Source organism: Phyllobates terribilis, unplaced genomic scaffold (assembly GCF_046119375.1).
Source record: "Phyllobates terribilis strain yellow unplaced genomic scaffold, ASM4611937v1 Scaffold_156__1_contigs__length_4398808, whole genome shotgun sequence".
Lineage (NCBI taxonomy): Eukaryota > Metazoa > Chordata > Amphibia > Anura > Dendrobatidae > Phyllobates > Phyllobates terribilis.
The window spans coordinates 105173-227068 of NW_027362916.1; the positions used below are offsets into that span (position 1 = coordinate 105173).

Sequence of the window (121896 nt, forward strand, 5' to 3'; positions counted from 1 at the left end):
TTATCAGCACGCACACCTGTGTACTGTGAATCAGCTACATACTTCTTGATTGCCAAGACACTTCATCCTGATCATCGCACAATGTTGATTGTAGTCATGCCTTGACCTAAACACTCCACAATTTGTTGCTTCTCAGCAGCCGACACATCCTTTTTCTTTCCCATTTTGGCAGAAAATGTAGGCTGCTTAATAATGTGAGACAGCCTTCTTAAGTAGTCTTGCCTTTCATTGGACACACCTGCCAAACTAATTAGCACAGGTGTCTGCAATTGCTTACAGTGATATAAAGAGCCCTGACACACATCACCATCAATGAGTTTAACTGACAAACAAACAAATTCTTCCCTTATCACTCCTAAACACTTTTTGCATAATAATTTGGAACACAGTGTAAATGTGCTTTTCCACAAAACACCAGTGGTTCACGTAGTGAATCTTACAGTTCTAACTTGCCAACCGTGGTCTGTATGGAGTTGTTCAATAAAGGGCCCAAAATTAAGATAACATAGATGGGAGAGGTCTCTATGAATAGGAATTCCTAAGTATTTGATACCCTGTGAGGGCCAGGCAAAGGGAAAGTTGGACTGGATGGAATCCTATATGGATTTGGGGAGGGAGACATCGAGGGCCTCAGACTTCGCTGCATTGATTTTAAAATTTGACCATGTAACAAAGTGATCTATTTCAGCCATAACAGCATGGATGGATATATGTGATTGAGTGATATATACTAGGACATCATCAGCAAATAGAGAGCACTTGTACTCGGTGCCTCCCACCTCAATCCACCTAATATTGGGGTTATGGCGAATTGATGAGAGCAGGTGCTCCGTCACTAGGATGTATAAGAGAGGGGACAGAGAACATCCCTGCCTTGTCCCATTGGTGATTGTGAAAGGTGATGAAAATGTTCTGACGCGCCCCCTGGGCCTTGGGACACCCGGAGCCGGACCCTTTTTGGTGGATGCTGGTGGTTGTAGTCTCCGTGGCAGCGACCCGGTTCCGTGGCTCAGGGCGGTCAAACCAGTGGCGGAACTATTTATGTGGTTTTGATGTTTAAATGTCCGACTACGCCACCCGTGGATTGCGGTCAGAGTGAACCGCCGCTCCAGGGCAGACCGCTGAGGCTGGTGTTGTGGGTGCAGCAGAGCGTAGCATAACTCCCCACGGGAGGAGTATAGCCTCAGGGCAGTGTATGCGGAGGATGGGGGTGATGGTGCAGGGCAGCAGCAGTAACGACACGGAGTCAGTGATGCAGTCCAGGGCCTTTACTCACAGTTCTTATTATCCAGACCACGTCTGCAGATAACGGCTGCCCACGTCGTGCTGTGCTCACCAGGTGAGGGGCTCAGACAACTCCCAGATAACTTTGGAGCGCTTCACAGGACCCCCTTTGTGTGTCCTTTGTCTGGCCTTTCTTACCAACCCTTCTGTCCGGCTGCCTCGGGCCTCCTCTTGGTAAACTTGGCGCCAGTTTCCCTGACCCTGTGTGGTGCCTTCCTAGCGGGTGTAGCGAGGGGCTGCGCCACATAAAATGTCACAGCCTCCGGTTTCTAGCTGAGGGTCGTTTCCTGCCTCCACTAGTTTCGGGGACCGGTCTCCCCCTTTGGCCTGACCCCTCCACGCAGGTGGATTCGGGCGTGTGGTGGCGACTCGCCCGTCCGCACCCCTGGGATCCCTTCATTCCTCGTTCCTGGAGCCTTCTCCGCTCCTCTTCCTTCCTTCTCCCTCTTCCAGGCCTGGGCCTCTGTTACTAGGCCCGCCTCCGGAGCAGAGCTCATGCAGAGCCCCTGCTCCCTGCCACTTCTGCTCAGACTTCTCTGCACTGAACTAAGATGGTGCCCACCTTTTATACTCCCTTCTCAATGCACCCAGGAACTGCTTCCTCCCTGCTCCTGCACTACAGGGTTCCCCTTCCTCAGTGTTCCCTCCCCCCACTCCAGCCAGGGACAGGGACTGTCGTGCCCATCTCAGGGGCATATTGGTCGCCCTGCCCCACGGCAATGTGGTGTAATGCATGCAGGTGTCGGGTCCTGATCCACACTCCATCCTTACCTGAGAGTGAGATATCACACCTCTGGGTGAGGTGCAATACCTCTGTAGCAACCGAGCCCTCAGGGTAATACAGTTCCATTTATCTTCAGCCTAGGTGACGTATTGCGATACAGGGCCGTGATTTTGGCTATAAAAGGGTCCCCTAGACCCCTACCCCAAGCTTTTTAAGAGAATCATATATGGCGTGCCAGGAGACTCTATGGAATGCTTTCTCAGCATCCAACGAGAGTATCTAATTACAAATTTTTAACTGCATCTAGCCCAGGAAATACTTTGTGCCTAGTAGCAGTGTCTGCTAGTCAGCGGATTATCCCGGCTGTTAAGCAAGCTACACCACCTGTAGTTTTGACACTTCATTTTTTCAAAGGAAATGCTTCGGGACCACGGGATACTCAGTGAAGAGCATCAGGAGGCACCCCAAGGCATAGGGGCTGGGACTGGCAGTAGGATGCCTTGCGGTGGACAGCCGAGCTCGATCCTTATAAAAGCTTTTTAACTGCAGCAGCTTTAGTGGACGCTACTGGAGCTGGAATTACGCGGCTGCTGGCATGAGACTTGCCCTCCAATAGATCCTTGTAAATGGATTTAAAGTGTATTCATTCAAATTAGAGAGACAATTTAAATTAAAAAGCTTAGAGCTGCCTCCACCACAGGGGGGCTTGCTCGACCCACCAGCGGACAGGCACCAGTATTGGGAGAGGGGGGCTGGCCGTCAGGGTTCACCGCGGCTCTGGCACAAACCCGGCGACACGGAGGTGGCACGGGCAGGAGCGGACTGAACGTGTCGACTTCTCACTTTTTGGATTTTAGAAGGGCATGACATGCCTATATCTGTGTCTCCCCCTCCTTTTACTCCTCCACCTCTTTTCTTTTCGCATGACTATATGTACTTGTCACTTTTCCATGTGTTAGTTATGTCTTCTGAGCAGTTTGTCAGCTTTTGGACACCTTTGAAGGTGTTTTCTATGTGTTTCTATGTGTTTTTGTTTGCCTGCCATTGGTTTTAACGGTGTTCGAAGGTGTTCGACGAACAGTTCGGCGAACACACGGGTGTTCGACGAACCGAACTCGAACACTACGGGGGTGGCTCAACACTAGTCTTTATTGGTATCATTTTCGGGCACGTGACATTTTTTGATCGCTTTCTATTCCGATTTTTTGGAGGCAGAATAAACAAAAGGTAACAATTCAGGAATTGTTTTTTTTTGTTTTTCTTTGCCTTTCTGCGTGTGGTAAAATTGATAAGGTAGCTTTATTCTTCCGGTCAGTACGTTTACAGCGGTACCACATTTATATATTTTTTTTAATGTTTTGGTGCTTTTACACAATAAAAACTATTTTATAAAAAAAATAATTTTTTTGCATCGCTTTATTCTGAGAGCTATAACTTTTTTATTTTTCAGCTGATGGAGCTGTTTGGTGGCTTGATTTTGGCGGGACAAAATGAAGTTTTCAGCGGTACCATTTTTATTTACATTTGTCTTTTTCTTTGCGTTTTATTTCACTTTTTGGTCGGCGGTATGATTATAAAGCATCGTTTTTTGCTTTGTTTTTTTATTTTTACCGTGTTTACTAATAGGATTAACTAGTGAGACAGTTTTATAGATCAGGTCATTCTGGACGTGGCGATACCAAATATGTGTACTTTTATTGTTTTATCTTTGTTTTTGTTTTTCAGAATAATATTTATTTACGGGTACAGTGTGTATGTATCACACATATACATGTATAAATATATTTTTTTTTAAATAATTTTTACAACTTTTTTTTTTTCTTTTTTTTTTTACCTTTTTTCACTTTTTTACTTAGTCCTACTATGGGACTTTCACTTTCCGCAGTCTGATCACAGCTATAATATATAGCAGTGTAGGATCACTGTTATATATTATAACCTGTCAGTGCTGCAGACACAAGTTACTTTGATCATGCACTGCGCATGATCAAACTAACTTGCTGGTGTCTGGTCATGACATGACATCGGGTCACCATGGCAACTATCGGGACCCTGCGCTGATGGTGCGAGATCTCCGATCCAAGAGCAGACGGGCACCGATCACAGCATTTAGGGGGTTAAAGTGCCGAGAGCAGTGCAGGCAGAATCAGCTAATAAACAGCCGAGACACATGCAGCTGCAGCGCCACTAGCAAAGATGCAGAGCACACCGCAAATACTCGGCAAGTACCCGAGCGTGCTCGCCAAAAGGGTTAACAATACATGTTTGATGAACACTACTGACCATGTCAGAAAGAGGTTAAAAGCCAAGTAGCGCTCCTTCCCATCCGATCCCTGCTGTGTGCTCAAACAGAAGTGTACAACCACATATGGGGTACTGCCACATTCGGGAGAAATTGTAGGGTCCAGTTTCCCCCATTACGCCTCATGTAAATTATCAATTTGGTGCTAAAACAGTATTTTAGTGGAAACATTTTTATTTTTTGTTCTCACATCTAAATGTTGTAAAGTTTCATAAATCACTTGCAGGTTAAAAATGGTCAGTACACCCCTAGATGAATTCATTGAGGGGTCTCTTGTGGGGGGGTTTCTGTTGTTTTCGCATGTCGGTGGCTCTACAAATGCAACATGGCATTCACAATTTATTCCAGACAAATAGTTTGCTTACCGGTTCTAGCCCTGCCATGTGCCCAAACAGACGTTTTTTACCCCATATAGGGTATCATCGTGTTCAGGAGAAATTGTGTTACAAATTATGGGGTCCATTTTCTCCTATTATCCATTGTGAAAATTACAAATTTGGGACTAAAATAACATTTTTGTGAAAAAAAAAGAAAATTTTCAATATGACGGCCTAATGTTATCAAATTCTGTGTAGTACCTGTGGGTTCAAAATTCTCACTATACTCCTGGATAAAATCCTTCAGCTGTGTAGTCTCCAAAATGGGGTAACTTGTGGGGGGGATTTTCTGCGCTTTGGGGGCCCTGCAAATGCGACACAGGGCCCACAAATTATTTCACCCAAATTTGTGTTCCAAAATTCAAATAGTGCTCCTTCCCTTCCGAACCTGGCCGTTTGTCCAAACAGAGGTTTCTGAGCACATGTGGGGTATCAATTCATTTAGAAGAAACTGGATAACAAATTTTGGAGTCCATTTTGTCATGCTATCTTTTGTAAAGTGAAAAATGTGGGGCTAAAGCAACATTTTAGAAGCAAGATTTAAATTTATATTTTTTAATTCCACTTTGCATTACTTCCTGTGTAGCACCTGAAGGGTTAAAAAATTTCCTGACCGCAATTTTGAAGCATTTGAGGGGTGCGGTTTTTAAAATGGTGGCACTTTTGGGGAGTTTCAGATAAATAAGCCCCTCAAAGCCCATTTATATCTAAATAGATCCTTAAAGAAACATGTTTTGGAAATTTCTTGAAAATATTAGAAATTGCTGCTAAACCTTTAACCCTTCTAATATCCCAACAAAATAAAATGACATTTGCAAAATGATTCAGATGTAAAGTAGACATATGGGAAATGTTATGTATTAATTATTTAGTACAGCAAGACTAACTGGTTTAAGGATATAAAAATTGAACGTTTGAACATTTTCAAAATTGTCGCCAAAATTCGGATATTTTCACAAATAAATGCAAAAAATATGGACTTAAATTTACCATTAACATAAAGTAAAATGTGTCACGAAAAACTCAGAATCACGGATAAGTTGAAGCGTTCCAGAGTTATTACCACTTAAAGTGACGCTGTTCACATTTAAAAAATTCTGCCTGGTCATTAAGGTGAAAATTGTCTCGGGCGCTAAGAGGATAAATGTTTTAGATTCATGGGCGTATTCACAAGCCATGCAGCGGTGCACTCCACATTTATAGAAGCCGGTCAGATCAAGCCATGATTGCTGAAAGAATTTATTGGGATTATCACTGGAAGAAAGACTTTGGGATAAAATACCACTTTGAAGATTTCATTAATAAAAGTAATGCTAAAATTAGCAAAGCAGAAGAGAAAATCATGGAAATTATACAACGAAAACTAGAACATGATTCCCATGATTACTCCACAGATCAAGTTTATGAGTGGGGAAGGTGGGACAAAACCAGCAAATCCCCTAGATCCATCCTCAGAAATCATAAATATAGTTCCAATATGCATCGTACATCTAACAAGGTCACCTTTAATTCCTCTGACCCAGATACCTCAGCTGGAGCAACAGAGGACTCCGACCTGGAGTCTATTCAGGAGCCAAAAAACTCCTATTACAAGAGAAACAAACAAGAAAAACAGCACACGAGAAAAGGAAACACCAACCGAAACAAAAAGGCACAGAAATACCATCTCAGGAACCTTCACTAGGACACTGTGATGTCATCAACCCCTTTATGACGTGGTCAGTAATAATACGTCCCTGTACCCTGATCCTTATGGACCAGGCACATACTATTATGTACAGGCGATTGCACCCGCACAGAGGCTGTGCGGACATCATTGCCGTCGGGTGTCAAGTGATTCTGACAGCTGACACCTGGTACTCATTGCCAAGAGCGGTCCCGCACTGTTCCCAGCACATTAAACCACGAAATGCTGTGATTGAAGTACATCGTAGCGCTTCGGGAGAAGGGAGAGGAAAAACAGCCCTTCTTACCATGGATTGGAGATGTCATCGCGGGATCTTGATCGTTGCCATGGTGACCCGATTTCGTCATGACAACATCCGGGTGATCAGATACTTGCAAGCTAGTTTGATCATGCGTAGTGCATGGTCAAACTAGCTTGTGTCTGCAGGGCTGACAGGTTACAAGGTATAACAGTGATCCTGCACTGCTATATCTTACTAGCTATTGAACCCATTCTACGCCTGGGTGGCAAGCATTTTTATTGGTATATGGTCTCCCATGCTGGTATGTGCTGCCCCCCTCCTGGTATTTGTGCTGCCCGCATCCTGTCCCCACCATCCTATCCTGGTATGCATGGCACCCCTCACCCCCAATCCTTGTATGCATGGCACCCCTCATCCCCATCCTGGGATGCATGGCACCCCTCACCCCCAATACTGGGATGCATGGCACCCCTCACCCCCAATCCTGGGATGCATGGCACCCCTCACCCCCAATCCTGGTATGTATGGCACCCCTCACCCCCAATCCTGGTATACATGGCACCTCTCACCCCCAATCCTGGTATGCGTGGCTCCCATCACCCCCAATCCTGGTATGCGTGGCACCGCTCATCCCCAATCCTGGTATGCATGGTATCCCTCATCCTGGTATGCATGGCACCCCTCACCCACATCCTGGTATGCATGGCACCCCTCACCCACATCCTGGTATGCATGGCACCCCTCATCCCCATCCTGGTATGCATGGCCCCTCATCCAAATCCTGGTATGCATGGCACTCCTCATCCCTATCCTGGTATGCATGGCCCCTCTCATCCCCAATCCCAGTATGCATGGCACCCCTCATCCCCAATCCCGGTATGCATGGCACCCCTCATCCCCAATCCCGGTATGCATGGCACCCCTCATCCCCAATCCCGGTATGCATGGCACCCCTCATCCCCAATCCTGGAATGCATGGAACCCCTCATCCCCAATCCTGGTATGCATGGAACCCCTCATCCCCAATCCTGGTATGCATGGAACCCCTAATCTCCTATCCTGGTATGCATGGAACCCCTCATCCCCAATCTTGGTATGCTTGGCACCCCTCATCCCCAATCCTGGTATGCATGGCACCCCTCATCCCCAATCCTGGTATGCGTGGCACCAGTCATCCCCAATCCTGGTATGCGTGGCAGCCCTCATCCCCAATCCTGGTATGTGTGGTACCCCTCACCCCCCAATCCTGGTATGCATGGTCCCCTCACCCCCCAATCTTGGTATGCATGGTCCCCTCACCCCCCAATCTTGGTATGCATGGTCCCCTCACCCCACCATCCTGGTATGTGTGGCCACCTCATCCCTTTCACACTGTACACACATACAAAAAAAATAAACACTTATACTCACCTTTCTTCTCTGTGCTCCAGCGCTGCTGCGTCCTGTTCTGCCGGAGGCCGGGGGAGGAGTGCGGCGCCGAAGCACCGCGCTGTTCAGCGTCATTTTTATGAAGACACACTGTAAACGTGTCTTCAATAAAATGCCGCCGGATAGCGCTATGCGCTTATCCGACACCTCACTCCTGCCCCGGTCTACGGTAAAGAGAGGCGCCGCGGCAACGCTCCTCCCAATCAGGTAAGTATGTAAGTGTAGCGTTGGAGATCGCGGTATGCGTTCAGTTTCTACGCATACCGTGCAATCTCCGGCGCCATACACTACTCTTACCTGTAACGGCTCCATGCATGCTTCTGTCTGGAGCCAGACTGCGCGTCACGCATGCGCAGTCTATCGAGGCTTCAGACAGAGATATACATCCCCGGTTATATTATAGATAACTGCGATCAGACTGTAGAAAGTGAAAGTCCTACAGTGAGACAAAGTAAAGAAGTTAAAAAAAAAGTTGAAAAAATATTTTTTTAAAAATATATATTGTACTTATAAATTAATATTATGAAAAAAAAATAAATAAACGACACATATTTGGTATCGCTCTGACTTCCTGGCACCTGCGCACAAGATTCTTCCAGTGCAATGAACATAGACAGCAGGAAGAAGTGCGCCTTGGGTAAAAGGAGAAGTGCGCAGGCGCGGGATTTGGCCGCTGCAACAGCACGTCACAGGGCACTGACATGCAGGGGAGGGGGGAAACATTGTAATTCACGCAGGAGGCGGGATTTCTTGCGGGCCCGGGGACAGGAACGCATCAAACTTGTAGGAATAAAAAAACATTTCATAGCAACTACACTGTGTTCCAAATTATTATGCAAATAATATTTTCTCAGATTTTCCCCAATTACCTATATGAATTGCCGTCATTGTAATTTTCCAGTCAAATAACTATTGGAGTACAATTGAAAGGTTTTTGTACAAACTGTCTATGATAGCAGTATATTTAAAAAAAAAATAAAAAACTCAAACTGCACTCAAAATGCATGTTCCAAATTATTATGCACAGCATAGCATTAGCAGGTTATTACAAACTGAAATCAAACAGTTTTCAACTCAAAACTTTATTCTAGGTGATATAACATATGCACATAGGACCCCTTGTTTGAAAGGAGCTTCTGAACTCTCTCGTCCATTGAATTTGTCAGGTTTTGGATGGTTTCTGCTTCAATTGTTTTGCATGAGGACAGAATACCCTCCCAGAGCTGTTGCTTAGATGTGAACTGCCTCCCGCCATCATAGACACTCCTTTTGATGATGCTCCAGAGGTTCTCAATGGGGTTGAGGTCAGGGGAGAATGGGTGCCACACCATAAGTTTGTCCCCTTTTATGCCCATAGCAGCCAGAGATGCAGATGTGTTATGTGCAGCATGAGACGGGGCATTATCATGCATGAAATGATCTCGATGGTCCAGATGGATGGAGTGGAGGATGGCTGGTTGATGGACACCCCATGCAAACATGGCTACGGCGCTAACAAGGAGGAGGTGGAGTAATGTTTTGGGCTGGAATCATGAGGAGAGAGATTGTCGGCCCTTTTAGGATCCCTGAAGGGGTAAAGATGAACTCCATAATGTATGTTGAGTTTCTCAAACAGCACTTCCTTCCATGGTTCAAGAAGAAGAACCGTGCATTCCGCAGCAAGATCATTTTCATGCATGATAATGCCCCGTCTCATGCTGCACATAACACATCTGTGTAATGCACACGCCCAGGCTGAGCGGCGTGTGCGTGTGATTCCACTGGACCGTGCTGGAGAGTGAATGCCTGGAGGGGCGTAACTAGGTATTCACCCGATCCGACCAGGGTCGCAAGACGGCATACGACGCCAGTGCACCAAGGAGGAACCGAGCAGAGGGACCAGGTGCTACTCCAGGACAGACCCCGGACACGGCTGTTGACCCACACAGGGGAATACAGGAACAGGCTGGTTATGCTGGCGCACAGACTGGTGGGTATAGGCAGGCACGACTGGTATGCAGGCAGGCGGGTATGCAGGCAGGGGGGTACAGGCAAGCACAGCTAGAGTGCAGACAGGGATGCACTAGCAGGTAGGAACACTGGCGGGATAGGACCCAGTACACACTGGGACTCAGGAACAATACAGGCAGAGGGGTACAGGCAAGCACAGCTAGAGTGCAGACAGGGAGGCACTAGCAGGTAGGGACACTGGCGGGATAGGACCCAGTACACACTGGGACTCAGGAACAGAACCACAGATGTGACGGACAAACACAGCAGAGTGAGGCCGCCCAGAGAGGTGAGCGAGAACAGGGCAGGACAAGACCGCCTGGAGCAGTGAGCAAGAGTAGAGCAGGACGAGGCCGCCAGGAGCGGTGAGCAAAGGGTCAGAGCTGAGCGAGACTGCCGTAGCAGCGAGCAAGAGTAAAGCAGGACGAGACCGCCTGGAGCGGTGAGCAAGAGTGGAGCAGGACGAGGCCGCCAGGAGCGGTGAGCAAAGGGTCAGAGCTGAGCGAGACTGCTGGAGCAGCGAGCAAGAGTAAAGCAGGACGAGACCGCCTGGAGCGGTGAGCAAGAGTGGAGCAAGACTGCCGGAGCAGTGAGCAAAAGGGTCAGAGCGGAGCAAGGCTGCCGGAGCAGCGAGCAAAGGAGTCAGAGCAGGCTAGAACCGCCGGAGCGGTAAGCAAAGGAGTCAGAGCGGGCTAGAACCGCCGGAGCGGTGAGCAAAGGAGTCAGAGCAGGCTAGAACCGCCGGAGCGGTGAGCAAAGGAGTCAGAGCAGGCTAGAACCGCCGGAGCGGTGAGCAAAGGAGTCAGAGCAGGCTAGAACCGCCGGAGCGGTGAGCAAAGGAGTCAGAGCAGGCAAGGCAGAGCAGGGGGGACAGGGCTCTGTTCACACGGAACAGACAGGAAGGGAAAGGCAGAGCCAGATACCCACAGGGTACTTGCAGTGAAGTAGCGAGTGGACCACAAACTCACAAACGGGAGTACAGAGACAACAAGCAGGAGTTAGGTACGAGTTCAGACTCTGCAGAAAAAGGAAGGGAACGGACATAGAGGCAAAACAGGTAAAGGATAGGAGAGAGTTCAGACTGGAACTGAGTGTACGGAGGAGACCGACACTGCAGCGGAATACAGGAGCGGGTCTGGGAATACGGCCCCCAGAGAGGCAGGACGAACAGGCAAAGAGCGAGTTCAGACAGGACAGACAAGATACAGGAGCGGGTCTAGGTAATCGGCCCCTAGAAGGCAGGAGGAACAGGCTAGGAGCGTGTTCAGACAGGCCTGGAAATACAGCCTCCAGGATAGGCAGACAAGAGAACACAGACAGGACTCAGTTCAGACACGGGAACTGATACCGCAAGGCAGGAGACATAGACAGGACTCAGTTCAGACACGGGAACTGATACCGCAAGGCAGGAGACAAAGACAGGACTCAGTTCAGACACGGGAACTGATACCGCAAGGCAGGAGACATAGACAGGACTCAGTTCAGACACGGGAACTGATACCGAAAGGCAGGAGACAAAGAACGGGACCTGGCACCTACAGAGTGCAAGCATACACTGAATGAAACACTATGCTCAGGCAGGGATTGATTGCAGCAGCTGGGTTATATACCAGGTGACAGACAGCAATAGGCTGAGGACGCACAAGGGGTGTGACCCACAGCAGGTACAAAAAGCAGGAAGTGATCGGGCGCCGCCCTTAAGCAGCAGAAACAGACACAAACAGACAGCATGGAGGGAAGCCAGAGAGACATTCTGGACTGGAGATCAAGTGCGCGCTCTTGCACAGTGGGAGATGGACCACCATGCAAGGACGCTGCCAGGTATGTTACAATCTGCATCTCTGGCTGATATGGGCATAAAAGGGGACAAACTTATGGTGTGACCCCCATGCTCCCCTGACCTCTACCCCATTCAGAACCTCTGGAGCATCATCAAAAGGAGTGTCTATGATGGCGGGAGGCAGTTCACATCTAAGCAACAGCTCTGGGAGGGTATTCTGTCCTCATGCAAAACAATTGAAGCAGAAACCATCCAAAACCAATGGACGAGAGAGTTCAGAAGCTCCTTTCGAACAAGGGGTCCTATGTGGAAATGTAACATCACCTAGAATAAAGTTTTGAGTTGAAAACTGTTTGATTTTAGTTTGTAATAACCTGCTAATGCTTATAATTTCAAAAATGACCATTTTTTTGTTCTTTATTAAAATGAAAAGGTTGAAAACTCTGCTGTGCATAATAATTTGGAACATGCATTTTGAGTGCAGTTTGAGTTTTTCATTTTTTTAAAAAATATACTGTTATCATAGGCAGTTTGTACAAAAACCTTTCAATTGTACTCTAATAGTTATTTGACTGGAAAATTACAATGACTGCAATTCATATAGGTAATTTGGGAAAATCTGAGAAAATATTATTTGCATAATAATTTGGAACACAGTGTATTTAAGGAGCCAGTTAAGCTATAGTGGTTAACGCCCCCGGGAAGAAATGTGGCGAAACGGCGGCGTCGGGGTGCAGCACCAGGATCACTGGGTCACTTTCTCTCTCCTCTGGCTGTAAGTAATTGACATTATGACAACTGGGGATATAGTGGTTGGGTCTCAGCACAATATTATTATCTGAATGTCCCTTTGATATAGCTATATTGAGGCAATAAGCCCATGCTGCTGCACTGACACTTTATAGGACATTTGCACTTTATACACTCTGGTCATCAGGTATCAAAAAACTGGATTGTTGATATCTGTATATCTATTAGGGTAACATGCCCATGCTGCTGGCACTGGCACTTTATAGGGCATTTGTACTTTATACTCTCTGGCCAGTAAGCATTAAAAGCTGGATTGCTGATATCTATATATTCATTGAGGGAATAAATATCTTAACCCTACCCTCGATCCTACAAGAGCCTTTGGAGTGAGTCCCATATACATAATCCTGGACAGCTGAAAATGTTCCTGCTTAACTTTTTAATCATTGCTTTGTTCTATGGAAAAAAACTTTTTTCATTAATATATGACTTAATAAAAACTGTAATTTTTTAAATTTCATTGTGTCTAGACTCCATTATACCCCCTAGTATTGCCTATAGTGGGTGACGTGTGTTTTATGTGGGAATTATTTATTATCTATTTTGTGTGACATATCTCTCTGATTTAAGGGCATGAAAATTCAAATTTCGCCAAATTTCTGATTTTTTCACAAAGTAACCCAAGTCACATCGAAGAAATTTTACCACTATCATGAAGTACAATATGTCACAAAAAATAATCTCAGAATCAGGGGGATCCGTTGAAGCGTTCCAGAGTAATTACCTCATAAAGTGACAGTGGCCAGAATTGTAAAAATTGGCCCGGTCATTAACGAGCAAACCACGTTCGGGGGTAAAGGGGTTAACACAACAAAACAAAAATTGAACGAAGCAAATAATATATATTAAACCAAAGGAAAGTATCTACGTATCAGACAATTGTCTAGTACCAATAAGATGGTGACATATCTATGCTAGGATATGAATGGCAGACCATTTGGGAATAATCAGAAACACCAAACATGAGTTTGGTCAAAAACCTTTATTTCACAAGCAATTGGTTACATGGTGGCACCTCAGAAGCGGGGGCCCACACTACATAAAATACAGTGATTGTATAATACACAAACAGTTATATATGTACAGTAGGTGATATCCAGAAGTCTATTGATCCTATTCTGAACATTATTGGAGAGTTTGGTGAATGGTCAGGCCTGTCCATTAATCGGGATAAGTCGGTTATTCTACCATTTGATGATATCCCTAATTCGAGCATATTAGAACATACACGAATACAAAGGGTTGAGAAATTCTAATACCTTGGTATAAATATAACAAAAAGATCTCAGGATTACATTGCACTGAATCTATATCTTCTTCTGGAAAAGTATAAAAAGAAAATCGATGCGTGGTGGAGATTATCATTATCAGCTGTAGGAAGAGGGAACTTATTAAAAATTATATTGATGCCCCAGCTCTTATACATTCTGCATAATGCCCCTATTTTGATCCATAATTCCCATTTTCAGAAAATTCATAGCAAGTTTCGTTCTCTTATATGGATAGGCTAGGATAAAATGTGAATAACTACAAAGTGACAAGGAATCTGGTGTTTTGGTGATTCCTAATGCACCAATATACAGTGGGGAAAAAAAGTATTTAGTCCGCCACCAATTGTGCAAGTTCTCCCACTTAAAAAGATGAGAGAGGCCTGTAATTGACATCATAGGTCGACCTCAACTATGAGAGACAAAATGAGAAAACAAATCCTGAAAATCACATTGTCTGATTTAGAAAGAAATTTTTTTCAAATTTTGGTGGAAGATAAGTATTTGGTCAATTACAAACAAACAAGATTTCTGGCTCTCACAGACCTGTAACTTCTTATGTAAGAGGCTCCTCTGTCCTCCACTTATTACCTGTAGTACTGGCACCTGTTTGAACTTGTTATCAGTATAAAAGACACCTGTCTGCAACCTCAAACAGCCACACTCCAAACTCCACTATGGTGAAGACCAAAGAGCTGTTGAAGGACACCAGAAACAAAAGTCTAGCCCTGCACCAGGCTGGGAAGACTGAATCTGCAATAGGCGAGCAGCTTGGTGTGAAGAAATCAACTGTGGGTGCGATAATTAGAAAATGGAAGACATACAAAACCACTGATAATCTCCCTTGATCTGGGGCTCAACACAAGATCTCACCCCGTGGGGTCAAAATGATCTCAAGAACGGTGAGCAAAAATCCCAGAACCACACGAGGGGACCTAGTGAATGACCTGCAGAGAGCGGGGACCAATGTTACACAGGTTACCATCAGTTACACAGGTTACCATCAGTAACACACTACACTGCCAGGGACTCAGATCCTGCAGTGCCAGACGTGTCCCCCTGCTTAAGCCATTACATGTCCGGGCCCCTGTGACGTTTGCTAGAGAGCATTTGGATTATTCAGAAGAGTATTGGGAGAATGTCATATGGTCAGATGAAACCAAAGTAGAACTGTTTGGTAGAAACAGAACTCGTCATATTTGGAGGAGAAAGAATGCTGAATTGCATCGAAAGAACACCATACCTACTGTGAAGCATGGGGGTGGCAACATCATGCTTTGGAGCTGTTTCTCTGCCAAGGGACAAGGACGACTAATCCGTGTACATGAAAGAATGAATGGGACCATGTATTGTCAGATATTGAGTGCAAACCTCCTTCCATCATGGGCGTGGAGAGGGGGTGAATATTCATGCCCTTTAATAGCGGGCACATGCGATCGCTCGGCAGCAGCAGCAGCCGCGCTGCTGATACACTGTGAATATAGAATCCGGCACTCATTCAGTAGTATGAAATATAATTTTTAATCAAATAATTAAAGTTCCTTTAGAGATTCATGAAAAATGCAATCCACAACATGTGACGTTTCGGTCGTTCAGCCACGACCTTCATGAGACTCTAATGCATAGAAAAAAAAAATATATAAGTACAGAAACATTATGTGGATAAAAAAATAAGGGAAAGGGTAGAATTCAAAAACATCATACAGGAAAGACGGACAAAAAATCATTTCATTAGAGCATGTGGAGGATAATCTCTACTATAATCACAATGTAATACAATATTCAATGATATAGTACAATGCAGCGTGATGATCAAGCCTCATCAAAAGCAAAGGTGTAAGTAAATATGGTGTACCCGGACATACTCCATAGGGAGCCGGAGAATCATTATATCAAAAGAGAAAAAAATGCAAAAAGGAAAAACAGGGGAAAAGTTTATAACCCATTCGTGGTGTCATATAATAAGATCTGGACCCTTAAAATATAAAAAAACTTTGGAAAGGGAGAAAAAAGGGGAATAGACACTGAGTTGTTGATACACTGTGTGCCGCTATTAAGGAGCATGAATATTCAGTGCTCCCCACGCCTATGGGTGTGGGGAGCAGTGAATTTTCATTTTCTTTAGCAGCGGGGACAGTGTAGGCTGCAGCAGGCGGCTGCTGCCTCCTGTGCCCCACTCCTCCGCCACGACTGCTCCCCCCAGCACAGAATTATATATATATATAATAGATACCGCTCCCCCCCAGCAACATTCGGACTATAAGACGCACCCCCCATTTTCCTCCAAACTTTTGGAGGAAAAAGGTGCGTCTTATAGTCCGAAAAATACGGTAAATACTGGAAAGGAGTTCTGTCTAATATAAAGAGGGTATATAAAATAGATATTCAACCAGACCCAAAAAATGCCTATTAGGTATATTAGAGGATGATATGGAATTTGACCCAATTTCAATAGGGATTTCACATATTTTATTTCAAGCTAGGAAACATATTGCATCCAAATGGATTAACCCCTCACCTCCAGAAATTAGTGAACTCAAAGATAGGATAAATAATATTATCAGATTAGAAAAAGGGGTATATAAAAAACAAAACTGAATAAAAAAATTTGAGAAAATATAGGGCTTATGGTTGGATACACCTGGAATGCCATCAAGGGGGTTATTGTAGGAGAGACAATGACTTATGAGAGAAGGGGGGTATTGGCGAGGTCTAATGTTTCATTGTAATGTGTATTGGAATTCCTTAACATGTGGTATGGATAATATAGCACACCTATATGTGTATAGGATTATAATGTTTATTACAATACTAGATGGTGGCCCGATTCTAACGCATTGGGTATTCTAGAATAGGTATGCGGCCGACCGGGCGCAATCAGCGGAGCAGTGTTTAAATTTTGCGCCAAAATCGCTGATTGGTCGAGGCCGGCAACCGTGACCAATCAGCAAAGCGGTGTTAAAATTTGGCGCCTAAATCGCTGCTTGGTCACGGCCGGCGGTCGCGACTAATCAGCAGAGCGGGGTTTAAATTTGGCGCCAATAATGCTGATTGGTCGCAGCCAGCGACCAATCAGCAGAGCGGTGTTTAAATTTGGCAATAATAATGCTGATTGGTCGCGGTTACCGGTCGCGAATAATCAGCAGAGCGGTGTTTAAATTTGGCGCCAATTTCTCTGCTTGGTCGCGGCCGGCCACTGCGACCAATCAGCGAAGCGGTGTTTAAATTTGGCACCAATATGGCTGATTGGTCACAGCCGGTGGTTGCGACTAATTAGCAGAGCGAGATTTAAATTTGGCTCCAATACTGCTGATTGGTCGCGGCCGGCGACCGCTACCAATCAGCAGAGCGGGGTTTAAATTTTGTGCCAATACTGCTGATTGGTCGTGGCCGGCGACCGCAACCAATCAGCAGAGCGGGGTTTACATTTGGCGCCAAAATTGCTGATTGGCGCGTCCGACGGGTGCAAACAATTAGCAGAGCGGGATTTAAATTTGGCCCCAATACTGCTGATTTGTCGCGGCCGGCGACCGCGACCAATCAGCAGAGCGTTGTTTAAATTTGACACAAAAAAATGCAGATTGGTCGCGGCTGGTGGTTGCGACCAATCAGCAGAGTGAGGTTTAAATTTGGCGCCAATACTGCTGATTGGTCACGGCCGACAACCGCGACCAATCAGCAGAGCGGTGTTGAAATTTTGCGCCAATACTGCTGATTGATCTCGGCCAGCGATCGCGACCAATCAGCAGAGCGTTGCTTAAATTTGGCGCCAATCTCGCTGATTGGTCGCGTCTGGAGTCCGCGACCAATCAGCAGAGCGTTGTTTAAATTTGGCGCCAATCTCACTGATTGGTCGCGACTGGCGACCGCGACCAATCAGCAGAGCGTTGCTTAAATTTGGCGCCAATCTCGCTGATTGGTCACGTCTGGAGTCCGCGACCAATCAGCAGAGCGTTGTTTAAGTTTGACGCCAATCTCGCTGATTGGTCGCGACTGGCGGCCTCGACCAATCAGCAGAGCGGTGTTTAAATTTGGCGCCAATCTCGCTGATTGTTCGCGGCTGGCGGCTGCGACCAATCAGCAGAGCGGGGTTTAAATTTGGCGCCAATAATGCTGATGGGTCGCGGCCGGGGACCACGACAAATCAGCAGAGCGGGGTTTAAATTTGGCACAAAAAACGCAGATTGGTCGCGGCCGGTGGTTGCGACCAATCAGCAGAGTGAGGTTTAAATTTGGCACCAATACTGCTGATTGGTCCCGGCCGACAACCGCGACCAATCAGCAGAGCGGTGTTTAAATTTTGCGCCAATACTGCTGATTGATCTCGGCCAGCGACCGCGATCAATCAGCAGAGCGTTGCTTAAATTTGGCGCCAATCTCGCTGATTGGACGCGGCTGGAGTCCGCAACCAATCAGCAGAGCGTTGTTTAAATTTGGCGCCAATCTCGCTGATTGGACGCGTCTGGCATCCGCAACCAATGAGCAGAGCGTTGGTTAAATTTGGCGCCAAGCTCGCTGATTAGTCGCGGCTGGCGTCCGCAACCAATTAGCACAGCAGTGTTTAAATGTGGCGGCAAGATTGGTGATTGGTCGCGGCCGCTATTTAAATGTGGCGCCAAAATCGGTGATTGGTCGCGTCCCGCAGATGAGCCGCTAACGGCCGCCATCTTTTTTCAGAAATCCCGCGGCGCTGATTGGCCGCTGCTGGACCAATGAGCGACGCGGGATTTCTTGGACAGACAGACAGACACACAGACAGACACACAGACAGATGGGATAAGACGCTTATATAGTAGATTATGGTTATATAAGAGATTTCAAGAATGTGGAATGTTAATGGTAAGATATAGTAACTGCAAGTTATCAGGCAGTAATGGGCAAGCTGAAAGGATATATAGGAGAGATGCATGTATGTCATCCCTATGGTATGTTATCTTATTATTGTATGTACTGGTTTCTTGTTTTGCAAAAAAAAAAAAAAAATAATGAAAAAAATCTCAATAAAAATTTATTGGATTAAAAAAAAATAGAATAGGAAACAGGCTTCTCCCCTGTGTGAGTTCTCTGGTGCTTAATCAAAGCTGCTTTTTGGTTAAAACATTTCCCACATTCTGAACATGAAAAAGGCTTCTCCCCTGTGTGGGTTCTCTGGTGCATAACCAAAGCTGATTTTTGGTTAAAACTTTTCCCACATTCTGAACAGGAAAAGGGCTTCTCCCCTGTGTGGGTTCTCTTGTGACTTTCAAGATTCATTTTACGATTAAAACATTTCCCACATTCTGAACAACAAAAAGGCTTCTCCCTTGTGTGAGTTCTCTTGTGACTATCAAGAATCATTTTACGATTAAAACATTTCCCACATTCTGAACAGGAAAAGGGCTTCTCCCCTGTGTGGGTTCTCTGGTGGCTATCAAGATGTGCTTTCCGGTTAAAACATTTCCCACATTCTGAACAAGAAAAAGGCTTCTCCCCTATGTGGGTTCTGTGGTGGCTATTTAGATATGCTTTCTGGTTAAAACATTTCCCACATTGTGAACATGAAAAAGGCTTCTTCCCTGTGTGGGTTCTGTGGTGCTTAACCAAAGTTGATTTCTGGTTAAAACATTTCCCACATTCTGAACAGGAAAAGGGCTTCTCCCCTGTGCGGGTTCTCTGGTGGTTATTTAGATGTGCTTTCCGGTTGAAACATTTCCCACATTCTGAACATGAAAAAGGCTTCTCCCCTGTGTGAGTTCTCTGGTGAATAACAAAAACTGATTTCTGGATAAAACATTTTCCACATTTGGAACAAAAAAATCTATTGTCCGCTGTGTGTATTTTTTGATGTTTTAGAATAGACTTTTCGAGGGTAAAACTATTTCCATTTTCTGAACGTGAAAATGATTTCTTTCCTTTAGGAGCAGTTCGTTTTTTAATGCTTATTTTATTTTGATTTTCCTTAGTAGTCGGTAATGAATCAGAAGACAGGACCTGTTTCATAGGATCAGATGATAGATCTTTGCTGTGAAGGGATGATGGTATATCTGGAGTAATGGCATTCACTTCAATTGTAACTTGTGGGATCTCAAGATCATCTGATTTAAAAATCTCCTGTCCATCTGATCTTCTGGTACAGTCGTCTGCCAAGAAAAAAAACAATTATTAATTTTGAATAAAATATCCTTGAAATTTATATTTTTGAACATTTCTACTTAAAATGTCTAAACAAACACATCCCTGGGCTACATGCTAATCCAGGAAAATGAAGAGATATATGCTCAAGTTTAAATATTCCTCTATTTTTTAGATTTGTGTCTAATAAAATAGATTTTTAAACTTGAGCATATATTTCTTCATTTTCCTGGATTAGCATGTAGCCCAGGGATGTGTTTGTTTAGATTGATTTAGAAGTGGTATGCAATCTTTATTTATTTTTCTATGGGATTCTTGTGTTAATTGTATTTAAAATGTCTGTAGAAATGGCAAGTTATTGACCGAATGACATTTCACAGTCTAATAGAAAACCTCATAGGATGAACCAGTAGAGCGTGGTGTCCAACTGTTCATTCTGCCTCCAAAATATGGAATAAGAAGCCAAACAATGTTATGTAGCGTAGGGTTCGGTACTCACTTAGCCACGTTAGAGGTAGGCACGGGACACTGTCTCTTTAAAAATGTCCAAGGCAGGTTTATTATGCTGCATAAACCGCACTTCCAGAAGTAAACAAAAGAAAACCTTGTCCGGCACAGTGTAACAAAACAGAAAGGAAACAGTCCATCCAACATGGCGGGTTCACCCGCTCACAGTCAGTGTCTTTTTACCCTCAAACACTCTGGAGGTCTCCACACCTCCAGCCACAGACACTGAATGAGACACTTGGTCTCCATTTTATACACACGCCCTGGGGCGGGGATATGTGAGCAGCCAATCCCCCCATCTCTTATGACTGCTCGAGAAAAACGGCCCTGATATGCCCTATTAAAACTATCAGCACTATGTGTGCTGGAGCATGCTTTCCCGGTTTCACATCACTGAAGCTGCCAACTTCAGCGACACATATCTTCCCTCAAGGACATGTGAGGCGGCCCTCTTACAGTAGGCAAAAATGATACCAATAAAAATTCCACATTATTAGATTCTCAAAGGGTCTTGAGAATCAACATGGTTTCTGTGGCGCCCCTGCGGGTTCAGTTGCCACAGAGGTACTGCATCTCACCCAGAGGTGTGGTACCCCACTCTCAGGTAAGGTGGGAGTACTACCCGGGACCCACACACACGCATCCAATACACTCCACTTCAGTAGGGAAGGGCGAGATTGCTCCTAAGGGAGATCACAGTCCCTGGTCCCTAGCTGGAGGGTGGAACCATGTAGTGGGTATGGGAAGAGGAAGTAGATCAAGGGAGCACCGACAGAAGGAGTATAAGAAGTAGGGGAACCATCTAGGAGTTCAGTCAGTCCAGTTCAGAGGAGAGAGAGTTGGGAGCAGGAGCTCAGGTCAGAGGAGTGGAGAAAGGAGCAGGGCCCAGTCTGAGAGGCCCATGAGGAGAGACTGAAGAGAAGAGAGGAGCGGTGAGGAGGGCTCCAAGAGGAAGTGAGGGGATCCCAGGTGCACGGCGAGTGCGGATGCCACCTGTGCACCCGAATCTACACGGGCGTGGAGGGATCAGGCCGCAGAGAGGGGACCGGCCCCTAAACTAGTAGAGAACAACCAGGCTCAGCTAGATAACCGGAGGCTGCTGCATTTTCAAGGTGCTGCAGCCAACAACCACAATTACATCGCCGAAAAGGTGGCCACATAGGGTCCAGGGGATTGCACGTCGCCCGACAAGACCCGAGGCTACTGGCTTGGGACACTGATTGTGAGGCGCAGGGCGGGAGGGTGAGAGCCAGCGCAGTGAGACAACCGGGAAAGATACATAGAACGGGGCCCCGTGCAAGTTATCCTGAAATACCTGAGAGTTTGCTGGATCACTTCCCCGGAGGACACAGGACGGTATGGGCGGTTATAATCCGGAAAGTGCAACCTGAGGAACTTAACAACTGTGAGTAAAATCTGAAGACTGCACCCCACTGTGTCCTTGAATAATTGCTGCGCCATCACCAGCCCTGCACTACACTGCACCAACAAACATCTACCTCATAAAATCCCCATCTACTGCCCTGGAGCTAAGCTCTGCCTGTGGAGAGCTGAACCAACTCTTCTGCTGCGTCACCATCAGCTCCAGAGAATCTGCACCGCAGCGGCGGCTCTATATAGCCGCAAACCACAGGTGGCGTCACGAACATTATCTCTAAAAACTTTATTCCCCTTTTACTTTTCCCCTTTAATTGACCACCCTGGGTCACGGACCGGGTCACAGCCACCGTGACCTCTCCCAGCATCGACCAGGACGGCTACCTAGTACCCCACGGCCCAGGGGGCGCGTCACTTCCATAAACCAATCCAGCAATATCCGCTCTCCCAAAGTCAGATCTCCCCCTCACTTCTGAGCCTTGCAGTGTGCCCAAACCACATTTATCATCCATGTATTTGGCATTACTATAGTGAGAAGAACCCACTTAATTGATGGTGTGTGTCTCCTGGAGCACAATCTGGGCACTATGTGTTGGGTAATGAAATGGCAAATGTGCAATTTTCACTCTCTAACATCCACTGCGTGCTAATTTCTGGAAAGTGCCTGTGGAATCAAAATAATCGCTATGTCTATAGATTATAATTTCCAAAATGGAGTCACTTTATGAGGATTTCTACTGCTCTGGTTTTCTACCATTTTGTTATATTAGGGCTTCCGCAAATGGTGTGACCCATCTCCTCTGGGATCTGCTAATGCGACGTCTGCTTCTGTCACCAGGAAGCGTCTTATTCATTCTGCAGGTGGCGCTGGTGATGGAGGAGCTGTCAGAACCAGAAGCTCTGGGCGGCGCAGGTTCTGTCCAGCCACTAAGATTAGGGCCAGTAGTACGATCAGTAGTACGATCCAGTCTGGCAGTATGGGTGTGTGTGCTGTCCAGCTGGAGTAATCTGCTCCCTGCTTCAGCCATTTGGAGAGCACCACACCCTACTAAAGCAGGAAGCATATTGCCGGGGGCTGCCAGATACAGCGTTGTTCTCCTCTGGTTCAGTCCTCTGTGCTCAGCCCCCGGCTTGTGTATTTGACGCACCCCCTGGGCCTGTGCTGGTGCAGGGGATACCCGGAGCCGGATCGCTGGGGGTTGTAGTCTCAGTGTGGCGGTGACCCGGTCCGTGCCCAGGGCGGTCAAACCAGTGGCAGTCTGAGTGTGATGACAAATGTCCGACTATGCCACCCGTGGATTGCGGTCAGTGGGGACCGCCGCTGCGCTGCAGACCGCTGAGGCTGATGATGTATGCGCAGCCAAGCATGGGATAACTCCCCACGGGAGAAGTATTGCCTCAGGGCAGCTAGAGTGGATGATGGGAGTGATGGTGTGAGCGTCCCAGTACTGATGGTGCTGGTGCGGTGATGAAACACAGAGACGTGTGGTGCAGTTCAGGGTCTTTACTGATGGTATAACGCAGACCCTCCCGGGAGTACTGGTTAGCAGTAGGGGCCTGGTCAGTCTGTAAGCAAGTAGGATCTCCCCTGGCCAGGTGGAGTTGTAGGCCTCCCCGACTATCTGCACTCTTTCCTGGCTACCTTGCTCTATGTGGGTAGAAGTAGCCCACGTCCCTGAGTATACCGTGTGGTGCTCACCCGTATGGCCGGTGACTTGGGGCCTTCCGTTAGCCTCTGCTTCACGATGGCGGTGCTGGTCCCTTGCTTGTGACCGTGCCTCCGGGCTTCTAAGGCCAGAGGACATGGAATCCCCTGCCGGTTGGATTCTGCTGCTGGACCTGGATGTCCCCACAGCCTCGGACTCCGTGTCCGGGTTTAGTGTCTTCAGCCAAGACGAGCTTTCTAGCTTCCAGCCTCTGGCACTCGCTCCTGCTCCTATAGAGCTCCTGTTGTCACTTTCCCTGTGTCTGCTGTCCTCCAGACCTGACTGCGTCTCTGTCTGGGACTTCACTCACTAATCCCGCCCCAGACCCAGTTTATAAGGGCAGATTCCTCCCCTCCCAGGTCTGGGTGGGCCATGTTGCATGCTTAGGGCTCCTGACCAGAGAAACCTCCCACTTGCTCTCAGACATAATATTTCTATTACTGTGGCAACCAGACCCCTGGGGTGCCACATTCCCCCCTAGGAAATTTTAGTACTCCGGGACTAAACACATTTTTAAAGAAACATAAATGCAGGGTATAACAATAACACAATAACATATTTACAAGTAGCTTTAGTTCTTTAAAGGTCACGGCGTGTCCGCAACCGGGTGTCCATATCACCCAAGGTGAAGTTTTAAGCGAAGTAGGGCACCTGTCCAAAGCAAACCCCTTGCGTTGGCCCTGGGCGTGGCTGCAAGGCTGAAGCTAGCTACTTTGGACCGCAAGGAGGCCACGCCAGACAGGTTTTCTCTTCTGCGGCCGTCTTCGCAAGAGGCACAATGTGCAACTATCTACAAGATTGTTCCGGTTATCCAGTGTCCATAACCTGTTAGTCCATAGAAATCTGCAGGGTAACTGAGAAACATAATTAATAACAGGCAACAAACAAACCATAAACATTTTCAAGAAACAGGTAAATTTACAGTGCATTACTTTATATTTTCCAGCGAGCGGGCATCTGACCTCTAGTGACTCTAGTGGACCTACGGAGCTCACTAACTGGTTCTGCACTACAGGGTGTAGGAGGTGTTATGGGCAAGCTGGGCAGCTGTCTGCGCACTCTTTGGCTCACTAGGGGCACGGCAGGCACACTACTAGCAGAGGGTTGATTCTCCTGGGCTGCTGGTGTGGACTCTTCTGCCTCCTGGGCCGGCTGCTCTTCCAGCTCTACCTGGTCTTCTGTAGGCACTTGAGGGGCTGGCTGGAGAAAGGTGAGGACGGGCACCACGATAGCGTTGTTTACTTGTGTCCAGGACCGGGGAAAGTCTCCGAGTACGGTGCTGATCATTTCCTCCTTTTCCTCTACGGGTTGAGGGTCTTCCTGATCTTCATCCGTGCTTTGCAACTTCTCGGGGCACTTTTTCAGGTGGTCTCTGGAGACAGTGGCTGTGGTCTCTCCTCCATCCTTGCTGATGACGTACACCTTTGGATTATTGTGGCTTGAGGGCAGTACGGTGTACGGGTCCTTTTTCCACTGGTCGTCCAACTTATGGAGCCGCCTTTTTCTTTTCAAGACCGGCTCTCCAGGTACCAGGGGAACAGCGGGAGCATGTTGGTTATAAGTCCTCTCCTGCCTTTCTCTTGATTGACAGAGACTTCGCTCGACGCTCTCCTGTACTTTCCGGTACTGCTGCTGCCGTTCTGTATCCCAGTCTGCCTCTGGTGAGGTGTCCTCGGGTGTCAGGACTCCCATATCCAGGTCAACAGGCAGCTTACCAGGTCTTGCTCGCATTAGGTAAGCCGGGGTACAGTTGGTGGAACCTACCGGGATGTGGTTATACAGGTCCACCAGATCGAGCAGTTTCTCAGGCTACAGACTGCGTTCTTCCAGGGGCAATGTTTTTAGCAGATCTATCAACACCTGGTTCATCTTCTCGCAGAGTCCATTGGTTTGGGGGTGATAGGGCGTTGTTCTTATCTTCTTGCAGCCATACAGGTTTCAGAACTCCTGGAAGACCTCCGCTTCGAAGTCTGGTCCTTGGTCCGTCAGCACTTGGTCCGGGTACCCGTGTGGGCGGCAGAAGTGCAGGTGGAAGGCTCTAGCTGCTGTTTGTGCTGTTAAGTCTTTGACGGGGACCACCACTAGGAATCGGGAGTAGTGATCCACGATGGTTAGGGCGTAGACATACCCGCTTCTGCTTGGAGCCAGTTTAACATGGTCCAGAGCTACCAGTTCCAGCGGCTGCCTGGTGATAATGGGCTGCAGGGGAGTCCTCTGGCTGGCACGGTCCCTTCTTCTTAGATTGCACGGGCTACAGTCTCTACACCACCTCTCAATGGCTCCTCTCATGCCTATCCAGTAGAACCGCTCACGCAGCAGGAACTCCAGCTTCTTCCATCCGAAGTGCCCTGCCCCATTGTGGTAGGCCTCCAGCACCATAGCTGCATCCCGTCTCGGTACCACAACCTGCCAGATCAGCTCATGTGTCCGGGAATTGACCATTCTGCGGCACAACTTCTCCTTGTAGAGAAACAGTCTGCTCTTCTCCGTCCACAGTTGCTTGGTCTCTTCCGGAGCGTCTGGGTCCAGGCGGGCGTCAGCCTGGGTCAGCATCTCCTTCACCAGATGGACTGCGGGGTCACCGTCTTGCGTCTCCGCCCAGTTGTAGTGGGGTAAGGGGTTGAACGTAGCGGATCGCTGGCCCCTCACACGGTGGGAATACTGGGTAATCCCATGACGGTGAAACGCAGGGAGTTTGATCTCTTCCAATTCTTCTGGATCCTCCCCTTCATCCGGTAGGTTTGGCATCCTGGACAGGGCGTCCGTGTTGGTATTGGAACGTCCTGCCCGGTATTTGATCGTGAACTCATAATTGGACAGGCGGGCCATCCATCTCTGCTCCAGGGCACCCAGTCTTGCAGTGTCCAGGTGTGTCAACTGGTTGTTGTCCGTGTACACTGTGAACCTGGAAGAGGCAAGGTAATGCTTGAAACGTTCGGTTACTGCCTACACCACTGCCAGGAACTCTAGCTTGAAAGAGCTGTAATTCTCAGGGTTTCTTTCCGTGGGTCGCAGTTTTCGGCTGGCGTAAGCAATTACCCGTTCTCTCCCCTGCTGGATCTGGGACAGTACGGCTCCTAGCCTGATGTTGCTTGCGTCCGTGTGGAGGATAAAGGGCTGGCTGTAATCAGGGTACGCCAGGATTTCATCCCCCGTGAGGGCCATCTTCAGCTGGCGGAAGGACTCCTCTTCCAGCTTTTCCCATTTGAAGGGTGGCTTCTGGTTTTTGGCCTTCCTGGACTGGCCTATCAGGAGGTCCTGCATAGGAGCTGCCTTCTTGGTAAAACCGGGAATGAATCTTCGGTAGTAGCCTACCAACCCGAGGAACTGCCGCACTTCCTTTATGCTGGATGGTCTTGGCCAGTCCTTAATCACGGTGATCTTGTCAGGGTCGGGAGCCACTCCGTCAGCACTCACCACGTGTCCCAGGTACTGTACCTTTGGCTTCAGTAGATGACACTTCGAGGGTTTTACCTTTAGGCCATAGTTCGCCAGGGCTTCAAACACTTCTGCCAGGTGTTCCAGATGGTCCTCATAGGTCTTGGAACAGACGATGACATCGTCCAGGTATAATAGGACCGTTTCGAAGTTCCGGTGTCCCAGACAGCATTCCATCAACCGTTGGAAGGTTCCTGGTGCGTTGCAGAGCCCGAATGGCAAACAGTTAAATTCGCTGAGGCCCATCGGGGTGGTGAATGCGGTCTTCTCCCGGTCCTCCTCTGCTACAGGAACCTGCCAGTACCCGCTAGTGAGATCCAAAGTAGAGAAGAAGTTAGCAGATTTTAATGCAGCTAAGGACTCTTCTATCTTTGGTAACGGGTACGCATCTTTGTGTGTGATACGGTTGACCTTCCTGTAGTCTACATACATTCTCATGGTGTGATCTTTCTTTTTCAATTAGATTAGTGGAGCTGCCCAGGGGCTACAGCTGTCCCTAATTACCCCAGCCTCCTTCATGTCTTTTAGCATCCCCTTGGCATGTTGATAGTGTGCAGGGGGTACGGGTCGGTATCCCTCCTTTATGGGAGGATGGTCTCCCGTGGGGATGTGATGTTCTACCCCCTTTACTCGCCCGAAGTCTAGCGGGTGTTTACTAAACACTCTCTCGTACTCTTGAACCACCCGATAGACTCCCTGTTTTTGGTGTGAGGGAGTGGAGTCAGTACCCAAATGCAGTTGCTGACACCAGTCCTCCAGTGGTTTCTTAGAGCCGTTACCTTCCTCTGGTTGAGATGGAGGCAAGGGTTCCACAGCCTGTACAGAGTTCTGGTTGATGGTGAACAATTTGGCTAGCGTGGCATACCGGGGCAGGTATACTTCTCTCTCCCCGATATTTATGATGCGGACGGGCACCCTCCCATGGTGTACATCGACCACCCCCCGTGCTGTCAAAATGGTGGGCCTACTGTCTGAGTAGACGGGTTCTACCATTGCTTGGTAGTCTCTACCTCTTAGACCAATAGCTGCCCGGCACCAAATCATCATCTCACTTTTTGGGGGCATGGCAATAGGGAACGGGTCACACATTCTCATGCTACCTATCTCACCACCAGATAGTTTCACCTGTTGCCGTTTCATCAGTGCCCGGATCTCTTTTTGGAGGACACGCTGCTGGCTGGAACTGGCGTTCTTGGCAACCTGTTGCAAAATAAGAATCACCTCTGCAAGACAGTTTTCGATTACATTAGTACCTAGGGTTATTTTTGGGTGACTCTCGCGACGGTCAATGTCCACAATGATCAGTCCTTGTGCCGGCAGTTCAACTTTACCGACCTTGATGGTCACCTCCTTAAATCCTATCTGTGGCACGGGCTGACCATTGCTGGCGATAATGCTCAGGTCGTCATCTGGGTAGCGGGTTAGGTCCGAGTCATTCCAGTACCGCTTGAAGAGCACGTACGGGATGGTGGTGACCTGTGACCCGGTGTCTAGTAGGGCACTCATAGGAATGCCATCCAGTACCACAGGCAAGACCGGACGTCCCCCTACATATTTGTCACACCAGTTCGATAGGCCTGATGATCTTATGCCTGGGGGTTGGCCCTCTACCCCAGGTTGTGCCCGTTTAAATGACAGTACCTTGCCATATGTCCGAGTTGATTGCAGCGGCGGCAGATGGGTCGTCTGTCCTCGTTGTATCGGTCGCTGGGTCTTCCTCTGGCCGGTGGGGTCCTCCTCAGTCGGCGCCACGGGACGTCCTCCGGTCCGGATGCCAGCTGGATCTTTCCTGGAGAAGAGACCTGTAAAGACTGCACAGTTCTGGTTAGCGCGGCAACACTCATAGTCAGCTCTTGGACCTGATGGTGCAGGTCTGTAGCCGGGTTATTGTTCAAAGCCTGCGCATCAGCTGCCACAGGCCCTGCAGACAAGGGCGCCGCGTCCTGGTGATAAGTGATAGCAGGGCGCCTGTGGGTCACAGTGCCACCTGGTGCCGGTTCTCGGAGCACCCGGATGGCTCTGTCCTTGAACTGTGCAAAGTCCAGGTCAGGGTCCTGTAAGGCCATTGCTTGCAACTGGGTTCGGTGGGCATTGCACAGTAGACCCTCAATAAATTGTTCGGTCAACAGCTTGTCTTAATTTCCCACGCTGTCAGGGTCTGCCTGCTTAATGGCTCTCAGGGCCTCTTGTAGGTTTAGAGCATAGTCTCTTATACTTTCATATGCCCGCTGTTTGCACCCGTAAAATCTGAGTTTTATCTCGGCTGAGGTGCGGGTGTCAAATGTGTCTTTCAGCCGGGCTAGTATCTCTCTGACAGTCTTCTTCTTCCCAGGTGACCAGGACTTTACCTCCCTTTGGGCTGCCTCGATTAACTGGGCAACCAGGATGCTCACTTTTTCCTCTTCTGTGAGGGGGTATACCTGGAAGAGGCTATCCAGTTTTTCCCTAAAGTCACTTAGAGTATGTGACTCCCCTGAGTACTGGGGTAGCCAGGTTGCCCCCGGGATATAGGGCATGGTGAATGGCATGACCGCTGCAGCGGTTGCGCTGGCAGCCGGTGTGGCGGTGGAGCTCCCCTCGGTGTCCGACATCCTTCTACCCCCCTAGAGGACCGTGGCCTACCTTGCGATGCTCTTCTTCCGTAGGCCGCGGATCCGCAGTCAATCGTCGGGGTAGAGGACCTGGCGTCGCGCTCCAATGACGTCAGCGTCGCTCTTCTTCCCTTCCAGGACCTTGCGCAGCGTCAGTGTGTGGAGCGGAGCTTCGGATCTCGCGCGCTTTCGGCGTCCACGCCCCTCTTCTTCCTGTGCGGCGTCCCGAAGATGGCGTCCGAAGGCGAGAAGCAGCTGCGGATGGCGGGAAGATGGCAGAAGACTGCGGGAAACGACCCAAGATGGCGTCCGATGACGGGAAACGGCTCTGGACGGCGGGAAACTTCGCCACAGGTAAGTACAAAAGTCTTTTTCAGGCACGCAGTACCCGGTGGTTGCGGGCACGAAATCCTGCCGACTAAGCCAAAGTTGACGCACCCCCTGGGCCTGTGCTGGTGCAGGGGATAACCGGAGCTGGATCGCTGGGGGTTGTAGTCTCAGTGTGGTGGTGACCCGGTCCATGCCCTGGGCGGTCAAACCAGTGGCAGTCTGAGTGTGATGACAAATGTCCGACTACGCCACCCGTGGATTGCGGTCAGTGGGGACCGCCGCTGCGCTGCAGACCGCTGAGGCTGATGTTGTATGCGCAGCCAAGCATGGGATAACTCCCCACGGGAGAAGTATTGCCTCAGGGCAGCTAGAGTGGATGATGGGAGTGATGGTGTGAGCGTCCCAATACTGATGGTGCTGGTGCAGCGATGAAACACAGAGAAGTGTGGTGCAGTTCAGGGTCTTTACTGATGGTATAACGCAGACCCTCCCGGGAGTACTGGTTAGCAGTAGGGGCCTGGTCAGTCTGTAAGCAAGTAGGATCTCCCCTGGCCAGGTGGAGTTGTAGGCCTCCCCGACTATCTGCACTTTTTCCTGGCTACCTTGCTCTATGCGGGTAGAAGTAGCCCACGTCCCTGAGTATACCGTGTGGTGCTCACCCGTATGGCCGGTGACTTGGGGCCTTCCGTTAGTCTCCGCTTCACGATGGCGGTGCTGGTCCCTTGCTTATGACCGTGCCTCCGGGCTTCTAAGGCCAGAGGACATGGAATCCCCTGCCGGTTGGATTCTGCTGCTGGACCTGGATGTCCCCACAGCCTCGGACTCCGTGTCCGGGTTTAGTGTCTTCAGCCAAGGCGAGCTTTCTAGCTTCCAGCCTCTGGCACTCGCTCCTGCTCCTACAGAGCTCCTGTTGTCACTTTCCCTGTGTCTGCTGTCCTCCAGACCTGACTGCGTCTCTGTCTGGGACTTCACTCACTAATCCCGCCCCAGACCCAGTTTATAAGGGCAGATTCCTCCCCTCCCAGGTCTGGGTGGGCCGTGTTGCATGCTTAGGGCTCCTGACCAGAGAAACCTCCCACTTGCTCTCAGACATAATATTTCTATTACTGTGGCAACCAGACCCCTGGGGTGCCACATATTTGTTTCCAGTTGTGACCTCGGCCCGTTTACTGACTACTGGTGTCTTCTGATTTTGTATTTTCTCTGCCCTCCTGGTTCTGACCCGGCTATCTGACTATTCTTCTTGACGTTAAAGGGTGATGAGTAAGGCAATCCCTGGGATCTGGAGTAGATAGCGCCAAGCCTGTTCGTGGTGGCCATCTTTTGCGCTGCCAGGTGACCATGAACAGTGCCCCCAATACTTTGTGTCCGCAAACTATTCCAGCAAGATCTACATTCAAATAGCCAAATGTCGCTCCTTCCCTTCTTAACCTGCCTTGTGCACAGATAGTAGTGTACAACCGTATACAGGGTATTGTCGGATTCAAGAGAAGTTGGAAAATAATCTGTAAGGTCCATTTGTTTCCTATTATCCTTTGTGAAGAATTCCAAAGTTATCACGACATAAAGTGACACGTCAGATTTCAAAAATGGGGCCTGATTAGGAACACAAAACTGGCTGCAGGAAGAGGTTAAATCAGAGTATTTTGGGCACTAACTACTGTAGTCAAAAACTGTGACTATAGACAATAAAACATCTACTGAAATGATCAAACCTAACAGTCTCCATCAGTAAAAAATGAGTAACTAGTGGTGAAACCTCTCTGGGGTAATTGGAGTATGGGGCTCGGTGGCTCTTGGCAATCTAAACTATCATAAGGGACAATATTTTCTATCAGATGAGTTTCAAGAAGAAATATTAGACATTGAAGGAGAACTTTTTATAATAGTGCAGAGCCGAGGTGTCTTAAATTTAGATCTCAGGTATTGGGAAGACGTAATGGAGACCTTCTTTTAAAGACTACCAGGGAGTTACAGAGGCCAATCCCACCACATTAAAGCTATCATACAAAATGAACCTGGAAAAAAATACAGAATAAAAGATATCTTACATCCCTAACAACAACGTATTTATCAGGGGAGAGAACTTCAGATCTAAACCGGAATTGCACTCATTTATGGTGGACCATTGGAGCTACTATGAGTCCTGAGCAGAGGAGTAGAGAAAGTATTAGTGCCCCCATTTCAGGAGAGATTGTGCAGTAATCTGAATTCTTTAGGATTGAAAACATAATGGAATTTATGGCGTGAAGTGAATCCATGAAACCAGGGCTCGAGCCATGCCAACACATCTCCTGCAGGCGTGAATAAACGTATATTACAGCCGTCAGCCACGCACAGCTTTGAGATATATCATGGCACGGGTGTAATGTTTTTTATGTAGTTTATCGCAATACTATTTGAAGTTAGTTGGTTTGATAAGAAACTGAAAAGTCAGGATAAAGGGAAGGTCTGTTGTTATTGTACAGAAATTCACACTTGGCCTCACTGCACATTTAATGTTGTCGATAATAAAAGTGAAGTTTGGCCAGAAAGACTGGACCTGGTCTTGTAGGGACCATATGAGCACATTCAGCAGCACAGAAGGGAGAGAAGGTAGATTCATCCAATAATATATCAGGGATCTAGGAAGCCAACAGCATCATTACTCTCCGCTTTCTCTTACAGGTCCATTATAATTTTTCTTCAAGTGATTTTCTAACTTGTCAGCACATTCTACGTACGCTGTCATTTGGCTTTGTAGTTTACAGATCTGGGCAGGCAACGGTCAGCATCATCTAATACCAGGGGGCAGGTGGATCCTCCAGGTTGTAAGTTCAACAGAAAAGGCTTTTACAATTACACAAAGTAATATGAACATTTTTGGATGGACTAAAATGTTGTGATCTAGAGGTAAAATGGTGATCACACGATTGTGATACGGCCGGACTACACCACCGATAAAACAGCCACAGACGGGGACTGAGAAGAATCTGTGACTTCTCTGCATTTAGTGGTCACTACTCACCTGGGTAGTCATATGTAGGAATCTCCTCTTTACACCGCTCATCACCCCTCACATATGTCTCTGTAGTATTAATATGGGTCAGATCTTCACCCTGAAACAAATATTGTAAAAGTCACAGACAGATGGAGAAGTCACATCTATGACTAGCACTAATCCTGCCATCTCCACCATTCTCATTACACAAGTATAAAACATATAATACTGGTGGATAAAACAAGACTGAGCACAAGACCTTCACAGCCGTCTACACATCATAGGGGAGATCTCATGACACCTTCTCTCCATCTACCTGATGATCCTGAGGAACATTGGGGTCTTCTTGTTTACAGTCCTGTGGAAGAAGAGGATGGGGACATCTCTCTGGTGTTGTCCTCTTACTGGATATATCTGGAGGAAACATACAGGAACTGAATTAATTTTTTACACATAATTAGATAAGATAATTATAGGCTGTGTGTATTTAGTCCTGTCTATTACCTGGTGATGTGAGGGGCTGGGGAACCTCCATCATGACGTCCTTGTACAGATCTTTGTGTCCTTCTAAATACTCCCACTCCTCCATGGAGAAATAGACAGCGACATCCTGACACCTTATAGGAACCTGACACATACAATGATATCGTCATCCCCCCGATCCCTTCATAGCGTTACTGTATAATGTCCCAGCATTCCCAGCAGTGTCACCTCTCCAGTCAGCAGCTCAATCATCTTGTAGGCGAGTTCTAGGATCTTCTGGTCATTGATGTCCTCATGTATCAGGGGGTGAGGTGGGGGCCCTGTGATTGAGCTCAGGGGTCTTCCCCATCCCTCAGACACAGGGTCCTGACATCGCTCACTAGAGGTCGTCTTCACTACTGTGTAATCCTGATTATGGAGAGACACATTCATAAATCTCACTCCAGACATTTCCAGAGTCCTCACCTCTCCAGTTCTGTCCATCTGTTATTCCCATACATAAGAATGATGTAATGTGACGTCATCAGAATCTCTCACCTCTCCAGTAAGCCGGATCTCTAGGGTGAGGTGTAATATCCTCTCCGCCATCTTGTCTCTGTCCATATCCATCCTTGATAGGTTATTCAGAAAAATTCTCTTAATATAGAAGATCTTCACTGAGAGGATCCGATATTGTAGAGACCTGAATGAGAAGAAGATGAGCCGATGGAACATCGTAAAGAATTCTGTGTATTAATACAATTACTGGAGACAATAAGGGAAATATATCAGGAGATAGAATGTGTAGATGTTGTATTCTCTAGTCTTTTATGGACTGGAACATAAGTTGATTGGCTGACTTAGACATCTCCTCCATACTTCCAATCACTGGCTAAGTTGGCCACTGCTTCAGTAAGAATCACCCAGAAACCCAATCAGCAATGGTATTTTTATTATTTTACAACATTCTGCTTTTGTCCCTGACATACTAATAAAACCTATATATTTTAGGCCACAGACAACAAGCAGTTTGTTCCTCGGAGTCTGCAGCTGAATACGTTTCTTATAGACTCATCTTCCAGAACGCTAATTCTCGTCATATACATTACACGTGACATGAGAAATAACAACTTCATGATGAGGATGAGATCTTCATCTTCTAATACGGCTCTAGAAACAAATTTGGCCAGAGTCCGTCACTAACTACATCATCACCGACTGTCTGGATGAATGTTTCCCGTCTTTCCCAGGTTGTAATCTTTTATCACGTTACATCTCATTTATAAGAGCTTGTTTGTAAGAACACCAAGACAGGAGTTATTTGATGCTAATGTCTCCTTGTACAGTGTTTTTCTTTTCTGGATATTATGTTTCTTTTAGCATTTTCCTGTAGGCTTCCATATATTACATGAAAAACACTAAAAAAAAGAAAACCAAGTGTAAAAACATAAAATAAAATTAAGGGATGGCGGCACTGTGGGATCATTATATTGTATGTGGGGGGATGGTGGTACTGTGGGATCATTATATTGTATGTGGGGGGGATGGTGGTATTATGGGAATATTATTATTGTATATGGGGGGTTGGCGGGACTGTGACAACATTATGCTGTATGTGGGAAGATTGCGGAACTGTGAGAACATTATACTGTATGTGGGAAGATGGCGGTACTGTGAGAACATTATACGGTGTGGGGAAATAGAGGTACTACGAGAACAGGGGTGGATTAAGAGTAGCAAGGGCCCCGGGCAGTTTAGAAGGTGCGGGCCCCCCCCTCCCACACACACACCTGATGTATCACGTGACATGTCACATGATCCCCTGTGATAGATCATGTGATAGTTCACGTGAAATTAATTTGGCACAATATTAATTATAATAATTTTTTTAGGCTGTGTGCCCACTACGCGCTTTTTAAGCATTTCCGCAGCGGCAATTCCGCTGCAGAAATGCTTAAAAAATGCTTGGTAGAAGGCCTGCCATGTTCCCCAATGATAATCCGCATGTGCTGTGCACATGCTGCAGAAATTTCCGCTGCGGATTATCATTGTGGAAAAATCCGCAGCACTACCAATTATTTTGCGGAAGCGCGGCAATTTCACCGCCATTGACGTGCACTGGAACACATGGAATCCGCATCACTGCATCTGTACATGCAGAATCCATGCGTTTCAATGTGCGGATGGTACCCAGGTTTGGAGAAGAGGAGACTCTCCTCCGGACCCGGGTACCATGGAACCTGTAAAAAAAGAATAAAATAAAAAATAAATGTCATACTTACCTTCTGATGGCCCCCGGTGTCTTTATCCGATGCGTCCTGGCTTGCCGGCAGCTCACGATGGTCTGAAAAGGACCCGCCGTGACGTCATTTAGTCATGTGATGGGTCACGCGACCGCTGACGCCAGCAGGCTATCAGAAGGTAATTATATATTTATGTTTTACCATTCTTTTACGGTCACACTATATGTGAACAACGCTTCACATCCGCATGTCCCTGGCAGGAAAAACGCATGTACAATCCGCATGTACAATCCGCATGCGTTTTTTCTGCCAGGGAGATGCAGAAACGCTCAAAAAAAATCCGGAGCATTTCTGCATCGTGGGCACATAGCCTTACATTAATTGTATGTCTCAATATTGAGCACACGTAGCCATCTATACACAGCAGGAGGCCGCACATAGCCATCTATACACGGCGGGAGGTCGCACGTACCCATCTATACACGGCGGGAGGCCACAAAAAGCCATCTATACACGGCGGGAGGCCACACGTAGCCATCTATACACGGCAGGAGGCCGCACGTAGCCATCTATACATGGCGGGAGGCCGCACGGCGCCCCCCCAGAGACAGCAGGAGGCTGCACGGTGCCATCTATACTCAGCAGGAGGCCGCACGCAGTCACGCACACACACACACAAACATATACATACACGCATAAACACATTTGAAACACAAAAATACATATAAACAGACATCACACAATGATATCTGCCTGCACACACACATACACACACACACATACACACACACACAGAGACAGAGACACACACACACACAGACACACACACAGACACACACACATACAGACACACACACAGACACACACACACAGACACACACACACTAACCATCCCCCGGCTCGGCTCCAGCCCTCCTGGCTCCTGCTCCTCTCCGGTGGTAAGTAGCAGTGCAGGCCGGGCGCGCACTGCGTGACGTCACAGCTAGGAAACACGGCCGCGCACAGGGCTGTGTCTCCTAGCTGTGACATGGCCGGGCCAGCACAGGGAAGTAAACTGCTGCAGTGCTGGCCCGGCCGAAGAGCCCGGATTGCCCTCATTATAATCCGCCTATGTGTGAGAGCATTATATTGAGAGGCTTAATGACCGCAGTCGCTCCTGTGACCGGGCCCAGCCAACACCAACCCCTGCTGCAGCTGGATGTGTGTTCTCGGACTGATATTCCGCTCAAGAGCCACAATACACGCTGCTGACCTATCAGAGGCCAGCAGCTGACATCGGCATGTACGTCATTAGGGGCTGAAGTCAGCTGGCAGCTCCAGAAAAAAGACACCGTGAGGCGAGGGAGCGGAGAGAAGCTGAGTATAATGGTTTTTTTTTTAAATCAGCGAGTACACGATGCCCTTGGCCACACTACTACATGTAAGAGTATGGGCTGTGCATTATACTACATGGATGACTGTGGGCTGTGCATTATACTACATGTATGACTATGGGCTGTGCATTATACTACATGGATGACTATGGGCTGTGCATTATACTAGATGTGTGGACTATGGGCTGTGCATTATACTACATGTACGGACCAGGGGCTGTGCATTATACTACATGTACGGACCAGGGGCTGTGCATTATACTACATGTACGGACTATGGGCTGTGCATTATACTACATGTATGGACTATGGGCTGTGCATTATACTACATGTACGGACTATGGGCTGCGCATTATACTACATGTACAGACTATGGGCTGTGCATTATACTACATGTATGGGCTGTGCATTATGCTACATGTATGGGTTGTGCATTATACTACATGTATGGACTATAGGCTGTGCATTATACTACATGTACGGACTATGGGCTGTGCATTATACTACATGTGCGGACTATAGGCTGTGCATTACACTACATGTATGGACTATGGGCTGTGCATTACACTACATGTATGGACCATGGGCTGTGCATTACACTACATGTACGGACTATGGGCTGTGCATTATACTACATGGATGACTATAGGCTGTGCATTATACTGTATGGAGGATTATGGGGAGTGCATTATACTTCTGTTATGGGGCCCCATCACTTCTATGTTTGCCCCTGGTGAGTGTAATAGTTTATTTTTTTCTGTACACTAAAGAACAGAGGCAGAATGGAGGACATATACCAGGTTGGGGTCAAGGATAAGGGACATACATATACAGTGGGTACGGAAAGTATTCAGACCCCTTTAAATTTTTCACTCTTTGGTTCATTGCAGCCATTTGGTAAATTAAAAAAAGTTCTTTTTTTTCTCATTAACCCCTTTACAACCCAAAGTGGTTTGCACGTTAATGACCAGGCCAATTTTTACAATTCTGACCACTGTCACTTTATGATGTAATAACTCTGGAATGCTTCAACGGATCCCCCTGATTCTTAGATTGTTTTTTCGTGACATATTGTAATTCATGATTGTGGTAAAATTTCTTCGATATCACTTGCGATTATTTGTGAAACAAACAGAAATTTGGCAAAAATTTAGAAAATTTTTAAATTTTCAAAATTTAAATTTTTATGCCCTTAAATAAGAGAGATATGTCACACAAAATAGTTAATAAATAACATTTCCCACATGTCTACTTTACATCAGCACAATTTTGGAACCAAAATTTTTTTTTAATTAGGGAGTTATAAGGGTTAAAAGTTGACCAGCGATTTCTCATTTTTCCAACAAAATTTACAAAACCATTTTTTTAGGGACCACAACACATTTGAAGTCACTTTAAGGGGTCTTTATTAGAGTTGAGCCACCCCTGTAGTGTTCGGGTTCGGTTCGTCGAACACCGGTATGGTCGCCGAACTGTTCGTCGAACACCATTAAAACCAATGGCAGGCAAACAAAAAGACATAGAAACACATAGAAAACACCTTCAAAGGTGTCCAAAAGCTGACAAACTGCTCAGAAGACACAACTAACACATGAAAAAGTGACAAGTACATATAGTCATGCGAAAAGAAAAGAGGTGGAGGAGTAAAAGGAGGAGGAGACACAGATATAGGCATGTCATGCCTTTCTAAAATCAAGAAGGGCTGGAGTGAAAATCTAAAATCAGCCTACCAACTCCCAAACGTCGTGACAAGAAAATTAAAAAAATAAATATCTTTAGGTAGAATGGCGGCTCCATTCAGAACACTTTCCTTACAAGATGTAGTGGTATCCCCGTTGAGAGTCGTGCCAAAAACGGAACCCAATACATTCGGACTAATCCACCATTTGTCATATCCAAGGGGCAGGTCAGTAAACGACAACATCGACGCAGAACCAAGTACAGTTGTATATACCGTACATCCTTTGACAAGGCAATCAGGTGGGTCAAGAAGTTGGGAAGGGGCACCCTAATGGCCAAAACAGACATTGAGGGGGCGTTCTGGTTACTTACTACCTGTGCCTATGAATAGTGTCCGCCTATTGGGCTGCTTCTGGGAAGGAGCATACTATATAGATTGCTGTTTGCCCATGGGGTGCTCCAGATCCTGCTCGCTATTTGAGGCGCTTAGTTGCTTCCTCGAATGGGTCGTCATGGACGTTTCTAAGGGGGCATATATTATCCGTTAGCTCGACGACTTCTTGTGCCTGGGCCCAAAAGATTTGCCACAGTGTAAATACACGTGGTAGTCCACCTGTGAGAAGGAGAGAGCTGGAGGGAGAGAAGACACCACAGAGCCGAGAGGTTAGATGGAGAGCGGAAGAAGGAAAGAGGGCAAAGGAGGTAAGGGAGTACGGTGGAAGGCCGACCTGAGCTCCCCCACGTTCCTCTTGCTGTGCGAGGAACAGCCCTGGGAAGAAAAGCAGCTTGCGCATCCCTTTGAGGTTACGGGCACGAGCGGGCAGAGGGACTACGCTGGAGTGCGAAGCCGACACGCCTGCCCGTGCGACCTCCGTGTCGCTGGGTTTGTGCCAGAGCCGCGGTGGACCCTGACGGCCAGTCCCACTCTCCTAATACTGGTGCCTGTCCACTGGTGGGTCGAGACCCCCTGCGGTGGAGGCAGGTCTAAGCTCTGTAATATGAATGAGTACACTTTAAATCCTTTTACAAGGATCTATTGGCGGGCAAGTCTGGTGCCAGCAGCCGCGGTAATTCCAGCTCCAGTAGCGTCCACTAAAGCTCCTGCAGTTAAAAAGCTTTTATAAGGATCGAGCTTGGCGGTCCGCCGCAAGGCGTGCTACCACCAGTCCCAGCCCCTTTTCCTTGGGGAGCCTCCCCGTTGCTCTTCACTGAGTGTCCCGGGGCCCGAAGCGTCTCCTTTGAGAAAATTAAGTGTCCAAACCACAGGTGGTGTAGCTTGCTTAACAGCTGGGCTACTCCGCTGACTAGCAGACACTGCTACTAGGCCCAAAGTATTGCCTGGGCTAGATGCAGTTAAAAATTGTTATTAGATACAAAGGTGGTGTAGCTTGCTTCAGATGGGCTACTCCGCTGACTACGAGACACTGCTACTATCCCAAAATGATTGGCTGGGTTAGATGCAGTAAAAAATTGTTATTAGATACACAGGCGGTGTAGCTTGCTTCACAGCTAGGCTACTACGCTGACTAGCAGACACTGAAGCTTTGGAGCAGACCTCTGATTCCCAGGCTATAGTATGAGTAAACTGCTCTTCAGACTCAACCATCTGTGTTACCCCAAGCCATAGTGTATGTAGTTTCTTACGGTTAAAAGGTGGGGGGGAGCGACCCGACCCACCTGGAATTGACGATGCCAACGTCATGTAAAACACAGCAAGGGGACTCCAAAAAGAGTCTCCATTTTTTCCAAAAATTGTGGCACAGACACCACTTAAGTGGCATCAATTGCCCCAGAGTTGCTTAAAATGGTTGGTGAGGTGATTTTCCCAAATCCTCAAGCTTTTAGTCTCCACAGGATGACACAGGGGTAGAAAAGTCCTTGTGGATCCATGATTTGTTCATCTTTATGAACGTGAGTCTGTCTACATTGTCAGTGGACAGCCGCGTGCGCTTATCTGTCAGCACACCACCAGCAGCGCTGAACACACGTTCAGAGAGAATGCTGGCTGCGGGGCATGACAAGATCTCCAAGGCGTGAGTGGCGAGTTCAGGCCATTTTTCCAGATTGGAAGCCCAAAATGAGCAAGGGTCCAGTGACACAGTCATGGCTTCGATGTTCACTTGGAGATACTCCTATACCATCCTCTCTAGGCGTTGACTATGTGTCAGACTTCTTGTCTCCTGTGGCCTTGCAAAGGATGGTCTAAAAAAATTGGTGAAACAATTCCACAAAATTGCTGTTACCAGCAGATACGGTGTTACTGTTACGGTTTGAGTGATGAAGACTCGACAGTCCCACGGTTGGCAAGTTAGAACTGTGAGATTCACTATGTGCACCACTGGTGTTTTGTGGAAAAGGGCATGTAAGATTTTGTAACAGCCTCCGCTGATACTCTTGCATGCGTGAATCCCTCTCTATGGCAGGAATTATTTAGGCAAATTTACTTTTGTACCGTGGATCTAAGAGTGTGGCAACCCAGTAGTCGGGATTACTTCGAATTCTGACAATTCGAGGGTCATGTTGCAGGTACTGCAGCAAGAAAGCACTCATGTGTCTTGCGCATCCAGGAGGACCAAGTCCTTGTGGTGTTGGTGGCGAGGTAAGAATCATTCTTCCTTCCTCTTCCCTCTCCCCCCAACCTCACACAACAGAAATGTGATCCAGGTCTCCCTCATCTGATGAGTCTTCCATGCCCATCGCCAGTTCGTCCTCCACTTCTTCCTCAGCTCCTGCACCTTCCTCAACAGTTTGGCTGCTACCATGCGCCCTCGTTAATCCCTCTCCCCCACCCTCCCATGCCTGCTGCCTTGGTGCTGCCGACCGTCTGGACCTTGGAGATGTTATCCCTTCCGCATACGACTCCTCCTCTACTTCCTCCCCCTCCTCTTATCCCACCACCTGACTCCGAATTCTGTTTAACGTGTGCTCCAGCATGTATATGACCAGAATAGTCAAGTTGATAATGGCATCCTCAGCACTAAACATCTTCATCGCCGGTGCTGCCACAATCGCTGCAACATGTGCAGAGTTGAATTCCACCGTGTCGGCACGTTGCATTTCAGTAGGTGAACTGGCAGGCCCAAAGACTTCTGTAGAGATGTAAGTTGAGCTGCGAGATGCGAACGGCGGAAGTGAGCACACAGAGACCGTGCCCTCTGCAGAAGGCCATCTAGTCCGGGATAGTGGGCTAAAAATTGCTGGACAACCAGGTTCAACACATGAGCCATACAAGGCACGTGTGTGGCATTGCCCCGGCGAAGGGCCGCACGCAGGTTTGCAGCATTGTCGCACATGGCCTTCCCTGGCTGCAGGTCCAGTGGAGCCAACCATTCATAAAACTGGGTCTCCAGAGCTGACCACAACTCCTCAGCTGTGTGACTCACACTTCCCAGACATTTCAAAGTAAACACCGCCTGATGCCGTTGAGCCCTGCTGCCAGCATAGTAAGGAGGTGTTCAGGATTCCTTCTGCGCAGTTAGAACATGGGCAGCATTACCAGACAGGCTTTGGGTGGAGGTGGAGGACCGAGAGGAGGCTGAGGAGGCAGAAGCAGTGGAGGAACTTCTAGATAAAAAGGATTGACGCACAACTCGTGGGGATGGCAAGACTTGGACAGCAGCCCCTTGTCCTGCTGTCACCATAGTTACCCAGTGCCCAGTCAGCGACATGTAACGCCTCTGTCCATGCCTACTCGTCCATGTGTGTGGTGAAATGCACCCTGTCACACACAGAGTTTCTCAAAGAAGCCGTGATGTTGTGTGCGACATGCTGGTGTAGCGCAGGCACACCTTTCTTTGAGAAGTAGTGCCGACTGGGCATCTGGTACTGGGGCACTGCGACGGACATAAGGTCTCGAAAATCCTCTGTGTCCACCAGGCAGAAAGGCAGTATTTCTGTAGCCAACAGCTTGCAGATGGTGAAATTCAACCTCTTAGCTTTGCCATGGCTAGGAGGAAATGGTCTTTTACTTGTCCACATCTGAGGGACCGAGGGCTGGCTGTTGTGATTAGACGGGGTTGAGTAGGGTGTCCCCGGCAAACTGCCGGTCTGTGAGGAAGATGCAGGCGGACATGTTAGGTTGCCTTGATCCAAAGGTGGTGCTCTTGATGTCGGAGAGGGCTCAACACCAGCTGGTGTTTCCACTTCCAAATGAACTGATGACCTGCCAATCACACTGGCTGCTGCGGGTAAAGAGGTGGCAGGTCTGCGTCCAAACACATGTGTGACTGTTGTCCCCCCAGTCACAGAGGATGAAGAGGCCGCGGATGCACCAGATGGGGCAGACGGTGGTTGGCCCGGCCCGCTAGGCCGCATTGTAGCACAGTGAGCTTCCCACTGCAACTTATGCTTCATATCCATGTGACGGTTCATGCATGAAGTACTCAAACTATGGATTTTTTGGCCTCTACTTAGCTTTTGGTGACAACTGTTACAGATAACATGAGTTGGGTCATCCTTATCGATCTGAAAAAATGCCCAGGCTATGCAAGGCTTAGAGCCCATGCGACCTGAAGAGCCACCACGACTTTAGGTCAGAGGCAGAGTTGTGGTTGAGGATGCAGTTGTTGACGTGCTTCCAGTACTCCGTCTCTGTCCAGGAAGGCGCAACCTAACCTCGTCGTCAATAGCATCCTCCTCCACCTCCTCTGCTGACCTCATCGACTGGCTGACTGTGGGTTGACAGTAAGTGGGATCTCCAACCTCGTCATCATCACCCTGTGTGTTCTCACACCCGTCGTCCTCAGAGTCAACCTCTTCCTGCCCTGACCGAAAAGTCAAGTTGTCGCTCCAATCAGGTATCTGAGTCTCATCATCGTTTTCCTCATTGTCTCCACCAATAGGAGTTACAGTTTGGGAACGAGGGTCTACATTATGCTCAGAACCTTCCTAATCTGGGCCTGGATCCGACTCATAAACATTCTGGGCATCAGTGCAGATCATTTCCTCGTCTGGATTCACAGAAGCTCTGGAGCAGACCTCTGATTCCCAGGCTATAGTATGAGTAAACAGCTCTGCAGACTCAACCATCTGTGTTACCCCATACTCAGACGGGCAGCTGTAGACTTGGGAGCTGTGAGGAAGCAAGTTCGATTGGGGTGACACCTCTGAGGACTGGAGTATTTGTGATGTTGAAGTTGAGGTGGAGGAGAGCCCACTTGAAGGAGCACTTGATATCCGTTGAAGCACCTGCTGTTTTTGTGCCTCATCTGGAATTTGTAGCGATGGGCGTGTTCGTAAGAAAGGGATCGTATCACATTGTCCACGAAAAGAAGTAGACATCTTAGTTTGGCTGGAAGATGGTCTTTCTTCTGCAGATGTTACTGTTGCTTTAACACCTACCCCACGGACACAAGTTTTTTTTCACTTTCCAACACGCCTATTCCCCTTTCCACCAGCAGCAGGCCTTTTGCCACTCATTTTGGTGGTTAACTAATTGGCAACTCTGTAGTTGTTTGCACAAAAAACGATGGATGGAAACCGAGCAGAGCTGAGTGGCCAAACTGTGGCACTAGCCCAAAAGGATTGGCTGGGTTAGATGCAGTAAAACAATTTCATTAGATACACAGGAGGTGTAGCTTGCTTCACAGGTGGGCTACTCCGCTGACTACGAGACACTGCTACTATGTCCAAAAGGATTTACTGGGCTAGATGCAGTAAAAAATTGTTATTAGATACACAGGTGGTGCAGCTTGGTTCAGATGGGCTACTCCAATGACAAACAGACACTGCTACAGGCCCCAAAGGATTTACTTGGCTAGATGCAGTAATTGTTATTTGATACACAGGTGGTGTAGCTTGGTTCAGATGGGCTACTCCAATGACTAACAGACACTGCTACAGGCCCAAAAGGATTTACTTGGCAAGATGCAGTAAAAAATAGTTATTAGATACACAGGTGGTGTAGCTTGGTTCAGATGGGCTACTCCAATGACTAACAGACACTGCTACAGGCCCAAAAAGATTTACTGGGCTAGATGCAGTAAAAAATTGTTATTAGATACACAGGTGGTATAGCTTGGTTCAGATGGGCTACTCCAATGACTAAGACACTGCTACAGGCCCAAAAGGATTGGCTTAGCTACATTTAGCCAAATGCTGTGAAAAACACTGGCACAGCACTGGCACAGACCTGCCTGGCAAAAAGTGCTAGGAACTGCTGTAACCAATCCCTCAAAAGGGCTGCAATTACAACTAGTCCCTACTCCCTAAACCTCTCTCTCTATTTAACAGCAAATTCGCTCCCAATTCACAGTTATACTGTATAGCTCCCACAGCAGCAGTGGTGCCGTCTAACACTCAGCTGCAGCAGTGAGAAAATGGCTGGGTCTTACAGGGCAAGGACATGTGACGTACACAGCCAATGCCCTTGCTTGTGTGAAAAAAAAGCACTTCGCTGCGTGTGTGCACTGCTGATAGGCTGACAGACTGCACCGCGCCACTGTAAATGTGGAAAAGAAAAAAAAATGGAGATCGGCTTTATTTCTGCAGAGATCCATCCCCTGCCCCTCCCCCCGCCCACTCTACACTGAAACTGTCTATTAACATTGATTAACAGTATTACTATGAAAAAATCCAGTTACGCTTTTGGTGCACGAACAGTTATCAAACATAACCTCGAACAGCCAAATTTTTTGCAAATCGTTCGGATTCGTCGAACGGCTCGAAGACTGCCCAAAACAGCTCGAATTTGAGATTGGCAAACAGTTCGAGTCGAACACTGCTCATCTCTAGTCTTTATGACAAAAAATACCCAAAAGTGACACCATTCTAAAAACTGCACCCCTCAAGGTGCTCAAAACCACATTCAAGAAGTTTATTAACCCTTCAGGTGCTTCACAGGAATTTTTGGAATGTGGAAAAAAAAAATTAACATTTAACTTTTTTCACAAAAATGTTACTTTAGACCCAATTTTTTTTTTTTTTCGCAGTGATAACAGGAAAAAGTGGACCCCAAAATTTGTTGTGCAATTTCCCCTGAGCATCGGGTCGTCATAGCAACATCCTGGAAGCCGCGGCAGACAACGTTGGACGCCGGCAGGAGAGGTGAGTATCGGCGATCACCTGCACTTGCCCCCACAATGCTGCGATCGACTTTGATCGCCGCATTGCGGGGGTTAATGTGCCGGGAGCTCCCAGCACATAGCATCGGGTGTCAGCTGTGACAATCAGCTGACACCCGGCGGCGATCGCGCCTGCACAGCCTGTGTGCGGGCGAAATCCACAGGACGTACTAATACATACCTGGCTCTTAAAGCCCAGGGTGCAGGTACGTATTAGTACGCCCTGGGCTTTTAAAGGGTTAAAGTACACTCTGCACCCCACTTGACTGAAAAAAAACAGAAATGTAGAAATTTTTGCAAATTTATTAAAAAAGAAAAACTGAAATATCACATGATCATAAGTATTCAGACCCTTTGCTCAGTATTGAGTAGAAGCCCCCTTTTGAGCTAGTACAGCCATGAGTCTTCTTGGGAATGATGCAACAAGTTTTTCACACCTGGACTTGGGGATCCTCTGCCATTCTTCCTTGCAGAACCTTTCCAGGTTGGATGGTGAACGTTGGTGGACAGACATTTTCAGGTATCTCCAGACATGCTCTATTAGGTTTAGGTCAGGGCTGTGGCTGGGCCAGTCAAGAATGGTCACAGAGTTGTTCTAAAGCCACTCCTTTTTTATTTTAGCTGTGTGCTTAGGGTCATTGTCTTGTTGGAAGGTGAAGCTTTTGCCAAGTCTGAGGTCCAGAGCACTCTGGAAGAGGTTTTCATCCAGGATATCTCTGTACTTGACTGCATTCATGTTTCTTTCAATTGCAACCAGTCGTCCTGTCCCTGCAGTTGATAAACACCCCCATAGCATGATGCTGCCACCACCATGTTTCACTGTTCGGATTGTATTGGGCAGGTGATGAGCAGTGCCTGGTTTTCTGCACACATACCGCTTAGAATTATCACCAAAAAGTTCTATCTTCATCTCATCAGACCAGAGTATCTTATTTCTCATAGTCTGGGAGAACTTCATGTGTTTTGAGCAAACTCTATGCGGGCTTTCATATGTCTTGCACTGAGGAGAGGCTTCCGTTGGGCCACTCTGCCATAAAGGCCCGACTGGTGGAGGGCTGCAGTGATAGTTGACTTTGTGGAACTTTCTCCCATCTCCCTACTGCATCTCTGGAGCTCAGCCACAGTGATCTTGGGGTTCTTCTTTACCTCTCTCACCAAGGCTCTTCTCCCACGATTGCTCAGTTTGGCAGGACGGCCAGGTCTAGGAAGACTTCTGGTGGTCCCAAACTTCTTCCATTTAAGGATTATGGAGGCCACTGTGCTCTTAAGAACCTTGAGTAATGCAAAAATTCTTGTGTAACTTTGGCCAGATCTGTGCCTTGCCACAATTCTGTCTCTGGGCTCCTTGGGCAGTTCCTTTGAGCTCATGATTCTCATTTGGTCTGACATGCACTGTGAGCTGTGAGGTCTTATATAGACAGGTGTGTGCCTGTCCAAATCAAGTCCTATCAGTTTAATTAAACACAGTTGGACCCAATGAAGTAGTAGAACCATCTCAAGGAGGATCACAAGGAAATGGACAGCATGTGACTTAAATATGAGAGTCTGAGCAAAGGGTCTGAATACTTATGACCATGTGATATTTCAGTTTTTCTTTTTTAATAAATTTGCAAAAATTTCTACATTTTTTTCAGTCAAGATGGGGTGCAGAGTGTACATTAATGAGAAAAAAATGAATGTTATAGAATTTATCAAATGGCTGCAATGAAACAAAGAGTGAAAAATGTAAAGGGGTCTGAATACTTTCCGTACCCACTGTATATATCAGGATTGGGGGTGGTCAAAATCTCACAACGTGTCCCATCAGACCTTAGCTGTACCTCTGATTATACTGTGTGGGGGGTGGCGGTACTATGGGAACATTACACTACCTGGGGCAAGAAAGAGGCCCTGTACTATGAGAACAATACGTTTCCTCCCTTCGTGTCTCCATAGTTGGGTCGTATGTATCTATTACAGGAAACAGAACAAAAACCTTATGATTCTTATAAAGGGGCAACACAAGACCCCAAAAGAGTCTCCGTGCTGAAGGGGTTAATGCCCCCTGCGCCCAGTAATGGGGTCTCCACATACTTCCACCTGCAGAGCCGTCACCACATATATGGCTGCTCTGTGCGCACAGGAGCTGTGATGAGGTCACAGGAGGGGAGGAGTCAGGGGTCACATGATCAGGGGCCTCAGTGGATGCAGGACTCTGCTGTGCTGGTTGTCATGGTGCTGGATGAGCTGAAGTTTATGTGTGGGGTCAGGAGGGGTTTACAGTGTGGATGTAGCAGAGCCGTGTGTACGAGGTGTACGGAGCGGAGCCGCGTGTACGAGGTGTACTGAGCAGAGCCGCGTGTGTACGAGGTGTACGGAGCAGAGCCGCGTGTGTACGAGGTGTACGGAGCGGAGCCGCGTGTGTACAAGGTGTACGGAGTGGAGCCGCGTGTGTACGAGGTGTACGGAGCGGAGTCGCGTGTGTACGTGGTGTACGGAGCAGAGCTGCGTGTGTACGAGGTGTACAGAGCGGTGCCGCGTGTGTACGAGGTGTACGGAGCGAAGCCGCGCGTGTACGAGGCGTGCGGAGCGGAGCCGCGCGTGTGCGAGGCGTGCGGAGCCGCACGTGTACGAGGTGTACGGAGCGGAGCCATGTGTGTACGAGGTGTACGGAGCGGAGCCGTGTGTGTACGAGGTGTACGGAGCAGAGCCGCGTGTGTACGAGGTGTTCGGAGCGGAGCTGCGGGTGTACGAGGCGTACGGAGCGGAGCCGCGTGTGTACGAGGTGTACGGAGCGGAGCCGCGCGTGTACAAGGCGTGCGGAGCCGCGCATGTACGAGGCGTGCGGAGCGGAGCCGCGCGTGTACAAGGCGTACGGAGCGGAGCCGCGCGTGTACGAGGCGTACGGAGCAGAGCCGCGCGTGTACGAGGCGTGCGGAGCGGAGCTGCGCGTGTACGAGGCGGAGCCACGCGTGTACGAGGCGTACGGAGCGGAGCCGCGCATGTACGAGGCGTACTGAGTGGAGCCGCGTGTGTACGAGGTGTACGGAGCGGAGCCGCGCGTGTACGAGGCGTACGGAGAGGAGCTGCGCGTGTACGGAGCGGAGGTTTTATTCGATAATCTCGTCCTCCCATTTGGATTCTCCAATGCACCAACAGGATTTCACAACTCTCTGAATGATATTTCTCTGATTACTTTGGGAGATTTCTTGTGATTTATCTTGATGATATAGAATCTTCTCTCCTGATTTGGATTCTCACCAGGAACATGTCCGTGTTGTATTAGAAAGGTTGAGGGAGAATTCTTTGTTTGTTACAATTGAGAAATGTTTTGTTTTCTGTTCAGGAAGTTTCATTCCCGGGTCATTTTATCGGCTGATGGGTTTATGATGGATCCTGGGAAGGAGAAAGCCATAATAGATTGGGTCCAACCTAGGGACCTGAAAGCGTTGCAACATTTTGTAGGATTCGCCAACTATTATAGGAAATTCTTTAGGTTTCTTTTCTCAGATTACTGACCTCACACGTAAGGGGGCAGATCTCAAGGTTTGGCCACTGGATGCTTTGAGGGCTTTTGAGAAATTGAAGGAGTGTTTGTCTGCTCCTGTTCTAATCCAACCCCATCTCCAAGAACCATTCATTGTGGAGGTGGATGTTTCGGAGGTCCGGGTATGGGCCGTTTTATGTCAGTGTTCCAAGACCCTGACCAATTTGCGGCCATGTGGTTTTTTATCAAGAAAAGTTTCATCTGCTGAAATAAATTCTGCTGTTGGGAATTGTGAGTTACTCACTGTTAAATTAGCCTTTAAGGTTTGAAGACATTTTCTGGAGGGAGAAGTTCATGAAATCACTGTGGTCACTGACCAGAAGAATTTAGCGTATACTGAATCAGCTAAATGGCTAACTCCTAGACAGGCCAGAGGGTGCTTTTTTTCTCTAGATTCAATTTCTCTATCACTTTCCAAGCAGTTTTAGTTCTGTTTCTCCTCCAAAACCTCCATTCTCCCTGAGGGCATTGTGGTTTCTGTGATATCCTTGGAGGTTGAAGCTGAGATCCGTAAAGTCCAATCGTTTGCTCCTTTCGCCACGCCTAGGCCCGAATTAAGATTGTGTCTATTGCTGGAGTTTCATGATTTAATCATGAGTGGTCATCCGCGGTTCACAGCTATGCAGAAAGCTATTACTAGGCTTTTTTGGTGGCCATCTATGAATAATTATATTAAAGATTTTGTATCTGCTTGTGTAGTTTACGCACACGCTAAAGTCTGTCATAACAGTCCGGTTGGACTATTGGCTCCATTGCAATTCCAGAAAGACAGTGAACTCATCTGTCCATGGATTTCATCACGGATTTGCCTCTGTCTGGTGGGAAGACTGTCTTTGGGTGGTCGTTGACTGATTCAGTAAACGGGCTCATTTTCTTCCTTTGTCAGAGATATTCTCCAGGTTTTTTATTTCTCATAAAATAAGGCTACATGGGATCCCTCTTAACATTGTGTTTGATAGGGGAGTGCAATTTGTCTCCAAATTCTGCAGAGCTTTTTGTAATAAACTGGGAATTCATTTATTTTCCTGTGCCTGCCACCCTGAAAACAATGGTCAGACAGAAAGGACTAATCAATCTCAAATTTTAAGGTGTTTTGTTGCAGCTCAGTGTTTTGTTGCGACTTCATTCTTACTTCTTACTGAGTTTGTCTTTAAGGCCACCGCCCCACTATTAGTATTTGGGCAGTATTTTTTCTCAGGAGTGGGAGCCAAAACCAGGAGTGGGTGATAAATGTAAAATTGGTGACTTGTTTCTATTATACCTTTTCTCTGATTGTTCCTCACCTGGTTTTGGCTCCCACTCCCGAGGAAAAATACTGACCAAATACTGACAGTGAAGCCATGGCCTAACAGTCGGATCAGTCAGTCTGCTGGAACCTTGCCATTTTATTGTAATTATGGTGATCATCCCAATTATTTTGAATTTTCCTTTATTTTTCCTGTTTGCCCGAATGGCCATTTCTCCACCCGTAATAAGTGCTCCCTAGTCCTTAGTATGGTCTTTGGAAGGAATAAGTCAGCTAGAGATAGTCGCCATCATGCTCTCCAGAGACCCCCGAGCATCCCCAAGGAATAATCGTAAATCATCGGCAAACAATGCCACCTTCTCTTCCTTGGTCCCATATTTAAATCCATTTATCTCAGACATTTTACTAATTACTGCCACAAGAGGTTCAGTTGCTATTGAAAACAATAAGAGAGACAGGGGGCACCCTTGTCTTGTACCTCTGTGCAACAAAAATCGATTAGCCATAGAGCCATTCGCTCTTATTTTGGCCTTTGAGTCCGAATAAAGCAATTGCACCCATTATATAAATTTGTCACCAAAGCCAATCTGCCGCAATGTAGCTCACAAATATGGCCATTCTACACTGTCAAAGGCCTTAGCTGCATCCAAAGACAGGATCCCCCTATGACCAATATTATCATCCCTTGATTGTATATTAATATAAAGCCTTCTGAGATCGCTGTGGACTTATTTGACATAAACCCAGACTGATCGGGGTGTATTATTGAAATTACTTTTGAAAGTCTGTTAGCAAGAAGTTTGATGTCTACTGTTAAAAGAGAGATGAGTCTATAGGATGCCAGCAAGCTGAGGGTCTTGCCTTGTTTAGGTAACACTTTAATTATGGCTTTGTGCATGGGCGTGGCAATGATCCCCCTTCGAATTGCATACCTCCAATAATATTGGTAGTAATACTTCCTTATATCTCTTATCTACTTCCACTGGAAGACCGTCCATTCCCGATGCTTTATCGTTGGCCATTGAGCTCAGTGCAGATTCTAGCTCTTCTACATCAAAGCGATTCATCTAATAAATTGCGAGAGTCTTAAAGAAAGGACGGGGAGCTGAGCCTTTATCTAGGAAGGTCCTGGGTCTGTTCTTCTGAGGGTTGAAACTGAGAAGTATACAGCTTTGCATAGTATTCCTCCAACACTTTCAGTATGTCCACTGTGGACTGTACCACATTACCCTCCCTAGTCTGCAGACTGGATATAAAGGCGGAGTCCCTCTGGGCCGCAGCTATCACAGATATAAGTGACCTGCTTTATCTCCCTCTTCACAATATTGCATCTTGTGAAACCGCTTCTTCCTTCCTGCAGCTGCAATGTTCCCTGATTCCTCATGTCCTGAGCTGCTTTCAGCCTGTTTTGCGCAGCCGGCGTTGGATCTGTAATCATCGCACTCTCTGCATCTCCCAATTCCTGAAACACCAATTGATCCTGCTGCTTAGTCCGAGATTCAGCTGCTGAGATTTCTGTTATAAATATACCTCTAAGATCGGCCTTCATGGCTTCCCATACATATAAAATAGAAGTTGTATTTTTAATAACACAAGATACTCCTTTAGTTCCCCTTCAATTTTCCCCTCAAGATCCATAACTTGCAACTAAAAGGGGTTAATTTCCCTTTGGGTCTGTACTGCATTGGGGGATTAAGCTTAGGGACACACAGAGGAGAATGATGGGATAGCGCTCTGGGCAGGAGCTGATGTCAGATATAAGACCCTGCATCCGTTCATTTCCAAGAGACAAATCCATTCTCCACAAAGAGGAGAATGTGGACGAGAAGCAGGAGTATTGGTATACATTAGGATGACGGGATCTCCAAAGAGCAATTACGGATGTCTCCGTAAAAGGGTGATGCCACCATAGAACATATAGGTAATCCTGTGGACATCATGTAAAGAAATGCTTTTGTAAATTAAACCTATTATAAATGATGCCACATTCAAAATATATGTCCCTCTGATGGTCAGTATGGCGCCCCCTAGTGATAGCATTACTGGTATCTATATCCGTCCTTATAGCCCTCTCTAGAGGCCGAGCATGCATGGTGCCCTCTCCCATGCAGGTTGGATCCCTCCACCCGTCAGCCTGCCAGATCTCATCCAGCTGACTAACAGCCGCTGCGAAGTGTGAAGTCCCTGCGCTGCTGGAAGTCCCTGCGCTGCTGGAAGTCCCTGCGCTGCTGGAAGTCCCTGCGCTGCTGGAAGTCCCTGCGCTGCTGGAAGTCCCTGCGCTGCTGATAGTCCCTGCGCTGCTGGAAGTCCCTGCGCTGCTGGAAGTCCCTGCGCCTCTGCTGTCCTCACTCAGGTGTTTTCTATCGATGGCGGCAGCTGGAAAACAGCTGAGTGTTGGCGCTGATCCTGATAATACATAGAGGAACGCACAGACCTAGGACATTACAAGTTAGGCTATGAGTTGAACTAGATGGACTTAAGTCTTCCTTCAACCTTAAAAACCATGTTACTATTGTCCTCCCACAGACATAAAGGACAGGTCACCAGCAATTCTGGCTCCAGCACAGGGATGTCTAAGACCTTCCCTGCAGTCAATGAGTGAGGTGAATATTGATAAGCCACATGTAAAGCCAGGGCCGGGCAAAGTGCAGAATGTGAACACAGGCAGAGGACAGCACCTCTCTCAGGGACACAGATAACAATAGGAAACAACTTTACATCTACGTCCCCTAAACTGTCTCATTCAGTAATAGTGACCGCAGACACAGGATTACAATATCTGTGAGTGCAATACAGAGAACCAGTATACAAGGAGTCCTATACGCCATTTATAAAGACGGAATCCATATCACCTAATTAATCATATAGTGAGTTTCATTCAAATAGCGTTTACTGTAATTTGCCTGTGGATGAAGAAAGCGATAATTCTGAAGACACTTCCTCAGATCCTGATAAGAAAATAAAGGGCGAAATCCTTAAATTTGTATCAAAAAGTCCCAGTGAATACACCGATGTCTCATCTTATGCAAAACACGTACTAGATAACCAGACCGCACGTGTACTTATGTATATTTTATTCTTTAGGATTCTTTATTCTCCCTCCCCCCCTTTCCCCTATTTTCTTTAGGCTTTTAGTATGGTATATACAGGTGCATCTCACTAAATTGAAATAACATCAAAAAGTTTATTTATTTCAGTTCTTCAATACAAAAAGTGGAACTCATATTATATAGTCATTACAGAGTGATCTATTTCAAGCGTTTATTTCTGTTAATGTTGATTATGGCTTACAGCCAATGAAAACACAAACGTCATTATCTCAGTAAATTAGAATATTTTATAACAACAGCTTGAAAAATGTTTTTAATATCCGAAATGTTGGCCTACTGAAATGTATGCTCAGTAAATGCACTCAATACTTGGTCGGGACTCCTTTTGCATCAATTACTGCATCAATGCGGCAATGTGGCATGGAGGCAATCAGCCTGTGGCACTGCTAAGGTGTTATGGAAGCCCAGGTGGCTCTGATAGCAGCCTTCAGCTCGTCTGCATTGTTGGGTCTGGTGTCTCTCATCTTCCTCTTGACAATACCCCATAGATTCTCTATAGGGTTAAGGTCAGGTGAGTTTGCTGGCCAATCAAGCACAGTGATACTGTTGTGTGTAAACCAGGTATTGGTACTTTTGGCAGTGTGGACAGGTGCCAAGTCTTGCTGGAGAATGAAATTTCCATCTCCAAAAAGCTTGTCGGAAGTGTAAATTAGGAGCTTTTCTATATAGTATATAAACACCACCATAGGTCACAGGCACCTATATAAACATTGCCATAGGTAACAGGCACCTACACATGTTGTCAAAATTGTTGGTACCCCTCGTTTAATGAAAGAAAAACCCACAATGGTCACAGAAATAACTTGAATCTGACAAAAGTAATAATACATTAAAATCTTTGAAAATGAACAAATGAAAGTCAGACATTGCTTTTCTGCTTCCACAGAATTAAAAAAAAAATTAAACTCATGAAATAGGCCTGGACAAAAATGATGGTACCCCTGAAAATAATGTGATAAAAGGGACATGTTAAATCAAGTTGTGTCCACTAATTAGCATCACAGGTGTCTACAATCTTGTAATCAGTCAGTGGGCCTGTATATAGGGCTACAGATACTCACTGTGCTGTTTGGTGACATGGTGTGTAACACACTCAACATGGACCAGAGGAAGCAAAGGAAAGAGTTGTCTCAGGAGATTAGAAAGAAAATTATAGACAAGCATGTTAAAGTTAAAGGTAAAGGTTATCAGACCATCTCCAAGCAGCTTGATGTTTCTGTGACTACAGTTGCACATATTATTCAGAAATTTAAGATCCATGGGACTGTAGCCAACCTCCCTGGATGTGGCCGCAGGAGGAAAATTGATGACAAATCAAAGAGACGGATAATAGGAATGGTAAAAAAAAGCCCAGGATAACTTCTAAAGAGATTAAAGGTGAACTTCAAGCTCAAGGAACATCAGTGTCAGATCGCCCATCCGTCATTGTTTTATCCAAAGTGGACTTCATGGGAGACGACCAAGGAGAACACCATTGTTGGAAAAAAATCATAAAAAAGCCAGACTGGAATTTGCCAAACTACATGTAGACAAGTCACAAAGCTTTTGGGAGAATGTCCTATGGATAGATGAGACAAAAATGGAAGTTTTTGGCAAGGCATATCAGCTCTATGTTCACAGACCGAAAGATTAGGCATATCAAGAAAAGAACACTCCCTACTGTGAAACATAGTTGAGGCTCGATTATGTTCTGGGGCTGCTTTGCTGCATCTGGCACAGGGTGTCTTGAATCTGTGCAGGGTACAATGAAATCTCAAGACTATCAAGGGATTCTATAAAAAATGTGCCGCCCAGTGTCAGAAAGCTTGGTCTCAGTCGCAGGTCATCAGTCTTGCAACAGGATAATGACCAAAAACACACAGCTAAAAACACCCAAGAATGGCTAAGAGGAAAACATTGGACTATTCTGAAGTGGCCTTCTATGAGCCCTGACCTAAATCCTATTTAGCATCTTTGGAAAGAGCCTAAACATGCCGTCTGGAAAAGGCAACCTTCAAACACGAGACAACTGGAGAGGTTTGCTCATGAGGAGTGGGCCAAAATACCTGTCGAGAGGTGCAGAAGTCTCCTTGACAGCTACAGGAATCATTTGATTGCAGTGATTGCCTCAAAAGGTTGTTCAACAAAATATTAAGTTAAGAGTACCATCATTTCTGTCCAGGCCTATTTCATAAGTTAAATTTTTTTTAAAATTGTGTGGAAGCAGGGTTGATAAGCAATGTCTGACTTTCATTTGTTCATTTTCATAGATTTTTAATTTATTACTACTTTTGTCAGATTCAAGTTATTTCTGTGACAATTGTGGGATTTTCTTTCATTAAACAAGGGGTACCAACAATTTTGACCACATGTGTATATAAACACCGCCATAGGTAACAGGCACCTATATAAACACTGCCATAGGTAACAGGCACTGTCAGGGATCACCCACAGGGACGACAACGGGGAGATCACGCAATATCACACCGTGCCATCACGCTATCAGTGTTTCGTCCGGAATCGTGAGCACACGATCCAAACTACTCACTCCTTGGGCATCGGCGAGCACACAGAAAGCGTATGGCGTCACACCTCCGAATTCCAGCTCCAGGATTATGGGTGTACGCCCCGCACGGTTGCTGCTGGCTGCATGATAGACTGATTATTAACATCAAAATCACACAAAAATCATCAATGGAAATCAAATTTATTAATCAATGGAGGCCTGGATTTGGAGTCACCCCCAAAATTAAAGTGGAAAAACACACTACAGGCTGATCCAACTTTGATGTTATGTCCTTAAAACAAGTCAAAATGAGGCTCAGTATTGTGTGTGGCCTCCATGTGCCTGTATGACCTCCCTACAACACCTGGGCATGCTCCTGATGAAGTTGCGGATGATCTCCGGTGGGATCACCTCCCAGACCTGGACTAAAGCATCCGCTAACTCCTGGACAGTCTGTAGTGCAACGTGACGTTGGTGGATGGAGCGAGACATGATGTCCCAGATGTGCTCAATCGGATTCAGGTCTGGGGAACTGGCGGGCCAGTCTATAGCTTCAATGCCTTCATCTTGCAGGAACTGGTGACACACTCCAGCCACATGAGGTCTGGTATTGTCCGGCATTAGGAGGAACCCAGGGCCAAGCTCACCAGCATATGGTCTCACAAGGGGTCTGAGGATCTCATCTCGGTACCAAATGGCAGTCAGGCTACCTCTGGCGAGCACATGGAGGGCTGTGTGGCCCTCCAAAGAAATGCCACCTCACACCATTACTGACCCACTGCCAAACCGGTCATGCTGAAGGATGTTGCAAGCAGCAGATCGCTCTCCACGGCGTCTCCAGACTCTGTCACGTCTGTCACATGTGCTCAGTGTGAACCTGCTTTCATCTGTGAAGAGCACAGGGCACCAGTGGCGACTTTGCCAATCCTGGTGTTCTGTGGCAAATGCCAAGCGTCCTGCACGATGTTGGGCTGTGAGCACAACCCCCATCTGTGGACGTCAGGCCCTCATACCACCTTCATGGAGTCGGTTTCTAACCATTTGTGCAGACACATGCACATTTGTGGCCTGCTGGAGGTCATTTTGCAGGGCTCTGGCAGTGCTCCTTCTGTTCCTCCTTGCACAAAGGCGGAGGTAGCGGTCCTGCTGCTGGGCTGTTGCCCTCCTTGGGCCCCCTCCACGTCTCCTGGTCTACTGGCCTGTCTCCTGGTAGCACCTCCAGCCTCTGGACACAGCCAACCTTCTTGCCACAGCTCGCATTGATGTGCCATCCTGGATGAGCTGCACTATCTGAGCAACTTCTGTGGGTTGTAGAGTCCATCTCATGCTACCACGAGTGTGAAAGCACAACCAACATTCAAAAGAAATCAAAACATCAGCCAGAAAGCATCGGTACTGAGATGTGGTCTGTGTTCCCCACCTGCAGTACCACTCCTTTATTGAGGATGTCTTGATAATTGCCAATAATTTCCATCTATTGTCTATTCCATTTGCACAGCAGCATGTGAAATTGATTGTCAATCAGTGTTGCTTCCTAAGTGGACAGTTTGATTTCACAGAAGTTTGATTTATTTGGAGTTATATTCTGTTGTTTAAGTGTTCCCTTTATTTTTTTGAGCAGTGTATAATGCAGGCCTGGGCGGACGCCTGCGTTTTGGTAGCGTATGTGGCTTTGGGGGAGGGAACGATTACAGGACAAAAGAAACAGAACACTGCGAAGATTCAATATAGGTGGAGAAGGGGCTCCTCAGCTTGATTTGAGCATTATCGAACACGACCAGGTGTTTATAATCCTTATACCACCCTGGCGATGAGTGCTCTTGTATTGTCCATGTGTTCTCTTATACCTAAGGGGAGATATGTCCACACGCCCCCTTTGGTGACATCATGTGGGCCGGTCTCCAGCCTGTACATTTTTATTAAAAACGCTAACTTCTGCAATAACTCATCGCTCGTTGATCCCAGAAGCCCAAAAGTGATATCATATTTTCTATTATGATTTTACATTCATTTAGAGACTACACATCGCATAGCTGCAGTCTGCTATTCTGGTGTTTTTGGCTATTCTGGTGTTTTTGCGCTACATCTCCCTGATTTTGCTTACAGCCATGAAAAACTATGGATACATTCCTGGGCTGTTGCTATCACTAAAAATATGGGTCCCGCTAGAATTATGGAACATACAATATTTCATATCGGAGACAAAGTGGCTGGAGGTTTCTTTTTTAAGTTCGGGGAAAGCAAACCTTCCCCATCACACACAAATACTGTGATCTTGACACTAATTGCATCCTAAGTAGCTTGGTGGCACCTCTTGGCTGCCAGTTGTTTGTGTAAGCTATTTTGACTGTGGGTGATAATTTGCAGGAATACATTGTAGATTGTCATCTCTGGACTGTGTTAATTGGGGCTTTTGTGCTGAGAAAAAGGGGAATAAGGGAGGGGGGTGAACATCTATGTCAGGCAAATATGGAAGAACATTTTCCTGACAATATTTCCCTGATAGGCACCTATATAAACACCGCCATAGGTAACAGGCACCATCTCAGATGAAGGCGGTCGTAACCGCTGAAACGCGTAAGAACTGTACTCACTCTGGAATTCATTGCCTGAGTGATGTCACTTACCTGCAAAGGCGGCAGCGCGATATACGGTGGCCAGACGGCACCGCATTCATATCGCTCAGCTCCTTCTCCACCACGTGGATTGTAGATACATACACCACACGAGTGCACCTAAGATTGGGACACACAATCCAGTACCCGGCATAACGGGATGTACTTTTTCTGGCATTTTGCCAGGATCTTGATTAAGCATAGTGCAACACTCTGCAGAATATTTGCCAGGATCTCTATTGAGCAGAATGTAACGCTCTGCAGGGCAGTTAATTTAGGAGAGAACAAAAGGATCATCATTCGGATATATCCATAATTTTCATATGGCACAGATCATTAGTGCCAGAAGATAACAGAAGGTAGGAAACACTGTTTTTGGAACCTTTACCTATATATTATATTGGTTTATATTCATATGAAATACTGCAATTATTTCTATATTTTTCAGTTTTGCATTTACTTCTTACCGCATCTCTAACTTTTTACATTGAAATCAGATATATTCCTTTAATAATTTTTATTCCCACTTATCAGTTTTTAATTAATCCTTGGATCAACCCCTCCCCCCTTTTTTATTTATTCCTTTTTTATCTAGATTTATGAACTAATTAATTGAGATTTTAACATGATTAATAATATTCCAGGATCAACAAATGACAGATGATCTCTTTTAATCAATTTTAATCAATTATCTATTTATTTTAAAATAGTTTTTGCAATGAGCAGTTATTCATTTATTTTTGAGATATTCAGCGCGTTTTTCACAATTCATATATACAAAAAGCTCATATTCGATTGGCTGCATATACAACACATTTTTTTGGTATCATTGGATATATTTTAAGTATAGATTAAAGCTTGGCACTTAGCCCTTCACTTAGTATAGTTTATCACAAAGATGTGACAATAATCTATTTATTCCTAACAGCTCAGTACACATGAAATGCTTTCCAATACACATTGTAAGCGTTTGATCCACTCTCCTTCGTTTAATACATCTTATTATATGATGCCGCTCACCCATTTTCCCTTCATCTCTTCTTGTTTTCTCACATCCACCATCCTGTTTTACCCGACAGCCTTCTTTGTATTGCTGCTTGCCTCTGACTCGGAACGCTTGTCGACCGCAATCCTCTGGTGCGGCTTGGAAGATCAGCCGACGTTCCTGTGTGTTATACTATTCATCTTATTTAAACTGAAGTGTGTATCGACTTACTTTACAGTCCACCTCACTCATCTAATCATCAGGCGTATCTGACGTTTCCTTTTGTCGGATATGCCATTCAGCTCCCACACTAGAAGCTCTCCTTTGGTAATGATCACAAGCTCTATTTGGAGCACCAGAAAAGCCGCGCTCTAAAACCACTAAGCACACACTCATTATTTCTCCCCACCTACTGGTTAACATTATATTCTCTTTTTTAATAATTATTTTTCTAATGTCATATAGAATAATTGTGCCAAATATTGTTAGAGACTAAGTATAAACCATTGGGATATCATTCCCCCTTTCATAATGAACCAATTTTGCAGCTCTATTCTGATCATTGAAACTCTTGGGTGGCCTTCAGCACTGTTAAACCACATTCATACTCCAATAAATCAATCGAGCACCAGTTCTCATCTCATTTAGGAATACACACATATAACAAATTATTTTTTTTACTCAAATGGTATGAACATTTCTTTTTCAGTTGTTTTTATTAATATACTATATTATGTTTTAATGCAATAAATATATGCAATATTTTTCTGTCTTTAACACTTCAACCGACCTCTTTTTAATGTATTTACATATGAAATTGACACATCATGTGTCCCCCGTTTGGTGTTTTTTTTCAAAAAGCATATAAAACTCAAGTTACACATGGTACCTATTAGGTTATGTCCTGAGGTTGTGTATGACTTCGAAACGCGTTAACTTTTAACCTGTACATATACAGTACAGCCCAAAAGTTTGGACACACCTCATTTAAAGAAGACTACCGCTTGAAGCTCATCATAGTTTGTAAAGCCGAATAAAGACTTGCGTCCATCAAGTTCGACCTGTTAGTTCTGTAATTGCTAAAGTTGATCCAGAGGAGGGCAAAAACCCCAAATGATTTAGCCAATCTTCACCTGAGGAAAAATTCCCTCCCGACTCTGAAACCAGCAGTCAGAATAAATCCCTGTATCAACCTACTATTTTATTCTATTTTTAAGTATATGCAGAAATCTGCCTGGTATCTAGAAATGCATCCAGTCCCCGCTTGAACTGGTTTAGTGAATCCGACATTACCGTCTCCTCACTCAGTGAATTCCATATTCTCACTGCTCTTACCATAAAGAACCCCTTCCTATGCTGGTGCTGAAACCTTTTCTCTTCCAGTCTTAGTGAGTGCCCTCTTGTTACCGTAATATCCCTCCTTTTGAACAAATCTCGGGCAAGGTCTCTATACTGTCCCCTAACATATTTGTACACATTTATTATGTCCCCCCTCAACCTTCTCTTTTCCAGGCTGAATAGTCCTAGTTTTGCCAACCTCTCTGGGTATTGCAGTCCCTCCATTCCCCTTATTAATTTTGTTGCCCTCCTTTGTACCTTTTCAAGCTCATTTATATCCTTTCTATATATTGGGGCCCATAACTGAGCACAGTATTCCAAGTGTGGTCTGACCAGTGCTTTGTACAGTGGAAGAACAATGTTCTCATCCTTTGCAGCTATATCTCTTCTGATACATCCCATTACCCTGTTTGCCCTTACAGCAGCCGCCTGACTTTGGGCACTCCAATTTAGTTTGCTATCAATCAAGATGCCCAAGTCCTTCTCCATCTCTGAATTCCCCAATGATTTCCCATTCAGTGAGTACTGGTGACTTCCATTTTTCCTTCCCATATGTATGACCTTACATTTCTCCTCGTTAAACCTCATTTGCCATTTAATGCTCCACCTACCCAGCTTATCCAAATCCCTCTGTAGGTCTTCACTATCCTCTTTTGTATTAATTGTTTTACATAACTTTGTGTCATCTGCAAATATTGATATTTTACTATTTATCCCGTTGACTATGTCGTTAATAAAGATATTAAATAACATTGGGCCTAGTACAGACCCCTGTGGTACCCCACTAGTGACGCTTACCCAATCTGAGTATATTCCATTTATAACCACCCTCTGCCTTCTATCCTTTAGCCAGTTAGCTACCCACTTGCAGACATTTTCCCCCAGCCCCATCATTCTCATTTTGTATACCAACCTATTATGTGGCACGCTATCGAATGCTTTTGAGAAGTCGAGATACACGACATCCACTGGTTCCCCCTGATCTACTCGAGAGCTAACCTCCTCGTAGAAGTCAATCAGGTTTGTTTGGCAGGAGCGATTCCTCATGAATCCATGTTGGTTCGGGGTTAATAGATTATTAGCATCAAGATGCTCCATGATTGCCTCATTAATAAAGCCTTCAAAAATTTTGCCCACAACGGACGTCAGACTCACCGGCCGATAGTTTCCGGCGTCACTTTTCGCTCCCTTTTTGAATATTGGCACTACATTCGCCTGTCGCCAATCAAGTGGTACAGACCCAGTCTCAACAGAGTCCTTAAATATAAGATATAACGGTCTGTCTATCACATTACTTAGTTCCCTTAGTACCCGTGGGTGTATGCCATCAGGTCCTGGTGATTTGTTTATTTTAATCTTACTGAGGCGTTTCTGTACCCCAGCTTGGGTTAGATTTGTCATACTTAGTGGAGGATTAAGTTTGTCACTTCTCATTTCGCCTGTTAGTTCTTTTTCCTTTGTGAAAGTTGACGAAAAAAATTTATTTAATAGATTAGCTTTATCCTCATTTTTCTCTATGATTTTGCCTTTATCACTTTTTATCGGTCCAATATTATTCGATTTAATCCTTTTACTATTTATATACGTAAAGAACAGTTTGGGATTTGATCTACTTTCCCTAGCAATACGTTTCTCTGTTTCCTCCTTCGCTATTTTTATTTATTTTTTGCAGGTTCTCGTTTTTTCCTTGTAACACATTAGTGCCTCCTTGCTGTTTTCCTGTTTTAATCTCTTGAATGCCTCTTTTTTGCTATTTAACGCCCCTTTTACGCTCTTATTCAACCATATTGGTTTCCTCTTATTTCTGGCCCTTTTATTCCCATACGGTATATACCTCTCGCACTGAGTATTCAGAATTCTTTTGAAGGTTTCCCATTTACTATTCGTATTTCCTTGATTAAGAACTTTGTCCCAGTCTATAAGTTGAAGGTTTTCTTTCAGCTGATCAAACTTCGCCCTCCTAAAGTTTAATGTTTTAGTTGTTCCCTTATTGATAACCCTACTGAAGGGCATTTTGAAATTGATAATATTATGATCGCTATTACCTAGGTGCCCCCCTATCTGTACCTCAGTTATTCTATCAGGCCTATTAGTCAATATTAAGTCCAACACTGCCTTCCCTCTCGTTGGTTCCTGCACTAGTTGGGAGAGATAATTATCCTTGATATTTGTCAAGAACCTTTTTCCTTTCTGCGATCTACAGGTTTCTGTTTCCCAGTCAATATCCGGGTAGTTGAAGTCCCCCATTACAATCACCTCATTATGTTTTGCTACTTTGTCTATTTGTCCTAATAGCAGTTTCTCATTCTCCTCTGTTATATTAGGTGGCTTATAGGAGACCCCCAGTAATATTTTATTATTATTTTTTGCCCCCTCTATCTCTACCCACATGGACTCGACCCCCTCTTCTCCCTCTCCTATATCTTCCCTTAGTCTGGGCTTTAGACGTGACCTTACATATAAGCAGACTCCTCCGCCCTTCCCGTTTCTGGTCCCTTCTAAATAAACTATAATCTGTTAAATTTACCGCCCAGTCGTAGCTATCGTCTAGCCAAGTCTCTGTTATACCTACGATGTCATACCTCTCCTCCGATATCAAGAAAATGCCAAGAGTGTGCAAAGCAGTCATCAAAGCAAAAGGTGGCTACTTTGAAGAACCTAGAATATAAGACATATTTTCAGTTGTTTCACACTTTTTTGTTAAGTATATCATTCCACATGTGTTAATTCATAGTTTTGATGCCTTCAGTGTGAATGTACAATTTTCATAGTCATGAAAATACAGAAAAATCTTTAAATATGAAGTTGTGTCCAAACTTTTGGTCTGTACTGTACAACTGTTTGCAGTTTGTCAATAACATATATAGTTTCTCTCCCCATCGGAGTTGTTTTTGATGGTCAACAAAATACAATTTTCCAGAAAATCACTTTTCACACTCTAGGTATGATAAGGACTAGTCTCTATGTGGGATTTTTGATGTTTAAAGGGGTTGTCCACTACTTTCACAATCCCTTTTCATTCTTAATGTTTGATCCTGTTAAAATAAAAACATTTACACAAACTTCCCAATCCAGCGCTGTCAGCATTCTCATTTCCGAGGCTCAAGTGAGGTTGTTGAGAGTCTTGCGCCCAATAAGTGCTGGCGTAACTGTCCCCACCTTCGAACAAATTGAACATTAAGAGGAAGTCGGAGAGCAGCTGCAGCCCTGGCTTTCTGTTGGTGTTCAACACATCCGAAAGCGGCGACAGTGAAGCCGATTGAATGCAGGGCTTGTGTGATGTAATGACCTCACATGAGCCCCGGGAATGCGAATCTCATCTCAACACTACTAGAACGGTGCTGACACGGAAAGTTATTATGAGTGTTTTTATTTTAACAAGGTCAAACATGAGGAATGACAAGAGACTGTCCTAGTAGTGGACAACTCCTTTAAGAAGGTACAATTTTCAGTTAAAACAATTCCAACATTTTGAACATGAAAGGGGCTTCTGACCTGTGTGACTTCTCTGACGTTTATTAAGAGTTTATTTCTGTGTAAAACATTTCACACATTAAGAACATGAAAAAGGCTTCTCCCCTGTGTGAATTCTTTGGTGACTAAAAAGAGATGATTTCTTCACAAAACATTTTCCACATTCTGAACAGGAAAAAGGCTTCTCCCCTGTGTGGGTTCTCTTGTGAATTACAAAATTTGATTTGTGGCTAAAACATTTCCCACATTCTGAACAGGAAAAAGGCTTCTGCCCTGTGTGAGTTCGCTGGTGCCTAATAAAACATGAATTATCGTTAAAACGTTTCCCACATTCTGAACAGGAAAAAGGCTTCTCCCCTGTGTGAGTTCTCTGGTGCTTAACCAAATCTGATTTACGGCTAAAACATTTTCCACATTCTGAACAGGAAAAAGGCTTCTCCTCTGTGTGAATTCTCTGGTGCTTAACCAAATCTGATTTCTGGTTAAAACATTTTCCACATTCTGAACAGGAAAAAGGCTTCTCTGTGTGAATTCTCTGGTGCTTAACCAAATTTGACTTCTGGCTAAAACATTTTCCACATTCTGAACAGGAAAAAGGCTTCTCCCCTGTGTGAGTTCTTTGGTGCTTAACCAAATCTGTTTTCTGGTTAAAACATTTTCCACATTCTGAACACAAAAAAGGTTTCTCCCCTGTGTGAGTTCTCTGGTGCTTAACAAGATCTGATTTATCTTTAAAACATTTCCCACATTCTGAACATGAAAAAGGCTTCTGCCCTGTGTGAGTTCGCTGGTGCTTAACAAAATATGAATTATCGTTAAAACGTTTCCCACATTCTGAACAGAAAAAAGGCTTCTCTCCTGTGTGGGTTCTCTGGTGAGTTACAAAACTTGATTTCTGGCTAAAACATTTCCCACATTCTGAACATGAATAAGGCTTTTCCCCTGTGTGAGTTAGCTTGTGCTTAACAAAATCTGATTTCTGGCTAAAACATTTTCCACATTCTGAACATAAAAAAGGCTTCTCCCTTGTGTGAATTCTCTCATGTCTAACAAGATTTGATTTCTGGCTAAAACATTTCCCACATTCTGAACAGGAAAAAGGCCGCTGCCCTGTGTGAGTTCTCTGGTGCTTAACAAAATTTGATTTGTGGCTGAAACACTTCGAACATTCTGAACATGAATAAGTAGTCTCACCTGTGTGAATTCTCTCATGCCTAACAAGATCTGATATCTGGTTAAAATATTTCCCACATTTGCAGCAAGAAAATCCCTTTTTTGCTTTATGAATTTTTTGAAGTTTAAGAAAACACTTTTCCAGGGGAAAATTATTCCCGTGTTCTGAATGTGAAAATGGCGTCTTTGCTTTAGGAGCAATTAGTTTTTTAATGCTTTTTTTGTGACTTTGATTTTCCTTAGTAGTTGGTAATGAATCAGAAGACAGGACCCGTTTCAAAGGATCAGATGACAGATCTTTGCTGTGAAGGATTGATGGTATATCTGGAGTAATGCCATTCACTTCAATTGTATCCTGTGGGATCTCAAAAACATCTGATTGAAAAATTGAAGATACCAGCTGTCGCTCTGATCTCCTGGTACAGTCATCTGCCAAGAAGAAAACTAATTATTTTTGAACAAAATATATCCTTGAATTTTAGATTTTTTTGAACATTTCTACTTAAACTCTCCGTAAAAATAGTAAGTTATGTAAAAATATGGAATGATTCACCAAGACAATGACAGTTCATAGTCTAATAAGAAACTGTGAAGATACTACTCAGTCTGGCAGTCAAAAACTGTGACTATAGACAAAAACACATTTACTGAAATGATCAAACTCAACAGTCTTCATTAGTGATGGGTGAGCACTAAAATGCTCGGGTGCACGATGCTCGGGTCGAGCACTTTGGAATACTCGGGTGCTCGACCCGAGCGACGAGCCCAATGTAAGTCTATGGGAAACTCGAGTATTTTACCGGCAGCATCCCCAGCGGTGAGCAGAGGGCCTAAAAATTGCCCAAATCGATGGGAACAGTGCTCAAATGACATGGGAACAGCATGCGGAAGACCCCTGGAAGCATTTCTGATTTCCAGGCCACTTCTGTCAACAACGTTGTCAGAAATATTACGCCACTTTTACGAACTCGCAATAAAACATACAAAAACGAAACCAAAATGGATTTTTCTGAGAAATATGTTAAGGAACATCCTTTCCAGGGTAATGACTTGCATATAAAGCAAAATAAATAACCAAAAACAAAAATACTCCTCCACACCTTGGGCTATGTTCACACTTAGCGTTTTTAATGCGTTTTTGCACTTTTGCATTGCTTTCAACCGTGACAAATGTATTCACCAGGAAATGTAATTTTAACATTTTACAACCTTATCTGGCCATGTGGTGTGTGAGATATCATCAGACACATAGTGTTTCATTTATGAAGGAGGGACTCTGAAAGTCACAAAGCCTATTTTTATAGGGCCATCAGGCGGTCTTTACTATTCTTAAAGGGCAGCAGTCGGCCCTCACTATTCTTAGAGAGCCATCAGCAGGCTATGTTTTATTGTTCCCATTAATAAAGAGTGGGTTTCCTATACTGTTATGGCGTATGCAGTGAGTGGCAGGGCTGCCCAAAATTTGGACACACCCCAACACCCCTTTGAACAGATTTAGAGGAGGGCCTCCTTAAAACAATATTCCCAATGTTAATAGGAAGTAGGTCTCCCATTGTGTGTGACTATGCACTGAATGCAAGGGTTGCCAAAAATTTGGAGGCATTCCAATGCCCCTTGGAAGAGACGTGGAGGAGGGACTCATAAAAAATGTTACCATTAGAAAGGAGCGGATCTCCTATACTTGTAATGCCCATGCACGAAGTGTATGGGCTGACAAACATTTACCCATGGGGTGTATACATGAACATACTGTATAAAAAAATTTTTTGTGCGTGCATCATAAACAGCCTTTAAAAAAATTATGTGGGTGTTGCATCACGGACCACGGTCACCCTGGTGATATGGTGGTGGAGGATGAGGATGAGGAGAAGGAGGAAGACAAGAGCAAAAAGCCAAAATCAAGAAGTGTATACCCATGTGTGGGTGTGAAGAGGTGCATGGGAATACACCTCCCAAAAAAAGACACTGAATTTGAGTTTATGTTACGCTGCTATCATTCAGTGGTGTTGAGAAGTCTGGCCCAATCCAGCCTGTCACCATTTTCAGTTGACAGGCGGATGCGCTTATCAGTTATGATTCCACCAGAGGCACTAAAAACCCGCTCTGATAAAACTATGCGGCAGGGCAGGCCAGGACCTCCAAGGTGTAGAAAGCCAGTTCATTCCATGTATCCAGCTTGGAAACCCAATAATATAAGTCACAGAGGAATCACAGAGGACGTTGGTATGGTCAGCAAGGTACTCCCTCAGCATCTTCCCAAACTTTGCACTCCTTGTGAGAGTACCCTGCGCCTCAGGACCTGTGCGATGGGAGGGGCTGAGAAAACTGTCCCAGAACATTGACAGTGTTCCCCTGCCTCTGCTGGATTGAAGTTGTGTCTCTCACGCCTGTACTCCTTGGTTGTCCAACGAACTGTGACCTCTGCCGCCAGTGTTTTCAGATGGGAATTTTTTTAATAGTTCCCCAACAAGGGACTTCAGGTACTGCCCCATTTTTGTAGACCTGCCCGCCTCAGTAATAAGAGATATAAAGTTCTCCTTGTAGCATGGGTCTAGAAGTGTCACCAACGAGTAATGACAATCACCCTAAATTTTGAGAACGCAAGGGGCATGGGTAAGGCAGAGTAAAATAAACTCAGCCATGCGTACCAGACTGCTAACAGGCAAGACTTCCGTGTCCTTACCAAGAGGAAGGCTGACCATGCTTTCCTCCTCCTCAGGCCATTCACGCTGAACAGACGGTATGACAGTTGTGCAGGTATTACCATCTATAGCGCATGAAACTAGCTCGTGTTCTTCCTCCTCCTCCTCATTGTCACCCAATCCACGTTGGGATGAGATGAGGCTGGGCTGTGTGTAATCACCCTGTATGGTTTCTTGCTCCATCTCATCGTGCTCCGCCAGCAATGCATCCTCTTTGATTGTGAGCAGAGAGAGTTTCAGAAGACAGAGAAGCGGGATGGTGACGCTAATTATGGCGTCATTGCCGCTCACCATCTTGGTGGAGTCCTCAAAGTTTTGGAGAATGGTACATATGTCTGACATCCATGTTCACTCCTGAGGGCTTATGTGTGGAGTCTGAACGGAATACCGACGGCCTTGTTGATGCTGGTACTCAACAACTGCTCTCTTCTGCTCACAAATCCTTCCCAACATCTGCAGTGTAGAGTTTCAACGAGTGGGGACATCACACACCAGTTTGTGAGCCAGAAGCTGCAAACGCTGATGAAGCACGGCAAGGGCGGAGGAAGCTGTAGGCGACTTTTTAAAATGGGCACACAGCCGGCGTACTTTAACAAGCAGTTCCGGGTAGGATTTGAAAAACCGCTGAACCACGAGGTTAAGCATGTGGGCCAGGCTTAGTACGTGCGTGAGCTTGCCTTACTTCAGAGCCGCCACCAGGTTCCGGCCTTTGTCACACAGGACCATGCCTGGCTGTAGATTCAGCGGTGTGAGCCACAGATCTGCCTGTTCTTTCAGATCAGTCCACAACTCTTCAGCATTGTGCGGTTTGTCACCTAAGCATATTAGTTTCAGGACAGCCTGTTGCCGCTTGGCCGAGGCAGTGCTGCAGTGCTTCCAGCTTGTGAATGATGTGGTCATTTCGGAGATGGAGGCTGAAGAGGAGGAGGCTGAGGAGGATGAGGTGCAGGAGCTGCAGACTCTGGGGGCAACCCTGATTGACCTATGGCCCGCAATCCTTGGCGTCGGGAGGACGTGTTCCGTCCCAAGGTCCGACTGGGTCCCGGCTTCCACTATGTTAACCCAGTGTGCCGTCAGCGAGATGTACCATCCATGCCCACAAGTACTTGTCCACGTGTCCATGGTTAGGTGGACTTTCCCGGTAACTACATTGTTGAGGGCACGGCTAATGTTTTGGGACACGTGCTTGTGTAATGCGGAGACGGCACACTGGAAGAAATAGTGGCAGCTGGGGACCGAGTACCGAGGATGGCCGCCGCCATCAGGTTGCGGAATGCTTCCGTCTCCACGAGCCTAAAAGGCAACATTTCGAGCGCAAGCAGTCGTGAAATGTGGGAATTTAGTAGTGTGGCCTGTGGGGCGTTGGATGCTTATTTGCGCTTGCATTCCAAGGACTGGGGTATGGACAACTGAACGCTGCGCTGGGACAAGGACGTGGACATGCTTCCTGATGCTGCTACTTGAGAGTGTGCAATGACAGGTGTAGGGCAGGAGGCATCTTCGCATGCACCATGGAAAGGGGATTGGCTTGCATGCACAACAGCAGAAGAAGCAGTGATACCAGACACTGTTCCTGGACCCTGGGGTTCAGCCCACAAAGTCGGGTGCTTTGCTGCCATGTGCCTGATCATGCTGGTGGTGGTCAGGATCCTAGTTTTGCCACCCCTGCTGATGCTGGCCTGGCAGATGGTCAAATGGCCTTTTGGGGGTTATCGGCAGTCTTTAAAAAACAACCAGACTCGGGAAGACCTAACAGTTGTACTGGCAACTTCCTTCGTGTTGGGTTACGGGGAACGGTTGACTGCCTTCTGTCTGCGACCACCAGACTGCTTCTTCCTGCCTGTTGGGGTGCTCTGCCTCCCTCCCCCTGTTTGCCTCTGTCCTCACTCTGCATGTCCTCCTGCCAGGTTGGGTCAGTTACTATATCATCCACCACCTCGTCTTCCACTTCCGCACTCTGGTCCTCCTTCTGCCTTTCTGGCAATTGTGTCTCATCATCGTCCACCTGTTGTGACACTTTCCCACCATCGCCTTCGTGTGACCGTGGCTGCTCAAATATTTGCGCATTGCTACATGCGATCTTCCCTTGCCCCGCTTCAAGTGGACCGGGCGAGAGGCCCGAATCTATAAATGGAAAAGTGAACAGCTCTTTGGACTGTCCAAGTGTGGGATCAGTTGTCTCCGGGCACTCGGCATGGTGGGAGGAAGGAGGATCAGGGTGAGGAATATGCAGTCCAGACTCACGGCTACTGAGACTTGACCGTGTGGAAGACAGGGTGGTAGTGGCAACGTGACTGGAAGCATTATCTGCTATCCAACCAACAACCTTTTGACACTGCTCTGGGTTCAATAGTGGTGTGCTGCAGTCCCCTAGGAATTGGGACAGGAAGGTCGGGCAAGAAGATGTGGGTGTTTGTTGTGGCACAATTTCAGCTTGCCCACGGCCTCGGCCTCCGCATGCACCCTCACCATCAGGTCAAGTTACCCGTCCCTTGCCACGCGCCTTGCCCATTTTAAATTGAGGACAATATCTTCCACGCTCACTACAAATGGCTGAATTTGGAGCGAAGTTATATGTAATCCGTGTGACAGAGAAATCACAGTTTTAAATACCTGGCCTGTAGGTAACTATTTCGAACAGCAAACCGGTGTCAAAAACTTTGCTGACACACGAAAGAAAAATTTGAATGGAGGCCAAAAATGGCAGTATTTTCAGCGCAATTATATGTGATCCGTGTGACGGACAAACCACAGTTTTAAATAGCTGGATTTTTAGCGCTGTAATATGGAAAGGACCTGGCTGTATTCTGCAGTGCCAACAAGCAAATGGCGCAGAAAAATGGTGTTCTCTGGATTGCTTTTTAAGCAAATAATGAGGATTAAGACCCCCAAAAAATTATTCCTGGCCCCTGAGACCTGGGCCTATTTCTAGAAATATCCAACACATCCAGCAGAAGGCAGAACTGGAATGGAGCCTCTTGTGCTATATGCACTGCAGTCTGCTATATACCCTGCCTGCCTGATATCTCTGCAAATGGATTAGTCCTCAGAAGAACTGTTTGTTGAGATGGATATGTGTAATGTACTTGTTTTCTCCCTACACTACCTAATACACAACCAAATCTCTCCCTAGGTCAGCAGCACCTCTCCCTATACTGCCTGATTGCGGAGTAGACTGACGAGCACGGCGGCACCAGGTCTGATATAGCCCTGATGACGCTGTGCGGCCAGTCAATCACTGTAATGCCACAACCAATATGGCTGCGGCATTACAGTGAGTGGCAGGCAATCCCTGCATGTTGACTGGCGCTCTAAAGAGCGCCAAACATGCAGGGAGGGGACCTGAGCATCCGGGCGAGTACCGAGTACTTGAGAGTATGCTCGCTCATCACTAGTCTTCATCAGTAAAAAATAAGTAATTAGTGGTGAAACCTCTCTGGGGTAATTAGAGTATGGGGCTCGGTGGCTCTTGGCAATCTAAACTATTGTAAGGGACAATATTCTATCAGATGAGTTTCAAGAAGAATATTAGACATTTAAAGAGAACTTTTTATAATCATGCAAAGCTGAAGTGTCTTAAATTTAGCTTAGAGATATATCATGGCACAGGTGTAATATTTTTTTTATGTAGTTTATAGCAATCCTGTTTGAAGTTAGTTGGTTTTAAAAGAAATTGAAAAGTCAGAATAAAGGGAAACTCTGTTGTTATTGTACAGAAATTCACACTTGGCCCTCACTGCACATTTAATGTTGTCGATCATAAAAGTGAAGTTTGGCCAGAAAGACTGGACCTGGTCTTGTAAGGACCATATGAGCACATTCAGCAGCACAGAAGGGAGAGAAGGAAGATTCATCCTATAAGATAGCAGGATTCTAGAAAGCCAACAGCATCATTACCCTCCGCTTTCTCTAAGAGGCCTATCATCATTTTTCTTCAAGTGATTTTCTAACTTTTGTCAGCACATTCTACGTACGCTGTCATTTGGCTTTGTAGTTTACAGATCTGGGCAGGTAACGGTCAGCGTCTCCTAATCCCAGGGGGTAGGTGGATCCTCCAGGTTGTAAGTTCTATAGAAGAGGGCTTCAATACCAAAAGTCATTTGAAAATTTTTGGGTGGAGGAGAATGTTGTGGTGTAGAGGCAAATTGGTGAACAGACGATTGTGATACAGCAGACCCTACACCAATGATAAAGCAGCCACAGCCGGTGACTGAGAATAATCGGTGACTTCTCTACATTTAGTGGTCAGTACTCACCTGGGTAGTCATATGTAGGAATCTCCTCTTTACATCGCTCATCACCCCTCACATATGTCTCTGTAATATTATGGGTCAGATCTTCACCCTGAAAGAAAAAGTAGTCACAGAGAGAAGGATAAGTCACATCTATGATCAGCTCTAATCCTGCCATGTCCACCGTTCTCATTACACAAGTATAAAACATATAATACTGGTGGATAAAACAAGACTGAGCACAAGACCTTCACAGCCGTCTACACATTATAAAGGAGATCTCATGACACCTTCTCTCCATCTACCTGATGATCCTGAGGAACATTGGGGTCTTCTTGTTTACAGTCCTGTGGAAGAAGAGGACGGGGACATCTCTCTGGTGTTGTCCTCTTACTGGATAGATCTGGAGGAAACACATACAGGGACTGAATTCATTCTTTACATACAGATAATTATAGGCCGTGTGTATTTAGTCCTGTCTATTACCTGGTGATGTGAGGGGCTGAGGAACCTCCATCATGACGTCCTTGTACACATCTTTGTGTCCTTCTAAATACTCCCACTCCTCCATGGAGAAATAGACAGCGACATCCTGACACCTTATAGGAACCTGACACATACAATGATACAGTCATCCCCCCGATCCCTTCATAGCGTTACTGTATAATGTCCCAGCATTCCCAGCAGTGTCACCTCTCCAGTTAGCAGCTCAATCATCTTGTAGGTGAGTTCTAGGATCTTCTGGTCATTGATGTCCTCATGTATCAGGGGGTGAGGTGGAGGCCCTGTGATTGGGCTCAGTGGTCTTCCCCATCCCTCAGACACAGGGTCCTGACAGCGCTCACTAGAGGTCTTCTTCACTACTGTGTAATCCTGGTTATGGAGAGACACATTAATAAATCTCACTACAGACATTTCCAGAGTCCTCACCTCTCCAGTTCTGTCCATCTGTTATTCCCATAGATAAGAATGATGTAATGTGACGTCATCAGAATCTCTCACCTCTCCAGTAAGCCGGAAGAGGATCTCTAGGGTGAGGTGTAATATCCTCTCCACCATCTTGTCTCTGTCCATATCCATCTTTGATGGGTAAATCAGGAAAATTCTCTTATATAGACGATCTTCACTGAGAGGATCTGATATTGTAGAGACCTGAATGAGGAGATGAGCCGATGTAACATCATAAAAATCCTGTGTAATAATACAATTACTGGAGATAATAAGGGAAACATATGAGGAGATTTATTATTTTACAATATTTTGTTTTCTTCTTTACATCTAGTAATAAAACCTATATATTTTAGGCCACAGACAACAAGCAGTTTCTTCCTTGGAGTCTGCAGCTGAATATGTTTCTCATAGACTCATCTTCCATAAAGCTAATTCTCGTCTCATTTACCAACACTGGAATCGGCATTATCAATACTGCAGGAGATATTCATTACACGTGACATGAGAAATAACTACTTCATGATGAGGACGACATCTTCATCTTCTACTACGGCTCTAGAACCATATTTGGCCAGAGTCCGTCACTGACTACATCTCCACAGGCCGTCTATATCAGGGGTCCTAAAACGTTTTAAACAGGGGGCCAGTTCACGGTCCCTCAGACTATTGGAGGGCCGGAATATAGTTTTAAAAAAAAAACTATGAACAAATTCCTATGCACACTGCACATATCTTATTTTGTAGTAAAAAAAACAATACAGGAACAAATACAATATTTAAAATGAAGAACAAGTAAAGTTAAATCAACCGGTATTTCAATAGGTAGGTAACTGTACCCAATAGGCAGCATCGGTCCTCAATAGGCAGGTAAATGTCCCCAATAGGCAGGTAAATGACCCCAATAGGCAGGTAAATGACCCCAATAGGCAGGTAAATGACCCCAATAGGCAGGTAAATGTACCCAATAAGCAGGTAAATGTACCCAATAGGCAGGTAAATATCCCCAATAGGCAGGTAAATATCCCCAATAGGCAGCATAGGTCCTCAATAGGCAGGTAAATGTTCCCAATAGGCAGGCTGTTCCACCTCTTATAATGCCCCATGCAGGCTGTTCCCCCCTTATAATGCCCCATGCCGGATGCCACCCCCCATATAATGCCCCATGCAGCATGTCACCCCCCCCATATAATGCCTCATGCAGCATGTCACCCCCCCATATTATGCCCTATGCAGCATTTCACCACCCCCATATTATGCCCCATGCAGCATGTCACCCCCCCATATTATGCCCCATGCAGGATGTCCCTTTCCCCCCATATAATGCCCCATGCAGGATGTCATCCCCATATAATGCCCAATGCAGGATGTCACCCCCCATATAATGCCCCATGCAGCATGTCACCCCCCCATATAATGCCCCATGCAGCATGTCATCCCCCCCATATAATGCCCCATGCAGCATGTCATCCCCCCCATATAATGCCCCATGCAGGATATCACTCCCCTGTCTTTATAATGCCCCATGCAGCATGTCACCCCGCTCCCCATATAATGCCCCATGCAGCATGTCACCCCCCATATAATGCCCCATGCAGCATGTCACCCCCCATATAATGCCCCATGCAGCATGTCACCCTCCCATATAATGCCACATGCAGCATGTCACCCCCCCATATAATGCCACATGCAGCATGTCACCCCCCATATAATGCCACATGCAGCATGTCACCCCCCCCATATAATGCCCCATGCAGGATGTCACCCCCCCATATTATACCCCTTGCAGGATGTCACCCCCCCATATAATGACCTATGCCTCCATACATTAAAAAAAAAAAAAAATCCAATACTCACCTCACTTCTCACTTGCTGCCGCTGCTCTGGTCTGGACTCCAGCGTCGCGGCGGCGTCTTCCCGCTCTGTGCTGCCTGTGACGGCACTCGGGAGGGCGCGGTGTAAAGACGTCACCGCGCCCTCTGACCTGAGACGTCACAGGAAGTGCAGAGCAGGAAGACAGCGGATCTGCGGAGGCACGAGGAGAGGTAAGTATCCGCCTGCCGGGGCCCTGAGCAAGCGGGGGGAAGGGAGGGCAATGGCACCGTTCCTCTCTCCTCCGCCCATAGCCCGGCGGGCCGGATAAAAGTCCTCCGCGGGCCGCATGTGGCCCGCGGGCCATAGTTTGAGGACCCCTGGTCTATATGAATGTTTCCCATCTTCCCCAGACTGTCATCTTCTAACAAGTTAGAGCTCAGGTCTGATTCACACACAGAAGTTTGAGGCTTTTATAAAAGCTTTTTTGTTTGCACAAACACCACAGAAATTATTTGACACCAAAGTCTCCATGTACAGTGTTTTATGGGGTTTATTTATGGCCTTAGAAGAAAAACACCAGAAAAAAAGAAGAAATAAAAAAGTTTCAAAATAAAACTGGCACTAAAATTCTTGCAAAAAGAAAAAAAGCATAAGACACATTTTCTTATTTTTGAAAACATTAAACATTTGTTTAATGAGAAATTGGGCACCGAACACAGATGTACACCGCTAGGATGGCACAGGTGCAGCTGCAACAACATAAACCCTGCCAGTTTAACCACTTGTTGCCGTCAAAAGCAAACATGGCATCTCAGAAAGTTTGACAGAGTTCGGCTCAATGCCCCTCTTCCCCTAAATACTCGATAGTATGGGGCTGCCTAGTTATTCCGATACTTAAATGCCTAATAATGGTGTCTGGGCCTGCAATGTACGAAAGTCTATTAGGCCAGGCCAGAGGTAACGTCCAATAAGTTACCTTTTAACATCCCCATACATATTATGGGGATGTTAAAAGACCATTCCCTCTTACTACAGACTCTCTCTTCTCTTGGCATCACAGACTTGGCCCTATTTTGGATCTCTTCATACCTAACAGACTGGACATTCAACGTCTCCCACTCACACACCACCTCCTCATCTCACCCCCTATCTGTCGGTGACCCCCAAGGTTCAGTCCTAGGATCCCTGCTCTTCTCCATCTACACCTTTGGCCTGGGACAGCTCATAGAGTCTCACCGCTTTCAGTATCACCTCTATGCTGATGACATGCGGATCTACCTCTCTGGACCCGATATCTCCTCCTTGCTAACCAAAATCCCACAATGTCTGTCTGCTATTTCATCCTTCTTCTCTGCCAGATTTCTAAAGCTTAACATCGAGAAACTGAATTCATCATCTTTCCCCCACCTCACTCAACCCCCCCATCTGACCTATCCATCAAAGTGAATGACTGCCCACTCTCCCCAGTAACACAATCTCGCTGCCTCGGTGTAACCCAGGACTCTGATCTCTCCTTCAAACCACATATCCAAGCCCTCTCCACTTTCTGCCGACTCCAACTCAGAAATATCTCCCGGATCCACACATTCCACAGCAAAGACTCTACAAAAACAATAGTGCATACCCTCATCATCTCATCATTGTGTTTGCAACAAGAAATATCCGTCACTATGAGGAAAACAGACTCACTGCACAATGTTAGTTAAGTCACGTCCTTAACCACTTTATTATACTTTATTACCCTATACAGTAAACAATGATGTTGCTGAATAATTGATACAGTCTGTAACATTTCTGGCGGCGTGCTTGCATGGCTTACCACCTCCCATCATGCAGGACCGCAATCTTACCTATCAGTCCAGGCTGCACACTTTGCTCCAGTACATGCTGTTTGTATGTCTCTTGTCTGCTGGCTTAGGGCGGCGGCGCTGTTACTTCCTGATTCTTAAAGCTACAGTGTGGGCAGTCCTAATGTGTTCCCAGCCTATTGCTGCGAGTCACTGGATACTTAAACCCCCTCCACCCAGTAGGAGGGGCCTGAGCAACACTTCCTTACAGTGTGTTCTGTACAACTGTGAGTTGCCAGGTCCTGTCCTGAATCTAGTCTGTTTCTGCCACCCTGGGGGCTGAATACCCAGGGCCGTTACCTGTGACTTCTAGTCTGTTTCCGCCACCCTGGGGGCTGAGTACCCAGGCTCGTTCCTGTATCTTGTTCCTGTATCAGTTCCTGTCTGAACTGTCTCCTAGCCCGTTACCTGTTTGTCTCTATGTCCGATCCTTTCCTTTTCCTGCAGTGTCTGAACCAGTACCTAACTCCTACTCGTTGTCTCTGTACTTCTGTTTGTGAGTTTAGTGTCCAATAGCTACTTCATTGTAAGTACCTTGTGTGTATCTGGTTCTGCTTTTCCCATTTCCCTGCCTCTGTATCTACCTCCTGTGTTCTAACTATCTTCCTGTATTTTCAAGTCTGTTCCATGTGAACAGAGCCCTGTCCTGCCTGCCTGCACCTTCTGCTTTGTTCTGCTCTGCTGCTCACCGCACCTGCGGTTTCGCTCTGCTCTGCTTGCCCACCGCACCTGCGGTTTCTCTCTGCTCTGCTTGCTCACCGCACCTGTGGTTTCGCTCTGCTCTGCTTGCTCACCGCACCTGTGGTTTCGCTCTGCTCTGCTTGCTCACCGCACCTGTGGTTTCGCTCTGCTCTGCTTGCTCACCGCACCTGTGGTTTCGCTCTGCTCTGCTTGCTCACCGCACCTGTGGTTTCGCTCTGCTCTGCTTGCTCACCGCACCTGTGGTTTTGCTCTGCTTGCTCACCGCACCTGCGGTTTCACTCTGCTCTGCTTGCTCATTGCACCTGCGGTTTTGCTCTGCTCAGCTTGCTCACTGCACCTGCAGTTCTGCTCTGCTTGTCCACCGCACCTGCGGCTCGGTTCCTGTATCCCAGTCTGTACTGGTCCCTATCCAGCCTGCGCTCCTACCTGCTAGTATCTGTCTGTCTGCACACCAGCCGTGCCTGCCAGTACCCCCCTGTCTGCACACCAGCCGTGCTTGCCAGTACCCACCTGTCTGCATACCAGCCATGCCTGCCAATACCCACCTGTCTGCATACCAGCCTAACCTGCCTGTTCCTGCATTCCCCGGTGTGGGTCAACAGCTGTGACCGGGGTCTGACCTGGAGTAGCACCTGGTCCCTCAGCTCGGTTCCTACCTGGTTCACGGAGTCGATTGAGCCGCCGTGCGACTTTGGTCGGACCGGGATGATACTTAGTTACGCCCCTCCAGGCACTCCTCAGTTTATGGTCCAGTGGGATCACTAATCACGCTCACGCCAGTCAGTCCGGGCGTGTGCGTAACACAGTCACTATCGTACTCTATCCCGCACCTAAACAAAGGTGATACTGTCTAGCCGCGGAGGTTAGCACACTAAGGAATGTCAATGGCGTCCCCGCTTACTGGTGGCTGTCCCTGAAAAACCCTAGTTAACCCTGATATATAGATAAAAAATACACTGATACATTAAATAGGACCAGATAATGCCTCATGGTATATACAAGTTCTTTTCACTAAATTAGAATATCATCAAAAAGTTTATTTCAGTTTTTCAATACAAAAAGTGAAACTCATTATATAGAGTCATTACAAACGGAAATTATCTATTTCCAGTGTTTATTTCTGTTAATGTTGATGATTATGGCTTACAGCCAATGACAACACAAAAGTCATTATCTCAGTAAATTAAAATAATTAACAAAAAACATCTGCAAAGGCTTCCTAAGCATTTAAAAAGGTCCCTTAGTCTATTTCAGTAGGCTCCACAATCATGGGGAGGACTGCTGACTTGACAGATGTCCAGAAGGCAGTCATTGACACACTCCACAAGTAGGGTAAGCCACAAAAGGTCATTGCTAAAGAAGCTGGCTGTTCACAGAGTGCTGTATCCAAGCATATTAATGGAAAGTTGAGTGGAAGGAAAGAGCGTGGAAGGAAAGAGCGTGGTAGAAAAAGGTGCACAAGCAACAGGGATAACCGCAACCATAAAAGTATTGTTAAGAATAGGCCATTCAAAAATTTGGGGGGAGAGTCACAGGGAGTAGACTGCTGCTGGAGTCATTGCTTCAAGAGCCACCACACACAGACGTATCCAGGACATGGGCTACAAGTGTCGCATTGCTTGTGTCAAGCCCCTCATGACCAATAGACAACGCCAGAAGCGTCTTACCTGGGCCAAGGAGTAAAAGACCTGGATTGTTGCTCAGTGGTCCATGCTGTTGAATTTTGCATTTCATTTGGAAATCAAGGTCCCATAGTCTAAGGGAAGAGTGGAGAGGCCAAATACCAGAAAATAACCAACATACGTTGGAGAGAGGGTAAATAAAGATTATCTACCGGAAGAGACAATTACCCATTAAAAATTAACTTTTAATCTAAACACACTAAAATAATGTACTAAATAGTACCGTTGGGACAAACTAACATATAAGAAAAAAGACATAGAGGGATATAAAGGTGAAAAGGACTAGAGATAGTGTCAACGTAATTGATACGAAACAAGGGATAATAAACTAATCCCTTCCTGGCAGTGGAGTGTATCAACCCGCAAAATTCAAATAATGCCCCCGCTGCACCAAGGCTATCCTTAACCTAGTCCCCAAAGAACCTTAATAATGCAATTCAAAAAGTACACATATAAATTTGACAAACAGCGTCCTAAGTAGCGTGTTCAGCAAATATCCAATAATAACGTCAATGGCATATAGAAAACTAAATGTCCACAGTAGTAGTAACGCCCCAATAAGTCAGCAAAAATTGAGGTGTATGAAAATGTAGTCCACCAGCATGCAGAGTCATATAAGACTCAAAAAGTAGTCCAATTAGATCTTGAAATAAATATAAAGTCCAGAAAATTTTTTTCAAAAAGCCACATCAAATGACCAATATAAAGCAAAATAGTAGTCCAGTGATCAAAAAATGTAGAAAATAAGTAGTAAATAGCAGTGTCCCAGAGAAAAAAATAAATAAAAATCTCCAATTAGAACCACAGAGTATTTCATAGTAATTGTAGTTCACCAAAAACAGTTAAGGGAAATATACACGATATTAGAGGTGCTGATGGATACAAAAATGACAATGTCCCAAATGAAAAAAAAGCTGCTAGTCAGAAAAACATGTATACATGTAATAACAATAAAAAAATCAATGGACTTATCTTGTTGCATCCAAGAAATGTTCAGGCTGGTGTAAAGGCAAGTTCCACTTGTTGATCCAAAGATATTCAGTTTGTAGAGATCAAATTCAGCCATGCGATCACCAACGGAAAGAGTTAACATATATCAATCCAGAGAAAAAAAGACACCAGGTACCCCTGAAGATAGTACTCCATCAGGTGAGTATAAAGTAAGCTAAATGGTATTTCTTCCTGAGTAAAAAAGACATCAGTGCAGCAGGTTTTCCTTCAATATGAAAATACACCAGTGGATCAAATGTCCAAAAAAATAGTCCCATAATTCCTACGCGTTTCGCCCCCCCTCCTTGAATGTGGGGCTCATCAGGGGAAAAAAAGAAGAAGGTGGCTGTATTCCAGTGTGGTAGCATCTATTATCGATGCACCCTATCCCTCATTTAAACTTTCTTCTTTGTCTTTTTTCTTATATGTTAGTTTGTCCCAACTGTACTATTGAGTACACTATTTTAGTGTGTTTAGATTAAAAGTTAATTTTTAATGGGTAATTGTCTCTTCTGGAAGAGTGGAGAGGCCACAATCCAAGCTGCTTGAGGTCTCGTGTGAAGTCTCCACGATCCGTGATGGTTTGGGGAGCAATGTCATCTGCTGGTGTAGGTCCACTGTGTTTTATCAAGACCAAAGTCAGCGCAGCCGTCTACCAGGAAATTTTGGAGTACTTCATGCTTCCCTCTGTTGACAAGCTTTTTGGAGATGGAAATGTCATTCTCCAGCAGGACTTGGCCCCTGTCCACACTGCCAAAAGTACCAATACCTGGTTTAAAAACAACAGCATCACTGTGCTTGATTGGCTGCAAACTCGCCTGACCTTAACACCATAGAGAATTTAATATGAGATAATCACGTTTTGATGGTATCTTAAATTTAGTTAGAAGCACTTGTACAGTGGGGAAAATAAGTATTTGATACACTGCCGATTTTGCAAGTTTTCCCACCTACAAAGAATGGATGGGTCTGTAATTTTTATCTTAGCTACACTTCAACTGTAAGAGACAGAATCTAAAAATAAAAACCAGAAAATCGCATTGTATGATTTTTTAAATTGCATTTTATTGCATGAAATAAGTATTTGATCACCTACCAACCAGCAAGCATTCTGGCTCTCACAGACCTGTTAGTTTTTCTTTAAGAAGCCCTCCTACTCTGCCCTCATTACCTATATTAATTGCACATGTTTGAAGTCATTACCTGTATAAAAGACAAATGTCCACATACTCAATCAATCACACTCCAACCTCTCCAACATGGTCAAGACCAAAGAGCTAAGGGACAAAATTGTAGAACTGCACAACGCTGGGATGGTCTACAGGACAATAGGCAAACAGCCTAGTGAGAAGGCAACAACTACTGGCACAATTATTAGAGAATGGAATAAACACAAGATGACTGTCAATCTTCCTCGGTCTGGGTCTCCATGCAAGATCTCGCCTCGTGGGGTAAGGATGATTTTGAGAAAGGTAAGGAATCATCTTATAACCACATGGGAGGACCTGGTCATTGACCGGAATAGAGCTGGGACCACAGTCTCAAACATTACCATTAGTAACACACTATGTCGTCATGGATTAAAACCCTGCAGGGCAAGCAAGGTCCTCCTGCTCACACCAGCACATGTCCAGGCCAGTTTGAAGTTTATCAATGACCATCTGCATGATCCAGAGGAGGCATGGGAGGTCAGGTGGTCAGATGAGACCTAAATAGAACTTTTTGGTATCAACTACACTCGCCGTGTTTGGAGGAAGAAGAAGGATGAATACAACTCCAAGAACACCATCCCAACTGTGAAGCAGGGTGAGAGAAACATCCTACTTTAAGGGTGCTTTTTCTGCAAAGGGTACAGGACGATGGCACCATATAGAAGTGAGGGTGGTCGGGATCACATATCAAGAGATTTTGGCCAACAACTTCCTTCCCTCGGTAAGAGAATTGATGACGGGTCATGGCTGGGTCTTCCAGCATGACAATGTGTCGAAGCACACAGCCAAGGAAACTAAGGAGTGGCTCTGTAAGCATTTCAAGGTCCTGCAGTGGCCTAGCGAGTCGCCAGACCTGAACCCAATAGAAAATCTTTGGAGGGAACTGAAACTCAACGTTGCCCAGCGACAGCCCTGAAACCTGAAAGATCTGGAGAAAATCTGTATGGAGCAGTAGGCCAAAATCCCTGCTGCAGTGTGTGCAAACTTGGTCAAGAACTACAGGAAACGTCTGACCTCTGTAATTGCAAACAAAGGTTTCTGTACCAAATATTAAGATCTGTTTTTCTATTGTATTAAATCAGTATTGCATGCAATAAAATGCAAATTAATTATGTAAAAAGCATAATGTGATTTTCTGGATTTTATTTTTTAGATTCTGTCTCACAGTTGAAATGTACCTACGATAGAAATTGCAGACCTCTCAATTCTTTGTAGGTGGGAAAACTTGAAAAATCGGCAGTATATAAAATATTTATTTTCCCCACTGTATAAAGGAAGGTGTATGGTATTCATCAGAGAATGTTTCAGAAATCTGCCTCAACGCTTTTCCCCAACAGGTTCATCAGGAGGCTTGATACAAGGATGATAATCCATGATGTTCAGCATAGTGTGCCTAATAGCCAGGTGTCCATGTTTAAATATTCCACTTCATCCTAAACCGCGACCCAGATGAGGAAACCCATTCCCATTCCTAGAGCTGAATTGTCATAGGATATTTTCCTGGGTTTTATTTCCTAGGTTCCAGCCGGTGTTTGCACTTCTGCCGGCCCCCGTGCAGGCTCTTATCTCATGTCCTGGCACTCATTTCCTCGGAAAACATCTAGACAAAAGACACAGGCGCCTTTTGTCACCATTGCCATTTGGGGACACCGCATGGTTTCACATCTTGCTGGGAACCCCACAGGCAGCCTCCTGTGGTCATTTCACCTTTTCAGATTGGGGGGGGTAGCTCTCCCTTCAGGGAGATCTGGATGGCTCATGTGGACATCAACTCTCTGACCCTGGTATATCTCGGGGTCATAATATGGAATGCTCACTATTGGCCGGGCATATACTTGCGCTCTTTTGTCCTTCATTTATTCAACGAGAAAGGAATTTTATGGTAAATACAGAAGTCAAAATTTTCACAACTAAAGCACTGGGAACTCGGGTCAAAACGTTTTTGCTTTCATTAGCCCTAATGTCCAACGTGGCTTAATTCTATGTATTGATTTGTAAAGTTACAATTTGTATGTATAAATATATTTATAGCTTTCTCCTTTTTGTTAGAATTATTTATATACAGTATGTGTTTTAATAAAACTGTGAGAACTATGGGCTGAATTTTCATTTCTATAATTATAAATCTTGGTGTAAAATTAGTGAAGAGTAACTGCAGGTGGATCTGTATCAGGGCGTGTTCACACATTGGGATTTGTGGGAGAAATAATCTGCATCAAAGTCCTCACATGTAGACCTGCAATAAGTCCTTCAGATCTCATCGACAATTTATTTTAAGTCTTCAGCAGCAACCTTTAAAAAACACCATGATACTCGCTTACCATGTTGCCCATACAGCCTGATTAGTCGTCCAGGTCATAGTTGGCGAAAACATTTTTTGGACAGATTTCTTTTTGTAAAGAGGCATCATTTGCTTTTCGCTGAGGGTCTGACTGCTGGTGCCGCTGTTCCATTGGACAGAACCTGGCAGAGGTCATATTACATCGGCCACTTTCGGAAGTAGACTGGGGAACCGGGTTTTCTCTGCAGGCTTTATTGTATGGCATAAAGCCCTGCAGCTCCAGCAAAATAAACACAGCCTTACTGGCAAAGCTACAAAACAAAAGATAAATGATAGGACAGGTTCGCCCACACAGGTTGTAGCCAAGCCTTTAGCTCCTTCCTGAGCTATGGCATTCCAGTCTGGACACCTTGCCTCTCCAAACTCAACAGAAAAAAAATAGTGACTGAGCATTTAAGCTTGCTCAGCATCACCCTGAGGGGAGGTAGGGTGAATGACTTCCCACCCTCTTTGCCATTCACATAAAACCACACCCTTTAGGTGAGTTAACCCCTAATATATAACATGCTGGAGGAAATAACACCAGTGACTGTCACATATTCCCCCCCTCTGCCCAAAGCTGGGGGTTTGGGCACCTTCAGACACCAGACAGGGAATTCTAGACAGGGCATCAGCATTCCCGTGCAACTTCCCGGGCTTATTCTCCAGATGAAAATTAAAGTCTTGAAGACCTAAGAACCATCTAGTTACCCTAGTATTTTTACCCCTCTTTTTCCTCAACCATCTCAAAGGGGCATGGTTTGAAACCAATTTAAACTTCCGGCCTAGTAGGTAATATCGCAGTGTATCTAAGGCCCATTTTATGGCTAAACACTCTTTTTCTACTATTGCGTAGTTCTTCTCGCAGGACAAGAGCTTCCGGCTCAGATAGAGAATGGGATGTTCTTCCCCATTTATCTCTTGAGAGAGTACGGCTCCTAGGTCAACCTCTGAAGCATCTGTCTGGACCAAAAATTATTTTTTTAAAGTCTGATGCGACCAGGACCGGCTGCTTACACAGTGCTAGCTTCAACTGTTGAAACGTGGTCACTGTTTCCTCCGTCCACTTCACCATGGTTGATCTGGTGCCTTTTTAGAGGTCCGTAAGTGGCGCAGCCATCATGGCAAAACTTGGGATAAACCGCCGGTAATATCCCACCATTCCCAGGAACGATCTCACTTGCTTCTTGGAGAGTGGTTGCTGACAGGTCTGGATTGACTCCACTTTATTGACTTGTGGGTTTATTTTGCCTCTCCTGATGACATAGCCCAAGTACTTGGCTTCCTCTTTTCCAATGGCACATTTTCTTGGATTTTAGTAAATCCTGCCTTCCTCAGAGCATCCAGAACGGCCTGTAGTTTAGGTAGATGACTAGCTCAGTCTGAGTTAAAGACTACAGTGTCACCAAGATAGACTGCGGCATACTCCTTATGTGGGGCTATGATCTGATCCATAGCCCTCTGGAAGGTGGCTGGGGCCCCCTGTAGTCCAAACGGCATCCGAGTGTATTGAAAGCACCCATGAGTTGTCGAGAAAGCTGTCTTCTCCTTGGCCATCTGGGACATAAGGATCTTCCAATAGCCCTTCGTCAGGTTGAGGGTGGTAATATACCTCGCTGGTCCCAGCCTCTTGATGAGCTCGTTGACGTGAGGCATCGGGTATGCGTCACACTTGGACACCTCATTCAGTCGGCGGTAGTCGTCACAAAACCTCCATTCTCCGTTGGGTTTTGGCACAAGGACGATGGGGCTCAACCATCCACTTTGACTTCTCTATCACGCCGAGGTCTAACATCCTCTTCACCTCGGCCGTGATCACCTCCTGGCGTGTTCAGGAATCCTTTACGGCTTCAGGTTCACCATTACATGTGGCTAATTTAGCACATTATGTTCTACCACCTGGGTATACCCCAGCAGCTCTGAGAACAGGTCCCAATTCTGCTGGAGCAGTTCTCGACACTTTGCTTCTGGGCTGGCAAAAGGGTCTCCGCTATAGTGACATCTTCAATCTGGCCTTTGGGAGTGGCTGCCAGACAAGGAGTTCTCACGGGTTCCCAATCTCGCCACGACTTGAGCAGGTTTACATGGTACACCTGGTCTGGTTTTCTTCAGCCAGGCTGATGGACTCTGTAGTTCACTTCACTGAGTTTCTCCACCACCTCATACGGGCCTTGCCACTTGGCCAGGAGCTTCGTTTTAACGGTGGGAATGAGAACCAGAACACGATCCCCAGGCTGGAACTGTCCCAGTCTTGCCGACCAGTTAAAGACCCTCGCCTGGGCTTCCTGCTCCTGAAGGAGATGTTCCTTCATGATGGGCATCACCTTCGCCATTCTCTCCTGTAACTGGGCGATATGTTCAATGATTCTCCGGTGGGGTGTGAACTCGGCCTCCCAGGTTTCCTTGGCAGTATCAAGGAGACCTCCTGGATGAAGTCCATACAGGAGCTCAAATGGAGAGAAGCCAGTGGAGGCTTGAGGAACTTCTCTGATGGAGAAAAGTAGAAATCGGAGCAGGTAGTCCCAGTCTCGCCCCATCCTTTTCAACGACCTTCTTGAGCATCGCCTTTAAAGGTCTTGTTGAAGTGTTCCACTAGGCCGTCCGTCTGCGGATGGTAAACTGAGGTCCGAATCTGGGCAATCTGAAGGGCTCTGCATAGCTACTTCATCGCTCTTCTCATGAAGGGGGTTCCTTGGTCTGTCAAAATCTCTTTTGTCAGACCTGTCTGTGCAAAAATATGGACCAGCTCTCGGGCTATTCTTTTACTGGATGAGTTCCTTAGGGGTACCGGGTCGCATAGGCCATGACCACCAGGATATATTGGTGGCCCCAAGCCAGTTTAACTAAGGGACCCACGAGGTCCATGGTAATCCTCTGAAATGGGTCCTCTATCATAGGTAGTGGAACCAAGGGACTACGGAAGTGGGAGGTTGGCACGGTTATCTGGCTGGTGGGGCAGGACCTACAATAGTTTAAGATTTCCCGGTAACATCCTGGCCAATAGAACCTCCTCAATATTCTCTCCTGGGTTTTCTCAACTGTAGCTGTCCCGCTAGAATATGTGAGTGGGCCATTTCTAATACCCTCCGACGGTATGACCCTGGAACTAACAGCTGTTGCACTACCTCTTCACCTTTTAGTTAGTCACCCAGTATAAAAGCTCCCCCTGAACTGGAAAGTGTGGGTACCTGGTTTCCACCCCCGGCACTTGAGCAATACCATTACAAACAGTAACATTGTCTCACGCCCCTTTCAAAGTCACTTCCTGAACTTGAGCTGACCCAAAGTTCTCTCCGGGCACCTCCAATTCCGAGAGGTCGGCCACCTTGGTCACAGTCTGGTCCTCGTCGCCAGAAAGGACACAGTGGGAACTCATCCACTTCCGATGTCGACTGGGATATTTCTCTCGGGTCCTGGCTTTTGTCCACGTAACTCAGTCTCGATCCCTTCCCCCACAAGTCCCAGAACAAGAGAAAATCGCGCCCCAATATGACGGGATGCATCAGGTCCTTGACCACCCTGACCTCATGGGATTGGGCGCCACAGTCTGTTCCAGCTGTCACTCTGGCCACCGGGTAGTTCTTGGCGTCCCCATGTATGCAGCAGACGCCCACAGATTTAGTAGGGGTCCAGACTCCCATAGTCCAACAACCCCAGGACCATCACCCCATTAACAGAAATGGCACACGCCTGCGGCCCCTCGCTGGGTTGACAGTCCACACTGCAGGCTGGGTAAGCATTATAATGCAGCGGCTTGTGGCATTACGGTAGTTGTCCAGGATGCGTTTTGGCTGACTATGTACCTCCCCCTCAGGTGACTGGTCACATGACTGTGACATAGCACAGGTCCTGTGCACAACTAGAGGATGATAAGGCGGATGCAGAGCACATGCACCAAGTGGTTGAGACCACTCTGCAGGACACCCATGATGAAAATGGTGACCTCCGCAGAAAGACCCTAGGTCTGGAAGCTCAGGTGAAGGAGTTGCAGACGTTCTGTGATAATCTCCAGAGGGCAGAGACATGCCTTAAGGAAAGAATCAGCAAGGTGGAAGCTGAGCGGAAAAAGATGGAGGAGTCTATCGGAGAAGCCACAGACCAGGGCCAGGAGTTGGCCATTGGAGATGGGAGGTATGAAACAAATACCTACTCGAATAATGCGAGCTCGGATGATTCGGTGGAAGTAGGAGCCGAGATCAAGGAGCTCAAGGAGTCGCTACAAGCCCATTTGAAGCAAGAGAAGCTTGAAAGACTGGCTGTTGAGAGCCGAGTGGGCGCATTGGAGACAGAGAAGTCTGAGAGAACTCTACTGTTAAAAGAGCAGTTGAAGCAGGAAGAGCTTCAGATATGGGCTGCTGAGAGGCAAGTAGCTGAGCTAGAGGAAGAAGTTTTCGAGCTCAAAGGTCGCCTAGCAAAGTATCACTCAGTGAACGAGGCCTCCTTGGAGAAGGAAAAGGGCAAACCAGTTGCACTCACTCCCTTATACCATGAGAAGGTGGACCTGAGGAGAGCCAAGAGAGTGTTAACAGAAGATAAATATGAAATGGAAGTGGTAAAGACGAAAATTTGTGAATTTGTAGCTGTGAGTCAGCTCAGGGGAAGTATACAGGGTGAAGAAGCTGAAAGTCAGTTGCCCCTGAAACCTGAGCTAGATGATCTTTTGGAGACCACTGGTGAGACAGAAACCTCTCGGTACAAGTGCCTCATAGATGTACCCGAGGATTTGAGAGAATGCACCAGTGAGTCTGTGCATGAAGAGTTTAAGAAGGCCGTGGGAGCCTGTGAGGTGTACTCGACCTCAGAAGCTAAACAGCTGGTGGTCCTGTCCACGACTGAAGTCACAGTGAAGAGGGTGGCGATCCTAAGTGACATACACTGGCGATATATTCACACGAAGCGGTTTCTCCGGTTGAAGACGGAACAAGCCGTTAGACAACTGGAGCTTATGAGAAAAGCTCACAGTCTGCGGGAAGAGGTCATCCGGGTGCCTCATGTTCTGGTGAGAAAGCTCATTGGGAGAAATGGCCGAGCCATGCAGATGATGGTAAAGAAGTCGGGTGTGATGAGAGTAAGCAGTCCACGTGATCGACAGGACTGGATACCAGATGAAGACGGCATGGTGTCATTCTCCGCTGTAGGAACGGAAGAAAGTCTTGCATATATACGCATGCTGATGGAGTACCGAGTGACCTACCTGCGAGAGGTAGAACAGTTGAATCTCGCTAGACTGCGAGTGGAAAGACAGAATCGCCTGAGCAGCAGAAGGTGGCAGCTGTCTAGAAATTGTGAGACCAGACAGAGAAAGGGCCCCCTAAATAACAGAACAGCTACAGCTGAAGTTAGGGACCTATCAAGATGTCCTGAGAGTAGTGGGCATGGGTTTAGAGGTAGTGAGACCTCCAGTAACTCAGGTTTGAGAGGCCCATACAAATGACCCAATAGAGTATGGGACAGTACGGAGTCTAACCGGACCTTAGATACCAGGGTGTGTGAGTCATTCTGCGGTATTGACCGCTGGGAGCAGGGGAGGTCTGACAAGGTTACGACTGACCGCTGGGAGCGGGGGAGGTCTGACAAGGTTACGAGCGACCGCTGGGAGCGGGGGAGGTCTGACAAGGTTACGACCCGGAAATGTGACTTGACGAAGTCAGTGACAATGACAGATGGTAGGTCCCTAAAGGAATGGGCTAATGTCGTTGGCTAATGTTCCAGGGGCTGAGCAGCGCAATTGTCAAGTACATGGTCTCTGTGTGAACTGGGGGTTATAATGTGATTGTGTATATTGTGTGTTAAACGCCACAAGTTTGAACAGAGGGGGGATATGTAATGCAGCAGCTTGTGGCATTATGGTAGTGGTCCAGGATGTGTTTTGGCTGACCATGTACCTTCCCCTCAGGTGACTGGTCACATGACTGTGACATAGCACAGGTCCTGTGCACACAGAATGTCTGATCACATGACTGTGACATCAGCACAGGTCCTGTGTGCATTGGAAGATATAAAAACCCTGGTAGTTTTGAGACAGGGGGGGTAAGGCGTGAGGCCTGTTCCCGTGTGGGGCACCATCAGCCTGGAGAGGCTTAGTGAGGCCTAGAGAGGCCTGGTGAAGCCTGAAAGGCAGAGGCTGGATGTTGGCTGTGTAAACATACCAGTAGCCTTGGATGGTACGAGGGCTGGAGACCCTCATCTGGGAAGCCGTAAAGCCACAGCGGTGGCCGAACAAACCTAAAGCAGCTAAAACCCGGCGAAGGTAAAAACACTGATTGATGTGGACATTTATGTTGTTGCCTAGCTGAGGGCTGTATCTGGAGCTAAGTGGACGTGTCTGTCGCTGGAAAGGCTCTTGGACATTATGTGTATGATATGTCGGCGAGCCACTGAGATGGACTCGGTTATGAGCGGTTTATGATAAATAATAAACTGCTGGACTGTGAAATACCGGAAGGTGTTGCCTGGTGTGCCTTAATTTACCCGGTGCAGCGAGTATCTCCCAGCATGATGACTAGCGCTGCCTTACAGCATAATGTGAACCTTGTCTGCCTAGGCTGCAGTCCATTGACTCAACAGATGTATGACACTGGGCAGCCACGTGTCCTGGATTGTGACACGGCCAACAGATTACATCCTTAACAACAGTCCTTGCGGCACCTTCAGTGGAAGTGGGACGCCCCCCCAGTTGTGGCTCTGAACCCCTTCCGTAGTAAACCCACCCCCTTTTGGGCACTCCAGTACAGGGAGGGATTTTTCAACCATTTGGTAGCTCTCTACCAGACCCACAAGGTCGTCGGTGTTCCAAGGGTTGCCCTGGGCAACCCTGATCTGCACTGGCCTGGGTAGGGAATGGATGAACCTGTCCATCACCACATGCTCAACCATCTGGGCAGGAGAGGAAGACTGTGGCTGCAACCACATCTGGACTAGATGTAGCAAGTCAAACATCTGTGAGCGTGGAGGTCTGTCGCCAGCATACGCCCAGTGGTGGACCCTTTGCGCTTTGACAGACAGTCACTCCTGAGAGTGCCAATATCTCGGTTTCAATTTGGCGTATTCCTTTGCGTCTTGTAAAGTCAGATCATAATAGGCCTTCTGCGGCTCCCCGGGCAAATATGGCACCAAAACCTCCACCCACTGCCCCAGCGGCAATCTCTCCCATTCCGCCACCCTCTCAAAAACAGTCAGGAACGCCTCAACATCATCCCCCGGGGTCATCTTCTATAATGCTCTCCTTACTCTCTCCAGTAGGTAACTAATTAAAAATAGTTACCTACAGGCCAGCTATTTAAAACTGTGGTTGTCCGTCACACGTATCACATATCACTGCGGTTCAAATCCAGCCATTTGTACTGAACGTGGAAAATATATAAAATGGGCAAGGTGCGGGGCAAGAGACGGGGAAGTGGACGTGATGGTGATGATGGTGCATGCAGAGGACAAGGACAAGGCCATGGGCTAGCTGAAATTGTGCCACAACAAACACCCACATCTTCTCGCTCGACCTTCCTGTGGCAATTAATAGGGGACCGCAGAACAGCACTATCGAACAAAGATCAGTGTGAAAAGGTTATTGGTTGGATAGCAGATTCCATGCTTCCAGTCACTTAGCCACCACCACCCTGTCTGCCACACAGTCAAGTCTCAGTAACCGTGAGTCTGGACCGCATATTCCTCACCCTGATCCTCCTTCCTCCCACCATTCCGAGTGCCTGGAGACAACTGATCCCACACTTGGACAGTCTGAAGAGATGTTCACTATTCCATTTATAGAAATCGGGCCTCTCCCCCGGTCCACTTGAAGCGGGGCAAGAGGAGATCGCATGTAGCAATGCCCAAATATTTGAGCAGCCACGGTCACACGAAGGCGACGGTGGGAAAGTGTCACAAGAGGTGGACGATGATGAGACACAATTGCCAGAAAGTGAGGAGGAGGACCAGGGTGCAGAATTGGAAGACGAGGTGGTGGATGATATAGTAACTGACCCAACTTGGCAAGAGAACATATAGAGCGAGGACAGCAGCACACGGGGGGGGGGGGGAGGCATAGCACCACAAAAGGCAGGAAGAAGCAGTGTGGTGGCCGCAGACAGAAGGCGGGCAACCGTTCCCCGTAACATCAACATGACGGACGTTGCCAGTACAACTGTTAGGTCTTTCCGAGTCTGGTTGTTTTTTAACCCCTTAACAACATGTGACGTACTAATACGCGTCTGTGCCCTGGGCTTTAAGAGCCAGACCCGTATTAGTACGTCATGGCGATCGCGTGCGCACACAGGCTGTGAGAGTGCGATCGCCGCCAGGTGTCAGCTGATTGTCACAGCTGAAACTCGGTACTATGTGCAGGGAGCAGTCAAGCACCGCTCCCAGCACATTAACCCCCGCGATGCTGCGATCGAAGTCGATCGCAGCATTGCGGTGGCAAGGGGAGGTGATCGCAGATACTCACCTCCTCTTCCGGCTTCCAGCGCTGTCTGCCGTGGCTTCCAGGATGTTGCCATGACGACCCAATGTCGTCATGACAACATCCGGGTCACCAGACAGCAGGAAGATTTTTTGGACATGCGCAGTGCATCTCCAAACTATCTTCTCCCTGTCCAGCGCTGACAGCCTGCATGGCACAGGGATGGTGCTGCATTCCTGTGCCATGCAGGCGATCAGAGAAAAAAAAGTGAAAGTCCCATAGTGGGACAAAGTAATAAAGTATAAAAACTATCAGAAAGTGAAAAAAAAATAAAAAAAAAAAATTGCAAAAATATTTTTTAAAATAATCCACCAAAAATAAAAATATAATGTACCCGTCAATAAATATTATTATACAAAAAAAAACAATAAAAGTACACATATTTGGTATCGCAGCGTCCGAAACAACCTGACCTATAAAACTGTCCCACTAGTTAACCCCTTCAGTGAACACGGTAAAAAAAAAAAAAAAAACGAAGCAAAAAACAAATGCTTTATCACCATACCGCCAAACAAAAAATGGAATAACACGCGATCAAAAAGACAACTATAAATAAAAATGGTACCACTGAAAATGTCATCTCGTCCCGCAAAAAACAAGCCACCATACAGCTCCATCAGCCGAAAAATAAAAAAGTTATAGCTCTCAGAATAAAGCGATGCTAAAAAATATTTTTTTCTATAAAATTGCTTTTATTATGTAAAAGTGCAAAACATAGAAAAACTATATAAATGTGGTACCGCTGTACACGTACTGACCCGAAGAATAAAGCTACCATATCAATTTTACCACACGCGGAACAGAATAAAAAAAAACAAAAAAAACAATTCCTGAATTGCTGGCTTTTGTTTATTCTGCCTCCCAAAAAATCGGAATAGAAAGCGATCAAAAAATGTCACGTGCCTGAAAATGGCTCCAATAACAACGTCAACTCATCCCGCAAAAAACGAGCCGTCACATGACTGTCTGCCAAAATCTGGAAAAATTATAGCTCTCAAAATATGGCGATGCAAAAACTAGATTTTACAAAAAATGCGTATTTTAGTGTGTGACAGCTGTCAATCATAAAAACCCCATATGATTCTGGCATTGCTGTAATCACACCGACCTGAAGAATAAAGTCGTCTAATCACTTATACCGCACGAGGAACGGCGTAAAAAATAAACTCTCGGGTTAGGGTTGGGCTAGGGTTGGGATTTTTTTCAAAAGTAAGAAAAAAAGATGACGATATGGCGACTAGTGTTGAGCGCAAGTGCTCGCTACTTGAGTTTGCATCGGGTGTTCTGGTATGCATTGAGTATCGTGGGTATTTGAGTGACATGCTCGAGTCTCCGCCCCATATGCTTCGCGGCTAAAAAAACTTTGCGGGGATTGCCTGCCATGCACGAGCGATCCCCGCATGTTTTTTTTGGGGTGTCTAATAACCATGAAACATGCAGAGCAGGGACTCGAGCATGTCACTCGAGCACACGCTGTACATGGTGCATACCTGAGTACCCGATGCAAACTCAAGTAGCGAGCACTTGCGCTGAAGACTAATGATAACTTATTCAATATGATGACCTAATGTTATCAAATTCTGTGTTGTACCTCTGGGTTCAAAATGTTCACTATACACCTTAATAAAATCCTTGAGGGGTATAGTTTCCAAAATGGGGTCACTTGTGGGGGAGCTCCAATGTTTGGGCACACAGGGACTCTCCAAATGCAACATGGTATCCGCTAACAAATTGTCGGCTCAAATTGTTAGCGGACACCATGTTGCGTTTGGAGAGCCCCTGTGTGCCCAAACATTGGAGCTCCCCCACAAGTGACCCCATTTTGGAAACTAGACCCCCCAAGGCACCTATCTAGATGCATTGTGAGCACTTGGAACCCCCAGTTGCTTCACAAATTGATTCATAAAATTTAAAAAGTGTTTTTTTTTTCACTTTTTCATTTTTACGAATCAATTTGTGAAGCACCTGGGGGTTCCAAGTGCTCACTATGCATCTAGATAGGTGCCTTGGGGGTCTAGTTTCCAAAATGGGGTCACTTGTGGGGGAGCTCCAATATTTGGGCACACAGGGGCTCTCCAAACGCAACATGGCGTCCGCTAATTATTCAAGCAAATTTTACAATCAAAAAGTCAAATGGCGCTCCTTCCCTTCCGAGCCCTGCCGTGCGCCCAAACAGTGTTTTTTCCCCACATATGGGGTATCTGCGTGCCCAGGGGAAATTGCACAACAAATTTTGGGGTCCATTTTTTCTTGTTACCCCTGTGAAAATAAAAAAAATTGGGTATAAAGTAACATTTTTGTGAAAAAAGCTAAATGTTCATTTTTTTCTTCCACATTCCAAAAATTCCTGTGAAGCACCTGAAGGGTTAATAAAGTTCTTGAATGTGGTTTTGAGCACCTTGAGGGGTGCAGTTTTTAGAATGGTGTCACTTTTGGGTATTTTCTGTCATAAAGACCTCTCAACGTGACTTCAAATGTGATGTGGTCCCTAAAAAAATGGTTTTGTAAATTTTGTTGGAAAAATGAGAAATCGCTGGTCAACTTTTAACCCTTATAGCTCCCTAACAAAATAAAATTTTGGTTCCAAAATTGTGCTGATGTAAAGTAAACATGTGGGAAATGTTATTTATTAACTCTTTTGTGTGACATATCTCTCTGATTTAAGGGCATAAAAATTCAAATTTTGAAAATTGCAAAATTTTCAAAATGTTCGCCAAATTTCCGTTTTTTTCACAAATAAACGCAAGTGATATCGAAGAAATTTTACCACAATCATGAAGTACAATATGTCACGAAAAAACAGTCTCAGAATCAGGGGGATCCGTTGAAGCGTTCCAGAGTAATTACCTCATAAAGTGACAGTGGTCAGAATTGTAAAAATTGGCCTGGTCATTAACGTGCAAACCACCCTCGGGGGTTAAGGGGTTAAAGACTCTGCCGATAACCCCATAAAGGCCATTTGCACCACCTGCCAGGCCAGCATCAGTAGAGGTAGCAAAACTACCAGCCTGACCACCACAAGCATGATCAGGAAGATGGCAGCAAAGCATCTGACTAAGTGGCCCAAATCCAAGGGTCCAGGAACAGTGTCTGCGGGTGACATCACTGCTTCTTCCGCTGTTGTGCATGCAAACCAATCCTCTGTCCATGGCGCATGTGAAGATGCCTTACACCGGTCATTGCACACTCAACTAGCACCATCAGCAAGCACGTCCACGTCCTTGTCCCAGCGTAGCGTTCAGTTGTCAATACCCCAGTCCTTGGAACGCAAACGCAAATAAGGAGCCAACGTCTCATAGGCCACACTACTAAATTCACATATTTTGCGACTGCTTGCGCTCAAAATGTTGCCCTTTAGGCTCGTGGAGACGGCAGCTTTCTGTTACCTGATGAAGGCGGCCGTCCCTTGGTACTCGGTCCCCAGCCACCACTATTTCTCCCCGTGTGTCGTCACCGCATTACACAAGCACGTGTCCATCGTTAGCCGTGCCCTCAACAATGTAGTTACGGGGAAAGTCCACCTAACCACGGACAAGTGCTTCTGGGCAGGGACGGACCTTGGGACGGAACACGTCCAAACAATATTTTTGCTTTAGGAGCAGTTCGTTTTTTAATGCTTATTTTGTGACTTTGATTTTCCTTATTAGTCAGTAATGAATGAAAAGACAGGACCTGTTTCAAAGGATCTTTGCTGTGAAGAGATGATGGTATATCTGGAGTAATGTCATTCGCTTCAATTGTATCCTGTGGGATCTCAAGATCATCAGATTTAAAAATTGCAGATGTCAGCTGTCCCTCTGATCTCCTGGTACAGTCATCTGCCAAGGATAAAACAAATTATTATATTTTGAATAAAATATCCTTGAATTTTATATTTTTGAACATTTCTACTTAATGTGATTGTAGAAATGGCAAGTTATTTAAAAATGTTAAATTATTCTCCAAGACAATGACAGTTCACAGTCTAATAGAAAACCTCATAGGATGAACCAGTAGAGCGTGGTGTCCAACTGATTGTTCATTCTGCCTCCCAAATATGGAATAAAAAGCCACCAAACAATGTTATGTAGGTGAAATAATACCAATAAAAACTTCTACTCATCTCACAAAAAACAAGTCCCCACTCAGGTTCATCATCTGTCAGTGGAAAACCAGAAGTTTCCACATTATTAGTGGCTCAAAGGCTTTTGAAAAGCAACATGGCTTCCATAACCCAATCCAGCAATATCCGCTCTCCCAAAGTCAAATCCCCCCCACACTTCTGAGCCTTGCAGTGCGCCCAAACCACATTCAGCATCCATGTATTTGGCATTACTATAGTGAGAAGAACCCACTTAATTTATGGTGTGTGTCTCCTGGAGCACAATCTGGACACTATGTGTTGGACAATAAAATGGTCTATTTGCAATTTTCACTCTCAAACATCCCCATATCAAAGTTTAAATCACGCCCCTTTCACCTCATTTAAACTAAATCAATAAAAAAAAACACACACATATTTGGTGTCGCTGCGTTCAGAATCGCCCGACCAATATAAAGAAATAATTAATCCGATCGGTAAACGGCGTAACGAGAAAAAAATGCCAGAATTATGTTTTTTTGGTCGCCGCAACATTGCAATAAAATGCAATAATGGGCGATCAAAACATCGGATCTACCCCTAAAATTGAATCAATAAAAACATCAGCTCGGCGCCCAAAAAACTAATCCCTCACTCGACCCCAGATAACGAAAAATGGAGACGCAACTGTGAAATTGCATTTTATTTTGCAATTTAACCGCACTTGGATTTTTTTCTCCCCACTTTCTAGTACATGATATGGTAAAAGCGAAAAATAAAAAAAGTTATGGCTCTGGGAACAAGGGGAGCAAAAAACGAAAACGCAAAATGCTTTGGTCATGAAGGGGTTAAAGACTACCAGGGAGTTACACACTTATAGTGAGGCCGGCCGATCCCACCACAATCAAACTATCAAATCAGAATGAATGTGTATTTATCGCAATGTAATGCTATCGCAATCCTGTTTGAAGTTAGTTGGTTTTAAAAGAGATTGAAAAGTCAGGATAAAGAGAAACTCTGTAGTTATTGTACAGAAATTCACACTTGGCCCTCATTGTACATTTAATGTTGTCGATAATAAAAGTGAAGTTTGGCCAGAAAGACTGGACCTGGTCTTGTAGGGACCATATGAGCACATTCAGCAGCACAGAAGGGAGAGAAGGTAGATTCATCCAATAAGATATCAGGGATCTAGGAAGCCAACAGCATCATTACCCTCCACTTTCTCTACAGGCCCATCACAATATTTTTCTTCAAGTGATTTTCTAGCTTGTCAGCACATTCTAAGTACGCTGTCATTCGGCTTTATAGTTTACAGATCTGGGCAGGTAACGGTCAGCGTCTCCTAATCCCAGGGGGTAGGTGGATCCTCCAGGTTGTAAGTTCTATAGAAAAGGGCTTTCAATGTCCACAGTCATTTGAACAGTTTTGGGTGGAGGAGAATGTTGTGATCTAGAGGCAAAATGGTGATCACACGATTGTGATACGGCCGGACTACACCACTGATAAAGCAGCCACAGCCGGTGACAGAGAAGAATCTGTGACTTCTCTGCATTTAGTGGTTACTACTCACCTGGGTGGTCATATGTAGGAATCTCCTCTTTAAACCGCTCATCACCCCTCACATATGTCTCTGTAGTATTAATATGGGTCAGATCTTCACCCTGAAACAAATATTGTAATAGTCACAGACAGATGGAGAAGTCCCATCTATGATCAGCTCTAATCCTGCCATCTCCACCGTTCTCATTACACAAGTATAAAACATATAATACTGGTGGATAAAACAAGACTGAGCACAAGACCTTCACAGCCGTCTACACATCATAGGGGAGATCTCATGACACCTTCTCTCCATCTACCTGATGATCCTGAGGAACATTGGGGTCTCCTTGTTTAAAGTCCTGTGGAAGAAGAGGACGGGGACATCTCTCTGGTGTTGTCCTCTTACTGGATAGATCTGGAGGAAACACATACAGGGACTGAATTCATTCTTTACATACAGATAATTATAGGCCGTGTGTATTTAGTCCTGTCTATTACCTGGTGATGTGAAGGGCTGGGGAACCTCCATCATGATGTCCTTGTACAGATCTTTGTGTCCTTCTAAATACTCCCACTCCTCCATGGAGAAATAGACAGTGACATCCTGACACCTTATAGGAACCTGACACATACAATGATACCATCATCCCCCCGATCCCTCCATAGTGTTACTGTATAATGTCCCAGCATTCCCAGCAGTGTCACCTCTCCAGTCAGCAGCTCAATCATCTTGTAGGTGAGTTCTACGATCTTCTGGGCATTGATGTCCTCATGTATCAGGGGGTGAGGTGGAGGCCATGTGATTGTGCTCAGGGGTCTTTCCCATCCCTCAGACACAGGGTCCTGACAGCGCTCACTAGAGGTCTTCTTCACTAATGTGTAATCCTGGTTATGGAGAGACACATTAATAAATCTCACTTCAGACATTTCCAGAGCCCTCACCTCTCCAGTTCTGTCCATCTGTTATTCCCATAGATAAGAATGATGTAATGTGACGTCATCAGAATCTCTCACCTCTCCAGTAAGCCGGAAGAGGATCTCTAGGGTGAGGTGGAATATCCTCTCCACCATCTTGTCTCTGTCCATATCCATCTTTGATGGATAAATCAGGAAAATTCTCTTATATAGAAGATATTCACTGAGAGGATTCGATATTGTAGAGACCTAAATGAGAAGAAGATGAGCCGATGTAACAAGTAGATGTAAAAAAGATTAATAAATACTGTAAATTAAAGAGATATTCATTACATGTGACATGAGAAATGAAATACCTACAATCGCAATCTTAAGGCTTATATTCATCATATCAACCCAAATATAACAAGTAGAACAAAAAATAACATATGATAGTAATAAGACAACACAGGTAGGAAAACGGGGGCACACCCGGTATACATACAGGTGCATCTCACTAAATTAGAACATCAGCAAAAAGTTACTTTATTTCAGTTCTTCAATACAAAAAGTGAAACTCCTATATTATATAGAGTCATTACAGACAGAGAGATCTATTTCAAGCGTTTATTTCTGTTAATGTTGATGATTATGGCTTACAGCCAATGAAAACACAAAAGTCATTATCTCAGTAAATTAGAATACTTTATAACATCAGCTTGAAAAATGCTTTTAAAATCCGAACTGTTGTCCTACTGAAATGTATGTTCAGTAAATGCCCTCAATACTTGGTCGGGGCTCCTTGTGCATAAATTACTGCATCAATGCGGCAATGTGGCATGGAGGCGATCAGCCTGTGGCCCTGCTGAGGTGTTATGGAAGCCCAGGTGGCTTTGATAGCAGCCTTCAGCTCATCTGCATTGTTGGGTCTGGTGTCTCATCTTCCTCTTGACAATACCCCATAGATTCTCTATAATAGATTCTCTATGGGGTTAAGGTCAGGCGAGTTTGCAGCCAATCAAGCACAGTGATACTGTTGTGTGTAAACCAGGTATTGGTACTTTTGGCAGTGTGGACAGGGGCCAAGTCCTGCTGGAGAATGAAATATCCATCTCCAAAAAGCTTGTTGGCAGAGGGAAGCAAGAAGCGCTCTAAAATTTCCTGGTAGACGGCTGCGCTGACTTTGGTCTTGATAACTCACAGTGGACCTCCACCAGCAGATGACATGGCCCCCCAAACCATCACTGATTGTGGAAACTTCACATTAGACCTCAAGCAGCTTGGATTGTGGCCTCTCCACTCTTCCTCCAGACTCTGGGACCTTGATTTCCAAACGAAATGCAAAATTTACTTTTCATCTGAAAACAACACCTTGGACCACTGTGCATCAGTCCAGGTCTTTTTCTCCTTGGCCCAGGTAAGACGCTTCTGGCGGTGTCTATTGGTCATGAGTGGCTTGACACAAGGAATGCGACACTTGTAGCCCATGTCCTGGATACGTCTGTGTGTGGTGGCTCTTGAAGAAATGACTCCAGCAGCAATCCACTCCTTGTGAATCTCTCACAAATTTTTTGACTGGCCTTTTCTTAACAATCCTTTCAAGGCTGTGGTTATCCCGGTTGCTTGTGCACCTTTTCCTACCACACTTTTTCCTTTCAGTCAATTTTCCATTAATATGCTTGGATACAGCACTCTGTGAACAGCCAGCTTCTTCAGCAATTTTGTGGCTTACCCTCATTGTGGAGTGTGTCAATGTCTGCCTTCTGGACATCTGTCATGTCAGCAGTCTTCCCCATGATTGTGGAGCCTACTGAAACAGACTAAGGGACCTTTATAAATGCTTTAGGAAGCCTTTGCAGGTGTTTTTTGTTAATTATTCTAATTTACTGAAATAAAGACTTTTGTGTTTTCATTGGCTGTAAGCCATAATCATCAACATTAACAGAAATAAAAACTTGAAATAGATCACTCTGTAATGACTCTATATAATATATGAGCTTCACTTTTTGTATTGAAGAACTGAAATAAATTAACTTTTTGATGATATTCTAATTTTGTGAGAAGCACCAGTATATGATAAAGAGCTAAAAAGAAAGAGCCAGTAGGCGCAAATAGATAATCAAATATAGGTGCAGGCCCCTGAACATATACTCTGTATAGACAAGACCCCAAAGGGAGAGAAGGCAAAAGGAGAGAAGACGTTCCAAGGGGCGCACCTACTAGCTGTTTCTATTTTCTTCTATTTAGCTCTGTCATATATCAGGACTGTGTAAGTAGCAGCCCACAGAAAGGGACAGACAGAGACCATAACCTATGGGAGCTAATGCAGGGGCCATTATACAGTGTGGGAGCTAATGTGGGGGCCATTATACAGCGTGAGAACTAATGTGGGGGCCATTATACAGTGTGGGAGCTAATGCGGGGGCCATTATACAGCATGGGAGCTAATGTGGGGGCCATTATACAGCATGGGAGCTAATGTGGGGGCCATTATACAGCATGGGAGCTAATGTGGGGGCCATTATACAGTGTGGGAGCTAATGCAGGGGCCATTATACAGCATGGGAGCTAATGTGGGGGCCATTATACAGCGTGGGCACTAATGCGGGGGCCATTATACAGTGTGATAGCTATTGCGGGTGCTATTATACAGTGTGGGCACTTATGCGGGGGTCATTATACAGCGTGAGAGCTAATGCGGGTGTCATTATACAGCATGGGCACTAATGCTGGGGCCATTATACCGCGTAAGAGCTAATGCGGGGGCCATTATACAGTGTGATAGCTATTGCGGGTGCTATTATACAGTGTGGGCACTTATGCGGGGGTCATTATACCGCGTGAGAGCTAATGCGGGTGCCATCATAAAGTGTGGGAGCCAATGCGGGAGCCATTATACAGCGTGGGAGTCAATGTGGATGCCATTAGACATCGTGGGAGCTAATGTGGGGGTCATTATATAGCATGGGAGCCAATGCGGGGGCCATTATACAGCGTGAGAGCTAATGTGGGGGCCATTATACAGCATGAGCGCAAATGTGGGGGCCATTGTACAGCATCAGATCTATTGCGGGGACCATAATACAGTGTTGGAGCTAATGCGAGGGCCATTATACAGTTTGAAGGCTACTGGGGGACGATCATACAGTATGGGGTCCTATACACAGTGTGGGAGTTACTGTGGGGGGCTTTATGCAATGTGGGAGCTACTGGTGGAACCATTAAAGAGTGTGGAGGCTACTGTGAAGACATTTTACTATGTAAGGAGCACAGCAGTGGCCTTATTATGTGGGGCAGTGAGAGGATCACTGCTTTTATACCACACAGCACGTGCAGTAAAAGGGACACATACGGCAGCGGCGGCTCAGCATTGGGGTATCGTCAGGATGAGGGGATTGTTCAGGTTGGCAATAGATGGGAATGGTGGTGAGGAGTCAGATGTGTCTGTGCTGTAAGCTCTTCAGATCAGTCCTGTCTGGAGAAATCGCAATGTCTTTCTGAGAAAGATGGAAAAGTGAACGACTCCATCAGAAAGAACGTCAGCTGTGATCATCTGTAACTGTGCTGTATAGTCTATAAGTCCTGCAGGACCGGTATCTACCACTAGATGTCACTGTATGGCGGGAATAGTGTTGGGCTTTGTGGAGATTTTTCTTTTAGTTACACTGCGGTCATCTGCGGAGGTTCTCCTATACCCACTAAGAGGCCACGGCCCCACTAGCAGTATTCGGTCAGTATTTTTTCTCAGGAGTGGGAGCCAAAACCAGGTGAGGAACAATTGGAGAAAAGGTATAATAGAAACAAGTCACCAATTCTGCATTTATCACCCATTCCTGATTTTGACTCCCACTCCTGAGAAAAACACTGACTAAATACTGATAGTGGGGCCGGGGCCTTAGTCTGCACCAGCATAGCTGTAATCAGGGTTACCAGTAAGGGCCCACTCAGACACTGCGCCCCCTGGAGCTGAACACCTAGATATGCCTCTGCAAGTGTTACGTAAGAGGCATAATGGGGGCATTACACTGTGTGGGGGCATCATACATACTACATAAGGGACATAATGGGACATAACACTGTGTGGGCATCATACATCCTGCATAAGGGGCATAATGGGGGCATTACACTGTGGGGCATCATACATACTGCATAAGGGACATAATGGGGGCATTACACTGTGTGGGGGCATCATACATCCCGCATAAGGGGCATAATGGGGGCATTACACTGTGGGGGGACATCATACATACTGCATAAGGGGCATAATGGGGGCATTACACTGTGTGGGGGCATCATACATCCTGCATAAGGGGCATAATGGGGGCATTACACTGTGGGGGGCATCATACATACTACATAAGGGGCATAACACTATGTGGGGGCATCATACGCACTGCATAAGGGGGGCATTACACTGTGTGGGGCCATCATACATACTGCATAAGGGGCATAATGGGGGCATTACACTGTGTGGGGCATCATACATCCTGCATAAGGGGCATAATGGGGGCATTACACTGTGGGGGGCATCATACATACTGCATAAGGGGCATAAAGGGGGCATTACACTGTGTGGGGGCATCATACATACTGCATAAGGGCATTACACTGTTTGGGGGCATCATACATACTGCATAAGGGGCATAATTTCGGCATTACACTGTGGGGGCATCATACATACTACATAAGGGGCATCATACATACAGCATAAGGGGCATAATGGGGGCATCATACATAATGCATAAGAGGCATAATGGGGGCATTACACTGTGAGGGCATCATACATACTGCATAAGGGGCATAATGGGGGCATCATACATACTGCATAAGGGGCATAATGGGGGCATTACACTGTGTGGGGGCATCATACATACTGCATAAGGGGCATAATGGGGGCATTAGACTGTGTGGGGGCATCATACATACTGTATAAGGGGCATAATGGGGGCATTACACTGTGGGGGCATCATACATACTGCATAAGGGGCTTAATGGGGGCATTACACTGTGGGGCATCATACATACTGTATAAAGGGCATAATGGGGGCACTACACTGTGGGGGCATCATACATACTGCATGAGGGGAATAATGGGGGCATTATACTGTGGGGCATCATACATACTGTATAAGGGGCATTACACTGTGGGGGCATCATACATACTACATAAGGGGCATAATGGGGGCATTACACTGTGTGGGGGCATCATACATCCTGCATAAGGGGCATTACACTGTGGGGGGCATCATACATACTGCATAAGGGGCATTACACTGTGGGGGCATCATACATCCTGTATAAGGGGCATAATGGGGCATTACACTGTGGGGTCAGTAAAGGGGTCCTGTACTATGAGAACAATACGTTTCCTCCCTTCCTGTCTCTATAGTTGGGTCGTATGTATCTATTACAGGAAACAGAACAAAAACCTTATGATTCTTATAAAGGGGCAACACAAGACCCCAAAAGAGTCTCCGTGCTAAAGGGGTTAATGCCCCCTGCGCCCAGTAATGGGGTCTCCACATACCTCCACCTGCAGAGCCGCCACCACATATATGGCTGCTCTGTGCGCACAGGAGCTGTGATGAGGTCACAGGAGGGGAGGAGTCAGGGGTCACATGATCAGGGGCCTCAGTGGATGCAGGACTCTGCTGTGCTGGTTGTCATGGTGCTGGATGAGCTGAAGTTTATGTGTGGGGTCAGGAGGGGTTTACAGTGTGGATGTAGCAGAGCCGCGTGTGTACGAGGTGTACGGAGCAGAGCCGTGTGTGTACAAGGTGTACGGAGCGGAGCCGCGTGTGTACGAGGTGTACGGAGCGGAGCCGCGTGTGTACGAGGTGTACGGAGCAGAGCCGTGTGTGTACGAGGTGTACGGAGCGGAGCCGCGTGTGTACGAGGTGTACGAAGCGGAGCCGCGCGTGTACGAGTCGTGCGGAGCCGCGCGTGTACGAGGTGTACGGAGCGGAGCCGCGCGTGTACGAGGTGTACGGAGCAGAGCCGCGTGTGTACGAGGTGTATGGAGCGGAGCCGAGCGTGTACGAGGTGTATGGAGCGGAGCCGTGTGTGTACGAGGTGTACGGAGCCGAGCCGCGCGTGTCCGAGGTGTACGGAGCAGAGCCGCGCGTGTACGGAGTGGAGCCGCGCGTGTACGAGGTGTACTGAGCGGAGCCGCGCGTGTACGAGGTGTACGGAGCGGAGCCGCGTGTGTACGAGGTGTACGGAGCGGAGCCGCGTGTGTACGAGGTGTACGGAGCGGAGCCGCGTGTGTACGAGGTGTATGGAGCAGAGCCGCGTGTGTACGAGGTGTACTGAGCAGAGCCGCGTGTGTACCAGGTGTACGGAGCGGAGCCGCGTGTGTACGAGGTGTACGGAGCGGAGCCGCGTGTGTACGAGGTGTACGGAGTGGAGCCGCGTGTGTACGAGGTGTACGGAGCGGAGCCGCGTGTGTACGAGGTGTACGGAACGGAGCCGCGTGTGTACGAGGTGTACGGAGCGGAGCCGCGTGTGTACGAGGTGTACGGAGCGGAGCCGTGTGTGTACGAGGTGTACTCGAGCTGTGTGTGTACGAGGTGTACGGAGCGGAGCCGCGTGTGTACGAGGTGTACGGAGCGGAGCCGTGTGTACGAGGTGTACAGAGCGGAGCCGCGTGTGTACGAGGTGTACGGAGCGGAGCCGTGTGTACGAGGTGTACTCGAGCTGTGTGTGTACGAGGTGGACGGAGAGGAGCCGCGTATGTACAGAGCGGAGCCGTTTGTGTACGACTTGTACGGAGCGGAGCCGCGTGTATACGAGGTGTACGCAGCGGAGCTGTGTGTGTATGAGGGCTACCTCTTGAAGCTCATCAAGAGAATGCCAAGAGTGTGCAAAGCAGTCATCAAAGCAAAAGGTGGCTACTTTGAAGAACCTAGAATATAAGACATATTTTCAGTTGTTTCACACTTTTTTGTTAAGTATATCATTCCACATGTGTTAATTCATAGTTTTGATGCCTTCAGTGTGAATGTACAATTTTCATAGTCAAGAAAATGCAGAAAAATCTTTAAATGAGAAGGTGTGTTCATACTTTTGGTCTGTACTGTATATCACTTGTTTTTCATGTAGTTTTACATATACACGTACATCTGACCCCTCTTTAACAACACATGGATAGAAATAAAGGCAGAAGGGATTGTAGGTCTGATCAACAAGCTTAATCTGAATGGATACACAGCAGGACTGGTATCCCATGATATACAATGGATTAGCCTTGTATTTTGTGGAGTAGGGTTATCTTGCAGACCTAAGTGGCAGGTAGGGAAAGGAATGAGGGACAGATAGACAAGATGATAAAAGAGGGGAGTTGTTAAAGAAATGGTTAATCTCTTGTGATAAAATGGAGACAATATTCAGTTCTTGTTTTTCTAGAATATTCTAAGAGAATGACGTTTCTACATATTAAAGAATTTGCCTGTAATTATCATGTTTCCAAGTCTGTCCAAGTGACAAGAAACATCATTCCTTTTCTCAGAAATACCAATTCTAGGAAAATACTCCATAAATGTACTAACAATAACATTTCCCGGATTCATCCCAAGAACAAGTGGTTAGCCGAGGTTGACAGTTTCACACAGTTTTTGACTGTGACAAAGGATATCGCCCACACCGTCCATCATAGTAAACTGATAATGGTTTGACAAGTAATTATTTTGACCCAAATGTCTGCTAAGTACCATATGTCGTTTTGTGTAATCTTACCTCTTACAAAAATACAATAAAAAATTAGCATGTCTAGTAATAATCAGAGATTCTTTTGAGACAAACCTGTGAGTTCTGTCTTATTCGAACCTTCACAGCTGAGATCTCTAGCTATCCAGAATCTACGTCCCAGTCTCTGACAGTGCAGAGTAAAAAAAAAGCTTTTTTTTTCAGTTGCTAACGTGATTCACCACGCCATATCTCACCTTGTTATTTTTTACCGCTGAATTGCAGCTGTGTGCTGAGCTGGTGCAGAGTAAAAAAATCTATTTTTTTTATTGCTAATAGCGTGCCACTACCACACTATTTGAGCTACATGAGTTGGAAAAAGTGAGGTCATGGTGGAAGGGGGAATAGGCTTGGTGTTCAAGGTATAAGTGGGGTAGGTGGTAATGTTAGTGAAAGCACTAGTGAACCAACACCATCACGTCTTATCCAAACACAACTGACAACTTCTGTTACTGGACAGGCTACTCCACTCCCTTTCTTTGGCAGCCGCACAGTGGTATGCCTTGTTGATGAGGGCCAAAAAGAGCATGTGCTCCAGTCGATGGCAAGCGCTGCTATAAGTGGCCTCTCCTCTTCTTCCTCTACCTCAACATCACACACAGTACAGTCCACGGAGGTGGCACCCCAATTACCCTTGCTTCCCCCCGCATCACAACTCTCCAACCACCCAGCTGACTGTAGGGGAACCACAGATGGGTGAGTCTGCAGAGCTGTTCACATATGCTATGCCATGGGCATCAGAACTGTACTCCAAAGATTCACAGAGTCAAGAGGAGGAAATCATCAACACCGATGCCCAAATTTTTTTAGGTTCGACCCGGGGCAGGATGAAGTGGGGTCAAGAAGCATTCTGACCCTCGTCCCTAGACGTTAACCCCTGGGGGGGGTGATCCTGTTGAGACTCAGATACCTGAGGCTCACGAGGACTGTACTGTGCTGTCCAGGAAGAGGAAGAGGGTGACTCTCTGGGCGAGGAATGGGATAACACGGAGGATGATGATGAGGTTGTAGTTTCCACTTGGTGTGAACCCAGAGGTATACAGCTGAGTAGGTCATCTGAGGATTTGGAAGACAAGGAGGTTACGTTGCGCCCTACGGCGCAGACATGGAATGATGCAACTACGACGAGCACTGCATCCTTATGGGCCAACTCACGTTATCTGGCAACTTTGCAAAAAAAACTCAGTGGAGGGAAAAAGTGCAATAATTTGACTATTACATGCATGAACCTTCACATGCACAATCAACATGCATTACTCTGGCAATCTCACTGTGATAAAATGCAAACCAGCGGATCTCAACAACTGTCAGCAACCCCATCAACCGCATTTGCTGCCTTCTTCCTTGTCCTTTGTTACCGTGCCAAGGATTGTCACGCAGGTCTCCGACCGCAGAACTTCCGGTTCTTTACCCCCTCCATTCAGGCTGAGTGAGAACCCGGCAGCTGTAACGGAAGCCTGCTGTTTTTAACTGATCTCAGAGAACGAGCACACCACAACTTTCTCAATCCACCATAACATCTCCACCTGCACCTCACTCACGGTCCAGTAGTTTGTCCGGTTCACCGTATTCCGCCCTCACTCAGCACTGCAGCCAGCTTTTGGTCCCGCAGTTGTGGTCACGCAAAAGATGGTTTCCTCCTACACATGACAAAGCTAAGAAGTTGAACTCCACCATCTCCAATCTGTTGGCCACGGAAATGCTACCTTTCCGCCTCGTAGATACAGATGGTTTCCGAAAGCTCATGGCTGTTGCAGTCCCAAAGAACAAGTTGCGCAGTCGCCATTACTTTTCTAAGAAAGCTGTGCCTGAGCTACACCAGCATGTCGCAGACAACATCACCCGTTCCTTGACTAAATCTATGTCTGACAGGGTGCATTTCACCACAGACACCTGGATGAGTAAGCATGGCCAGGGACGTTACATATTGCTGACTGGGCACTGGGTGTCTCTGGTGGCTGTGGGGGCAAGCAGGGAAGGGGCTACTTAGAATCCCCAAGGCTTGCATGACAAACCTGTGTATTTCACACTTCCTCCACTGCTTCTGCCTCCTCTAGGGCCTCCACCTGCGCACTCAACCTCTGCCTTAATGAGATACGCGTTTCAACTGTGCTGAGCGAATTACCACCAACTCCGTAGTGTTCAGCCAGGGCTCATCGCAATTAGGCAGTGTTAAAATTATTATGCCTTAGAGATTGCAGTCACACAGCTGAAGAGTTGTGGACTGCTTTCCAGGCTGAGTTTGAGCAATGGCTGTCTCTGCTGAAGGCCGTGTGCGATAATGGTGCAAACCTGGTGGCGGCCATACGCCGAGGCATGCTCACATATGTGCCTTACATCCTCAACCTGGTGGCACACAAATTTCTCAGGCAGTATATCGGCCTGGATGAGCTGCTGCAGAAAGCACGGAAGCTGTGCGCTCACTTCTGCTATTCGCACCTCTCAGGTCATTGACTTGCATCGATACAGAGGTCTTTGTCCATGCCAGTTAACAGGTTGATATGCGATATGCCGACACGGTGGAATTCCACTCTACACATGTTGCAGCGACTGTGGCAGAAGCAACGAGCCCTGACGCAGTATGACCTGGCAGTATGAACTGGGGCATATGACGTTTACGGAGTGGGCACAGATTAAGGATCTCTGCACCCTTCTGCACAGTTTCGAAATGGCTACTAAGATGGTTAGCTCTGACGATGCCATTATCAGCATCAATATTCCAGTCATCTACATGATGGAGCAGACTTTGAATAGCCTGGGAGGTGGTGGTCCCAGATGAAGAGGAGGATGAGGAAGGGATAAGAATGTCTCAAAGGTCCAGACTGTTGTTACACAGGCGTGTGCTGAGGGAGGTTGGATTACTGCAATTGAGGGGGGCTGGTGATACCCAACAAACTGTTTGTGAAGGTGCAAGAGCCGAGGAACAAATGGAGGAGGAAGAGGTGATGGGTTAGCAACAGTCAGGAAATTAAAAGGATAATCATCCCTTCTCTGTTGTTTGTGGTTGCCAGGAGGGGACGGAGGAAACAAGCATCAGTGTTACCCAGCCACCAACACAGCATTGGCTTGGACCTCATGGAAGCGCCCGACATATGAGTGCCTTCTTGCTGCACTATCTGCAACATGATCCTCGTATAGTTTGGATTCAAAATAGTGCTGACTATTGGGTTGCCACTCTGCCAGATCCACGGTATGAGAGTAAATTTTGCCACCCTGGAAAGGGACCAGCGAATGCTGGAGTATCGAAACAAGCTTTTACACAACCTTAAGAGAGGTTTTCCCCAAGACAGCAGTGATGCACGTCAATTCATCAATGCCAAAGCATTAGCAGCAGCCCAGTGTAAGTGGCAGAAGCAATTTCTGTGAGTCCTTTGACACATTTTTTACATCAGCTCGTGCACCAGCACAACAGAGTACAAGTCTAACACGTGGTGAACAACTGCAGAGGATGTTGCATGCAAGAGTATATAGAGCTCCATATCAATACCATCAGGGAGGGTTTGGACCCTTTTACATCTTCAAAAATGGATGAGTGGCCTGAGCTCACCAATCACCACTTGGAGGTTTTATCATGTCCGGCAGCCAGCGTTCTCTCAGAACGTGTCTTTAGTACTGCTGGTGGTGTCCTGACGGATAAGAGCAACCGGCTGTCCCCTGAAAGTGTAGACAACCGAACTTTCATCAAGATGAACAAGTCATGGATCTCCAAGGACTTTTGCACCCCAATCGCAGAATGTAGAGACTAGGTGATGTTCTAGATTTTAGTATGCTGCATTGATCTCACGTAATTGCAATCTGTGAGATCTTTAGCATGGCTTCTGGGCCTGCTATTGCTGCAGATATTAATAATTAATAAGCATGAAGAGGGAGGGCGCACTCCGAGGGCGCGCTCGGGAATAAAGGCAGGAGGGATAAGAGGGAAAGCCCAATGGTATGTATCATGTAGCTTTGCCTACTGATCAGATGTTAATCACAATGTCATAGATCTCGTATCATATATTATTCTGCTCATGGACTTTTATGACATATTAATGTCAACAATGACATCATAGATTTTATATGTCCCTTAGATTGTCATATGCTGTGAGGTAAAATTATTTACATCTATTTGTCCTTTATTTCTATATTTAGCTGCCATCATTCTAGGTCTTATATATCCCTGGCGCAGGGATGCTTTGTATAACTAGTTTTAGATGTTTTTACTTTGTGTGTTACTCTTTGCGCTATATAATAAAATATACATTTACTTATGTTTGATAATTACATGGTAGGTGTGCACATCCTTGTGTGGTGCTGTTCTCTTACTTACCTCGTTGCTGCAGATGTTAACACTAATTTTTGGAAATGTGAACACTCCTGGTTGGGTCTCCATCTGCTGGGTTGGCTGTAGTGGAAGAGGTGTCGGTCCCAATTATACTATATCTACTCTAGCGAAATTGATGCCACTTTAGTGATGTCTGCCCCTAATTTGATCGGTTTTGGTAGCTTTTGGGCCCGTTTGAAGGTGTTGTGTATTCGTTTGGTATTACCTCCCATTGAATCCAATGGGGTTTGGAAATGTTTGATGAATGTTCAACTATTTAAATCGGCGTCTATTGCAAATTCTACGATCATAAACCGAACATTGAAATGTTCACTCATCTCTACTCATGATGATTTGACAAAACTATGTTTGGTTTAATTTTTTCCTCCTGTGAGGGGTCGTAGTACCTAGGATCATATAGGGATAATCAGGGTGAAACGACTGTAAGCAGGGGTACCACAACTTGTGCGCTTGATTTAGGGTGCCAACCTCTGTGGTAAGGAAGAGTAAATAATGAGGGATAACTAACAGGGAAAGAATTGAGGCTCCATTCCCCTCCCCCTACCTGCCTTTAACCCCTGATTTAATTTATATGGCCTAGGAATTATATACATTTTTTTTTTTCATTTCTAAAGTGACAATGTGTAAAATTTGCCTGATTGGGAAAATGAGTAGTAGTTCCTTTTTAATGAGGTATAAATATAGTATCTACATTTTAATGGATGAGATTTTTCTTCATGAAACATATTTAAATACACACACAGCTCGGCTACATATGCACAGTTACATACACACAGCTCTACTACATATGCATTACCCCATTTTGCAGTTCCATCCAGGTCGTGTGATTAATTACATGATCTGAAACGTCCTTGAGCTAGTCAGGTGGTAGGTCCTTCATCTGCTAACTCAGGACGTGCAACCTCTGCGCAGGTCCTGGTACCTTTCTCTCCTGCTCTTCACCAATTAGTTACATAAGTGTCGGGCTGGAGGAGAGAGCAGTTCTCTCAGTGTTCAGGAAGGACACTGTCTCATTGTTCTCCTCTGTCACAGGAAGCTGCCTCCAGTCTATAAGATGCACTCACTTATTAGCAAGATCTTTTCTTGCTAAAATTGTCTTATAGTCCAAATCATACAGTAAGTTCTCAAGTAGTTTTCCTTTCTCATTTAATTATACAACTGTCTGTTATGTTTTTGTACAATTTGTCAATAACATACATAGTTTCTTTTCATCTGAGTTATTTTTCATGGTGAACAAAAAACGATTTTCCGGTAATTTATTTTTCACACTCTAGGTGTGATAATGGCTTCTCTCTGTGTGGGATTTTTGACTTTTAAAGGGGGTTGTCCAGTACTAGGACAATCCCTTCTCATTCCTCATGTTTGATCCTGTTAAAATAATAACAATTATACAAACCTCCCATGCCAGCGTAGTTCCAGCTGTGTCGGTACTTGCATTCCCAGGCCTTATGTGAGGTTTTTATGTCAAATGAGCCCTGCTGGTCTCACTGTCCCCACCTTTAGACAACTCAAACAATAAGAGGAAGTCAAAGAGCAGCCGCAGCCCTGGCTTCCTGATGATGTTCAACACTCCCGAAGACAGGGACATCAAAGCCGGGGCCGATTGGGCACAGGGCTCGTGTGATGTACAACCTCATATGAGCACCGTGAACTCAACACACTGCTGAAACGGCATTGGCATGGAAGTAGGAGTGAGTATGAATGTTTTTATTAAAACATTTTCAACATTCTGAACATGAAAAAGGCTTTTCCCCTCTGTGAGTTCTCTGATGTTTATTAAGAGTTGATTTCTGTGTAAAACATTTTCCACATTAAGAACATGAAAAGGGCTTGTCCCCTGTGTGGGTTCTCTGATGTTTGTTTAGACTTGATTTCACTGAAAAACATTTCCCACATTCTGAACATGAAAAAGGCTTCTCTCCTGTGTGAGTCCTCTGATGTTTAAGAAAATCTGATTTATGGCTAAAATATTTCCCACATTCTGAACATGAAAAAAGCCTCTCACCTGTGTGGATTCTCTGGTGCTCAACAAAATCTGATCTATAGCTAAAACAGTTTCCACATTCTGAACAGGAAAATGGTCTCTCCCCTGTGTGGGTTCTCTGATGTCTGATAAAACTTGATTTCTCTGCAAAACATTTTTCACATTGTGAACAGGAAAAAGGCTTCGCCCCTGTGTGAGTTCTCTGATGTTTGATAAAACTTGATTTCACTGCAAAACATTTCCCACATTCTGAACATGAAAAAGGCTTCTCTCCTGTGTGAGTCCTCTGATGCTTAAGAAAGTCTGATTTATGGATAAAACATTTCCCACATTCTGAACATGAAAAAGGCCTCTCACCTGTGTGGATTCTCTGGTGCTCAACAAAATCTGATCTATGGCTAAAACATTTCCCACATTCTGAACAAGAAAACGGTCTCTCCCCTGTGTGAGTTCTCTGATGTCTGATAAAATTTGATTTCTCTGTAAAACATTTTCCACATTCTGAACATAAAAAAGGCTTCTCCCCTGTGTGAGTTCGCTGGTGCTTAACCAAATGCGATTTCTGGTTAAAACATTTTCCACATTCTGAACATGGAAACGGTTTCTCCCCTGTGTGAGTTCTCTGGTGCTCAACAAGAACCGATTTACGGTTAAAGCATTTCCCACATTCTGAACAGGAAAACTGTTTCTCCCCTGTGTGGGTTCTATGGTGTCTGATAAACTTTGATTTTTCTGTAAAACATTTCCCACATTCTGAACATGAAAAGGGCTTCTTCTCAGTGTGAGTTCTCTGGTGACTAACAAGGTATGATTTCTGGTTAAAACATTTCTCGCACTTGAAACAAGAAAATCTATTCTCTGCTGTTTGAATTTTTTGATGTTTAAGAAAATACTTTTTGAGGGGAAAACTATGTGCAACTGGCTTCTTTGCTTTAGGAGCAGTTCGTTTTTTAATGCTCATTTTGTGATTTTGATCTTCCTTAGTAGCCGGTAATGAATCAGAAGACAGGACCTGTTTCAAAGGATCAGATGACAGATCTGTGCTGTGAAGGGATGATGGTATATCTGGAGTAATGGCCTTCACTTCAATTATATCCTGTGGAATCTCAAGATCATCTGATTTAAAAATTGAAGATGTCAGCTGTCCCTCTGATCTCCTGGTACCGTCATCTGCCAAGAATAAAACCAGTTATTATTTTTAAATAAAATATCTTTGAATTTATATATTTTTGTACATTTGTACTTAAAATGTCTGCAGAAATGGCCAGTTATGTAAGCTATTGAATTATTCACCAAGACAATGACAGTTAACAGTCTAATAGAAAACCTCATAGGATGAACCAGTAGAGTGTGGTGTTCAACTCTTTGTTTATTCTGCCTCCCAAAAATGGAATAGAAACAACAAACAATGTTATGTAGGTGAAAATAATATCAATGAAAACTTCTACTCATCTTGCAAAAAACAAGTCCCTATTAAGATCCATCATCTGTCAATGGAAAACAGAGTTTTCCTCATTATTAGTGGCTCCAAGGCTCTTGAGAATCAACATGGCTTCCATAAACCAATCCAGCAATATCCACTCTCCCAAAGTCATATCTCCCCTCGCTTCTGAGCCTTGTAGCGTGCCCAAACCACATTTAGCATCCATGTATTTGGAATTACTATGGTGAGAAGATCCCACTGAATTTACGGGGTGTGTCTCCTGGAGCACAATCTTGGCACTATGTGTTGGGTAATAAAACGCCAAATGTGTAATTTTCACTCTCAAACACCCAGTACGTGCTAATTTCAGGAAAGTGCCAGTGGAATCAAAATAGTCACTACTCCTATAGATTAATTCACTGAGGGTTATAATTTCCAAAATGGAGTCACTATGGGGATTTCTACTGCTCTGGTTTTTAGCAATTTTGTCATATTAGGGCTTCTGCAAATGGAGTGTCCCATCTCATCTGGGTTCTGCTCCTGAGACGTCTGCTTCTCTCACCAGAAGCCGCATTATTTATTCTATCGGAGGCTCTGGTGATGGAGGAGACGTCAAAACCAAAAGCGTTGGGCATCACATGCTCTGTCCAGCCACTAAGATAAGGGTTGCTGGGACCAGTAGTATTGTCCAGTCCGGCAGAATGGGTGTATCCAGCTGGAGTAATCTGCTCCCTGCTTCAGCCAACTGGAAAGCATCACACCCTACTGTGAGTATAGACAATAACACATCTACTGAAATTATCAAACTCAACAGTCTTCATCAGTAAAAAATGAGTAATTAGTGGTGAAACCTCTCTGGGGTAATTAGAGTATGGGGCTCGGTGGCTCTTGGAAATCGAAACTATCGTAAGGACCAATATTTTCTGTCAGATGAGTTTCATGAAGAAATATTAAGCATTCAAAGAGAACTTTTTATAATAGTGCAGAGCTGAGGTGTCTTAAATTTAGATCTCGGGCATTGGGAAGATAAAGAATAAAAAAAATATGTTACATCCCAAACAACAACATATGTATGAGGGGAGAACTCCATTACTAAACCAGAGTTGCACTCATTTATGGTGGACCATTGAAACTACTATGAGTCCTGACCAGAAGAGTAGAGAAAGTATTAGTGCCCCCATTTCAGGAGAGATTGTGCAGTAATCTGAATTCCTGAGGATTGAAAACATAATGGAATTTATGACGTGGAGTGAATCCATGAAACCAGGGCTCGAGCCATGCCAACACATCTCCTGCAGGCGTGAATAAATGTATATTACAGCCATCAGCCACGCACAGCTTAGAGATATATCATGGCACAGGTGTAATGTTTTTTGTAGTTTATCGCTATCCTGTTTGAAGTTAGTTGGTTTTAAAAGAAATTGAAAAGTTTAGATAAAGGGAAACTCTGTTATCATACAGAAATTCACACTCGGCTCTCACTGCACATTTAATGCTGTCGATCGAAAAAGTGAAGTTTGGCCAGAAAGACTGGACCTGGTCTTGTAGGGACCATATACAGTGGGGAAAAAAAGTATTTAGTCTGCCACCAATTGTGCAAGTTCTCCCACTTAAAAAGATGAGAGAGGCCTGTAATTGACATCATAGATAGACCTCAACTATGAGAGACAAAATGAGAAAACAAATCCTGAAAATCACATTGTCTGATTTGGAAAGAAATTTATTTCAAATTTGGGTGGAAAATAAGTATTTGGTCAATTACAAACAAGCAAGATTTCTGGCTCTCACAAACCGGTAACTTCTTCCTTAAGAGCCTCCTCTGTCCTCCACTAATTACCTGTAGTATTGGCACCTGTTTGAACTTGTTATCAGTATAAAAGACACCTGTCTGCAACCTCAAACAGTCACACTCCAAACTCCACTATGGTGAAGACCAAAAAGCTGTCGAAGGACACCAGAAACAATATTGTAGCCCTGCACCAGGCTGGGAAGACTGAATCTGCAATAGGCAAGCAGCTTGGTGTGAAGAAATCAACTGTGGGAGCAATATTTAGAAAATGGAAGACATACAAGACCACTGATAATCTCTCTCGATCTGGGGCTCCACACAAGATCTCACCCCGTGGGGTCAAAAAGATCTCAAGAACGGTGAGCAAAAATCCCAGAACCACACGGGGGGACCTAGTGAATGACCTGCAGAGAGCTGGGGCCAACGTTACACAGGCTACCATCAGTAACACACTATGCCACCAGGGACTCAGATCCTGCAGTGCTAGACGTGTCTCCCTGCTTAAGCCATTACATGTCCAGGCCCGTCTGACGTTTGCTAGAGAGCATTTGGATGATCCAGAAGAGTATTGGGAGAATGTCTTATGGTCAGATGAAACCAAAGTAGAACTCTTTGGTAGAAACACAACTTGTCGTGTTTGGAGGAGAAAGAATGCTGAGTTGCATCCAAAGAACACCATACCTACTATGAAGCATGTGGGTGGAAACATCATGCTTTGGGGCTGTTTCTCTGCCAAAGGACCAGGCCCAGTGATCAGTGTACATCAAAGAATGAATGGGGCCATGTATCGTGAGATTTTGAGTGCAAACCTCCTTCCATCAGCAAGGGCATTGAAGATGAAACGTCGCTGGGTCTTTCAGCATGACAATGATCCCAAGCACACCGCCAGGGCAACGAAGGAGTAGCTTCTTAAGAAGCATTTCAAGGTCCTAGAGTGGCCTAGCCAGTCTCCAGATCTAAACCCCATTGAAAACCTTTGGAGGGAGTTGAAAGTCCGTGTTGCCCAGCGACAGCCCCAAAACATCACTGCTCTAGAGGAGATCTGCATGGAGGAATGGGCCAACATACCAGCAACAGTGTGTGCCAACCTTGTAAAGACTTACAGAAAAAGTTTGACCTCTGTCATTGCCAACAAAGGATATATAACAAAGTATTGAGATGAACTTTTGTAATTGACCAAATACTTATTTTCCACCAAAATATGAAAAAAAATTCTTTCCAAATCAGACAATGTGATTTTCAGGATTTGTATTCTCATTTTGTCTCTCATAGTTGAGGTCGACCTATGATGTCAATTACAGGCCTCTCTCATCTTTTTAAGTGGGAGAATTTGCATAATTGGTGGCTGACTAAATACTTTTGCCCCACTTTAAGAACATTTAGCGTGGCGCCCTAATGCGCAATGGGGCCACAGATCCCAGAGGGGTGCATGGTACGGATTTCTCCACAAGAGGCCCTCACAGCATACATACACCTCCACCCTACCACCTCAGACCACCAGAGGGAGCCCGGATAGGGATATATATACGGAGGGTGGAGTTAGGCAGGCAGTTCCTCTGGAGAGTTCAGCAAGTACAGGTCTGAATACAGAGTCGAGCTCAGTCTAGAGAACAGAGTTCATGCTCAGAGTCAGAGAGGGACAGAGTTCTCAGTGCAAGTTCCTCTAGTGCAAAAGCCTAGAGAACAGCTCAGGTTAGTGAGCTTAGGGCATACCGATGCCATAAGAGCGGTGAAGAAGCAGTGTGCCTGCTGCTGTGTGTAGCCTAGTGAGGGCCCGAGTGTGGCCGAAGGCGAGTGGAGTGAGTAACATAGGGGGCAGAGGAGCTTAACCAGCTCACCCCGAAAGCATATACCGGACACCGGGTCCGAGCTTACAGGGATCTCTATGACCCAGTAGGAAACAACCGGAATCCCTGGTGAACTACAGGTCCCAGGTTCACCAGAAGCTGATACGTACCAGAGCCAGGATTCACGGAGGCCCCGCAAGCAGGGAGAGTGATCTCCAACAGAAGGCCCTACCACAAGGTCAGCAGGTGCAAGACAGAGACTAAGTTAGGCCTACCTCCAAGCAGGTCAGAGACTTACCAAGAAAAGGCAAGGAACAGGGAGAGTTCTGATATGCACCCTTCACCCTAAAGCGCCCCGGATCGTGCCTTAAACACCACCAGTAAAGGTACTGAAGTGACTATCGTGTGTGTCCCTATTCTTGCTCTGACCCGGCTGGGTCCCCTCTGTCCTGCATCCCTACATCTACGCTGCCCTGAGGCCCAGCTCCACCTGTGGGGTGCTACACCATCTAAGCTGCCTAAACACCGGCCTCAGAGGACTGCTGCAGCGCTGGTGATCCTCACCAGATACCACAGGTGGCATCACGAACATTTAAACCCCAAACTTAAATTACCATTTTTAAGAGATACCCCAGGGTACCAACCCGGGCGCCGACTACCACGACATCCACCAAGATCAGGCATCAAGGCCCGGGTGCCGAGTACGTCCCCATCCCCTGGGCTCGTCATTAGCAGTTCAGAAGAGAGAGAAGGTAGATTCATCCAATAAGATATCAGGATTCTAGGAAGCCAACAGCATCATTACCCTCCGCTTTCTCTAGGAGGCCCATCATAATATTTTTCTTCAAGTTATTTTTGTAACTTGTCAGTATATTCTACGTGCGCTGTCATTTGGCTTTGAAGTTTACAGATCTGGGCAGGTAAGGGTCAGCGTCTACTAATCCCAGTGGATAGGTGGATCCTCCAGGTTGTAAGATCTATAGAAAAGGGCTTTCAATTCCCAAAGTCATTTGAACAGTTTTGAGTGGAGATGAATGTTGTGGTCTAGTGCCAAAACGGTGATCTCACGATTGTGATACGGCCAGACTACACCTCGTATAAAGCAGCCACAGCCGGTGACTGAGAAGAATCTGTGACTTCTCTGCATTTAGTGGTTACTACTCACCTGGGCAGTTATCTGTAGAATTCTCCTCTTTACACCGCTCATCACCCCTCACATATGTCTCTGTAGTATTAATAAGGGTCAGATCTTCACCCTGAAACAAATATTGTAAAAGTCACAGACAGATGAGAAGTCACATCTATGATCAGCTCTAATCCTGCCATCTCCACCATTCTCATTACACAAGTATAAAACATATAATACTGGTGGATAAAACATATACGTCTACCTGATGATCCTGAGGAACATTGGGATCTTCTTGTTTATAGTCCTGTGGAGGAAGAAGACGGGTACATCTCTCTGGTGTTGTCCTCTTACTGGATAGATCTGGAGGAAACACATACAGGGACTGAATTCATTCTTTACATACAGATAATTATAGGCCGTGTATATTAAGTCATGTCTACTACCTGGTGATATGAGGGGCTGGGGAACCTCCACCATGATGTTCTTGTACAGATGTTTGTGTCCTTCTAAATACTCCCACTCCTCCATAGAGAAATAGACGGTGACATCCTGACATCTTATAGGAACCTGAGACATACAATGATACCGTCATCCCCCCGATCCCTTCATAGCGTTACTGTATAATGTCCCAGCATTCCCAGCAATGTCACCTCTCCAGTCAGCAGCTCAATCATCTTGTAGGCGAGTTCTAGGATCTTCTGGTCATTGATGAGCTCATGTATCAGGGGGTGAGGTGGAGGCCCCCTGATTGCGCTCAGGGGTCTTCCCCATCCCTCAGACACAGGGTCCGGACAGCGCTCAATAGAGGTCTTCTTCACTACTGTGTAATCCTAGTTATGGAAAGCCACATTAAAAAATCTCACTACATACATTTCCAGAGTCCTCACCTCTCCAGTTCTGTCCATCTGTTATTCCCATAGATAAGAATGATGTAATGTGACGTCATCAGAATCTCTCACCTCTCCAGTAAGCCGGAAGAGGATCTCTAGGGTGAGGTGTAATATCCTCTCTTCCATCTTGTCTCTGTCCATATCCATCTTTGATGGGTAATTCAGGAAAATTCTCTTAATATAGAAGATCTCCACTGCAAAGATCCGATATTGTAGAGACCTGAATGAGAAGAAGATAAGCCGATGTAACATCATAAAAATCATGTGTAATAATACAATTACAGGAAACAATAAGGGAAAACATATCAGGAGATAGCCAGTGATTGGGAGCATGGAGAAAATGTCTTAGTCAGCAATTCAACTTATGTTCCAGTCCATACAAGACTAGAGAATACAATATCTACACGTTCTAAGTTACTCACTGCTATGGCAACCTAATGAGATGTAGGAATCACAAGTTCGTTGGAACTGACCAGGAAATACAGAGACTGGCAGGGGACCTAAGCAGCAATGATATTTTTATTATTTTACAACATTCTGTTTTTTTCATTGACATCTACTAATAAAAGCTATATATTTTAGGCCACAGACAACAAGCAGTTTCTTCCTCGGAGTCTGCACCTGATTATGTTTCTCATAGACTTATCTTCCATAACGCTAATTCTTGTGTTATTTACTGACACTGCAATCGGCATTAGCAATACTGCAGGAGATATTCATTACATGTGACATGAGAAAAAACTACTTCATGATCAGGATGACATCTTCATCTTCTACTACGGTTGTACAAACATATTTGGCCAGAGTCTGTTGCTAACTACATTACCTCTGGCCGTCTACATGAATGTTTCCCGTCTTCCCCGGACTGTAATCTTCAATCACGTTGGATCTCATGTCTGATTCACACACAGAAGTTTGAGGCATTTATAAAAGCTTGTTTGTAAGAACACAAAGACAGGAGGTATTTGATGGCAATGTCTCCATGTAAAGTGTTTTTTTCCTCTGGATATGATGGTTTTTAGGGGGGCATTTTCCCTTAGGCTTACATATACTGTATTCCATGGAAAAAGAACAAAAAAACACATGTTAAAATATTTCAAAATAAAATTGAGGATAAAGGTACTGTGGGAACATTATACTGTGTGTGGGGGGGGGTGGCGGTACTGTGGAAACATTATACTGTGTGTGGGGCTGATGGCGGTACTGTGGGAACATTATACTGTGTGTGGGGGGGGGTGGCGGTACTGTGGGAACATTATACTGTGTGTGAGGCTGATGGCGGTACTGTGGGAACATTAAATTGTGTGTGGGGGGGATGATGGCGGTACTGTGAGAGCATTATACTGTGTGTGGGGGAATGGCAGTACTGGGAGAACATTATACTGTGTGTGGGGGATTGTGGCGGTACTGTGGGAACATTATATTGTGTGTGGGGGAATGGCTGTACTGTGAGAACATTATAGTGTGTGGGGTGATGGCGATACTGTGGTGAGAACATTATACTGTGTATGGGGAAATGGCAGTAATATGAGAACATTATACTGTGTGAGTGGGGGGTGGTAATAGTGTGGGAACATTATACTGTGCGTGGGGCTAATGGCGGTACTGGGGGAACATTAAATTGTGGGGGGGGGTGGCGGTACTGTGGAAACATTATACTGTGTGTGGGGGAATGGCAGTACTGGGAGAACATTATACTGTGTGTGGGGGATTGTGGCGGTAC

The 121896-nt window shown here is 45.9% G+C and overlaps 3 protein-coding genes across 3 annotated transcripts; all 3 read right to left on the bottom strand.

Annotated features, from left to right (window-relative positions):
• Positions 1-18629: 18629 nt before the first annotated feature.
• Positions 18630-52070, bottom strand: LOC141206982 (uncharacterized). The gene is made up of 4 exons (XM_073664341.1): positions 51822-52070; positions 51454-51588; positions 33794-33821; positions 18630-20009 (listed from the first exon to the last, which is right to left on the bottom strand). Exons 1-4 carry the CDS (start codon positions 52068-52070, stop codon positions 18907-18909), a joined length of 1515 nt encoding a protein of 504 aa, XP_073520442.1. The 3' UTR covers positions 18630-18906.
• A 12463-nt stretch (positions 52071-64533) lies between these two features.
• Positions 64534-99170, bottom strand: LOC141206983 (uncharacterized). The gene is made up of 12 exons (XM_073664342.1): positions 99153-99170; positions 98916-99095; positions 98709-98832; positions 98528-98625; positions 98239-98329; positions 73841-73845; positions 73638-73787; positions 73329-73508; positions 73122-73245; positions 72941-73038; positions 72660-72747; positions 64534-66130 (listed from the first exon to the last, which is right to left on the bottom strand). The coding sequence occupies exons 1-12, from the start codon at positions 99168-99170 to the stop codon at positions 64608-64610; spliced, it is 2679 nt and encodes an 892-aa protein (XP_073520443.1). The 3' UTR covers positions 64534-64607.
• A 13478-nt stretch (positions 99171-112648) lies between these two features.
• Positions 112649-121067, bottom strand: LOC141206984 (uncharacterized). Its single transcript, XM_073664343.1, has 7 exons — positions 121000-121067; positions 120243-120393; positions 119934-120113; positions 119727-119850; positions 119546-119643; positions 119320-119410; positions 112649-114325 (listed from the first exon to the last, which is right to left on the bottom strand). The coding sequence occupies exons 1-7, from the start codon at positions 121065-121067 to the stop codon at positions 112983-112985; spliced, it is 2055 nt and encodes a 684-aa protein (XP_073520444.1). The 3' UTR covers positions 112649-112982.
• Positions 121068-121896: the final 829 nt, after the last annotated feature.

Coding starts and splice junctions, on each gene's coding strand:
- LOC141206982 (XM_073664341.1), bottom strand. CDS start 52,070: ATGAAGGCCGATCTTAGAGGTATATTTATAACAGAAATCTCAGCAGCT. Junction 33,822..51,453: donor TACTACCAATATTATTGGAG/GTATGCAATTCG, acceptor CTCCATAATCAG/GATTACACAGTAGTGAAGAC. Junction 20,010..33,793: donor AGTAGTGAAGACGACCTCTA/GTGAGCGATGTC, acceptor TTTTCTTGGCAG/ACGACTGTACCAGAAGATCA.
- LOC141206983 (XM_073664342.1), bottom strand. Junction 98,833..98,915: donor TTGAGCTGCTGACTGGAGAG/GTGACACTGCTG, acceptor TGTATGTGTCAG/GTTCCTATAAGGTGTCAGGA. Junction 73,246..73,328: donor TTGAGCTGCTAACTGGAGAG/GTGACACTGCTG, acceptor TGTATGTGTCAG/GTTCCTATAAGGTGTCAGGA.
- LOC141206984 (XM_073664343.1), bottom strand. CDS start 121,067: ATGAGATCCAACGTGATTGAAGATTACAGTCCGGGGAAGACGGGAAAC. Junction 120,114..120,242: donor TCTTCCGGCTTACTGGAGAG/GTGAGAGATTCT, acceptor TTCCATAACTAG/GATTACACAGTAGTGAAGAA. Junction 114,326..119,319: donor TTCTACAGATAACTGCCCAG/GTGAGTAGTAAC, acceptor TATTCTTGGCAG/ATGACGGTACCAGGAGATCA.